The sequence below is a fragment of the Ananas comosus genome, linkage group 17 (assembly GCF_001540865.1).
Source record: "Ananas comosus cultivar F153 linkage group 17, ASM154086v1, whole genome shotgun sequence".
Lineage (NCBI taxonomy): Eukaryota > Viridiplantae > Streptophyta > Magnoliopsida > Poales > Bromeliaceae > Ananas > Ananas comosus.
Window position 1 is genome coordinate 9,667,602 of NC_033637.1, and position 140,034 is coordinate 9,807,635.

The following is a 140,034-nucleotide window of genomic DNA, read 5'->3' on the forward strand; positions in this document are numbered from 1 at the left end:
TTTTTTTTTTATTGAGTTACAGACGCTATATCACTCAACTATGCCCTTCTTTTTCTTTTTCGTTTTCTTCAATTTTCTTTGTTTGTATGAAAATTAAATACCAATAATGATACCAAATATTCTAATCGGGGATGAAATAAGTTATCCAATATTTTTTATAATCAAGAAAGAAATATTTTATCGTGATTAAAAGCTAAGAATTAGTGAAATGTTTAACATAAAATAGCTTATTTTCTCCACCTAATTAATTCTTAAAACAAGAGAACTCACGAAACATGCTAAGTCCTTATAAAACTAACTTATTTGACATAAAAATCACCTAATAAAATTATAAAAAAAAAAAAAGTCTTGAAATTCATAATTCACCCAAGAGGTAATTAATTTTGCCCCCAAAAATTAACTTAACAGAACACCAACCGTGATGGCAAGTTAGAAAAGGTTCCATTTCTTAATGTTGAGGCCCATTTAGTCATGTTATATGCATGGCCGTTTTTTTATCTGCAACGTGGGGCCCATTTAATCAAATTCAACGCGTTATTTTTACTGGGCTAGGTTTAACTNTCGAGACTCATTTACCCAAAATGGAAAGCGTCCTATGCACCAATCTTACCGGATCAATCACTATCCCTATAATGATCCATCGATCGGGAGCAATTAGGAATTAACCACTAATGACAAATATCTCAAATTCTCAACTCTTGAGAATATATGTCATCATCTTATTAATTCTTGAACGATTCATGGATACATACAAAACATGAATGAAAATAAGAACCCAAATTTATTCATAATATTTTAAAGTCAAAAACAAATTTATATTCTAGAAAGAATACATGTGTCTGCCTGGTTGGCTTCTAGGGCATACATCTAACATAGCCTGTTAGCGACATTGAGCTTGATAGTTGGGATACTATATATTATACTCGTTTGGGGTTGCTCCACACAAATGCCACTCCGGAGGTTGGCTGAGCGATTGGCAAAGACTAGATAAGAGCCTACATAATAGCGGATCATTATAGACAGGTGCTGGACATGAGGCGGCGCAGGCTAGACTGGACTGTTGTGCCGGTCATCAGACGGTTGGGTTATTACGCATAACTTGGTTGCCTTACTATTAGCCATTTGAAGTTTTGTTTCTTTTTCTATTTTAAAGGCATGATAGACTTATTTGTTATTCAGTTGAGTACCTCATATTACTATTATCCAGTTTACTCTCTCTATTTTGTCTCTAATAGATCAAGTGGTGCAGATCGTCGACTGTTATCGACTGTACTCACTGGGGACCGTTGTTTGGTAGTTCTCATGCCCTCTTGTGATTTATTTTTCAGAGCCCTCAGTGTCGATGTCTGATCAAAAAAAAGGGATCGCATAGTAGATAGTGACTCATACATGTGTTCATGAACGATAGAGGAGAACCACTAGCTACTTTAGTATTCTGATAGGATACTGTACATTGGGACTGGCGAGGCCAAGGTTCTTTATTTGTATTTCTATTTTGAGAGTTGTGGTTGTATGAATATATGTAAAGTGATAGTTTGCTTGGTTTAGTTTTATATTTCACTGTGAAACCTGTTAGTTGTAGACTTATAGGACTATTGGTGCTGATAGAGTTTGTTTTAAACACTTCGTGTGTGCGGGGTGCGTCCTCGCACATGTGGCGACTATATTCGCTCCCCCGGAGGCTTCCACCGTGGGTGACATATTGAGACGGTGATAACTTGTAAGGTGATTATACTCATGTAGTTTTTAATACCGAATGCATAAAACTAAGATGGGAGCTAAATTATGAGAAAGTTTCTTATAATTTAACCTTTAATTTAAGAAAAAACTTCAAATACCACCCCTGTGGTTTCGCGCTTTTTTTATTTCAGTCCCCTGTGGTTTAAAGTGTATCAATTTAGTACCCCGTGGTTTTATTTTTCTCTTTTTATTATCCCCTCCACTAATTTTTTTATTAAATCAATGACAAAGTTAAAACTAAAAAGTACTAAATTGAATATTCGATAAACCTAGGTGAGGTATCTGAAATTTTTTGTGTATAATTTAACGAAATGTTAACGGAGGAGCTGACGAAAAGTGAAAAATAAAATCATATGGTACTAAATTGATACACTTAAACTATTTGTATGCTACTAAAGTGAGAAAATACGAAACTACGGAGATGATATTTGAAATTTACTTTTAATTTAATTAATCAAATATTAGTATATTTACTAATCTATACTAATCTATGAATCCCCAATATCTTGCTGACGTGACGTTACCTTCTTCTCCCAAAATCGCTCCCTCCTCATCTCCCAAAACTGCTCCCTCTCATCTCCCAACCCTGAGACCCCTCATCTTCCAACCCCCGAGACCTCTCATCTTCCAAAACCGCTCCCTCCTCATCTCCCAACCTCGGAGACATCTCATCTCCTAAAACAGCAGCAGAAGATTAACCGATTACAGTGCATATGTAGAGTGGTGGACTTGGTTTTTGATGTTTTGGTGTTGTATTTGAGGGGGTTATTTTTTTCCCTTTGATTTGCTCGGAATCTGTTTTTAATCTGGTTGTTGAACTTTTAATGCTGCATGTATGCAATGGATGTGAATGTTGAGAGGGCAGAGGATGTTTTGATGCATAAGAGATTGCTCGAGGAGGTCCGCGATCCCTCCAATCGGTCTGCGTTCTTCGTGCGAGTAGTTCAGGTGAATGATTCAGGGAATCCATCGCAGTCTTGCTCTTGCTGTATTAAGTTTTATAATTTAATTGGTTAATGCTGGTAGTCATGGTTTTGTTGTTGTTTTTCTGGTATTGCTTTTAGAGAAATTCTATATTTAGTGTAACATATGTTACATTTGCTATTATATGTCAAAATCACTAGATGCTTTACGTTACATTTAGTTGAAAGGAGAGGAGAGAGGCGACGAAGGGGAGCGGGGAGGGGCGGATGGGTATGAGGAGGGTGCGCGATGCGAGGTCGGGAGCGGGACGGGGATCACAATCCCTGTCGCAATCTCGATCACATCACCACCGCTGATGGGACTGGGGTGAGGAGAAAGAGGAGAGAGCTTGCAAGAAATTTAGATAAAAAAGAAATAAAATTTTAAGTTAAATTTTAAAGAATTTAAGAGAAGAGCATAGAATTCGAATTGATGTAATCGGGAAAGACAAATGTCTTTAAAAATTTTCTTTTACCAAAGAGATGGAATAGTAAATGACACATCTTTTAGTATAGGTTGGAGATAATTTTCCTCTTTAGTCGCCCTTTTACTGATTTGTGTATTCTTTTTCAGAATTTTGTTTGCTAATTAGTTTTTTTTTTTTCACTTTTAATGTTCATCTAAATTTGTTCTTATCTTAGCTTTGTCATTGAGGTAATATATGTCATAGAAATTGACTTGGTATAAACTTATTGTATAAACTTATTACCCTTAGTAATAGATTTGTTTTTTTTTTAAGATGCAAGTGACATCGTNAGGGGAGGGAGAAGGTGTGTAGGGGTTGTTGGGGGTGGGGATGGGATCGGATTCCGACTCCTCTGGCGGCGGCGGAGGGATTAGGGTTCGGGGGTCGGTGGGGTGCTCCTCTTGAAGCGGCTGCGCAAGTCCACCACCCGATGGGACCACGCCCGCGCTGTCGCCGACGCCCTCTCCGGCGAGAAGGTGCTTACCATTCCAATTTTCTATATCTTTCTTTTTTTTGGTTAATTTCATACGGCTCCTTGCAAATATAATAAATAATAAATATATCTCTACAAAGTTCAACTTTCATATATTGTCCTACAAAGTCACGATGTTTTCAAATATGTCCGTTAAAAAAATTTAATTAATCAAAGGTTAAATACTTAATCCTGATTAGTTTTTGATATTTTTACCTTTTGGAGAGACATTTGTGATGGCAAAATTGAAAAAATAAATAGTTTTCTGACGGTCTTTAACCGTAGCGAAACAAAGGGATATATTTGAAAACATTAGGACTTTCGCAGGGACAACATATGAAAGTTGAACTTTGTAGGATATATTTATCATTTACTATGTTTGCAGGGACCTGTATGAAATTAATCCTCCTTTTTTTATAGCCCAATTATGCTTCGGAGTATATTATTGAATCCACAGGGGGCGCAATTGGTTCAAAAGTAGAAATTGAAATCGGAATGGACTGTAATCAGAATTAGAATGGTAAGGAATGGTAAAATTTTCTAATATGTTTGGTTTAAAATAACAATCGTAATCGGAATTGCCGATTTCTGTCTTCACTGCTTGGTTGAGATGGGAAAAAAGGTTATGGTTATCAAAAAATAATTATAATAAAGTTTTAATTAAAATATAAAATATTAAATTAAATTTAAAATTGAGTAAGCATATTAAATATAGAATTAAATTTATAATTTGAATTCAAACTAAAAATTAAATATTAAAAATTTACATTAAAATTTAAAAATGATAAACTACAACTTGAAATGTAAAATTTTTAAGAAATTTAAAATTTAAAGTTGAGTTGACAATTCCAAACATATAACTAATTTACAATATGATTCAAAGTTGAACTCAAAACTACAATTTAAATTCCAATTTGAATCCATAAAATTAATTTAAAAATTAAACATAAAATTTGAATTTAAATTTAAATTCATAGACCAAATTCAAAATTTTTGATTGAATTTAAATTTCAATTTAAGTTCAAATCAAATATAAAATTAAAAATTTAATTTCGAAATTTAAATTATATTTTAATTAAAAATTAAAGTTAGAAAATTAAATTTAATTTCGAATAAAAAATAAAAAAAATAATTATAATATTTTCGGGACAAGCATTCATTAATCATTTTGCCGGGATTCTATCCGGTCTCCTAGACCGGATTGGAAAAAGAGGTGATTGGGAGATTTTCATTCTACCTGGAAATCGAAATCGGAATAGGACTCCCGCATATCAAACACCCACAAACGGAATCGTCCATTCCAATTCCGATTCCTGAGTGGAAAAAGGATGAACCAAACATGCCCTAGAAGTATTTTTTGGTCTCATGCCACCGTCGGAATAAGTTATTCAATGATAACTTACTTACTATGAGGATTTTTTTTTGTGTGATTGGAAGGAAGCACTTTGATTTTTGCTCTTGAGAGGTGATAGCATTCATAATTTGGTTAGCTTAATTCACTTACAAGGCAATTTATCTTATTCCGGAAAAAATGATTTGAAGGTTGTATATGATATTCCATTCTCGATATTTGACCGCACCCATCATCTACCAAACACTATAAGATTCTTGAGTAAAACAATGAGATATGTTGAATGTTCATGCATTCAAACAAGGCCTTTTTTTTTGGTCAATTCTTACACTCTGCTTCAGCTAATAAATGATAGATGACTTTGATTACAATTAACAGTAGTTTGAATTCCTATCTATTGGAAGGGGTGAAAAAGTTTAGTGTAGTATAGTGTAATTAAGCAAAGTTTACGTTGTTTTATTTTCATGATTTAATTACACTTAACGACATTGAAATTATAGGTTGTTTCTACTTTCTATGCTATAACTTCTTTTTCTTTAAATTTTGCATCAAACTATGTATTGAACTTCTAAAAGTTTACAGCAATCTCTACACTCGCAGCAGATGATACAATTTTACATGAAAATTGGGCATTTCTGCTTGTTACACTTTCTCTAATCTTTATATGTAGACTTACAGAGGTCTGGTTAGGGGAGTAACTTGTTTCTAAGGCAGTTTGATTGGGGGCAAATAGAGAGTAGCAGTGTGTGATGAGTGTGCAGAATTCAAAATCCATTCTTTGTTTTGTGAACTACAATCTCTGTCTAGTAAAATTGGCCGTAGAGGTTTTTCTTCTCTTTCCCATAGAGACTTGTCCAAGGGGCAATATTTATTGTTTAAAAGAAAGGTCAATATATCAAGTACATGGAAATAAAAAAACAATAGTACCTTAACATCGGCTATTGTTTGTTATCTGAGTGCAGCGACTGCTGTAAAATTTGAGGTTCTGATAAAATATTGTGCGGTGTAGAAGTGAGAATACCACTACAATTCAGTGTAGTAAGTGTAATTAAGCCTAATGATTAGTTTATGTCCTCTTTGTTATTATTATTTTTTTTATGTTTAAGCATTTTTTTCTCATCATCTTGCTCACTATTTGGTGTTTTGGGTGTCTGAAGTTCTCGAGAGAGCAAGCTCGAAGAGATCCTGATAGCTATTTCAACATAAGGTGAGTTTCTTTAGGTTATTCAATGATGAATTGCTTTTGAATCTATAGTTACTATTTGTATAATTAGCAGAGCTTTATAGCAGTGTCTTCTTGTTCTTATCTGTCCTCTTTTTGGGCCTCTAACCATTAAAGGGATTTCTACCCATGACATAAATCTTTGAGCATGAAGAAATAAAATTAGATTTTTCTGTTCGATAGATGGGATTGCTGGGAAAGAATTAAGTAGCTAACGTTTAAAATAAGATTATTTAGTATTATTATTCTTGTCTTACAACTCTATGGTTAACGTGGCTTGTTAGTTATCAAATTTCGTTTCGACTCTTGAATTTTAGTTCAGACAATTTTGATGGTTTGTGCTCTTTCAATATGGTCAGTAATTTGCTGCATATTTTTTTTATTATTGCAAAATAAGGCCCTTTCAGCCTTTCTTTAGTCTTCTCCAGTCTTTTTGGAACTGTTGGTACTTAAAATACTCAATAAACTCAGATTCCACTTCCTCCTTTTCAGAATGCTTACATGCCCTGCAACGGAGATGGTGGATGGTTCCAAAGTTTTATACTTTGAACAAGTCTGTGTGATATTTCTTTGTATTTTTAGAATTTGTAATTTATCTTTTGGGCTTGGAAACTGAGAATGGCTTTATTCTTATGATTGCAGGCATTTTGGAGAACTCCTGAAAAGCCCTTTCGACAAGTATGGTAACTTTGAAGCTGTACTTCAATTTCCTGTTATCATTAGTCTTAGATTCGGAAGTAAGTATTTAAGTATCACAGTTAAGGTTTGTTTTGGCGTGCAGTTTTGCTAGATATAACTTACAAAAACAACATTTGTTTAAAGGGCTAAGGTTGTGTATGTCTTGATCTCCTTGGATCCACATTGGTAGGTTCTAGTACACCAGGATGTTTTTCATAGAATTGTTTTTTTAGCTTGCTTACTTGCTAGCTTCTATCTTTATGAGTTTTTAAATAGTTAGTGTCTTATGTTTGTTCTGTTCTTTGTCATTGTACTATAGACTATCCTTTTTGGATCAACGCTTTCAGGATTATTTTTTGGGAATACTTCAAATACCACCCCTGTGAGTTCATACTTTCCCATTTTGGTATCCTGTGGTTTAAAGTGTATCGATTTAGTATCCCATGGTTTCATTTTTCTCTTTTTATTATCCCTTTCACTAATTTTTTTTCGTTAAATCAGTGACAAAATTAAAACTAAAAAGTACTAAAGTGAATATTCGATAAACCTAGGTGCGGTATCTAAAGTTTTTTATATATAATTTAACGAAATGTTAACGGAGAAGCTGACGAAGAGAGAAAAAATAAACCACAGGTACTAAATTGATACATTTTAAACCACAGGATACTAAAGTGAGAAAGTGCGGAACCACAGGGGTGGTATTTGAAGTTTGCCCTAATTTTTTTTTCTATTATTCATCAATGTCAAAATGTGTATTTTTAGCATTTAAAGAAAGATTTAGTTTTTTAAGCTATATGCATGTAAGGTAGACATTCATATCTATGTATCTCTATATCTTTATAGTTTGCATATATGTATGTATCTGTATCTATATTTGGATACCTATTTATCCACCTATGTTCAATGATGTTTATTTTAGCATGATATCTTTCTAGATATTAGTAGTCACATACTTTCAGCTTGGATACTGGATATAATATATCTAGGAGAGCCCAACTGTGGTTCTTGGATGGAATCACCCTGATTTTCTTTTTCTTCTTATCTTGACAAGCTATTAATCTCCTTTCTGGCTTTTTATTTTTGCTTATCTTTTGTACTATTTTCTTATACATAAATTACATATAGTAATTGTTCAATATAGATATTAAAAACACCGTTCTCTAACAGCTTAAGCTTTTGGAGAATAACGGTTGTTTCATATAATTTAACATGATATCCGAATGCAAGGACCTAAGTTCGAATCTCGCTAGGCCCTTAATCTCATTTAATTTCCTCCCATTTAAATTAAGTTCACGCCTTGAGCGTATCAAACTGTCTCGAGCCCAGGCGTGACGTGAGGGGGAGTGTTGAATATAAATATTAAAAACACCATTCTCTAATAGCTTAAACTTTTGGAGAATAATGGTTGTTTCATTTAATTTAATGTAATTATATGTTTGGGTGCTCTGGAGTTTGATTTGATACTTTTTGAAGAGTGGAGAAACATGTTTGGAGACAAAGAACTTTATTATTTTACAAGACTAATCCTACTACAGAAGTCAAGATGTCACCTCTTTGACGTTGGAATCTTGTATTACACGGCTAAATAATTCTGTTGGAGATTTTTCTAATTAGTGTAACTATTCATATGAGGTGAAATAGGAATGAATGGAGCATTTTTACACCTCTGTCTGGGCCTGTTTTGATGTAGGAACAACTGACATGGGAATAAAGGGATAACTGGTGGTACTTTCGAAAAATGGCATAACATAGGATTTTAGCTCATTGCAATCCCCTGATAATTATGAATTTTTAAGATAGAGTTCGAGTTATGATTTGGTTTATCATATGCTTAAAAAAGGGGATTGTTCTTCCATCGTACTTTTAGAACTCGTTCATACTCAACAAGGAACTAATTAATAATCGCCGAGTAAAACAGTGGGAGCCATGCCAGATAAGTTATTCTAGCATCCTAACAGGCCCATAAGGTAGATATCCAGTCTACAGGTAAACTGCACTAGAACAAAGCTGATGAAGGTGTTCTTTGCTAATTTCTAAGTTGGATCGGTTAAAGTCTGCTAATTCTGAAGTCTGATTACATAGGATATATTTGTTTCTATTTTTAGCTGTACATTCCATTGTGTTTTGTTGTACTTAAGGCTTCTTGATCCTTTAGTCCATGAATAATTCCACCCACCATCTATTAGTGAATCATGAGGAGATCCAAATTGGCTCACGCCATTAAATGTGGACATTTATGATGATTGTAATGATAGAAATCATCCAAAAAATCTTGGTGCCGGGATTTATGCATGATGTACGTGGTGTTGAATTTGAGTGCAGCATGAAGTTTAGGGTGCATTTGGTTCGCACTATCTTTTTAAGATTCCTAGTAATCTAATAGGAATAAAAAAATATGACGATGTTTGGCTAAATGTACTAAGTAATCTAGTTGGTAATATTGGATTTACTTAGGAATTAGATTCATCCCAAAATACTAATTTCATTCCCTTGAGGGAGGGTGGGTATTCTCATATTAATGGATTGGGATAATCATAATATGTTTAATCTGTTTCTTTCTTCCTACTCGCCAGCTAGTTGGTATTATTTTCCTTTACACTCTAATCTCATATCTCTCTCTAAGCTCATCTTTTTCTCTCTAAACTTCAACTCTTTTTCTCTCTCTAAACTAAGCTCTCTCTCCCCCTCTATTTCTAAAATCTCAACTCTCTTACTCCCTCTAATCTCGACTCTATTTCTCTTCCTATTTTTTTAATTATGCTCTCTCTCTCTCTCTCTCTAACCTATGTTTTCTCTCCCTTTTTTTCTAAAAATATGTTGAAATTTTGAGTAGCATTATCAAAAATTAATTAAAAAAATAAATTAATTAATTGTATATTTTCTGTAATCTTAAATAATATGACTAAATAATATGACCGTGCGAACCAAACACATGAATGCCACATTCTTAGTAATAGGATGAATAAGAATAAGATTCTCGGATATTTTTTTTATTTCTAGTAATCTTTTATAGTGAGAACCAAACGCACCCTTAAGGTTATGTTAGTGCATCAAACATATATTGAGAGTGACATGAAGGTTTTCTTCTGCAATTACATCTTGTTTCCTTTGTCCTAAAAAGCCTTGAATGAACTAAAGTTCCTTTCCTTTTCTGCAGGTTTACCCTAAACTTAGGGTCATGTTTTGGGTTATGTAAAATTCTGTTACCTGATAAATAAATGATTATTATATGCTTATCAGTAAGAGATATAATAATCTGTGTCCCAGTTCTTTCGTTCTCATTTTTCTTCCTTCACATCTTCAAAATCTCTTTCCATTATCTATTACCTGCTGGAATTTGTTGATTCAAGTTATCTGTGTGCTGTTTCTGCTGATTTGCATACTATCATCATTTTCAATTGAACCTCTCATATTTCAACAGTACAAGAAACTGTACCTATCCTTCATCAACGAGATCCCTAATGATCTACCTTTGATATTTCTCTTCATCATCAACATTATTTTTTAGATTAAAAAAACCAAAGAGAGTCCCCAACCGCAAGTACTATGTGAAAACCTACTATGAGCCAATTATCTCTATTCTTTAGATAACTAAGTGAGTATTGTCCAGTTACACAATGTGACTTTCATCACCTCCATTACAAGACAGTTATGTCTTTTCAGTAGTCTTCAATTCCTATGCCATCAAAACCTCCAGGGCCTCTTTAGTGTAGTGCAGTTTAAGTAGTGTTATTAGGATAAGTGCTATATTAAGATCTTCCCAAACTGCTTTTCTCTGTAGCACAATAAGAAATTCCAATTGGAGCTTATGCTTTTGATGCTCACTGTTCAGAATCTCATTTTAGCTTCCCATTACAGCAAAAGCTCCAGACTCTTTATTTGCCAAACACTACAATAGAGGAAGTTGCAGCTGAAAATAGAAGTAGAAGCGAGCTGAAACTGGCACTCAATATTGGCAGGTATATTGTACCATTGTGTCACTAAACTTATGCTTAGTTTCAGGTAGATCATTGAACTTCAATTTTATGCAATTGAGCCACTGAATTCTGTTTCAATTAGGTTACTTTGTCAAATTCAATTTAGTTTTCCTAATAGAGGAATGATGTGGTAGTTGATTTAGTTGTCACGTGTTTTCTAAGAGATGACGTGGCAGGTGATTCAGTTGGCTAATTCAGTTGTCTCTTCATCTCTAGATTACTATGATTTAACTACTGCATCATCTTATAGAAGTGCGTTGTGGCTGAATCAACAACAACATCATTTCCAAGAGATGATATGACAACTAAATCAGCTGCCACATCATTCCTCCTTTAGAGAAATTAAATGGACTTTAATGGAATGACCCAATTGAAAAATGAAATGAAGTTTAATGGCTTAATTGCAACAGATTGAAGTTTAGCAACGTAAAAGAAACTTTGTGCAAGTTTTGTGACCAATGGTGTTATTTACTCCAATATTTTGACTTGAATGCTTCACTTTGGAAATAAGTTAGTGGTTCCCTATAAGTTGAGATAGAAAAACAAAATAGGAGTCCACTTTATTTACATGTTTTCGCTAGGAAATCAAATTTTGTATACAATGTTGAGCCTATAGACAAGCTTGGTGGTAACTATTCCAAATGTTGAGCGTATTAACGAACTTAATTATCTGCAAGGAAGTTGGCTTAGTTTAAAGTAGAGATAGCTGGTTAGGTTGTCTGGGGAATTTGTACTTTGGTTGCAATACCCTTTTTGTAAGCTGTTTATTATTAAACTCTTAGCCTTTGTTTGGTTGGGGGTTAAGGGGTGGAATAACCCCTTAACCCCCATATTATTCCCAAACACTCCAAAAAATGGGTGGGGTTAGCTAACCACCTAACCCGAGATAGTCCATTTTGGGTGGGGTTAGCTAACCCCACCAAACCCCAACCAAATACTATTTTTTATTCATAATAACCCACTATCCTTCTTATCCCATCTACTCCAACCAAACACTATTTTTCACTATCCTGGACTTACTCCAACCTCCAACCAAACACAAAAATACTCTAATCCCACCTTAACCCTGAACTTAACCCTATCCCTGGAATAACTAGTTTTTTCTTAACCCCGAACCAAACGGTAGCTTAGCCTTTGGTTATTCAATAATGCTCTTAGATAGTCTTGCTGCTTTACTGAAAGAGGGTAAGAGTTTCTGATCTTTTTATTGCAGAGATTTTATATGGTGAAGCCTTGCCCAAAAGAGATGAAATGTGATGTTGAGGTAAGATCAATTTTCTCAATTTTGCTTATATCAAAGGGCCTTAGACATCTGACTATTAAATAATAATTGAAACACTTTGGTTGGAGATGTTGTATTCTGCTTTGGCTTAGTTGAGCATACTTTCATAAAGACGAAGTTTACTAATTACTTAGCCTTTTCTCTTTACGAGTAGTCGGAAAACATAAGAAAATCTGCTTGAAACTTAGTTTAATCATTTGTCATACTCAATTAGTTCCATTGGTTAGCCCTAGATTTGCACGTTTCAAAATTGTTACCTGATTGAGTGATCTTTTTCTCTTTATGTATTCGGTAATTTTAGTTTCAGCTCACCATTTAGCTTACACTTGTTCTCTGTTTCTTCAATTAGCTTACAAATGTTCTCTGTTTCTACAATCAAGTTTGTTGAAGAGAGATCAGATTGATCTTACTGACCATGGAATCTTACATGCAGAAATTCCTCCAGCTATAGATGAAAATATATATCCACCATGTATCGCATTTATATGTCATGAAGGCAACTGGATTACTTGTTAACAACAATGTGGTTGCCATTTCTAATCCTTTTCAGTCTTTTGTTTGACAGTTGAGTTCATATGCCATTAGGGACGTGGAGGAGTACAAAAACTTCTGTGACCGTCCAAAGGACCAGAGACCACAGCCTGAAGAAGTTATTGGGGTAATCTGCCTTAGTACATCGTGTTTCTTGGCTGAACTTAATCATTGTTTGACACATACGTCAAGATTATCCTTCCATTATTCTGTAATCAGTTGCTGCTGCTGCTAAAGAAACCACTTATCGTTCTATTTGAAGATATATCAAAGTATCTATGTTTCTATGGAGTGAATGTAACGGGGAAATTGTGTACTAGTAAACTGAGAGAGAAATACGGAGGATATTTGATTCGGTTGATCTGGCCTTAGGATACATGAAAATGCTGGATTGGCTCAAATCGGGAAAAAATAAAGTCAATTGACTCCCGTTTGATGCGATTCGGATTATGGTTCAGTATAACTGTCATAACTTGGTCCTTGGGTTTCTATTATGGATGTGCAACCCCAATCCATAAACAATTGTTTGAGCCGGACGACTGGGCCAAATAGGCTTTCCATTTAATGTTGTTTTTGGGCCCAAATTCTATCGCTTTGGCCTACGAATTTGCCATTGTTAGGCCTCGTTTGATTTTTGTTTTTTTTTTTTTTAATAGAATCTCTACATGAAATATAGAAATAGTGTAGAAAGTGATAATGGCTTTCTTCAATCCTTATATCAAGGTATTTGATCGGCAACAAAAAATGAAAACATGGAAGCAACTTTTCTTTTGCTTCTATGATTTTTTAAAACGAGTTGTCATCGATTACTTATCTGGAGCAAGGATTTAAGTGTCGTGGCACGGGGTCGTGCCGGAAACTTGCCGGCACGGTATGGCACGGTGCATGCCGAGCCGTGCCGATGCGTGCCGGTCAAAAAAATTCTTGTGTGCCGACACATAATAGCATGAAATATTTATTTTCTTTAGCAACAAAATATTCTAACTATTTATTATGTCTTTTTATCACATCTTTTGAACTTTATTGAGGAAATTATTTACTAATTTAAAGAATAGAGGGTTTTGAGCTGTGCCATTGACACGGGGTCTGTATCGTGCCGGTATCTTGTTGGCACGGTACGGCACGGTGGATACGGCCCGTGCCAACGGGCAGGTAAAACCTTGACCTGGAGTGTATGACAAGCTAACTAACCAAGACAACAAGAGAAAAGTCTTTTCACTAGTATATCAAATTATATAGAATTAGTGTTTGAAACAAATAGAAAAACGGCAATGATGCCAAACGAGGCCTTAGTTATTTTTTACTATTTTAGGGAAGTTTTATCTTCTTCCCTTTCTTGCTTTATATGAATCAAATTGGGCTAGGATTTTTTGCATTCATTTTAGTTCCAAACTATAACATAATAGAATTTCAGTTTTACTATTTTTGGAAAGTTTTTATGGGACAGATCTATATAAGGTCCTAGGGTTTGTGTAATTTGAGTTTTGGAGTTCAATAATAGACGATTTCTCTCGGAAGAGATTCTTCTTTACCTTCTCTCTTGTCCTTGTGATTTTCATCTTAATCATGTGGCTTACGATTGCGTTAGTATCACGTGGATAAACAGTTCTGATCTGAAGACGAACTAAGTTTCATGTGACAATTGGGACACCCTTTCTCCCAGGTGAACGAAAGTATATGGGTTCCTCAAGTTCTTTCTTTACATTCCATTCAGCTTGAATGTGTTGTTGGAATCTTTTTTTTTTTTTTCCCTGTAAGTCAGTCGTAGTTTGATGGTTGCTATATGAAAAAAGTATAGTTATGTATTATGTTGAAATAATTTTTGGTATTTCAGGATATTGCTGAGCACCTGACGACGATACACCTATCACGGTGTGAACGTGGAAAGCGCTGTTTATATGAAGGCTCAACTCCGCCTGGTGGATTCCCTAATTCCTGGGTATTCTTCTTTTACTACTCTGATAGTCAATTCCTATTCTTTCGAGCTTTCAGAGCAGCTTCTTTACTTAAGGAAAACATAAAAAAACACACTAACCTAACCTGAACTATAGGTAGTTTGAAATGAGTATCTGAACTTCAAAATTTTTGATTCTGCCATCCCTTCCTTGCAGTATGCTTACTAAGTGCCATTTTATCTACACACCAGTATCTTTGACTTTTTCCTGACAGAAAATTCTATAACCTAATAGAGTATACTTGACCGAATATGCTAAAATTGTTTTGGCAAAAGTGATTATGTGCCAGAATCAATGTTCTAAAAAACAGTATGCTGAATGCGGGCGATCGACTTGCCACATAGTGTGGTGGTATGCATGTGCATACGTCTGCGCATATACGGTTCATCTATTAAATTTTTTTAAAAAATCAAATATAAATGTAAAAAATAACTAATATACTTAGCAGCAATAAGCAGATGTTGGCTAAACTATTATCAACAATAATAAGTATTTCAAGAAACTATCATTCATGATTACATATAGCCATCTAATTGGCCGACACTAGCATAATAATATCTATCAACTACAAAAAATATTCACCAATATTTATAAACATAATTGTTAGATATATTAGGAATATTACTAACTAAAATAAGAAGAGAGATAGTTAAGTTATATTTATATGAAGATAATTACTTCTTTTTAGACAGGATTAAAGTGCAATGTTGAATGGGATTGTTTGGTTAATGATTATACATTTACATTTTACTCTTTTCATACAAGTTTGATTAATAACAAAGCATATGGCATCATATATTTTATGTACGGAGCAGTTGATGGTCCGAACCACATATGCGGTCGCAGGCTGCTTTTTGGAACAATGGCCAGAATTACTCGATTGAATATTCCAAAACTGATAGATAGAAACAGTTAAGATTTTGCAAAACTTAATTAAATTTTCTAAATTCAAATGGTATAGAGAGAGGTCAGATAGTAAAATCCAAATTTTCAAAGTTGAAGTTCCCATTTCAAAATGCATTATAATTCACATGAGGCCTCTATTTCCTTACCAATCTGAAGAGTCTAGTGCTTCTGGCTGGAGCAGGAGTCTCAAATCAGCTTATAAAAATAAAAGCTAAAGCTCTAATTCGAAACTCCTACTTTAAGCTTCAGAAGGAAGCTTTTGAGAGTATCTTAATGAAAAATTGTAAAGTCTTCTTCTCAAGGTTCTACTCAAGTTGCACTTCTTTAAAAGCTTCAGCTGGCCCAACAGGCGCTTAGTCACATTAAAAACAGCAGCTTTTGACTGAGATACGAAAATTGCTATTTTTGCAGTGCTACAGTTTAACCCTAATTTCTTCCTTTTAACTTTCTTCATGGAGTTATAAAGTGTTTACCTTTTTTTGATAGAATGGTGCGACGTATTGTACATCTGATGTGACAATTTACAAGAACGGCGAGCTACATACTTGGGACAAGGGCTATGATGACGAAGGAAATCAGGTGAATTTCTCATTTTAATCACTTTATTTTTCCAGTAAGGCACTCTTTGATTAGTTCAATTTATTACTCTTATTCCGCACAGCAACCACTGAAAAAGGTCTAAGAATAGTTTTTCTGGTCAAGCTCTGGCTATTCTAAGAAATCTCTGATACTGCTATCTCAGCCTGTCTCAGGAATTATGCTATCACTCATTTTATCCCTAGTTACCCTCTTACTGATTTCCACGATTCTTCCACCACAACAATTATTCATTTATCATGACGGTTATACCTATAATCCAAATACATTTAGGGCTTGTTTGGTTCAAGGATGGAATTGGAATGGATAATGGAATGGGAATGAATTGTAATGGTAATTGAATTGGATTGGCTTACTCTTCCAAAACGTTTGGTTCATTTGTGGATTGGAAATTGGAATGAGTTATTTACATTTTATTGCTTGGTTCGTATAAACTAAAAAATTTTAAGATACCATAATACTAATTTTACTCTCAAATATAATTTTATATTATTTAAAATTTATGAAAAATATAATACTATTCTCTAATAAGTTTTCCAAAAAAAATATCAAATTTATTTTTAAAAACTTAATTGATGTGGGTTAGGGATAGGGTTTTGAAAGAGGATAGGTGTTTTTTTTTTTTTTTGATGAGAGAGGGGTGAAGAGATCGTACACAGGACAGGAGGGTGAGATGGTCGCATGGCCCTCAGGAACTTAGTGGGCTTCGGGAATGAAATCTCAATCCGGGCTGGAAGACCGAAATCAAGCTGAAGGCTGATAGGCCATTCCCATTCCAGTCCGGAATAGGATCCCAAACTGATTCCTGCAAACCAAACAAAATTAACCGGATTTGATCAAACTGATTCCCATTCTATATCCAAAATGGATGAACCAAACAAGCCCTTAGTCTCTTCCTGGGAATCCTCATATACCAGGATGATCTTTGGATTAGAAAACGGTTGTCTGCAGAGAATTTGTTCTGGGAAAACCTTTTAGCCGAATCATTTCTTATTATTAGGTCTGGGGACCGAAGGCGGGTCCGTATGAGTTCAAGCCCGCTCCGCAGTCGAGTTACGACGACATGTTCTCGTCCTTGAACTTCACACCTTCTTTGTCCCTGGAGAAAAAGATGGACAGCCCTTATGTAATTAATGAACAATAAGACTACAGTTTCAATATTATTTGTAGGAAATCTGAGCTCATGTACATACTTGCCCCCCTCTTTTTCTGCTGCTCATATGTTGTAGTAATCAGTGCTTTTTTTTATCTCTTGTTCTAAATTTTGTTCTGTAAAAAGTTATTATTAGTAGCTTCTCTCCCTGGAGTTTGCCTTGTTTAGCAAAACGATATTAACCATTTTGCGGCAGAGCTTCTGCATGAAATAATGATTTTGTAGACATTATTATTGATAAAAGTGATATATGTATGTGTTCAACAGCTCGCCAATATCGGATGTATTTACGGGATTAATGCTGGAATGTTCTGGTGGAGGTGGATAATAGGACTTTTTCTTATAAAATAACCTTTTAAAATTTTATTATTTGCCAAATAATATTGTCAAAATTATATTTGAAAAACTAATTTCTTAAAGACGGTGAATGGTTCACCGTCTTACTTTCCTAATTTTTCAAAAAAAGGGTATATCATTCATCGACTTTCACTTGTTTACTGTTTCTTTCTATAATTTTAACAACTACATAAGTATCTCAACAAATCATATATAATTTTAACAATTTGAAAATTTTAACAATCTATTCATGCAATCCTAACAATTAAAAAGGTTCTAATAATTGTAATAATTAAACATCAAGTATAATCTTAATAATTTAAAAATTCTAATAATATATTCATATAATCCTAACAATTAAAAAAATTTTAATAATATATCTATACAATTCTAACATTTAAACAAAAATTGTAATATTCCACACCGCAATCCTAATTATCATTTTTTTCTTTCCTAAAAATATTTTCCGTATAATCTACGTACAATTTTAACAATCTCATTTTTTTTTAGAAAAAGTTACGAAGAAGACGGTGAATCGTTCACCACCGCTTTAATGGATGCGGTGAACGATTCACCATCTTTAAAAGATTTTAGAGACTTTTAGAATGCGGTGAATGATTCACCGCTTTTCGAGGGTTAATTTGCCAAATATAAATTTGATAGAGTTATTTCGCAAATTATAAATTTTAGATAATTATTTTGTAAAAAAGTCGTGGATAATAAATACTTTTATTTTGAAGCCAATAACTGTGCATCCTCTACATTAGTGTACGCATGCATGCATGCATGCATAAATAGGAAGGTGCGGGGCTGTGTGTGCATAGGGGTGTATGGCCGCCCGGCTCGGCATGACTCTCGGCCGGGCCTTGGCCTGGCACGCCTACTGTAGCATCCGTGCCGGATCGAGCTGGCCTGGCTCTTTGGGCTGTACTGGACTGATATTCTAAGGCCCGTCAGCCCGGCACGGCACGGCCCGTCTCGAGCCTGGGCCGTGCCGGCCTCCGGCCCAAGAGGCCAGCCCGTGGCCTGACACGGCACGGCACGAATGGGAAGGGTCATGGCAGACCTTTCGGGCGTGGCCAACGGCCTTTGAGCCGTTGGATTTTTTTTTAAAAAAATTAAAAAAATATATTTAAATATGTTTATTTAAATATATTTTTTAATTTTTTTAATTTTTTTTAATTCTTTTCATGTAATTATATAATATAATTAATACAAACTTTATATAATTTTTATTATTTATTTTTTAAAAAATTAATTTCTCTTCAAATAATAAAAAATTATTAAAAAATTTAATAAAAGAGTTTTCAAAATGTTGGGTATAATTGTGTAAAGTAAAAATTATAAAACAAATTTATAATTTTTTTTAAAATTATCTCTTTTCCTGAAAAAAAAAATTATTTTTCAAAAAAAAAACTCGGGGAAAATTTTTTTTTTATAAAATATGGGCTGGCACGAAGCCCGGCCCGGCCCGGCACGGCTTGTGCTAGGCGGGCCGGCACGGCCCAGCCCGGATTAATAATCGGTTCGGGCTGAGCCGACCCTTGGCCCTAATCGGCCCGTATAATGTGGGCGGTGCCAGCTCGGCACAGCCCACATTACATCCCTATATGTGCATATATATGTTGTGCATATGTGTTGACTTTCGCTTGCCGAATCTGTATCATTTTGTAGCGTTCTATGCATGTTTGGTTCCCTTGTGAGGTGTAATTATGACATCCCTAAGATTTGAAATAGTTTTATATATTACATATAATAGATCTGAACCTCTTAGTTTGGTTAGTGCATTTTTTTTGTAGTTAGGTCGAAGAGGTTAAATGGCTTAAGTTTGTTGGAACTAGAGTAGTTTTAAGATGAATGATCTTTGAGAAATAGGGAGTTTCAATTGGTGTTAGAGTCAATCACCGGTCGGGAATATGGGATGAGTGTCAATTGAGAAGGATAAGTTTTGACTGAGTTAGGATTTGAATGATAGGCAAAAAATGGTCCGGAAGTGGCAGGATAAGTCAGAATATGGATGACAAGGCTAGTGAGTCAAATCTCAAATCGCTTGTCTGATGAGTACGTCAGGGTTTTAAAGGGAAAATAATGTGATATCCTCAGAATTTGAAATAGTAATGTATATAAAGTATAATATGGTTAAATCTCTTAATCTATCTATAGTATTTTAATTTTTAGGTAGTGGTTAGGCTCAAAAGGTTAAGAGGGTAAACGTGTTACAATCAAAATAGTTCCATGACGCTTAGGAGTGAGTAGTGAACTATTTTTTTGAGAGAAAGATAGTATGTTACCCGCTTCGTTTATTTCTTATAGAAATAAACATAGCTGAAAATGTGAATTTATTAAGATTCGAACTTGAGACATGGGGTGCCAACCATCAAATCCTTTACCACTTGCGCTAGGGATGGTCAGTGAGTAGTAAACTATTAGTAATCATAGTTTTGCAAAGATGCTCAGGAGAGAGTAGTGAACTATTAGTAATCATATTTTTGCTTATTGAAATTCAGATAATGACTATTAGGGCTTGTTTGGTTCAAGAGTGGAATTGGAATGGATAATGGAATGGGAATGAATTGGAATGGTAATTGGAATGGCCCACTCCCTCAAGACGTTTGGTTTATTTGTGGATTGGAAATTGGAATGAGTTATTCACATTTTATTGTTTGGTTCGTATAAACTAAAACAATTATAAGATACTATAATACTAATTTTACTCTCAAATATAAATTTATATTATTTAAAATTTATGAAAAATATAATACTATTCTCTAATAAGTTTTCCAAAAAAAATATCAAATTTATTTTTAAAAACTTTTATCGATATGGATTAGAGATAGGGTTTTGAGAGAGGATATATTTTTTTTTTATTTTTTTTTGATGACAAAGGGGTGAAGAGAAGGAAGGTGAGATGGTCACATAAGCTTCGAGAACTTAGTGGGCTTCCGGAATGAAATCTCAATCCGGGCTAGAAGACCAGAATCAAGTTGAAGGCTAATAAAATTAACCGAATAAAATTAACCGATTCATGCGAACCAAACAAAATTAACCGAATTTGATCAAACCGATTTTCATTCTATACCCAAAATGGATGAACCAAACAAGCCCTTAATTACTATGCTAATAAATCATCTCTAGGACTGACATTATTACCACACAAGGAGAGCTGATATTAAACTCCCCAATTTTGACAAAGGCAAATTTATCATCAGACTGTTCTACGTACCCTCGCAGCAGCCAGTAATCGATGCCAGCTTTTATTTTTTCACAAAAAATTCCTGAAAAAGATCTGGCAAGAAACTAAAAGAGAAAGAAGAAAGAGAGGGGACAAAAAGAAGAAGGAAAAACTTCAAATAACCCCCTATGGTTTCGTACTTTCTCATTTTAGTACTCAGTGATTTAAAGTGTATCAAGTTAGTACCATGTGGCTTCGCACATTCTCATTTTAGTATCCTGTGGTTTAAAGTGTATCAAGTTAGAAATCCGTGGTTTCATTTTTGTATCAAGTTAGTACCATGTGGTTTTATTTTACTCTTTTTATTATTCATTTCGGAGTATTTTTTTCGTTAAATCAGTAATAAAATTAAAACTAAAGGGTACTAAAATGAATATTCGATAAACTTAGGTAGGGTATCTTAAATTTTTTGTATATAATTTAACGAAATATTAAACTACAGGGTACTAAGTGAGAAAGTGCGAAACCACAGAATACTAACTTAATACACTTTAAACCACAGGGTACTAAAGTAAAAAAGTGCAAAACCACATAGCGGTTATTTGAAGTCCCCCCCNCCCCCCCCCCCAAAAAAAAAAAACAAAGTACGTGAACAATTTACATGTTTGGACCACTTGCTTGTAATGACAGCCAAAAACAAGAGCGTAAATAAACTTTTTATTATAGCTGAGGTGGTGTACATTTCAGAGATCTCTAGCTTTCAAAACACACTCAATATTCTATTTCATCCGCCGTGTAAAATATTCTGACATAAAAAAAAAAGAGAAAACCTAAAAAGAGTATAAATAAGCTCATAACAAATTAGTGTAGTTAGATTATCTCCTTTCTTTTTTTTTTTGGGAAAACTTCAAAAAACCTCCCTGTGGTTTCACACTTTTTTATTTTAATACTATATAGTTTAAAGTTTATCAAATTAGTACCCTGTGATTTCTCACTTTATCACTTTAGTATACTGTGGTTTAAAGTGTATCAAGTTAGTACCCTGTGGTTTTGCACTTTATCACTTTAGTACCCTGTGGTTTCACACTTTATCACTTTAGTATCCTGTGATTTAAAAAACCACAGGATACTAATTTGATACAAAATTAAAACCACTGGGTACTAAAGTGATAAAGTGCAAAACCATACGGTACTAACTTGATACACTTTAAACCACGGGGTACTAAAGTGATAAGGTGAGAAACCACAGGGTACTAACTTGATACATTTTAAACCACAGGATACTAAAGTGAAAAATATTGAAACCTCAAGGGGGTTTTTGAAGTTTTCCTTTTTTTTTTCAACATTTTCTGGTTTTTTTCAGTCGTGGTTGTGATGAGCATATCTAAGGGACATTTATGATGATGATGATGATGACAATAATAATAATAATAATAATAATAATAATTAATAATAAACAATAAACAATTAATCAAAGGAAGCAACTTGTCATGTGCTTTTCAAAAGAATGGGACAAATTGATTTTGGACACATCAATGGATTGAGCCAACATTTGGCTCTCAAGAAACGCTACTTGGGTTCAACCGTTCCCCTCCCAACTGAAAACAATTAAAGTTGCGAAGACTAATTCATAAGAATATGGCCAGATAATTAAGGGGGTCTTTACCGACTGTCCCTAACGCAAGTGACAAAATTAAGGACTTAGTGGTTGGTATCCGAAATTCCAAGTTTGAATTCTAGTTTATTTACATTAATTTTCAGCTAAGTTTATTTCTAAATGAAATAAATAAAGCAGATAACATGCGACCTTTCTCTAAAAAAAAAAAATAAAAATTAAGGGGGTCTTCATGCCCTTTTTTATCCTTTTTGATTTATTTTCATTTTTGAGTGAAATTTTGAGCTGGACCATATAAATGAGGTGGGGCCAAAGGATATCAAGAGTGAGTGATCCACATGTTTGGGAGTAGATATCTTCCAAGAGAAAATTGTTGAATTGTTCTTCGCCCTAGCTTTTGTCTCTCACTGTCGGTGTCGGCCTAGCAGAGTGCTTTCGTCGTTGGTGTTCTTTCAGATCTCTACGCATTTCACAGCTCTATCGAAAATTTCCTCTGCCCCTATCGTACTCCAAATTTGTATTAATTTTAGATTGCTACGTACTACAGTTGCTATATTAACCTGTAATATTATTAATAGTAAATAAATAGTATTTAAGTTGATAGTAAATAATATTTTTTTTATAAATAGTATTCCAACCATACTCTCTCTCTCTCTCTCTCTCTCTCTCTATATATATATAGAAAACAATATTGCCTGTACCCAGCACATGTCGTACGCTTCGTGCACAACGTCTAATCTTTTTATGATTAATGGTTAAAATTTAGAATTTAATCATATAGACGTAATTAGGGGTGGAAACGAGCTGAGCTTGAGCGAGCTAATCTCAGCTCATGCTTGGCTTGAAATTAATTTCGAGCCTAAATTTTGGCTCAAACTTGTCTTGAAATTAACTGGAGTTGAGCTAAGAGCTCGTGCGAGCCTAATTTCGAATCGAGCGAGCTTGAGCCCTAAATGAGCCGCTTGAAATTCTTAACATCATGTAGTCTGTTGTTTAGTTTTTAGAGAAAACTATCTAAATTTGATACAAAAATATTTCTAATAGATCAACATACAAAATATATGCATGAATATGATATTATAATATTAAGAAAAATAATTTAGGAAAAGCAACTATGCGAGCAGGTGAAAGAGAGGGAGAGAGAAAGAGTAAATAAAGTAGAATTTTGCTAATTTGGTTTTGTAGGCTAGCAAATATGTCCAATACTCAATAAATATAATTAAAATACATAATATATATTATTTGTATATATATATATATATATATAATATATATATATATATATATATAGTATATATATTTATTATTATATATATATGCTACTTATAAAAGCCTGAGTTTTGAATTTTTTTCTCTTTTCGAAAATACCTATATTCTTTTTACTAAATGTTTTCATGTCCAATAATTCTCGACCAATCATTTCAAATAATTCACTAAGTAATAATTTATTCTCAAATAAAGATATTAATTTTTTTTTATTAGATCTTATCTAACGATTAAAAATAAAAGTATCTGTCACTTTTTGTGACAATAATATCTTCGCATTTATATCATATCTTCTATCTACGCGTTTCTCAAATATTTTCTTTCTCACGCGTAATATTCGTACCTGCTAATTAGTTTTCAACGTAATATCTGTGAATTTCTCAAATGTCTCATTAATCTACCTATCATACACGTTCACTACTTACATAACATCCAGTTAACCTTTCTCACACGTAATATCCACGCGTTTCTCAAATATCTCATCAAAATTCTAATCTTTTGTCATTATTTCTCAAAAATTCTCTTAACCTATTATAATTTTGAATTAAACATATCCTTGCATTTGAATTTAAATATTAGAATGGATCAAAATTAAATTTTAAATTTTAAATTAAACATAAATTTTATTGCGAAAATATCTCTATCTTTTTAACTAATTTTTCGTGTCCAGAAATTTTGAACTATTCATCTCAAACAATCTATTAAATTTTAAATTCGTTAGAAACAAATAATATCTCCACTACCCACGTATTTGAATTTAAATCTTAAAGTGAATTAAAATTAAATTTTAAAAATTTTAAATCTTTCAAAGTGGATTAAAATTAAATTTTAATTTTTAAAATTAAACATAATAAATATTTTAATATTTTTACTTTAAAATATATATATTTAAATTTTGAATTCACTAGATATCGAAAAATATAGCAAAATATTTAATATTTCTACCATGTAATATCTGCCCGCCACACATAATATAGAGAATATTTTAATACCCTCGCATATAAAATTTTTCTCCCGTACCCAATTTTATCTCATCATAATACTTATCCATACATAAAGTATATTTTTTTTAATACTTTCTCATCTCCATCTGTACGTTTATTAAATATAAAGCATATTCTTTTTAGTAATATTTTATTCGTTCCTCATCGTCGTTCTCGGTCGCCTTCGCTACAGTTGAAAAGGTTTTTTGGCAACACCTAATTCATTTTAATGTGTCATAATATAATTTCCCATCTAATTCGTCTTTCGTGCACTTTGTTTTACTTTTTAAGATTTTTAAATGCTAATAAATATGCCTTTTCATGACCTTTTATCTTATATTAATTGCGGAAGTTATCGTCCTTCTGGCACATTGTTATTGTCCTCACCGGCTCAACACGTCATCGTCGTCACCTTCGCCGATCATTGTCGCCTTCGCTAACACATCATCATCGTCACTTTTGCCAGCACTTCATCATCATCCTACTCACCGGAACAATCATTTTTTTGACAATTGAAAAGGTATTTTGGTGCTACTCAATATTCTCAATGTATAACTAATTCTTCATTTTAATTTCTAACTTATATTTACTAGCTAAGTGCACATAAAATACACGTTGCATAAAATATTAAAAATGTAATATATACTGTTTAAAATTTTTGAAACACTAAACGCATAACTTTTAATTTTTTAAAGAAATATAATTTTTTCAAACTTCTAATAGACATAAATTAAGACCCACGAAAACTTAAAAACCAAACAATATTAAAAATTCATTTACAAATAAAAAAATTCTTTAAAATGATATTAGGAAAAAACTCAAAATAATATAATAATAATTCAAAATCATAATAAATAGATGGGTAAATTGCATTGCTACCCCCTGAACTTTTGGCGAAGTTTCACTTTACCCCTCGAACTCCTAAAATTGACATCTAACACTCTAAACTCTAATATTTCATTTATGTTACCCCTTCCGTCAGTTTTCTGTTAAGCTCCGTTAACCGAAAACTGACGGAATGGATAAAACGAATAAAATATTAAAGTTTAGGGTGTTAGATGTCTATTTTTGGAGTTTGGGGGGTTAAGTGAAACTCGCCAAAAGTTCAGAAGGTAGCAGTGCAATTTACTCAGTCCTCGAGCACTCTTGACTATAAATTATTTTATTATAATACTTTACTTATGAATTGACTACTAACCCTCAAGTTAGTGATCATACTTGATTTTGAATTTATATATATTTTTTATCGTAAAATAAATCGTACCATAATTTATCCTACATTTTATTGTAATAAAATAAAAGCGAAAGAAATAAATTAGAGTTGCTTAAAGATAAGAAAAGAACAATGCTAACTATCTGCGATTCTCGAACACTCTACTATTCTGGTGCACTTGCTAATATGGTTGGTTTACAATAGGTGTCCTTACTCGGATATAGAAATTTTAATTCTCAGTTAATGTCACGCCCTGGGGTCCCTTTTTGGTTTAAAAGTCATTACGGAAGTGCTCAATTTTTTTTTTTGAAAAACCTAAGCCCCCGAGTATGCCAGATCTGCCACAAATACAGTAAGTTCACTGTTCACGCGGACAGAGTCACCCCTAAATTTGTACGGCATCGCACAAGTACAAGGTACAAGATTCACAATATAGGATACAACCACCACATATGAACAGCCACATATTCATACACCATTCACATTCGCATTTAATACATCACAATTATTCATAAATCCACATCTATCAGCTTAAAACGTTTCCTACCCGGAAACTCGTTTTGAAATACTAATAATCAGGAAAACTAGAAAATCCTTTTAAAACTGTTTCCCACAAAAAAATCTTTTCTTTTTAAAACTAGCTACCACGATGGATAGAAAACCATTTCAGTTTGCAAGAATCACAAATCCTTTATTACATTCATGAAATCCCAATTATTCAATCATCATGAAATACTGAACCATAATTGCATTCTAAGTCATTATTTAAGGAAAGCAGGTTAAGAGTTTAAACCGAATGGACGGGTTCGAAAGCTCTACCGAACCACTAAGTGCGCTCCTCACGAACCGTCCCACTAGGACCCGCGACGTCACCTGGTAATGGGGGTGGGGGTTGAGAACATGTAAATATGTCTCCCCTCCCAATGGGTACCGCAAGCCCACGAGGGCGAAGAGTACTTACCAGTCAAGAAAGATAAACAAAGATATGGTAATGGTAATACAGTAGCAACGATAATAAATGAACGAGAAGTATAAATGAATAACTACCGCTACTGTATGTATGCATCAATCGGACGACAAGTCCAAAAGTAACCCAATCAAAAACATGCCATATTGGTCCGCAACACCTCAGGCCTGTACCACGACTGCTCTAACCTGTAGACGACCCCAGCATAAGCTCTTGGGTCGGACCCAAGCATAAGCTCTTGGGTCTGAAAGTATATAACCCCTCTTGGGCTCACGGGTAAGTACTCCCAACCACTTTTCCAGAAAAGAACACCCTCTTGCGGTGGATCAGATCGCTGGTGTTCGTGAAATTCGTACGAGCAGTAGCGATCGATGCTGATATACTCAATAGCCAAACATCGGTAACTATCCTACAATCCAACCTCTCAGGGTATACCGACCGTATAGGTCATCGAACCGTAAAGAACACAAGTACCAACCACTCAGGTCAACTAGGATGGAACAACTCAACATTTTTCCGAAAGTATACAAGTACCGACAACTCAGGTCAACTAGAATAGAACAACTCAACATCCTTCCGAAGGTATACAAGTACCGACCACTCAGGTCAACTAATATATATGCACAAGAACCGACAATAGGTCACAAGGACGTCACGTCATGCATTGGTATAATCCAGAACTAACCGTCAGCCACTAGCCGACAATCCTACCCCTCAGGATATACCGACCATATAGGTCATCAAGTAGTCAACCAACCCAGTAGGTCACAATAACAATGCAGTAAGCCGACTGACTAGGTCACAGATATGAGATACAAGAACTGACCAACTAGGTCACAATACCCGATGCAACGCATCGACCGACTGGTCACAGATACGAAATACAAGAATTGACCAACTAGGTCACAATACCCGATGCAACGCACTGACCGACTAAGTCATGAATCTCACAAATAATCACAAAACCGCTCTATTTCTAAAATATGATACAGGGTATGCAACGAACTAAGTAGAGCAATAAAGAGATATGGTATAGGTGCTAAGCTCAACATATAACATGCAAGATAAACAACAAGGAAAGAGTGAAGGAAATGTCACCGAGCGTGCACTATTGTACCGACTTCGGGTCGAAGTACCCACCTGTACGTATCTGGCACTGGTCTCCCGACTGCGGAGAAGAATCAACTGGACCTATGAAGGATCCACCGGGTTAGAATCCAACCCACGAATACGAACCACTATCTCACAATCTTCACTAATAAACTTACGGGAATCGGTTTCCCAAAATCGATTGTCGTAACTGACCAGAAGTCCCGAAATCGCATCGAGACTCCGCCGTCACCGACCTCAACTGCCCACCCACTAAGTCTACAGAATATGAGCAAAGGATAGTAAGAAAAGCTAGAGAGAACTCTAAAGCTAAATGCCACTAAACTATCGCTAACCACTACGAGCTATCTGTAGATATAAAATGCAATCTCTGACCCAATCTCACTGGGGACTGCGATACACCCGTCCCGCCTGTCGAAGCTACCCCATCCACCACTCCGAGGGCTGCCGGTGGCGAGATCTCACTAGGGACTGTGCTACACCCGTCCCGTCTGCCGAAGCTACACCGTATAGCATCCCGAGGGCTGCCGATGGCGAGATCTCACTAGAAACTATGCTACACCTGTCCCGTCTGCCAAAGCTACACCGTACACCACCCACTAGAATGGCCATCCAAGTAGAAAGGTCCAATAGGATTGCTGCGACTCAATACACGTCACAGTTTCACTGAGGGTAAAGAAAGGCGTCACTAACTACCACTAACCCAATCTCACACGGGCTGCCCAAACGGACCTACACGGCATGTAACCAAGTTACGCCGTACACCACCCACAGAGTATAGCACACTGAACTTTAGCAAATTGCAAGATTCTAGTGTTGGAATGGTATATCGAGATTTTTCTGAAATTCTTGAGGGTCGTTGACTGTGTTCCGACCAATTACTCACGTCTTGAGAAGCGAGGTTGAGTACTTAGCACAAAACCTCCAAACTGCAGGTTTTGGGGTGCTGGATACCGTACCAGAGAAGGGGAACCGGAACTGCGTCGCCTAACTAAGAGGGGTGCTCTCAGGTTTGAGCACTACGAGGCAGAGTACCGATACTGCATCGCCCGAGTACCGGTATTGGACCTGGTACCGGTACGGGATTGCGAGGGTACCGGTACGCAGTATATTTTCTTGTTTGACCGAAGCTCGGGTTTGGCAAGCTCGGCTGCAGGGTACTGGTACTCCAGCCAGCGTACCAGTACGCAGTGCAGATGCAATCTGCACATTGTTAAGGGGTCCTTTTGAGATTGTTACATCTCTATATATATCCCCACAGCCCCTTGGAGACTCTTTTGAGCTCTAAACAGTGGAGAAGAGAGGTAGAAGCTCCCCTCTCTTGATTTTCTCCCTTTTTCTTGTGATTTAGCTTGGTTTGATCTCCTCTTTTCGCTTCTCTTTGCTCTATGTTGGTTTTCCCACCTTGGAGAAGCCTTGGATTGAGGATTTGAGCTTATAAGAGGAAAGATCTTCAACCTTAGCTCATTCCTAACTTAGTTTGGAGCTTGTGGAGAAGTTAGTAACCTTGATATTCTCTTTAGATCATGTTTTGGTGGATTTTTGTGTATGAAACCTAGTTTTGTGAAATTAGGATTTCTTTTGGGGGTTTTTGATTTGTAGCGTTTGGAGCTAAATTGATATGCGTAGAACCTTCTTCTAGGTTAGATTAGAAGTGTTCTAACTCTCATTTGAAATTTGGGAGGGTTTTCTACCATTCAAGATGAGATTTAACCTCTTTATGGGTTGGTTAAAGATTAGCTTATGGGGTGTTCTTTCATTGCTCCTAACCCTCTTAAAATTTTCTTTAGAGAGTTAGGAGACTAGTAGAACTTTCGTTCACGCAAACGAATTTGATACGAGGAGTTCTCGGTGTGTTTGACCTCACCGAAATGGGTGAACTCCCCCTATGTTATTACTTATGGTTTAAAAATGAAAAAATCATGTATATTTATACTAGATAGAGCATAAATGAATTTTAGAATGCTTAAAATGCATTATAGCTTACATGTGAAGTGGCATTCTTGTTCTATGCTAGAGATCATGTTATCTTTTGTAAAATGACAAGTTTTTGTATGCTTATGGACATAGAATATATACTTGACATAGTAAACCCTAATGTCATAAAGTGGCATTGGCCCTAGTAAACGATTAAACCTCTACACTATGACATATAACTAGACCTTTGGGTTGCTAGTATTTATACCATGTTTAAGACATGACGACCGTGTGCTTGAGGTGATGATCATATTTGCTTGCCATTTGTGCTCATTCGCACATGCTTGTACGGGTCGCTCCCTACAAGCCGGCACTCCGGAGTTGGCCTATGCGACATATGCTCGCTCGTGCGGTATTGGGTTCCCTACTGGGTCGCCGTGGATCAGTCACATTCCTACGGGGAAATGCTGGATTACCCAGGGCCATTAGGCGGCACAAGCCGATCTACACTTGTGTAGGTCCTAAATTGGATTTGAAAAATGACAATTAAACAATTAAGTGACAATTACTACTTGATAGTAGGTATTGGTCGGACATAGTAGTATACTTGTTGGACATGCTTGGTACATAGTAGTATACTTGTTGGACATGTTTGGTGCATAATAGTATACTTATTCGACATGTTAGAGCATATTAGAATACTCCTTGGATACACTCATTCATGATAGAATAGTAGTATCACTTGAATGCTAAATTAAGGCATAGTAGCTTAGCAAAATTATATTTGGTAAATATATATGCTGTTTATTTCATTTTTTTTTTACTACTTATGCCTCCATAGCCTAGTGGTGTATTTTGCTGATGTCGGCGGCTTACCCACTGGGAACTATTGTTTAATAGTTCTAACGCCCTCTATTTTGTTGTTTTTGTTTACAGAGCCTTCTACACCCGGTGAGGCTAGAGACCGCGGCAAAGGAGTTGCCCCTAGCTAGATTGAGTGGTGATTGTACTAGGTGGTCATATCTCTTTTGTTATGTATTGGAGAGATATTTTCGTACCCTACGTATAGAGACCACCATTTTTGTATCTAGCTTTATGTTCTTGGACCATAGTTGCATGATTTACTTTATGGATTATGATAGTTGTTCAGTTTTATTTCTTCCACTTGTTACTAGAATTTAGTTGTTGTATGCTTTGATAACCTACTAGATGCTCTCTTTTCCTCGTTCTATTCATTGCATTGTTGTAGACGCCTTATATGTTGTAGGCATATGGTGTCACGCCCCGGGGTCCCTTTTCAGTTTAAAACAAAACGGAAAAGCGTCTGAATTTTTTTTTTTTTTGAAAACCTGACCCCAGAGTATGCCAGATCCGCCACAAATACAGGGAATCCACTGTTCACACGGACAGAGTCTCCCCTGTATTTGCACGGCGTCGATCAAATACACAGTACAACCAGGATACAACCACAACCAGATGAATATAAAGATAACTATACATTCATACATTCACCATTCACATCACAGTTTTACATTCAAGGTTTAAACAGAAATCCACAAAAATCTTTTGAAAACTGTTTCCTACACAGAAACCTTTATTCTTTTAAAAACGCTACTCACGAGCGGGTACGAAAAACCGCTTGCTTTTATTTTAAATATCCAGAAATCCAAATTTTCAATTGTAAATAAATACTGAAGCCACATAAAACGCAACTAAACTATATAACAACGAGGAATATCCAAGGATAATAACTAAATCGAATAACCTGGGTCGGAACCGCTCTATCTCGACGCGATACACACGTACCTCACGTCTCGTCTCCCACTACTCATGCGCCCGCCTTACGACCTGAAAATGTGGGGAGGTGAAACATGTAACATGTCTCCCCTCCCAGTGGTACCCGGCAAGCCGAAGAAGGCGATGAGTACTCACCGGAATCAAGGAAGACGAGCTATACAACAACACGGAAACTAAATAGACATAAGTGCTGTAAGTCAAAATCGATAAGTAAGGAGGCTGACAAGTATTAGATGCAGTAAATAAACAGTAGCTATCAATAAACAGATAAGGATGTACTGAAAACTAACACTAAGCAGCTACTGTTATGCATGTCGTCAACATCGACCGATAAAGCGCAAAAGAACCAATCTCGCTGCCGACCTACACCTCCTGGCTCCGAAGACTCAGGCCCATGCCACAACCTGGCTCAAACCATGTACCTGACCCTCGCATGAAGCCTCTGGGTCAGAAGCAGGTACCTGACCCTCGCAATGAAGCCCTGGTCAGAAGCATATACCTCGCAATTAAAGCCCTGGGCTCACGTTGCCCATCAACCACTTTCCGAAAAGAACACCCTCTATGCGGTGGATCAGACCGGCGGTCGTCGTGAATGCGTCCACTCCGCAGTGGCGATCCAAATGTAGTACTGCTCAAAGATCAATCCATCGGGCAACTAGCTAACATGGCCAGCTCCCTCAAGGGCACACCGACCGTATAGGTCATCGAGACAGCAACTAATCGCTACGTATGTCAAGGTAGAACTTAACAACTCGACCGAATAGGCATAGATACAAAAATAGGGGAACACGCCCAACCAAATCACAGATATAGATATAATGTAGCAACTGCACACGAATAGGTCATAGATAATCAAAATAGGGGACACGCCGCAAGCCAAATCACAGAATATACGTACCGATCAGTCAACTCTATCTCCTAACATTGATATCAATATGGAACTAACTGTAACGAGAAACGCAAGAAAGACCATCACTAGGTCAACAGATACGGAGCTCAAACAGACCAAGACTTAGTCAATCCGAACGCGATGCGACTAGAACTTACTCTACCCTACTCAGATACTAAGCTGCAAACAACGGTAGAGTATACAACAAACAAACCGTGGTTCACATTACAACGAACAGAACGGTGGCAAAGCTCAATATATAAACGTATGCCATGGATAATAACAAAGGGACAAAGGGTAATAAACCATCCCGATACGTCGCACCAGACGACGTCAGGATCCAAGAATCCCACCTGTACACTGTCGCGCCTGTCTCTGACCTGCAAAAAGAACTCAACAGACTAAGGAGGGTCCCTCTCGGGTTATGCGTCTAACCCACAATTACAACCACTACTCTCACAACCTCACAGAACAAACCACGATGATCGTTTGTCCTAAAACCAACTATCGTAACTCGCCCCGGAGTGACAGTCCAAAACTCGCACCGGGACTCCGTCGGGACCCACGAACTGTCGCGCGGCAAATCGTACGCCGGACGTCGTGCTACGAGTCATCCGTGCACTAAACATAAGAAACTCGTGCATCATGGCAACAACACTCGCCTCACCATCGAAACCGATTATCGTCGACGAGCGAATGAAATATTCCGATCCGGGGTTCCAGAAGTGTCTAATTCGACATACGTCCGAACGCCACCGTCGCTCACACTCCGTCTTTTCGCGAGCCTCGAATGACACGGGTGACCACCAAATAAGGCTCAGCGACTACACAATAGCTCTCACGGAAGCACCGTCGGCAATGATTACCGAGCCAAAACCGGCGGTTCGCGTCGGCGGATTTGCCGACAAACACACCGGAAATACATTTCCGATCTTTGCAAAGGTCCGGGGCCTTGGACAATCAGTCCAGAGGTCACCCACAATTCATCCATGCTGCCAACAGCAGCCGCAACAACTCGAAATACATAAAAGCCCTCCCGATTACCCGAAATCGCATTATTTCATGCGATTTCGGCGCTTTTATGGTCCGTCTACACAAACTAGGAGTCATTCAGCCAAACCGAGACACATACTGACAGGTCTCGGCGTGCCTGAGGCCGTGCTCACCTTTCGGAGCAATTCCGGCCACTGTGGGGAGCGCACGAGCGACGCGAAATTCAGTAAACTGCGCGCACTGAAACTAAAACACATGTAACTAACTCATCCGGAGCTCTATGACCCTAAGTGAGGTGAGCATTGTGATCAGAACTGACTGAAGATCACCGTGCTCACCTCCGGGGGCATCGGAACAGCCCTGGGTCGCCGGAACAGTGATCTAAACAGGAGACTATGCGCAGAAAGACTGAAATCAAGCTTACCGGCCGGGGGAGAGCTAGGGCTGCCCGGCAGCGGCCGGACGGCGGGAGCGCCGGCGGCAGGAGGGTTCAGGCGATGCAGGGAGACCAAGGGATGCGTCAGCCGGCGTCGGGAGGCGGCGGCGACGGCAGGCATTGATGCCCTAGTCACCCAAACCCGAGAAAGGCACATGCCTAGTTCGGCCGACAGGAAGCTCCGGCGGCGAGGGCGCCGGCGGTGGACGAGTGCGACCGGCCAGGCGGAGCTGGTGCTCACGCCGGACGGCGGCGGAAGACGGCGGCGGCGATGCTGGACCAAACCGAGCCCGTACGGGTTCACCACGGGCTCCAAAGGTAGCAGCGACCATGGCGGCGGCCGGAGGAAGGTCGGGGCGACGGCGGCACGTCGCCGGAGGTCGAGGAAGGTCGGCGCACCATGCTTCGGGTGGCGGCGACGCGCGGTGGTCGAGAAGACCAGGTCTCGGCCCGTTCAAGGTTGGGCGGCCGCAGAGAGGGAGAGCGGCGGCCGGCGGGGTCGGGAGCGGCGGCGATGGCGCGCGGGGGCACGCCGGAGGTCACCGGAGGGCAGCGCGACCGATGGGGAACGGCGGTGGCGCGCGGAGGCAGGGATCACCCAGGCTCGACCTGGGTGACTGCTGCTGGCCGCAGGGAGTTCGGGCAGCTCCGGCGTGGCGCGGGGACGGCGGAGGCCGGCGGGGACTGCGCCGGGAAAGGGTCTCGGTCGAGGGAAAGGCTTCCTAGGGTGTCTTGGACCTTCTCTGATGTCGAAGGCCGAGGGGGTGGTGGCAAGGTGGAGGAAAGAGGTTGACCAAGCAATTCCGGCGGCCGGGGAAGCTCGCCGACGGCCGGGGTGCGCACACTGCTAGAGCATGGACCTGCAGATGGCGGCTAGGGCACAGATGGGGCGCTGGGTCGAGTAGATCTAGGGTTTCATGCATAGAAACCCTAGATGCACATTGTATACAGAGTGCAATTTTGCACAAAAGTCCACCGAAGCTTGGTATTTCATACCTAGTCCTTCATAGTGGGTAACAATCGCGTATTCGCACCTCCATATTCGATCTCGTGCGATTCGGTACATAAAATATTACGACTTTTGCGAATTTCCCGATTTTCCACTCTCGACCCCTTAGCGAACTTATTGCAATTCCCAAAGATCCGTCCATCGGATTTCCGATCGGATCATGCCAACGCGTTCAGCACGTCGAGGCATCGAATCTAGCATTTCGTTTCGTCCGATTTGATCTCCGATTCACGACGAAATCCATTCTCTCTCCAAAAGGCCAAAGTGATGCACAATTATATAAGAAACATGTATTTTCAGATTTTCTCGAAAACCGTGCATCATATCTAAAATCCGTCAGTGCCATTGGTTCCAGAATAGCTTAACCGTTCAAAACGAGCTATTGGATCGCTATGAACGGAGTCCGATACGCGCCGAAAGCCAACTCTACTCCGTGGCTTCTCCGAAAAACCGGAGTTACTATTCACTTTAAGTGAAAACTAATAATCGCGTAACTTCTCCGTTTTAGCTCATTTTCTCCTGAAACTTGACGAGTGCTTATGTAATTAAATTACACACATAAACATCATCAACGGAGAGTTTAGTTGCACTGCAAACATCTCAGTCCTTACATATGGCGGGTCTGGACATGCGCCAGGCGGGCTTCCGCTGGGCCCCGGGGCGTGACACAGGGGTGGCCAACTCAATAACTGTCCAAACAGAAACCGCGACCTCATCGCACTGAAACCTCATTCCAAAATGGCATTCGTGGGCGCGACCCAACCGAGTTTACGAGTGTCTCTGCCGAGTTCAATCAGGCTCTCACAAGCTGTAATCACTGTAAATGGGTCAAACTGATCTATCCACTAAAACTCACGTGCCCTTGGCACAATCTGATGCAGAATACAAAAATCTGGGCCCACCGTCAATCCCAACGGCACCCGATGGTCCAACACGGTCTAACTCTACTGTAGCGCAAGCGTAAACGCAACCTACACGCATCTGAGTATCCACCTCGCACTAACAGTAGTGATACAGAAATCTGGGTCCACTGTTAACTCCGACGACACCCGACAGTCCAAACACTGTTGTACAACAAGCTCGACCCCTCAGCACGAGCGTAATGTCAGCCTACCCTATGTTGAGTATCCACTACGCACTAACAGCGGTGATACAAAGATACAGCAACTCCTGAAGCTAAATTTGGTAATTTTTCAGAAAATGACAATGTAGGTTTAACGAGTTTTCTCCTAAGTCAAATTTCAGTTCAATATGTATAATTTCATCTAGAATAACTAAATAAATGTTTAAAAATTCGGATGATCACAATGCATACAAATCCACGAATTTGAGCCCTAACATAACGAATAGAACCAATAATACATGCTAACGATTCAAGGACTTAGAAGGAAATCCGAAGATTTCGGTAAACATTAACCCATCTCGAACGCTAGTCCAACGTCAGCAATAAGTCGACCGAAGAAATCGCTCGACCACCAACGGCCTCCACCGGATTCAACCACGGCGCACGCGCACAATCCTCCAAAGGCAAACGAACGAAAACTAAGCTCGATTCTCCAAAATCTCAAAGAAAAGAAGAAAAGAAGCTAGAGAGAGAAAGAGGGAACCAACCTATGTTTTCATCAACCCCATGCACAAAGAGATAAGGCTGGGGGTTTGGTTTGGTTTTAACGCCAACAAAAGATCAAAAAGCCCCTTACTTACTCACTTTTCCAGCTGGAGTACCGGTACCCAACTTGGTTACCGATACTCGGCCCCTCAATCCGCAGCCTCGCACACTGGGTACCGGTACCAACTCGATGCAGTACCGGTACCCGAGCTTGATACCGGTACTCAACAAACAGGTACCGGTACTCAGCATCAAACACACGCAACCCGAGAGCATCCAGTTCTGTCATCGCATAGGGGTACCGATACTGCTCTCAAGTACCGGTACTCAACACTGAAATCCTGCACTTTGTGGATTTCAGTGTCAGAACTCCACTCTCGCGTCGCGTCGAGTCCGTTTTGTGTCCAATTCGTGCCAAAACGACTCTGACTTGTCCCGACACTCTCCCGACGTGTCGACAAGCCTCAAATGCTGAATTCCACAAACAACGAAGCACCAGGGACACTACATTGCCTACTTAAAGTTTCAGAAATATTTTCAAAAGGGTACAACAATTTAAAATGATCAAATTGTCCTTACTTCTTCTATAAGAAAAAATAATTTTTTTAGCATTTCTATTATTTTGAAGGATATTTTCGGTATAAATTATAAGAAATGGACGGAATAGTGATAGAACCATGAAGGACGGGAGGCTAAATACAATAATTTAAAATATTAAGAGAATAAAAATATAAAGTTTTTAAAATTAGAAAAGCAGTAAAAAAACGAATCTTTATAAGAAAATTTTCTATAATTTAACTTAATATATTATAGGGGCAATTGCTTATATACCCTTGAAAAATTTTTGAATTTATGATTTACCCCTCTTAGAAAGCTAATATTAAAATACCCTTTTTACATTCCAAGTTATTTCAAATATATCCCTAGAGTTAAATTCTGTTAGTAAATGATTAACAAAGCTGTTATATCTATAAAATTATTATTTTGCCCTTTTAAATATACCTTTCTATCATCACTATCTTTTCTTATTTGTCCTTAAGTTAGGGACAAATTTTTTTTTTATTTTCAGTCTTTTTAAATATACTCTTTTATCATTACCAACCTTTCTTATGTGTCCTTAAGTTAAGGGCAAAAGAGATGTTTTAATTTTTTTAAACTCTGATAGATACTTATCTCATGTTTAACCCGAGATAACTTAACGGGTGGTAACTGCGGGGTATTTTTGAACAACAGAGAAACATTTGAGGGTATATTCAAAATAAAAAAAAATAATAAATGAGATATTTTTGAAGTTTTGAGGGATATATAGATAATTAGAGTTGAGCTGGAATATTATCGGTAGCAAACGGGCTTCATTGTCATCCATTTGTTTTCGATGATGGGGCCTCTAAATTGACGATCAGCACCGTGGAACATGATTAATACCATTTGAAGTATCTAGAAATTAAATTTCATACTTTTTCGATATTATTCTCTCATCCATCAAGTAGATGGAAAAATAAACAGTTGAAAGTGAATATCCTCTAAAAAGTGATGATAGGAATTTTGTAATCAAAATTGAGAGTATAGATTTTGTTCTAAATAGTTTAAAGAATTTTCTAACTAAAATTCAACTGATTTGGATAGCGTTACACCGTTAAATAAGAAAACGCCTCATATCTACCATTAAAATTACAAATTTTGAAACCCTTTGATCCTTAGATCAATGATCTCGAAAAGATTTGAAATTTGATTTTTAGATATTTCAAGTGATATAGATTACAACGACCCGACCCGCTAGCAACAATAACACGTTGGGCCCGAACTACTGGCCCAAAATGCTTAAGCCCAGTTATTATGTCTAGTGTGTCCGCTACTTATAAACCCAATAGGCTCTCCCACATTATCCGATGTGGGACTATTGGGATGTCACATACTCCCCTCGTTTAGGTGCTGACGTCCTCGTCAGCCCGGCCCAATCATATATATAGTCCCAGATTCACCAGGCTGGTAACCTGGCTCTGATACCAAATGCAATGACCCGACCCGCTAGCAACAATAACTCGTTGGGTCCGAACCACCAGCCCAAAATGCTTAAGTCCAGTTATTATGTCTAGTGTGTCCGCTACATATAAACCCAATAGGCTCTCCCACATTATCCGATGTGGGACTATTGGGTTGTCACATCGATCATATTCAACCGTACCGATCGTCGATATGCTCTATCATCGAAAATAAATAAATGGCAACGGAGCCCATTAACTACCGACAACATTTCAGCTCAGCCCTATATAATTATTCCTATCTATAGATAATATAGAATCGGGAGTTCCTTCCGAAGCCTCCCCACGTTTGGCGGGGGCTTCGGCGGGACCCCATTTTTTTTTTTCCGTCTCTCTCTCTCTCTCTCTCTCTTTCTCTCTATCTCTTTCTCTCTCCCCAGCTCCCTTTCTCTCTCTCGCGCGCGCGCGCGCGGGGCGCGAGTCGAGCGCGCCCCCCCGGCTCTCTCTCTCTCTCTCTCTTAACCCCCTCTCCCCCTCTCCCCACTCCCTACCCCTCTCTCTCTACCCCTCTCTCTCTCTCCTCCTCCCGCGCTGGCGCCGGGTGCGGGTCTCCCTTCCCCCCGGGCACACGTGGGGGAAGAGAGAAAGAGAGAAAAAGAAAGAGAAAGAGGACGAGGCGAGGGGCCTGCAGGCGGGGGGCCCGCGCCCCCCCGCTCGCGCGCTAAAGAGAGAGAGAATAGAAGGAGAGAGGGGGAGAGAGAGAGAGAGAGAGAGAGAGAGAGAGAGAGAGAGAGAGAGAGAGAGCAAAAGGAGAGAGGGGGAGAGAGAGAGAGAGAGCAAAAGGAGAGAGGGGGAGAGAGAGAGAGAGTCAGGGAAGGGGGTGGGGCCTGCCATGTGCGGCCGGCCTGCACCCCCCGCAAACGCCGAGAGAGAGAGAAGGCTCTCTCTCCCTCTTTTCCTCTCTCTCTCTCTCCCGCCCTCTGTCTCCCCCTGTTTTTCTCTGCCTCCCTGTGAGATCCCTGGTGTTCTGTTGTGGAGGCTTGTCGGCAGCTCTGGAGAGTGTCGGGACAGGTCCGAGTCGCGTTGGCGTCAAATAGACGCAAAACGGACTCCGTGCGACGCGAGGGCAGCTTATAACGAAGAAATCTGCAAAACAGCAGATTTCTCTGCTTGCTGTACCGGTACAACCAGCGTGGCTGTACCGGTACAACCAGCGCGCACTGGTTTAGCAGCTTTCGGGTTGGCCCTTGTACCGGTACAGGAGCCCGTGTACCGGTACAAGGGGGTAGGTGAGAGAGTATTTGAGTAAATCTCCACCTCGTTTGTATCAGCAGCTATCCCCTCTCTATATAGCTTTGTGTAGAGAGAGAGAGGAGTCCTTTGGCTGCATTTCTTCATCTCTCTCTCACTCCCATCCGGTTGAAGGCAAGGAAGAATTTTGTCGCCGACGTCACGCCGCGAAGCCGTTCGAGCTCGTGTTTGACGTCGGGGTAGCGCGTGGAGGCCAGGCAAGCGTAGGTTTTCGCCGTTCTTACTGTCACACAGGTGCTTGGCGTTGTCGAGGTAGGTATTTCAGCTTTTCCATTGTTTTTGGGCAAATTCTTACTACTTCAACTCGGAGTGATGTTATTTGCTGAAATTCATCGTCGACTGTTAGTATTTCAGCTCGTACTCGACGTAGGAGTATCGGATTGCGACGAGACTTGGTTCGTTGGATTCGGGACTTCGAGAGGAATCCGCGAAGCCCTTACTTGCTGGATTTGGTGAAGGTTAGCTTGGTCGAATCCCTTTTCTACTCTGTTGCTGCGAAATTCGGACTGAATTGGTGGATTTTGATCGTAGAGCTTGGAGTTAGCTCGAGTGCTAGACTTGGAGGGTTCCAGTGATCCAGCAGGGGTCACTTTGGTTCAAGGCTTCGTTCGCTGCCAGGAGCTAGCTTCTTGAGGTGGGTTTACATCGGTTTTACTCCTAAGTTCATAATCGTCGGCATGTATAGATTTCGATTTTTGGATACTCTATTCTACCTCGAATTCATGGATTATATTGTAGATTGCAAATCTGAATTTGAAGCATATGGTAATAAATTGAGTACTTTATACATGTTGGACTTGGAATTTGAATCAGGAGAAAACCTGCGATTTGGACCTGTCACTTGTTTAAACTGCCTGATTTAGCTCTAGGAGCCGTTATAAAATTATACTGTCGCAATATCCTCGAGACGAGTACTCCAGGTGGTTTAGCATACATTTACACTCGTGCTAGTACGCCGAGTAGATTTTTACAGGGTCTTTTGGGCTGTTCCGAACTGTTGGGTGCCGTCAGAGTTGACGGTGGATCCAGATCGCCTTTTTTGGCGATAGATTGTGCCGAGGGCACGTGAACTGTTGGTTATTAGACTTGTTAGAGTCGGTTACTTGACTTTGGCTTTTCAGAGCCTGATTGAGCTCGACAGAGATACACTGCATACTCGGTTGGATAGCGCCCACGAGTACCACTCCGGAGACGGGCTTTGTGCTTTTGCGTTGGTGTCGCTCATGCCGGTTGGACTTGCTCTCCACGGACCAGTTAGTATGGAGGTAGCTGGATAGTCGCAACTGGGTAGGGACGGGTGTATTCACAGTCCCCGGGACGGGTATGTTTACAGTCCCGATTGGATTGGGTCAGTTTTGACATTTCCTACAGTTGGTTATCATAGAGCAGGATGGGTAGGGACTAACAGCTGTAGAGTTCATTCCAGCATTTTACTTTTACCATTGCTCCCTTCTGTAGACTTAGTGGGTGGTCCGATGTTGTTTTGGGCGGCACCCACTGAGGACTACTTGTTTTTACAGTAGTTCTCATGCCCAGTTGTTACCCCTGTTTTGTAGAGCCACAGGTTTCGGCTGCTGCGCCTTCCACGGATTAGGATCGAGGCAGGGGCGTCGCGAGTTAGAGCCCTACCCGTCGAGCAGAGCTAGAGGCACCCTACTGCAGGTAGTTGTTTTATTTCGAGCTTATGTACATAGTACTTAACTCGCCAGTGATTGTAACTCTGTATTTCGATTTTTGAACTATGTATATAAAGCTCAGTTTGTTTAGCCTTTGTTTACTCGAGCAGCTCTATACTACTGTTTGTAGTATTGTATGTTTACATGTACAGCTGTCGCTTCGTATACAAGAAAAATTTCGTTGTATACGGCGGATTTGTCGGCGTGCCCGGGGAACGAGACATCCGGGTCGTGACACTCCCTCCCCTCTCTCTCCCCCTCTCTCTCGGACTCGGCGCACGAGCGGGAGGGAGCGGGGCACGCGCGGGAGTGGATGCGCGCAGGGCGCGTGCACGGCGCGAGCACCGGGGGGATGAGGAAAGGGAAAGAGGGGAAGAGAGAGAGAGAGAGAGAGAGAGAGAGAGAGAGAGAGAGGCAGGGGGGCCGGCATGTATGCGGGGAGAGAGAGAGAGAGAGAGAGAAAAAGAGTGAGAGAGGGAGCCAGGGGAGAAAGAGAGAGAGGGAGGAAGAGAGAGAGAGACGGAGTGAGAGAGAAAGAATTTTAAAATTTTAAATTTCAAATTTTATATTTTATTTTTTACTTTTAAATTTTAATGTTAACTTATAATATATATTTCAATTTTAAGCTTCAAAGTTTCAAATTTTAAATCTCTAAACTCTATAAAATTAATTAAATTTATTAATAATTAGTTATATATTATATAATTTTTTATTCTTCTCTATTTAAATAATTCTTTTACTTTGTCTCTCTTTTTAATTTTTTTTTATTTTTTGAAGTTTAAAATTTAAATTAGATTTGAAAATTAAAAAAAGTTAAAAAAATAAATACTAACAACTGAAATATAGAAATATATTAGTTTGTTCAAAATATTTTAGAAACCGCATAAATTTTCGCTGCGAAGCGCCGGTCTTTACTAGTATTACATTATACATGCCTCCTCCATCCGCATGTGAGCATCAAGGCCCCACGTGACTCCTACTTTGTCCCTCGCGAGCATAGAAATGCCGCCACATTCTTAATTTCTTTCACATTAAATGCTCTCTCTCTCTTTTTTAAATTTGAATTTTCCACCCCTCACGGAGCATGTGCCTGGAAAAAGTGAGTGACATAAATAGGTATTAAACAAAATATTATTATTATATTTAAATTTATATATATAGGTATTGGGTATTTGGGTGCAAGTGCATAGGATATTGTACTCTTTTTCAGTCCTAAATAATCACCTTAAAAAACGGTCGAAACTCTAGTTATCCGAAACAGCGTAATTGATTTTGGCGCATTCCGGATTCTTAATTACGGTAAAAAAAAGTAAAGAAAAAATAATAAAATAATACAATGAGTGATGCTAGTTATATTTAAATATATTTAATTACGGAACTTATTGTTCTTTTATTTAATTTACATATTTAAAATATGATAAGATTTGATTAGTTAAGTTTTATTATTTCCTTCATTTAATTTGTACAACTAAAACATGATGAAAATTAATTATTATAATTTATGTATAAAAGAATAATTTGGTTTTTTAGATTAGAATTTTTAATTATATAGGAATATAATTATATTAGTTTTATTTATTATAATATAATTTATTATTTTTTAAATTATTTATTATTTATGCATAAATTATAGTTTTATATTATTTATTTTCTATCCAATAAATATCAGAACTGAAAAAAGTTTACTTCCACAGCTATAAAACAAATAGTAGGGAAGTGGTTTTTATCTAACTCCACTTCAACCCAAAATCTACTTAAATTCAAAGTCCAGTTTCACCTAAAATTTTAAATTTTTTGTATTTAGTTTGGGTGTCTGACTTGAAATCAAACCGACCGAATTAACCAATTAAATGAGCAAGAATACTCTTTTATGCTTGAAAATCAAATTATATTTTACATTTTAAAATATTTTTAAAAATAAAATAAAATTTTTGTAAATTTTATTTTACAAAATCAATCAAACTGACCAAATGCTTTCCCCTAGAAATGCCACATTCACCTAAAATTTTAAATTTTTTGTATTTAGTTTGGGTGTCTGACTTGAAATCAAACCGACCGAATTAACCCATTAAATGAGCAAGAATACTCTTTTATGCTTGAAAATCAAATTATATTTTACATTTTAAAATATTTTTAAAAATAAAATAAAATTTTTGTAAATTTTATTTTACAAAATCAATCAAACTGACCAAATGCTTTCCCCTAGAAATGCCACATTCTTTCACATTAAATGCTCATTCTTTTTGTAAATTTGAATTGAATATTACTTCATTTAATGCCAATATCTAAATTAAAATATCTGGTTGCCCATGTAGGCAAACTCTGGAATTGTTTATTAGCTTAGTGGTTTAAAATAATTCAAATCCGTTGAATTTTTAATTAAATATTATATTTACTATTTAGATTAAGATTAAAAATTTTGATCTTAAAAAATTAATTTGATGCTCTGTTTTTTAAATTTTGTTTATTTTGGACTGTTCATTTTGTTGGTACTTGATACATTAAAATCATAGGACTTTATTTATAATATAGTTTAAATATTCTAAATCATGTTAACAGTGTTGATCAACAATTTAAAATCTTGATTGCTAAAAATGGAGTTGGATACCTCCTAAAATTAGATAGTAAAATTTAAAGTTTTTAAAAGGTACGTAGTTTCTTCCAAACGATACAATGTTCATGTTACTTTTATACGCATATATCAGAAAAAAGCTTAAAAAAAAAAAAACAAAGGTGGAGGACCTCTTTCAAATTGTCCAAAAGCTGAGGGGGATCTCCATAATTTTCTCACCTAAAATATCCAGAGTGCACAGCACATTACCAGCTGTACACACAAAAGCCTCTCTTCCATCCTTGATTTTTTTTTTTTAAATTATTTTTTTGATAATTTATGTGCATTAGCTTGTTTGCAAAAGCCACTAGGGTGTATATGCAAACTATTTGGAGAAAATAAAATAAAATAAAATAAAATAAAACAAATTGTGTGTTTGTACTTCCTCATTCACAAAGTTTCAAGTCATTATAATTTGGTTTCTGGAATTGGATTACAGTTTCAATTTTAACTTTCAAGTATAATCTTGTCTCGATTTTATTATCTTAATGTTGCAGCTTTATACGAGTCCGGCTACTATACTCTTATAAATATGGGCTCTTTTATACTCGTAAGTTTTCCTCCGTTAGATCTAGCTCTTCGATCATCTATTTCCGTTAGATCGTACAATTCAACCAACCACCCATTCAATCCTAGAGCACCACTATTATTCTATCCGGGGATCACTATTATCCTAATCGCACATCCTTCATCTAACGGTCAAAAACTTATGAATCCAAATGGGCCCATACTCATAAAAGTATAGTAACCCTAGCCACTATATAATAGTAATTCTCTCAGATTTTCTAGATAATTCTCGTTAACATCAATTTAACTGATCATATGTTCATCACTAGTAACATATGAATGATTATTTGAAGGGTTAATTTTATACAGGTCCCTGCAAACATGGTGAATAGTAGATATATCCCTGCAAAGTTCAACTTTTATAAGTTATCTCTGCAAAAGTCCTAATGTATTCAGATACATCCCTGCCGTTAATATCCGCTAGAAAAATCTAGTTAATCACAATTAAAATACTTAACCATGATTAATTAATAATGTGAATTGATAATTTTGCCCTTCTTCTTCTTCCTCTTCCTCTCCCTCTTCTTCTTCCTCTCCTGCTTCTTCTTCATATTTTTTTCCGTATCCTCCTTTTCCTTCTTTTCTCCTCATTTTTCTTCTTCTTCGTCGTCGTCGTCATCATCGTCGATGATCCGATCGTCGTCGCCGTCGTGGTGTCTGCGTGGGCGATCGTCATGGGCGCCTCCGATAGCATCGGCCTCGCCTTCGCCTTCCGCCTCTTCCTCGTCCTCGTTGGCCGCAACCCCGACAAGCTCCACAAGGTCGCCGCCGCCGTCCACTCCCGCAGTTTGAAGAGGTAGAGGAAGAGGAAAAAGAAGAGAAAGAGGAAAAGGGCAAGGACAAAAGTGTCATTTCACAATTTTACTGTTAAAAAATTAACAGTTCTCTAACAGATACTAACCGGAAGGACATATTTGAATACATTACGACTTTTGTAGGGATAACTTATAAAAGTTGAACTTTGCAGGAACATATCTACGATTCACTATATTTGCGGGAACCTGTATGAAATTAACCCTAATTTTAATGAAATGAGCAACCTATTTTTCATATGTTCAACTAAACAATTAATCCACCATCTGAAATTTTTATATTTACTCGCTATATAGATTTATATTTTTCACATCATTTTACCAACAATGATTTGGAATATGTGAACCATAATTAAATTTATAAATAATGATAATAATTTTTTTTTTATTTCCAAAGTTTTCAGTGTAATAAATATTTGCATAGAGCAAAACTACTTGCACACCTATTATGTAGATGTACATCTTACATTCTAATTTGTTCAAAAGTTCAAATTTGTTCACTTATTTTATTTTTAAAAAAATAATTTTTAATATATTTTTTAAAATTTGATAAATATTTTATTTATTTTTGGATAACCAAAATATATTCTTATTAATTTAAAAAATTTCAACAAATGGCCCTTTTCGTACTAGGATTCAATTTAAAAATTTTTAATAGTAGAATGGGGTATATAAGAAAAATCCTCATTTTTTTAACACTAAAATATAAAATATAAAAAAATAAAAATCTTTCAATAATGTGGTGTGGCATCTACATACTTAAATAAGATGCATAAATCGCAAGTCACTAATTGCATAACTACACACAACCAATAAAAAATTGCCACGTATCCGGTTTCTACACAAACTTGTTGTGGAGAAAGCGATCTCCATATTTTAATAGTTTTTTTTTTTTTTTTTTTTTTTCTTCTTCTTCTCTCTCACTCTTACTCACTTATTTCTCTCTCCTACTGTCACCTGTACCTGCTCCAAACTCTAGTGAGAGATTATATAGATAGTATTTGACGAGAGTAACTACAGCACCAACATAAACACAAACTCATCGTTTCCACTACGCCCTCATTTCCCTTCCCCTGTTTCCGCCCCCCGTTCTCCTCCCCCGCTTCAAATAAATATATAAATATAAATATTCCCCGCAACCTCTCTCTCTCTACACCTTCGTAGAGAGAGGAATCTTTTCCTCCCCCGCTCTCTCTCTCTCTTCCTTATATAAACCCCCCCCTCTCCCTCTCGTGATCTCCGTACACCCCTCCCTTTCCTCCTCCTCCTCCTCCTCCTCCTAGGGTTTGCGATTCATCTCATCCAGATCGATCCCGGTAAGTTCGATCCAAAATCCTCCTCGTTTTCGCTCTATTTCGTGTTTTTACCACCGGATATGAACGATTCTTGAACCCTAGATTGCGGCGACTGGAGCATGGATCGCGCGGAGAGCAAGTTCGTCGCCGGAGGAGTCCTCCTCCTCGCCACGATCGTCTTCGTGAAGCTCGTCGCCGCGCTCCTCCGATCGGGGCCGGGGAAGCGGCTCCCCCCCACGGCGAAGGGGCTCCCGCTCCTCGGCGGGCTCCTCCGGTTCATGAAGGGCCCGATCGTCATGGTGAGGGAGGAGTACGCCAAGCTCGGGAGCGTGTTCACCGTGAATCTGCTGAACCGCAGGGTCACCTTCTTCGTCGGTCCCGAGGTGTCGGCGCACTTCTTCAAGGCGCCCGAGGCCGATCTGAGCCAGCAGGAGGTCTACCAGTTCAACGTCCCCACCTTCGGCCCCGGCGTCGTCTTCGACGTCGACTACTCCGTGCGCCAGGAGCAGTTCCGGTTCTTCACGGAGGCGCTGAGGGTCGCGAAGCTGCGGAGCTATGTGGATCAGATGGTTCTAGAGGCTCAGGTAAACATTTGTCAAATTCTATACTATGTTTGATCCTATGAGTCTTACTCGGTACATATTTTGATGGTAGGAAATTACGCTGTGATGCATTGAGATGTCAAAAACTATACCATTGATGTAAGATTTCAAGCTGATCCACTAAAATCATATGCGTAACTCCACACGAAAGCGAATAACCAAATTTTAGACATCCTTGGAGATCGAGAATTCGGATCCGTTGAACAGCAATTAATTTGAACAGTTATCGTACATTTCATTTGATTAAAAAGGAGAAAAAAAAAAGGTTTGCAATAACAAAGATACGGCTTGTAGAACGAGTTTTCTAATGCATTAGATTACTATTATCTTTTTCTCCACGGTGCGGCTACTAATCTCTTGCATCTGAATCCCCACATCGTACTGTAAATTATGTTTTTGGAAATGATAGCCAACCGGCCACTTTGCTTTTCGTTGTCATGTTTAGCTAATTGCTGGGATTTAAAGTTAATTAGCTTGTTTACGCAGACATATGTAGAGCATCAAACCAAGTATTTTATAAATATGTAACGGTCAAGTTATTAGCTTCAAACTGCTTTTGAGATCGTCTTTCTCAAGAAGTATAGACTGCGTATGTTCTTCTATAAAGTTTTTGTGTAAAGTTGATTGTGCCAGTTCTAACTTATTCTTAATTTTTAGCTGCTGTGTTATAGTTAAGATTTATGTTGTGCTTGGATCTTGACGTTTGCTACTATACTTTCAGTGAAACATCCTGCAAAGTACTAGATATAAATCAAATGAGTGTTTGCTATGTAATTTATGTCGTTTGTTTGTTGATACATGCATTAGAATTATGTCTAAAATCTTTGACTCGTAGTGTATATGATTTCTTATGGCCTCTGCCTCTTCCTCTGAATTTAAGGGTTCAGAAGTTTACAATATTGGATAGATTACCTTTCCTCTTTCAATTGGCTTTTGAAGTTAGTTTTAGGTCTTATAAAGAGCTGACAACTTTTTGGGCACGCTTACTCCGTTGCAACTGCCACTATCAAACAAGTTTTGTATGACCGTTTTTCTCAAAACCTTATGTATTCTCCGGAAAAAGTAGGAAAGAAAATTACTTACAACATGTGGAACATATTTCTTCATACTTTCCCCCTCGAATGGTGGATATCTATCCAAATCCCTTCAAGGCTCCCAGGTCCTCTTTTTGTCACACGGGAGGATTACTATGTAGGTGAATCTAGAGTCTGAGCATTTTCATCGATTTTGTGAAAACTGAGGACGACTCAACCATTTGCTACGGCTCACATTTCAATTATCCCTTCTAGGTGCCCTATTTCCTCAAATAGATGAGAACTAAGCCACAGCAGGACAACATTCTCTTACCAGTAATTTAGACCTAATCGATGCATTCTTTTGTTCTGAATTATCAACATCTTTTCTGAAGACAGCATTATCGATAGTGAGACACCCCTAGATATTTCTGCGTGGCACATTGTGCAAGTTCTTGATTTATTTACATGTAGTAAGGGATCTGACTCCCTGTTTATTATTATTTTTTTAATTATTTAGGAGTACTTTTCAAAATGGGGAGAGAGTGGCACTGTGGACCTAAAATATGAGCTGGAGCACCTCATCATATTAACTGCAAGCCGATGCCTGCTCGGTAGAGAAGTTCGTGAGAAGCTGTTTGACGATGTGTCCGCCCTCTTCCACGACCTTGACAACGGCATGCAGCCCATCAGCGTGATCTTCCCCTACCTCCCCATCCCGGCTCACCGCCAGCGCGACCGCGCCCGTGCCCGCCTTGCTGAGATCTTCGCCACTATCATCAAGGCCCGCAAAGCCTCTGGCCAGTCAGAAGAAGACATGTTGCAATGCTTCATCGATTCGAAATACAAAGACGGCCGTCCCACCAGTGAAAGTGAAGTGACCGGCCTCCTCATAGCCGCCCTCTTTGCCGGTCAGCACACTAGCTCCATAACTTCCACCTGGACCGGTGCCTACCTCCTCCGCCACCGAGAGTTCCTCGTGAACGCGGTGGAGGAGCAAAAGGAAATTTTGAAAAAGCACGGCGAGAAAATTGACCATGATATTCTGTCAGAGATGGACGTTCTTTACCGTTGTATTAAAGAAGCGCTAAGGCTGCACCCGCCATTGATCATGCTTCTCCGACAGTCACACTCGGAGTTCACAGTGAGAACTCGGGAAGGGAAGGAGTACGACATCCCCAAGGGGCATATAGTGGCCACCTCCCCAGCCTTTGCGAACAGGCTATCTCACATCTACAAGGACCCCGATACATATGATCCGGATAGGTTCTCGCCCGGTAGGGAGGAGGACAAGGCAGCGGGGGCGTTTTCGTACATTTCTTTCGGCGGCGGGCGGCACGGGTGCCTCGGTGAGCCATTCGCCTACTTGCAGATAAAGGCGATATGGAGTCATCTTCTACGAAACTTCGAGTTCGAGCTCATCTCGCCTTTCCCTGAGAACAATTGGAATGCGATGGTCGTTGGGGTTAAGGGCGAGGTGATGGTGAGGTACAAGCGACGGAAGCTGACCGTCGACAACTAATTTATCTCACAAGCTGGTATGGTGGTTCACTTATCAGCTATTAGTCTCTCTCTCTCTCTCTCTCTCTCTCTCTCTCTCTCTCTCGTCTTATCTGTTTCCTTTGTATGAGTTGCCTTCTTAGATTACTCTCCGCTTTGAATGTCTGTGTTTGGTTTTGGAACTTCTTTTTTTAATTCTTTTTTCTGTATTGTTTCCATGTGTAGTGGTTTCTGTTGATCAGGTAGTGTATTGCTTTATGTCGCGATTTGTGTTGTTATCTTGAAACAATTGTCTATTTATGTAGTGTTACTGAGTGAGTTATTTCGATGAACTGTTTTATGTTTCGTCCGCAAAAATTGCTAAAAACCTGTAGATTAAGTAAACATTTTGCTGAGCGAGTTATTTGGATGAACTGTTTTTTGTTTCCCGTCTGTTATATTGAGGTTGAGAGTGGTGTGCATGTATTCTCTCTCATGGATGGCTTAGAATGAGCCAGGCTCCTGCACTTTCGTACTTTCATAGTCCTTCGTGCTTGTAAGTTATTTTTGATGATGGGACATTCGATTTGGCGATCGATTTCGTCGGATATGATCTAGGAACTATTTAGAAATTAAATTTTATAATTTTTTTAATTTCATTTGTCTAGTGAAGGAGTAGCTTAAAAATAAACAGTTGAAAATAAAAATTTTATAAAAAATAGTGATAATTGACTTAAATTTTAAATCAGAATAGATCTTGCTATTGATGTTAAATAGAACTTTTTTATTAAGGTTTTATGTAATTTAGATTGTTTTTACAAAGTTGAATTTGAAAACGTGTTACATCAGCTGTTAAAATAGTCATTTTTGAGACATTTTGATCACGTAATAAATGATATCGAAAAATTATGAAATTTAATTTTTAGATAATTTCAATAGCGTAGATTATGATTAAGAGATCGTCAAATCGAATGTTCTATCATTAAAAATAGGGGCAATTGCTTATATACTTCTGAAAAGTTTCCGACTTTTCGATCACTTTTCGATTTATCCCTCTTAGAAGGCTAATATTGAAAATATCCTCTTTACGTTCCAACCTATTTCTAATATAGCCCTAGAGTTAAAATCTATTAATTAACTCTGTTAACTCTGTAAAATTACTATTTTGTCCTTTCAAATATACCCTTTAACCATCACTGACTTTCTTATTTGCCCTTAAAGTCAGGGGCACAAAAAGTATTTTAACTTTTGGTCTTTTCCAATATATCCTTCTACCGTCACCAACATTTCTTATTTGCCCTTAAGTTAAAGGCAAAATTGACATTTTCCTTTTTTTTTAAACTATAGTAAATGTTTAACTCACGTTTAAACCAAGTTAACTTAACAGGAGATAACTGCGGGGGTATTTTGCAATAACGGTGAAACATATGATGTGTATTTTAGAAAAAAAAAAAAAAAGAAGAAAAGAGTAGGGGGATAAATCGGATATTTTCAACGTGTGAGGAGTATATAGGCAATTATCCCTTAAAAATAACTTACAACTAGGAAGTCCCTCTATACTTTCCAAAGTATAGGATACTGTAGTCGGCTTAGAATAATGGTTTGCACTTTCGCCGAGTTGTGTATCGTGCTGTAGCAAGTTGGATTTCTTGAATCCTGCTAGTTTGGGGAGGAAAGCTTTGGAATCATGGAATAGTTTCTTTCTGAGGGCCACTTTGTAGAATATAAACTTTAGACCGTACGGTCCAATAATTTAAATTTTCTTCCAAATAAAAAATAAATGATATATGCACGTTCAAAAGATTTACACCTCTCAATTTGAAAATATAAATAAATTTTTTAAAATTTTTAATATTAAAAAATCTTAATATTAAAAAAAATTGATAAGCCAAGTGTGAAATATTAATCTTTTTTTTTCTTTTTTTTTTTTTTTGAGAGATGTGAAATATTAATNTGCAAAGAGCGAAATTAGCACATTATACCTTGCAAAGAGCGAAATTCGTTTGAAATGCTGTGCCTTTTTAACAAATCCCTTTAATTTGGTTCTTTTTCTCTTTCTTTTTGTATGTTTACCCCACATGCTCTTCAAAATGCTAGTTATTAAGCAAGTTTAGTTTATTGTTGCATGATTTTGTATCACATTGTAAGTGCTTTTATCCTTTCTAGTTACACTAAGAGGACTTTTATCCATGCATCAAGCTGTCACAAATATGAACAGTACATGAGGCACTAGTGTTGCGAGAAACATATTTTGGGGCTTTGTATGCATGCATGCATGTCCAAATAAACTAACGTGCGGATAAAAAACACACTTCACACTTCACACTTCACACTTCACACAGCAGAACCGTTGGATTAAAATCTAACGCCCATAGTTTCCTTTTCCCACATGTTTTCACACTTCACACAGCACAGCTGCCTCTCTTTCTTTCTCTCTCTCTCACACAACCACACCGCACAGGCGCAATAGCGCACACCCCCGCAGGCCGCAGGCGGCAGCACTACTGCACTCTTCGCCATTCGCACACTCTTGGCAGCCGATTCTTCGCCGTTCGCAAACTCCTGGCAGCGAACTTCGGCAGCGGCGCTAACGAGCCGATTCACGAGCTAACGAGCTAATGAGTAAGGTAGCATTGAATAATCGAGCTAACGAGCCAAACACGAGCTAGCTCGATTAAGTTGCAAGCCGATCACGAGCCGGAGTTTTCGAGCTCGTCGTGAGCTCGAGCCGAACAGGAGCCGATCTTGAAGATGTTCGAGCCGAGCTCGAGCCTGCTCCAGCTCGCTGGAGCTTGGCTCGTTTACAGCCCTAACTGCTAGTAGGTATACATATAGCAGTGGTCAATCATATTTTGCAAAAACGATATAGAGCAAAAGTATAAAGATATACTTATTCATTCTGCGGTTGAATCATAAAAGTAATATTTTAATTAATCCTAATACTATATTACTTATTAAAAAAATAAATTATTTCTTATCTTACTATTATATTGCCTGTAACGCCATCTCTCCTCAAGGAATGATTCGCTTTTTGTGTTTTTGAATAATTTTTCGGCCAATTTGCAGAAAAAATTCACAAGCTTTGAGCTTTTGTAAAACTGGATCGCCTTTTTCGATTTTGCAGATTCAGTTTGAATTTTCAGTAAACTAATCAAAATACTCTTTTTTTTTTTCTCGTGTTCTTTTTTTTTTTCTCACCGAAGAAGGCTGCAGAGGCGAAGGCAGAAACGGCCCGCCTAGCCTCTGCCCCTCATGCTCTCGCCCTCACCCGCACACCCCCCGCCCTCCTCACCTCTGACCCCGCCAAGGCCGCATTGCGACTTTTTTTTTTTTTCTTTTCTCCGATCCTCCTCCACCGCCTCCGCGGCACCGCGTCCTCTTCCTCCGCCTTCGCCCTCCACCTCCATTGCAGTAGATTTTCTACCCGCCAAACAAATCCGCCGTCCCCACTGCCGCCGCCGGCAACGAAAAGGAAGTGCTTCTCGGGGTCGAGAAACATGCTGGCGAGGGAGAGGGAGAAAATAGTTACACTCTTATGAGGGCAGTGGTTGCGATAGAGAGCAATGGAGAGATCATGACAAAAAAAATTATAGAGAGAGAAAAAAATAAAAAATAAAAATAAAAAAAATTTCTACAAAAAAGATAAAAAATTATAGAAGAAGGAAGAAGATGATGAAATTAAATATTAAAATAAAGTTACACTGTTTTAAATAAAAGTTGTACTCTTACACTCTTTGGGATGAGAGTTACATTCTTTAGACGAAAGTTGCACTCTTTGGGTGAAATTTACACCATTTCTTTTTCTCTTCTTCCACATCCTCCTTCCCCTCTGCTTTCTCATCCTCCTCCTCCTTCCTCCTACTTCTTCGTGCTTACGGTGGGGAAGGGCGTGTACGTGTTTACGCTGGACCCCATGTATGGCGAGTTCGTGCTGACCCAGGAAGACGTGAAGATACCGCGAGCGGGCAAGATATACATGTTCAACGAGAGAAACTACTAGCTGTGGGATGACAAGTTATACATGTTCGTGCTAACCCAGTACATGGACAGCCTCAAGGACCCTGGGCCATCAGGGAGGCCCTACTCTGGGCATTCATCTGGCATCAAATTTACAACCTATAATAATGAAGGGAAAACATAAAATGCTTAATGATCGGCACTACCAACAACTTTTTCGTTCTTTTTCCTCTTAAGTTCCCTACCAAGGTATTATCAACTTAAATTTCACAGTAAATAGTTACACCTTTTCTATCCTTAGGAGGATTCTTAAGAGGAAGAAGGAGGAGGAGGAAGAAGAAAAGAAAGAGAAATGATATAAATTTTACCCAAAGAATATAACTTTTCTTTAAAGAGTGTAACTTTCATCCCAAAGAGTGTAATTTCTGTCTCAAACAGTGCAACTTTCATTTAAAATTGTGCAAAATTTTTTAAAATAGTATAACTTTATTTTAACAGTGCAATTTCATCTTCTTCCTTCTTTTATGATTTTTTATCTTTTTTGTAGAAAAAAAATATTTTTTATTTTTATTTTTTATTATTCTTATTTTTTCCATTTATTTTTGGTTACGACCTCTCTCTTGCCCTCTATCGCAGCCACCGCCCTCGCCGGAGTGTAACTATTTTTCTTCTCCTCCCCGCCAGCGTGCTTCTTGGCCCAGAGAAGCACTTCCTCTTCGTCGCCAGCGACAGCGATGGGGGCGACGGGTTTGTTTGACGGATAGAAAATTTGCTGTAGTGAAGGTGGAGGACCACGAAGGCGGTACCGTCCTTGCTATCGTCGCGGAGGACCACGAAGGCTGTGGAGGGGGCACGCGGCCCACCTACCCCAGAGGGCGGCGGCAGGCGCAGCCTCGGCGGGGTCGGAGGCGAGGAGGGCAAGGGCTGCGCGGGTGAGGGCGAGGGCATGAGGAGGACCGTTTTCGCCTTCATCTCCGCCGCCTTTTTGGGAGAGAAAAAAAAAATGCGAGAAAAAAAAAGGAAAGAGAAAAAGGTATAAGGGTATTTTGGTCAGTTTATTAAAAATTCAGATCGAATCTGCAAAATCGAAAAAGGCCGCCCAGTTTTACAAAAGATCAAAACTTGTGGATTTTTTTTAATGTAAATTGGCCTAATTTTTCTTCTTTAAACTTTTTTCATAAAGGGTTAATTGCATATAGGTTCTTATAGATATAGTGAATTGTAAATATATTCCTACAAAATTCAACTTTCATATGTTGTCCGTGCAACCTGCAAAAGAATGTTTTCAAATGTGTCCCTGCAGTTAGGATCTGTTAGAAAAAATTAGTTAATCATAGGTAAAGTACTTAACCCTAGTTAGTTAATGGGGTAAATTGACATTTTTACCCTCTTCAATTAAGAGTAGGACTTTTGGAGGGATATATTTGTGGAGTTCGGTTGGGATACTATCGATACCACTAAGGATTTGGTGCTATCAAGTTTTCCACCGTTAGATTTAACCCTTTGATTATTTTTACCCGTTAGATTATACTATTCAACAAACCACTCACTCAACCCTAAAGGGCCCATATCATCCTAACTACATATGTCTCAATCCAAGGGCTAAAAAACTAATAGCACCAATAGCTTGGTACTATTGATAGTATTTCAGCCTAGTTCTATATTTGTGATGGCAAAAAGTCATTTTATTTATAAAATAAACAGTGCTTTAACGGTAACAAACTAGAAAGACATATTTGAAAATATTAGGACTTTTGCAGGAACAACATATAAAAGTTGAACTTTGTAGGGATATATTTACAATTCACTATGTTTGCAAGGACCAGTATGAAATTAACCCAAAAAACAAACAATACCAACTCTTACTTAAGTAGAAAAAGATCGGAGCCCCCACTTTCCCGCCATAAATTAAATGAAGTTAAAAAGAAAAGAAGCTAGGAGAGACCATTGCCTAAATGAAAGATTTTTTGTGACCGCTCAAGCCACTGTCGCTGCCTCCGTTGTGATCGCCGTTGATGTAGCCGAATCCATTGCCATTGTCGCCACCGCCGCCATGATCGCCGCTGATGTAGCCGAATCCATTGCCATTGTTGCCACCGCCGCCACAATCGCCGCTGATGTCACCGAATCCATCGCCGCTGCCAAAGCCGGTTTCGAATCACCTCACAAAAGAAGGATTTGATGAGAGTGTAATATGCTGAACCTTAGCAAATTGGCAAGGTTACAGTATCAATTTAGGCTTGATTGAGTTGGAGATGTTTTACGCAAAATAGACGTAAAAACGGACTTTGAAACTCAAGATTTAAATATTTTGGACTAAAGTTGAAATACATAACTTTTAAGGGAATTTTAGAATTTTTGCATTTAAGTTGGTGGAGTGCACCAAACTTCTCTCATCCTTATCTTATTTAACATAAGGTAGAGAGAGAAAGAGGTTGGTCGAGGAAGAAAATAAAAGAGAAGAGGTTTGGTTTTGTTCTAGCGAGCGAACGAGTCGAGCGCGCACACGTGTTTTTTTTTTTTTTTTTTTTTTTTTTTTTTTTTGTGTTTCGACATTATCACAATATTATTATTTCTCGTTTAGATTATTTTGATAAATTTTTTATAGAAATTGATAGTTAGAAACTGATTTTTTTATACATTTTATGAGCTGATTTCGTGGCTGTCGTTTTCATTAAGAGAGCTGTAGCATACCATCTGACTATTTCAACTGTCGTCCTATTTCTTGGGTTTGTGATATAAATGGGTTCCGTGTTGTCAAAATTGGCGGACTAATTTCTATGTCCATATTATATTATTTAACCTGTAAGATGAACTGTTGATATAGTTGAGATAATAGTGAAAATTTGATATATGCTAATAGAGTAAATTAAGATATATATATGTGTGATATTTTTCTAAAAGTCAATAGACAGATACAGATAGTGTCAGACTATAACTGTATTTTGGACATTATGACAGTATTATCATGATATGTTTGATCATAGCATTGACCACAGCCTACATGCTATATTAAGTTTGACAGTGATACTATACTCGGTTGGGGTAACGCCCTGCAAGTGCTACTCCGGAGATTGGGGTATGAGATATTATTATGGCATGGGTCAGACAGTATTTTGTGTGGTAGCGGATTACTATAGGTGGGTGCTGGACACGAGGTGGCGCAGACTAGACCTGACTGTTGAGTCGGTCACTATAATTGGGCATTATTGAAGTATTTCATTTAGTTTCTAGCTAATAGATGCATGCAAAACGTAATTTACAATTTTAGCTATATTGTAGAGGCATGATAGTAGCAGTTATTTTCAGCAATTATTCATATTAGTACATGTTCCTTCGTATTGCTCAGTATTTACTATTTTTGCCTCTTATGGACCTAGTGGTGTAGACCATCGGCGTTGACGATTGTACCCACTGGAAACTATTGATTATAATTCCCATATCCTCTTATTTAATATTTTATTTCAAAACCTTCAGCACCAGCAACTGATCGAGGTCAGGGGATCACGGATAGGTTACATCTCCTACCCTTCTTGTGTGTGTAGTTGGACCACTTATTAGTGAGCATCCTATACAGTATTTTGATACTTCGAGTGGTCAGAGATGTTGTACCATTTTGAAGACTAGTGTGGTGATAATTGTAAATCGTTATAGTTTTGCTATAATATATAGTTTTATTTTCCTCTGATATCTATTATTGTTAGATTTTAGTTAATTTTGTTGAACAAGTTTTGTTGACGCTTCATATGTATAAGGTATACCCTTACGCATGTGACGGGATTGTTGGATTTTAACCAATAATAAACTTTGATGATAACAAACAAATTTTGGATTTTAATTTGTTACTTAGCAATTTCAGGTTGTAGTTGAATTTAAAGTGGCTCAAGCCGAACCGAAATTGATCAAAAGTAACCATTTAATCAAATTGTTCAAATTGGTCCGGACAAGATCAAATTGTACCAAATTGGATGCAAGTGCCACAACAATAATTTGAAGGACTTCTTTACAATTTTTTGGATTTGAGCCGGTCAACCTAGTCAAGTTAACCAACTCACCTTTTGGGTTTGATTTGAGCTTAACGTCAAATTAGCCATTATTTTAATATGGTATGAAAGTGATTTTATGCATGGTATAAATTCAAAATTGATTTTATTATTGCATGAATTTAAAAAATATAAAATATGATATAAATGAGTTTTATAAATATAGTATTATTTCAAAAGCTTTTACAAATATGAAATGAATTCAAAAAATTTTACATTTGTAGTATTAATTTAAAAGGATTTCACAAATTTGGTATAATTTCAAATGGGCTTTTCAATATAGTAATATTTCAAATGTGTTTGCAAATGTGGTATGGATTCAAATTTATTTTGGAATTAATTTAAATGCATTTGCAAATATAGTTAAATTCAAATTAAAATCAATTATAATTTAATCATATTTTTGTTCCCTTTTTGAAATGATGGCTAGTGTATTTAAAGAGAGGCTTGGATGTTGTTTGGGATATAATTTCAGAAAAATTCTCTAAGTCCTAATTGTTCATTGATTTGTAATTGTGAGCTTCAATGAGAGGTTGTAAAAGAAGTTTTGTGTGGTTGTAAGCGGCTTTGGTCTTGCTCTGTTCAAAAGGCCAAGTGATAGTGAAATCGGTACTTCAAGGAAAAGAAGGACCGGATTAGAGTAAGCAGAAAGGCCGAATCAGAATAAATCATCTGTATTATCTGAGTTTGATTTTCTTCTTTTATTTGGTTGTGCAATTTTTATCTGGATTTAATTTTACTTGAGTTTTTAATTGTCAACTAATTCACCCCCCTCTCATCCTAGTTGCCATTTGATCCTTCATGTTAACGTAGCCCGAGCTTCCGCTGTAATCCGAAGCGAGAGAGAGAGAGAGAGAGAGAGAGAGAGAGAGAGAGAGCGCGCGCGAGAGAGAGGGGGGAGGGGGCCAGGATTTGATTGTGTGGATGCTAACAAGAGAGAGAATGATTTAGAGAGAGAAAAATTTAGAGAGAGAAGGATTTAGATAGAGAGAAAGAGAGACATCCGACGAGAGTTAGAAGAGAAGAAAGAATGATGGGGGACGAGAGAGAAAGGAGAGAGGAAAGACCTACCACATGAAAGAGGGAAGACCTGCCATATGAAATAGAGAAAAGAAAGAGAGAGGAAAGGTGATAGCCCACCATGTGGAGAGAGTGAAAGAAAAAAACACCACATATATTAACGAATCTGTCAAATTATATAGTGTATAGATAAATAGATTATATTAGATTTTTCTATACATTTTATGCGGTAAAACTTGAGTACTTTTAGAAGTAAATCAAATCATTTACTCCCATATTATTTTCAACTATAGGGCATTCAAATAGACGATCGACACCGTAAACTCAATCTAAACTATTCAAACTTCTTAGTTTCCAAATTTCACAATTTTTTCAACGTCATTTGCCTATTATTCAAGTGATCTTATAATTGATTATTTTTTATGACTAATATAAGTTTGTAACCATTTGGTTGCTAGGCAAATGATATCAGAAAATTATGAAATTCAATTCTTATGAAGTTCAAGTAATGTAGACTATGTTCGACAGTGCCGATCATTATTTAGAATGCCGCTTCACCAGAAACGATATGAAAGTAAACCTACCTAGTAAAATTCGATTTGTTTCGTTTTGTTAGGCCTGGAAACTAAATAACTAATACACACAATTTTTTTTCATTTTCTCGATAAATATCATTTTTGTAGTGTTCTCATCAACTAAGTCTCAATTTGTGGCTGTGCTTAAACATATCTCCAAATGAAATCAAAGCTTTGCCTTTAACAAAAACCTACGACCTTATTATAAACAAACAAGATAACAGATACACAAAGCATGCATAGACAATTTTTAGGGAAAACTTCAAATACCACCCCGTGATTTCGCACTTTTTCACTTTAATATTCTGTGGTTTAAGGGAAAACTTCAAAAACCCCCCCTGTGGTTTCGTGCATTCTCACTTTGCTACCCTGTGGTTTAAAACGTATCAATTTACCCCCCTGTGGTTTCATTTTTATCTTTTCGGAAGCTTTTTCGTTAATATTTCGTTAAATTATATACAAAAAACTTCAGATAACCATCTATATTTATCGAATAGTCACTTTAGTATCCTTTAATTTTAACTTTGTCACTGATTTTAAAAAAAAATAATAATAAAATTGATAACAAAAAGATAAAAACGAAACCACAGGGGGGCAAATTGATACGTTTTAAACCACAGGGTAGCAAAGTGAGAATGCACGAAACCACAGGGGGGGTTTTTGAAGTTTTTCCTTTAAAATATATCAATTTAGTAACCTGTGGTTTTATTTTTCTCTTTTTATTATCCCCCCACTAATTTTTTTTAATTAAATTAGTAACAATGTTAAAACTAAATGGTGCTAAAATGAATATTCGATAAATCTAGGTAGGGTATCTAAAATCTTTTGTATATAATTTAACAAAATATTAACAAAAGAACTGATGAAAAAAAAAAAATAAAACCACAAGATACTAAATTAACATATTTTAAACCACAAAATATTAAAAAAAAAAAAACGAAACCACGGGTGGCATTTGAAGTTTACCCTAATTTTTAATGTCATAGCATGGATGAGTAACATTGAAAGGTTACAGGAATTGATGATCGGCCCAAAATAATAATTTGTAGGTCTGCTAATATACCAGGAACTGCAAAGGAAAATTTTGCAATAGGAGTAACAAAACCAAGGACAGCAAATGGTGCTGCAGAAATTGCAACCATACATCATCACTGTTTCAACAGAAGAAAGATTCACAAAATTGCACATGATATAGCCCTTCCATAAAAGCCAAGAATAGAAAAAAGAACAGTAATAAAACCTATCATTCTAATTGGCTGATAATATCTGAGACTTTCAGACCAATATATATACATATCACACAATCTCCTTATTGACAAAATTTACCCACATTGCATTCCGAATGCCCACTAGTTCTATCTACGAAATGATCAATGTGTCACCCCGCCCTATTAAGGAAATATGAAATTTACTTACATCAAGGCGAGCGCTTTGGAGTCGCTTTAACCACGAAGAGATGCTCTGGGAACCGCCGGCAAGCCTAGCTCATCCTCCATCTGCAGCGAAGTACATGGACAGGTTTTATATTCGCAATGCAGTAAACAGATTCGTGCTGCATAATGCCGGCTCCTATTTACTGAACAAAACTTGTGAACTTCCCCTTTAATGAAATTCCAGCTAAGAGAATTCGTTCTACTGTTTTATCTACTTGTTATTAGCTCTATCCGCACCAATTTTACGTACAGTGGTGCATTACATTGCGAAGAAAGTGCCCTAAAGCATGAATGCATGTCTCCGATATAATTGCTATTCCGCCATCGATGATGCAACAAGTCCAAGATTTTCATAGAACAGAAAATTGAAATTAAGTATGTTTGCATCAAATAACGCTTACTGTATCACTACTGCATAATTCATTGGTTTCCTATTGAAGTTTGCTTCCTCATAACTCGAAGGAATCAGACATGATCGGAATCCAAAATGAGCTTTATCTTTCTAATTGTAAAAAAAGTGGCACAACCTAGAAGAATATCTATTCAAATATTAACGAAAACATACAGACCTCACCTGATAAATAGCACATTTTAAAATAAGGCACCTAAACTCTAAAATGTTAACTTAAATTGCCCAACAATCTACTATTTTGATTTCTCCATCTGTATGCATGTGTGAGCGTGCATGCACATGTGTCGGAACTTAACAGTATTCGTAACAGTAATTGTAACCTTTTTTTAATGGAATACTTTGTTGCCCAACCAAACATTTCACGACTTTAAAAGATATCGTTGAGTTCGAATAGGAATTCATAGAATTTTCTGAAAGAATTGTAAGATTAGTTAGCAAAATTAACATCGAATTTAAAATGCCCAACAGTACAGGTAAGCCCCCCATGTTTTTACCCAAATATTTCCAATGGAATGAGATATTCCAGAAATCATAACACCTTGCATAATTCTTGCTGGATTTCATTACTTCAATCATGTGACAATGTATGACATACGCTCAACAGTTAACACTGTAATGTTAAAGATTATATAAGTGATAAAGAGGCTACCGGGGCGCTGTGCCAGTTAGGTTGTGCTGCTGCAGCCTGGCCTGTAGGTGCTGCAGGCAACGTCATTTCCTCCTCCAACTCTGTCTCTTTATCTGGTTGAAGATAGGATGGGACCGCATTAGGTTCCGTCTCCATTCCCATGTCAGCTTCCAAAGCATCTAACTCTGCTCTTGACAAACAGAAGAAATTAGGGCTTTGAACAAGATATATGTATCCAACAATTATGATTTAAAGAAAGATAAAAATGTGCGAGATGTGCTCAACTATAGGCCATTTTAAATAAAATAGAACCCTCAATTTCACTTTTTTTTCTGATTAACAACTCAGATTTTGCTTGTTTAATTTGAGTCATTTCTGTTAGTTGAATTTGGAATTCCGTTAAAATTAATGGCTTCATTAACTAAAGGCCATAAATTTATCAGAACCCAAAGTTTTGTACTTAAAAAGCAGAGAGCGTGTGTTAAATTTAACAGAAACTGCACATTCAACTGATGGATATAACCTAAAATCAAAATGAACCAATATTGAGGGGCGTCAATCAAAATTAATACTAATTTTGCCTTGAAACAATTGGAAACGGTGAGCAAAAGAATGAAAAATAGAGGCCCCATTATTTAGGAAAGGTTCTTCCTACCGCCCAAAAGATCTTCCTCATCAATGTCATCAGGGACATTGTAGTTTCTGCCGAGAGATTCTTGTACTTCATTGCTCCTATCCATCAGATCCATCATCTCATCTTGCATACGCTGCATATTACAATAAGTTAGTGGAGTTTCCGGTGGAGTTTCCAATCTTAACAGTCAATAAGAAAAAAAGAAGGCGATCATATAATTCTATCAAAATGTTGCGTGACAAGAGCTATATGAAGACGCACTACTAGCCTTTACAACTAAATCTCCTCAAAAGTTTCCGGCAGTAGCAGAAGCAAATGCTTCAGATTGGAACATCCACTTTTGGAAGCCAAAAATAATTTCAGCTTCCTACCAGCTCAAAAGTACTTGGTTTCGGAAAGCTTTTGCTTCCTGAAGTATATAAGTTGCCCGAGATACCAGGCCAAAAAGGCATCGAATTGACTCTTTGAAACTAAACTTTCATGACTTTTTTAAATTAAACTCAACAAGGGAACAACAAACGTACATCTATGTCATCGATATTCACAGTTCGCATCACTCCTTTTAGCTCTTTATTGGCAGACTGCAAAGCTGTCATCTGCAAGAGTAAAATCATACAGAACAAACATATTAGCTGGCATAGAAGTCATCATCGGAAGTTTATTTTTCGGCAGAACGTTTTCAAGGCATACAGTTTGCTTAGCATCTTTTAGTCCCTCTGCAGCAAAAGCAACTTGGTCAAGGTTAAAGGTCTGATTGTAAAGCGTCTCCTGCTGTGCTTCATACCTAAATTAAATAAAGATGTTTTATGAGAAATAACTAACATTGCACTATAAACAACCTAGTGGAGAAACTATCAAAATATCATGCATTGACTGTATGATAAGACAAAGCAGACATATATGAGCTACACAAAGTAGCGACAGTCTGGCGTTGAATCCACTTCGAGCAAAGCTCATAGGTATAGTTTCCATCAACCGAAGTTAAAAACTTTCACAGGCTATTTGGGCATTGCTGCAATTAGTACACAACTAACAAACACGAACGTTAGGTCCTAACTTGTAACTGTCAAAAAATTGACCAACATCATTCCATACCAAGCCACCAATGCCACACCATTTCATCGGGGTCCAAGTTGCTGTTCTCAACCTTCAAGTGAACTTTCTTCATTTATCCCAATGACAGATAATATATGTTTTCGAACAAAATATTTACACTTGGTCAGAGCCATTCCTAAGTTCCGGCCATTCCATGAGGTCATTGGTTCAATCATTCAACATTTGGTAGGTTAAATTCCTGCATTATATTTTAATGGGTTAAGTACCCCTCTCTTACTTCACATATCAATTCCATGTAGATTTACTATCCATTATACACATGAGTGGAGGAGTCAAATATATTACCGGATCTTTTAGGCAACTTGATATAACAAAAAGTGTCCTAAATGCCCTACATTCCAAGAGTTCCTAGATTCAATTCCCACAAACACCTTATAGTGGCATTTCCTGTTTCCTGATTCTTCTCTTACCTCTCATGTTAGTGCACATGGACGGTCCATGCTCTCCACCATCCACATGAGAGGGGGTGTTAAGACTATTCTCAGACCATTTCCTATCATATCAATCTTTTGGGCAGCAATGAAAACAAAATTGTTTGGTACTTCAATAGAAGATAGAATCTCTTAGATAGATTTGCACAATCATTTAGGGAAACACCAAGTGCTCTTTCTACAACCCGGCCACTGCAACCATGTAGTAATAGGTTACACTGGCTAATAAAATTGTCTTCAACTTAACACTGTTTCTACTACATCAATCAGGTTTCTACTACATCAATCAGGTCTAAGAAGATTTTAGAATGGCTAAAAAGAAAAGGTAATTTAAAATGAGTGATTTGTAACTGAATAAAGGTGAAAATATCAGAGGTAACTACAGAAATGCTAACGCAAATAATGCAATATCCAATATAAATGATGACTGACACAAGTAAAGCATAAGTGTTTCTTGCGAAGCTATGAAGAACTTAAATCATAATGCTTCTAAACAACCTAAATTTACAGCCTCTCCAAGTGACAGAAAACAGGCAAAATGCTGATGGTCCACGTGATATTGACTTAAAAGTCTCATGAACTTTTTACCCAAAGACTTCGATCTGTGAACTCACTCATTTATTGCTTTTCCATTCGTGAGTGCTTAGAATATCTTATAGAACATGACCTTTTCAAATAACTTTTTTCATCCTGTTCAAGCACAATGAAACAAGGAAAGGAAATCATTTTAGAGGGAAAGCTTGGTTTTTCTATACAGTGACAGATGGAAAAGCAAAATATAAGAACGTTCAGAGACTGAAGTGTTTAAGAGTAAAGGGACTAAGTTGCAGTATCAGGACGATACACGATTATCCATACATTTTGTCCACAAATATAAGGACAAGGAAAATATATCATACATCTTCCTCTGTTTAAGTACTCTCATGGCCCGAGCTTTGATAGCATCCTGAGCAGGACCAGGACGAGTCTTCTTAATTTGTTCCCTATATCTAGCCAACTCAGTATCAAGCTTTCTGATCTTTTCATCAACTGTCTCCCCTCTTTTGTTTATCTGCAAAAGAAAATTATCACAAAGTCATATTCCAAGGCATGATTTTAGGAAAACAAGCTTGATGGCATAAAATAATGCATCAGTACGACCATAAAGATGTTAAACCAAGTACTACTAATAGGGGAAATTGGATAGACAGGAGATATCAATGCAATAAAGATAAGCAGGTAGAAGATTGAACAGCGAAGCTGGACAGTTATCTAAAGAAACAAATGAACTAAGGTCATTTTAGAGAAAGGATTCATTTCTCTCCAAACTGTTCTATCACTAACCATCAGGCAGTCCAGTCCAACTTACCAATACCACCAATCATACAATTAGTGAAGTCGAGCTTACATTCAGCTCACACTCGTAGGAATGAAGCTGAAGGTGATTGAAAAAGACAAAGCTAAAGCAGAGAACAAAATGGCGAAGGGTTGTTATCTTTGAAGAGTTCATGAATCTTCTTATGGGAAAAGAAGCATTTGCACTGAGCCGATTCCTCCTCTTTTATTGCAAAAACATTAAGACTTCTTAACCATAATAAGCATGCCAATGCTGTGAAGCTGGCTACAAATGTAAAGTGTCTAAGAAAATGATCGACTAGACTAGAACCAACTAGTTAAGAACATAACATTTGCAGAATAAAATATGGCATTACATCCTAAACCAAGAAAGGAAGTTGCATGAAATCCTACTGCTTGGAGAACAGTTAGTGTTGATTCTCTCTGTTTCAATTTAACACATTTACATTGAAAAAGGCCGAACAACATTTGATACCTTACTCTCCTGTTCTTGTTACTTTTAGACTTGTTTCCTTTTGTTGTTTCATTAAGTTACTTTTATCGTTTTCTGTTTTAGGCTAGCTTTTATTTGTCTTTACTATTTCCCTCTTTTTTATTGCTCACTGTATCTTTTCTACTTTGAGGTCCCATTACCGCTTTTGCTTATTCATTTTGCTGGTGGATGAAGCAGGTGGAGTTTTTAACTGCTCTTTTTCTCAAAAGGAAAATAAAAAGTCAGAATTATCTGAGTTGTAAAATTTTGGGTAAAATGCGCTACAATTCCCTTGCATTTTAATCAAGTTCCACTTTAGTACTTGAGCTTTTAAGTTGCACATTCGGCGCTGCAAGCATTTTCGAATTTCTTCCCTTTAGCCCTTATTGTCTCGGTGAATTGCACGCACCCCGTGCATCGTTACATCCATGCCTCACAAATCCATCGGCCCTCCATCAATGCCGTAGTTTGAAGCCAACTGTTTCATTTCTAAGTGAAGAAAAGGTTGCAAGTCAATGAATAGTAGAGATTGAAATTTGAGCTGTGCATGGTCCAGGAGTTGCACAGATGCAACGGGTGCAAGCAATAATTGCACTTCTAGTTCTATCACTAGTCGGTAAACACTAAAGTAACATACTTCCAAAAGTTCGGATTTTCGAATTTCCCTTTTCCAGCTTAACTGTTTTTTATTAAAATGACTAGAATTTCATGAACTAGTACCGCAATCAACTGTTTTTCTTCTTTTTTTTTTGTGAGAAAGTACTACAATCTGTAGTTAAATTTTCATCAGCAAACAAACATTTCTCAACCAATCTTAGCCCACTCAAAGTGTATGAATCAAGGATTTAAATGCCTATCGGCACATGCCGTATCTACCGTACTGTATAGTGTCAACAAGATATCGGCACGATACAGTCCCATATCGATGGTATAGCTCAAAACTCTTTTTTAAAAAAAAAAATTAGTAAGTAATTTTCTCAATAAAGTTCAAAAGACTTGATAAGATACATAATAAGTAATGTTAATATTTTGTTGCTAAAGAAAATAAATATTTCATATAATTATGTGTTGGCAAACAGGTATTTTCTTTTGTAACCAGTATGCATCGGCGGTCCGGCACGCACCGTGCCATACAGTGCGGCAAGTTTTCGGCACGACTCTATGCCACGACACTTAAATCCTTTGTATGAATTCACCTATCAAATTACAAAAATTAGAAACTCATCAAACCCGAGGCACAAACATTAACACAACCAAACACATACGTTCAGAGGCACTACCGTATAACCGAAAATTCTAAAAGTCTAACAAAACATAAACTAACTCAGATTACTGCGTAACGATCCAAAGCACCATGTTAACGCAATCGGATCCACAGCTTCAGAGGCCAAAACTTAACGATCGAGAGACTAAAATCCAGAACCCAAAAAAATCGGAAAAATTGGAACAAACGCTAGAGGAATCGATCGAGAGAGAAGAAGGGGGAAGGGGGTGAGTAAAAACCCTATCGGTGGCATCTTGGATGGTCGGGGGCGGCTCCCTCCTCCTCCTCCCGCTATGGATTCCCAAGGATCGAAGGGGAGGGGGAGGGACGCGGCGATCGCCTCCGATGAGGGATTGGACAAGGAGGGAGAGAGGAGAGAAGGGGAAGCGGGATTTTCAAAATTGAAAAGAGGAAGAAGAAGAAGAAGAAGAAGAAGGGGGTGGGTTATTTGGGAGGGAAGGGGGGAGGAGGAGGTCAAATTCTCCGCGCGCACGTAAGCTCACGCGTGGAAACTTCTGACACACGACATGAGCGTGATACGTAGAGAAGCTTCTCGGACTTTCCTTTTTTTTTTTTCCTTTTTTTTTATTTATTTTTTAAGAAAACTTCAAATACCAGTCATTTCCTATTTTTTTATAAAAAATTTCAAATACCACACCTTTGGTTTCACACATTCTCACTTTAATTTCATGTAATTTAAAGTGTACCAATTTAGTATCATGTGATTTTAATTTTATCTTTTTATTATCGATTCCATTAATTTTTTTCGTTAAATCAGTGACAACGTTAAAATTAAACCGTACTAAAGTAAATATTCGATAAACCTAGATGGGGTATCTGAAGTTTTTTTTATATAATTTAACGAAATATTAACGAAAAATGTAACGAAAAGATAAAAATAAAACTACATGACACTATTTGATATACTTTAAACTACAAGATACTAGAGTGAAAAAATGCGAAACCACGGAGGTGGCATTTCAAGTTTACCCTTTCTTAATTTTAGTACACTATAATTTAGGGACCATTTGATTGCATGTATTTCTAACTGCAGTGCAGTTGAAAAGGTATGCATCTATTAAATTTTTATTTAGTATGATATAATTAGGCCCAACTGCTGCAGTCGCATCCACCTGAGAAGGCCCAACTGCAGCAGTCGAAGTCGGCTCACCTATTAAAAAAAAAAATGAAGTGTGATTTTTTTTCATATGATTCTTTTTTTTAACACTCGAGATAGTCGATTTTCAAATATTGAGTTTCCGTGTAAGAAACAGTTTTAAAAAGATTTCGAATGACTTTCATGGATGAATAAATAAAGTTTAAAAACAAAGTCTCTGGATAAGCAGCACTTTTAAATAGGATGATTGTTGTAATGTGTATCGCATCATTCAGCGCTTAAGACGTGTTTAGAAGTATATATCATTTTTAATGATGGCTAACTGTATGAAATTGTATCGCATCTATTGCTTGCGTATTGGTAAATGTAGATTGTGAATTATGATCATGATGTGGTTATTGTTTAGTACGCTGTGCAAATACATTCGAAAAAAATTTTGTGCAACTTTGATTTGTAAAAAGATATTGTTTTAGACCCCGGGGCGTAACAAGAGAGCTGTATGAAATTATCGGGTTTTTTCATAAAATAACCCTCCAAAAATTTCAAATTGACAAAATAATTCTATCAAAATTTTATTTGGAAAACTAACCCTCCTTTTGCCACGTTGGATTTTTGCTATAAAGGCGGTGAATCATTCACCGTCTTATTAATTAACCGTTTATCTGTGTTTAACTTCAGGACTTAGATAAATTTCAATAAATTTAGGGTATTTTGCACTAAAGGCGGTGAATGATTCACCACATTTATAGCAAAAATCTGACGTGACGCCTACGTGGCGAAATGAGGGTTATTTTTTCAAATAAAATTTTAACAGGATTGTTTCTCCAATTTTAAAATTTTGGCGGGTTATTTTATAAAAAAGCCCTGAAATCATCCCTTAATTTGCTAAATAATGTTGTTAAAATTTTTTTTGGTAAATTAATTAATTTTTGCTAACCGGACACCATAGTGGAAATAAAAAGAGACATCATCATGAATTCATAATAAAAAAAAAAGCTAGTGAAGGATGATTCAATAAGGCTTTAAAGATGATGAATTATTCACCATCTTTTTTTAAAAAAAAATAGTTTGTGAGTTTGTTAAAATTATATATTAGTTGTTGAGATTTTTGTATGGTTATTAGAATTGTACGAGGAGAACATATATAAGAAAAGAGTAAAAGATAGTAAATTATTAACTGTATTTAATTATTAAAATTTTAATTAGTAAATTGAAAACATTTTTTTTTAATTTAGCGTCGTAGTGAAAAGAAAATAGATAGCGCCATACTTAAAATAATTTACAAGATGGTAAATTTTTCAGTCTTCAATAAGACTTTAAAAACGATGAATCATTCACTGTTTTTAAAAAATTTTGATTTATGTTTTCGTTAAAAATTATATGTTGGTTGTTGAGATTTTTATGTAGATACTATGATTATATAAAAAAATATAAGAAAACAATAATGAATTATTCTCTTTTTTTTTTTAAGACAAAAATAATAAAAAAATTTACCGCTTTTTTTTTTATGTTTTACTCCAAAAACTTCGACGTATGAAACTAAAAGGGGTAATTTCATCAATACCCCTTTAAAACTTTTAAATTTTGTAGATTCTCTTACAAAAAGAAAAATTACTATGTATACCTTTTAAATATAGAAAATTTATTATCATAATTATTCCTACTGTTAAAGTATGGTTAAATATCGGTTGTCATAAAATGACTAATTTACCCCTTATTATTTATGTTGTTTGAGACTGAGTCCTTCGTTTTATGTACGAAGATCCCTCAACTATACGAATTTTTGAAATGAAGCCCCCCTAACTTTACACTTTTTTTATTAAGACACCTTAACTCTCAACTAAGTTTAAAGAATTTAATTACTTTTTATCAAAAAAAAATGAAATAATTATTTATTTATGCCTAAAAGAATTGCAAAATTTAAGAAAAATTTTCTACTAAAATAACCACAAATAATTCAAATTTGAAAAGACAAATGTACGGAGACCTCCTCAACTATAAACAATTTTGATATGGATCCGCAACTTCTATTTTTTTATTTTTTATTAACACTTCTCAATCCCTAATTTTTTGTTATTATTTAATTTAAAAATTTTATCAAATTTAATAATCGTATTAGTTACTAACTGTAAATTGGCCTAATTCTATAAAAATCAAAAGTTAAAAAGGATCGATCAAAAAAAATAGTTGAGGGGAAATTTCAAAATTTCAAATACGTGAGGGGGTTCCATAATACTTTAAAAAATATATTTAATGTGTCATAGAGGGGTAGATATTGTATTTAACATCTATAATGATATTATTTAACTCAAGATTAATTACTAAGAGGGATATTCTTGAATATTTCTTGAGTTTTTATGAGACCATTCATGATATTTTGGACTTTAGAGGGCTATTGATGAAATTTGAGTCTCCGACAATGGTATGTGCGAAATTTTGCCAAATAAAAAAAATAAAATAAAATATGCACTTCAAAAGTTATAAAATATCTTTTTTTTTTCCTATAAATTAATGAGTTATATCAAAAATACCCTCCATCGCATTGATTAAAAATTTTGGACTAATTTACCACTAGTTACACCAAATTATAAATATGTAGTATCATGTAGGGCTAAAAATTTTGATTAAAAAATACCGTGATTTTTGTTTATGATTCAGTTTATGTATATATTTGTGTGTAGTTAAAGTTAATTCTTTTTATCAATATCAAATGGGCCTCATGTTAATCATAATAAACAATTAGCTGAAACTAAAGATATATTATACTTTTTTGTGAATTTTCACTCAATTGGGTCAACTTGTGTGTGTTAATCATCGTGTTTGATGATTAGGTCGCCTAAGTACACGTGTGTTATCCCTCAAGTAATACTGATGAATTACTTTGTGGGACGGATGTCACGAAGGACTAGATAACCCTCCAATGTTTCTGATCTAAGTATTGCTTAGAGCATAAGTCCTCTTGTTGTGGCCGACGTGCGTGACATGTAGAAGTAGACGCAAGTCCTGACTTGGTGTCAGGACCGGTAATTGTGACGTTCTGGTAATTTCCATCCTAGCGGATACTGACACATTACCAATATTAGTAATTGACGGACTTCCCCTATAAAAATAATATTCGGGAGAGAATTGGAAAGGCACCTTATGAAGCCTTGTATAGGGAGAAAATGCTACCGTCCGCCGCATCGGGGTGAGGTTGGTAAGAAATCTATCTTGGGCCCAGACATAATGCAAGAGGCCGCAGCGAATGTTTGCTTCGTGCGCGAATGACATGGTGGAAGTTCGACGTAGAGCTATGTGAACAAGCGTTGGCGTGAATTAAAAATTGAAGTAGGAGATCATGCCCCTGTTTCTGCCATGCGAGCGCCAAGTTGGACAGATGCGAGTCATATTAAGTTGAACATGGTGATTCAATCACCGTATTTAAATACAGTACTAGATTACCGTGCTCATACCCACACTATAAATCCTATTTTTCAACTCAAAGGACAATGAAAATTAAAGAAACATGGTGAAAAACACGAAAGGAACATAGTAATCCAGTCACCGTATTTAAATACGGTGATTGAATTATCACGTTCAATTTAAAAACGCTTGCATGACCTTTTCCTATTCAGCAAGGTGCTCACATTGTTTGGAAGAGAGTTATTTCTAAAAATACAAATTTACTGGGGCTATTTATTACAAAAAAAAAAATGACGGGGCTAAATGCATGGAAACCCCTAATTATTAGTGAAACAAGAGGTGGCAGGACACAAATAGCACTATGGATTAATTTGCTCAAACTGGAGTTTATTCAAAAACACCGTTTCAATGGAGCTTTTAGTTAGCACCAAGGGTGCGTTTGGTTCGCATTATGAAAGATTACTAGAAATAAAAGATATCCGAGAATTTTATTCCTATTCATCCTATTACTAAGAATGTGGAATTCCTGTGTTTGGTTCGCACGGTAATATTAATTAGTTTATATTGCAAAAAATATACAATTAATTAATTAATTAATTTAAATAATTTTAGATAATGTTACCAAAAGTTTCAACATCTTTTTAGAAAAAAGAGAGAGAGTATAAGTTAGAGAGAGAGAGCATAATTAAAAAAATAGAAAGAAAAATATAGTCGAAATTAGAGGGAGTGAGAGAGTTGAAATTTTAGAAAGAGAGAGAGAGAAAGCTTAGTTTAGAGAGAGAAAAAAAAGTTGAATTTTAGAGAGAAAAATAAGTTTAGAGAGAGATATAAGGTTAGAGTGTAAAGAAAAATAATATCAATTAGCCGGCGGGTAGGAAGAAAAAAAGAGATTAGATATATTATGATTATCCCAATCCATTAATATGAGAATACCCACCCTCCCTCAAGGGAATAAAATTAGTACTTTGGGGTGAATCATATTCCCAAGTGAATCCAATATTACCAACTAAATTACTTAGTGCGTTTAGCCAAACACCGTCATATTTTTTTATTCCCATTGGATTATTATGAATCTTTAAAAGATAGCGCGAACCAAATGCGCCCTAAAGGTTTTCTCATAAAAATCATTTCAACATCTTCCTACACCAGTAAAATCAAAAGCTTCAAAACCAAGATAGACGGGTGTATATTATACACCCTCTTTCCGATGCATGCCAAATGATCCTATAAAAATTTTATTTGGCCTACTAATTCTATTTTGTTCAACTCAGCATCAAGGTGAATAAGAATTAGAAAACGGTGAATCATTCTCTCCGTTCTTAATAAAATTTTAAAAAGGATGAATTATTTACCCTTTTTTCATTCGCAAAGAGTATATAAATCACCGTTTCTTTCTATATCATATAGTATTCTAACAACTAAATAAAAATTTCAACAATTCACATATAATCTTAACAACTCAAAAAAATCTTAATAATCTATCCATACAATCCTAACAATCAAATAAAATTTTTAATAATTCACAGACAATCCTAACAATATCATAAAAATCTATAAACAACGATAACAAGTTGAAAAACGAAAAGTGATTCATCGCTTTCTAAAGATGGTGAATGATTCACTGTCTTTCTAGTTTTTGTCCAATATGGTACTGAGCTGGCACGAAGAGAATTAGTTTGTCGAATAAAATTTTAGAAGAATCATTTGGTCAATTAGAAATTTTTAAGGGTTATTTTTTTAAAAAAAAGTCTGATATTTGACACTACCTTTCTTTTATTTTATTTTTTTTTTTTAATCAAGCTTGCAGACAATCTATATGAACTTCAACTCCCAAGTGTAAGAGTCCAAAATTTGGAGGCAGGATTTCATAGATTCTGCTAGTAGGTGCCAAGTAGCAACACTGCAGCTCCTGGTGGCACTTATTTGACATCACTTGAAACACTGGAAGCAACACATATCTGCACATTAAATCAAAAAGCTGTTTCATAAGAAGAATTATTAGACTAGTTTTTCACAGAGCTACTACTATTTTTCACAAATCCACTCCCATGATCACTGATGCTGAAAAAATCCAAAGGCTCTCTCTCAACCATATCAGTAAGAATACCAGGTTGAAGGTTCTATCAATGTATTTACACTTGATTTAAATCACAAACCAATGCAACTTCGAAGCAGACGATTTTTTGCTTCAGCATAAACAAAAAGAGACTGAGAAGCATAAAAATACAACAGCACTCTTCCTGTTTACTTTTATTCTTCCTTTTCACGAACAATGATGAACCTCACTCTCTGATCAAAGAATCGATTCTTGAATTTCCAGGAAAAGGCACTAGAGCCATCAGTGATTACGTGCAACACTGTATAGTCATATTCTTTCTTGTAAATAAAATTCAATTTATAGACCAAGATTCCAAACTGCAAGCACCTGTAATATAGTAAAAGTAAAACATTTGATGGCGGCGTTTACACGTGGATCTTGAGTCAAACTGCTTGCGCTCGTTAGACGGTTGCCTTTGCTATGGAAAAGTATAAATATTCATCATAAACTGCAGTAGAATCAAGGGATCAACCAAATACACCGTTACAAGAATCAACTTATTGTAAATATCTCAGCAGCTTAAAGTCTGTCCGAGATTTCAGGGTTATGTGGACATGCCATTCTACCCGCAAACCTATTAAATTTACAGGGATTAGTAACCTGCACATCAAAAGGAAGCTGATTGAGGAAAACAGAGAGAGGAGACAAATTGGCTAAGAAGCTAATTATATTGCAAAGTTGTTTCATTAGAGTAAAACGAATGAAAGGCCCAATTATCAACTTGAATGGCCTTGATCATAATGGTCCAAAATGGTTAAATTCTAGGCTAGTGACATGAGCTCTTCAGTCGCGTAAGTAGACATCCACTTTCCCTACATTCCAACTTGAATGGCCCTGTTTCATCTGCTTCTGTTTACTACTAATCAATTATTTACAGATAAAACTTTGTCAAAAAGCACGAAGTGGAGATGTACAAATCACAACTCAAAGCCAAGCTTGATAAATTTTACCATAAATAGAAACTCTGTCTGGACTAAATTGGATCTAGTCTAACTTTATATGTCAAAGTCCTTGCATCTTCTTTTATCACTATGTTTTGCTGCTGTTTATTAAGGTAAAGTTGGAAGGTATTTCCCAAAAAACTAAAACTCAAATAACATACAAAATTTTGCTGATGGTAAAATGAAATATTTAATCATGGTAAACTAGTAAAGTAATCAAGGAGGAGAATAGGAGAAAAGTGAAGAAGAAGAAGAAGAAATTCTTCGTCGCTAGTTTAGAAAGGAAAGCCATGTGCTTCAAGAAAAGCAAGCCTACCAAACTAAGTCTTGTGTGCACAAACTCTAATATATAGGCAGATCAAGAATATAAATCATTTCTCCTCCTATTTAAAGGTTAATAGCAATTAAATTAGCAGAAAAATTGTACAATTTACAGCATATATTTTAAATAAAAAAGATTTGAGATTCTTGGAAAACTTTGTTAGGAAGTAAAGATTACCTGTACATATTGGATCACTTCATTAATATGCCTAAACTGCATCTAAGCATTGGCGCTTAGAATCTTTTGCCTGTAGTATACATAATTTGTCATGATAAATCCTGAAGAGAAAGCAATTCGTCAGAGTTCAGGTTCCATAAAGTAAAATAGTGCAAAATAAACAAGTAAAAATGGAAAAGAATTGCAAAGCAAAAGACATCTAAATTACGTATTGTTTCTACGCCAACGAGTGCCTGTTTCACTTGGCTTCTGAAATAGCTCCTCTTATCTAAAGAAGCAACAACCAGCTGTTTGTCAAATAAAAAGTCTGAAGCCCTTGATTTGGCAGGAAACTGAAATGAGCCTCTCAGCTCTAATAAGCAGAAGCCTGAACAAATAGCTTCTGCTTCTACTATAGAGGAAAGTTGTTGGAGTGATTTTAATGAAAAGCTTGTAACGCTTCTTTGAATAGCTCTACTCCATCAACAAGTTTGCACAAGCTCTAGCTGGACACCAAACAGGCGCGAAGACATCACGATCGAGAGTCATGTGTCAATATGCCTCAAAAAGCTCAATTGTCAGACCAGATGGTACCAAAGCAAAAGGCTCTGGTCCTTGCACATTGTTAGAATGAGCACTTATAAATGATATCATACTTTCTTCTCCTACATGCTTGTGGAAGGGAAATAAGTTCATTGATTAGAAGCTTACATGCTCCGGATGATCATAGTGTGCTAAGTTGTTTTGATCAGCTCTGCAACCTCAACCGCAGGCACCTGGTATTTTATCCAACTTCATGAAATATTTTCCTAGTTATTCAACAAGCTTACCTAAATCACCAGAAGAGGGAAAAATCCCTGCTAAAAAATGATGGAATTTATTCAAGCCCAACGCTACAATCTCCCTCCGTGTGATCTGGGGCGGTACCTTTGATTGCTGGACGGCAAACTGTGCAAGGCAGTCCCTCTGCGGCATTCGTCAAAGCAACGGCAATCGCCAGTCTTTCACTGTGCTGCTTCAAGTATTCCACCTTCACTTCCCTCGTCAAATAAATGATCCGCACACCCAATGTCAGGCTTATAACCATCCTTCTCCATTTCTTCACTTAAATTTTTTAAGAGCGACTTTATCTCGCTTATCCTTGAATTTGTCTGATCGTTCGACGAGAAAGTATATGCCTTTTCCTTTATTTCGACCCAACTATATGCTGGCTCCTTCCTTACCCCTCGATCCCTCATCATCTTCTTCACCTTCGCTGCTTCTTCCCACTGGCCAGATTTAGCATATAGGTTCGACATTATAACAAAGGGAGCAGCATCTTTGAGCTCCATCCTAAATAGCTTATCAGCTGCCCGCTGCCCTAATTCCTGATGCCCGTGAATTCTACATGAATTAAGAATGGAATTCCAAATTATCTGATCAGAATCAAACGGGATCTGACTCAGCAATTTCTCTACTTCATCGAACCGACCCACACGACCTAATATATCAATAACACAAGCATAGTGGTCTTTCGTAGGGTTTAAGCCAAATTCCCGAGTCATCAGCTCAAAGTACCACAACCCTTCATCTACGAGGCCGCTGTGACTGCATGCTGAGAGGACACTTAAAAATGTGACTAAATCAGGTTCAACACCAGATCGCAGCATTTCTTCGAATATTTCAATAGCCTTCTTCCCCAGCCCGTTTTGCGCATAGGCAGCAACCATGGCATTCCATGAAACTATGTTTCTTTCAGGCATTTCCTGGAATATTTTATGGCTCTCATCTAAGCAACCACACTTTGCATACGTATCAAGAAGTGCACTTCCCGAAAAAACATTCGACAAGTAACCAAATCTTATTAAGTAAGAGTGCAGCTGTTTTCCAACGCTGACCATTGCCAGGCCGGATGAAGCTCTAAGGATGGTAGAAAACGTCGCCCTATCAGGGTTCAGCCCCGCTCTTCTCATCTCACAGAATAACTTTAGCGCTTCCTCGGAGTAACCATTTTGAATATATCCTGAGATGATTGAAGTCCAAGAGACGGTATTTTTATCATGTTTTTTCATAAATATCATTTCCGCGACATCCAACATTCCACATTTCGAGTACATATCGATAAGCGCATTGCCCACAAGATCATCAGAGGCGGAATCAGTTATAATAACCTGAGCATGAATTTGCCTCCCCATTTGTACACTAGGAACGGCTCCTGCGACACTCAACAAGCTAGCGAAAGGGCACGCCTTCCGATCAAAACCCATTAACTGCATCTCTCTGAAGAGATCCAGAAACTCTCTGACGCAACCATTCCACGCGTATCCTGAGATCATGACGTTATAAGAAACATTGTCCCTCTCAGCCATCTCATCAAACAGCGCTTCCGCATCACCTAAACAATGGCATTTCGAGTAGAAATCCAACAAAGAATTGTTTACGAACACGTTCCATCCGAAGTTCGCTTTAACCACGAGACCGTGAATCTGTTTCCCGAGACCCAAATCACATAATCCGGTCGCGGAGGTCAAAACGCCGGAAAAGGTGAACTGAGAGGGCTTTAAGATTAAGTCCCTCATTTCGATAAACAGCTCCAAGGCCGTAAAGTAAGACCCTTCTTTCGAATAGCCCATTATGATCGCATTATAAGTGACCGAGTCCCTCTCGGGCATTTCATCAAACAGCGTCCGGGCCCCACTGAGGAGCTCGCACTTGCAGTAGGAGTCCACCAAAGTGTTGCACACCACAAGGTTCGCTCCGAAACCGGATTTCACAACGTGGGTATGAATCTGTTCGGCCCAATTCGATGCGTCGGAGCCGCCGCCGCTGCCGCAGACGCCGAGAGCGGCGGTGATCGCCACATGGTCCGGCCGAATTCCCTCACGGGTCATCCCCACAAACAGGGAGAGCGCTTCTCGCGACCGATCGGCGGCAGAGCACGCGCCGATCAGTATGGTCCACGTGACTGCGTTGCGGTGGGGCGCGAGGGCGAAGAGGCGCACCGCCTCGTCGAGGTCCCCGGCTCTGGCGTAGCCGGAGATCATGCGGTTCACAGTGAAGGTGTTCTTGTGGGGCATTTCGTCGAACAGTTGGCGCGCGCGGGAGAAATCGCCTCTGCGGAGGAGGGAGTCCAGGAGGTGGTTCGCGCGGTAGGTGCGGAGGTCGAAGCCCGTTTTGACCATCGCGGCGTCGACGAGCGCATGGTCGGGAGCTTCGGTGGTGGCGCTGCGGCGGCGGAGGAGGAGGAGAAAGCGTTTGGGGGAGATTGTGGGGGACGTGAGAGGGGGAGAGAGGGATGTGAGGGAGGAGGGAAACGCATTGGGTCTCAACGGTCGGAATCTCATGGGAGTTGAAGAGGCTAGAGAGGCCGCGCGTAGCTCATTTGAATTTTCATGCACTTTTTTATTTTATGCGACCAACACCAACCTTATAATATATAAGGAAAATATATTATTACCTGTGAGTCCTTCTAAAGCTTTAAAATCTTTTTCCAAATTTTAGTATAGAAAGAATTTGATAAAATAAACGCGAGTATAGACCTTTCAAAATCTAGCGAGTGAGTAACTTCAAAGATACCTTATAATATTATTGATGGTTTGGTAACATTATTGTTAAACTCTAAATAATCATCACTAAATCCTAAATATTACTATAGTGTTCACACAAAGTAGATACCTACACGTAAACAATACTATAGAAAACTTGTGAATGGAGGACCCAAAATATTTCTCATTAAAAAAAAAAAAAGATCTAATTGTACACCGTACATAGGATGGCTGTGATGTAAAATTTATACGGCATTAACAGGTGCATCAGCAGCATTATTTTGTAAATTTTGGGTATCTTACATTACTACTCGCCCAAGCACATGAAGCAGCAATGATAACACAAAACAACAACAATAACAAGAAGAAGAAGAAGAAGAAGAAGAAGAGGGGCAAATGTGACAAGCAAAATGGCTCTTTCGTCCTTATTGCAATATTAATCGTGCACGGGAGATTTTCTGCAACACAACAACATTTGCGTCGAAGCAGAAAGCTAGGGACCTGCCGCGCTTACGAAGGCAAGGTAGTCCAAATTAAGGATAAACGTGCGGATTTCCATCGGCCCCAGCTCGACAACTAGCTTAGAAGGATCCACAGGGCCCCCTCGGACGACAGTTTCCGCCCCGGAAGAGCCCTGCTGCACTTTCCATTTTAGTCTTTTCTTCTCCATCTCAGCTCTCTCTTGGTTCGCGGATAAGTTGGTTTCTGTTATCTTGATGATCTGAAAATTTGCAAAGGCAATAGTTGGATCAGTTCCATAGAAACTAAAAAGAAGAAATATCATTTCCAAATTATAATGTCCAAAGTTCAAGTTGATTCTCAATGAAACCCGAAAGTAGTAATTGACAATTTAACTGATAATATACTCGTTTTCCCGCTCTCCGCTTAGACAATCTAGATTAATCTTAATCCATAGTAATAGTATATTATAGTTCAATATGTATGCGCTTGTTTTCTAGTTTTACTAAACAAAAGATATAAATCCAACAAAAAATTAAATAATTTGATTTTTTTTTTTCTAGTAACAGTAATTTTATTTTTTTTTCCCTCTTATGGAATATTGGAATAGAACCCAGGCACTAATATGAGAGATTGAACGAATCCATATAAATGAAGAGCCAAGGTGAACAGAGTTTACTGGTTCGCTTAGGTTTCCGCAATTTGTCGGTTTTGCTACATGCCCCAAAGTTTTCACCATAGTAGGTATCTTTATTAAGAATTGTTGATTAGTTTGTACACGTGGTACCTTTTTGTTTGGAAAGATCTTCTTAAGTTCAACACTTGCCATTACAGAAAGATCCTTGTCCTCCCCAACCTGAAGGTAGCATGCAAAGAGAAACAGATTCAAAAAGGTTCCTACTCCAAGTTATTATAAGGCTCTGAATTCAGAAAATTCATCAAATAAAAAAAAAGAAGTGTTCAGAACCTCATAAAGGTGCACCAACCGAAGGAGAACACTGCCATCTTCAAGTGCCTGGAAATACAATATTTAATTAAGCTCAAATTCTTGGAATTGAAAACTAGCATATGTAGGGATGGGGCTAAAAAAAGGTGCTTCGCACTTTTGTAGCAGCAACAAGTCACCGTCGGAGATTTAGTCCAATGATCTCTCTTGTTTATTGTACCAAAACAGTAAAGTATCAACTCAAACAACTAGTCTAAATTTTAGATCGGCTAGTTATTAGTACTTCCAATGATGCATCTAAATCAAGAAAAGGAGTTAAAAAAAAAAAACATTTAAGGGGTTGATTATTTCGGTGCTTCTCATTGTTGGATTGATGAGCACGTTAGAATTGAATGATCAATGCCGAACAATTTGTTTTACATACAAAAGCGCTTACCTGAAGGGTGAGTACTGCAACATTATCTGGCAAACTGTAGGAGGAATCCATTGCAGAAAATTTTACAACATGAGAGCTTGCCCAGTTACCTCCATCCTGAACAAATAAATTAAGCTAACCAGAATTGAGTAAAATGGGTTTACTGTAACAGCAATCTGACCAAATTTACCTGCTCTGAGAAAGCAATGAGAAGAGGAGAATAGATCTCCTGTCCAAAAGTTCGACGCCACTTAGCTCCCTCTCCTAACGAATCAAATTTGAGATAGTATTTTCCTTCAATCTGCAAGGATTTCAATTCATCGAATTGCCAATAAAATGGTTTCAAAAGTTCTTTAGATGAAAGTTTTTTCTATAAGACAGCATTCCTATTAATTGCAGATTAAATCAGTTAAAGAATGCAAGATTTTTTACACTTAAGTAGATAAGCTACCAAACAACCAACTTTTCAGAATGAACTTGCATGACATCCTCTTTGGCAAGATTTTTACCTATAGAATGACTTTTTGAAACAAAATCAACCATTTCAGAAAGAAAGACTTGAAGAATTTCAAAGAAGGGTAAGAAAACCTATAAAAGTGAGATGCAGGGTCCCTGGAGTTTACTTACAACTAATCCTGCACAGTCGTCATTGACACAAACAGTCTCATTAAGTGCCTCTCCAACGCCTCGACCATCATCATAGAGCAATCTCCTATATCATCAGAAATAAGGAACACAGAGAAACAGTTCCAGTTCTGAGTTACAAGTTCACTCAGCAAGAAAAAGAACAAAGAAAGTGAAAAAAAAAAAAACGAGATAAATGGTAGGATGAAATTTCTTTGTCGCAAGATATACCTATGAAGCATCAATTCAACTTGCCCATCCACTATGCTAGAACCTCCTACAGATCTATCTACCAATACTGAGAGTTCTGTGCTGTTATCCTTAATGTATGTGCCCAAATTAATCTGCAGAAAAAGCAAAAAAAAATGGTCATATCATTACTGTTATGTTTTCAAGGAATAAACTAACCTAGAAGAAAACTATACTGCTAAATGAATATAGCAAATAAGACTTTTTTGTATGTTAAGCACTAGATCCATTCCCTTTTGTTTAGCTTTTGGTTTAAAAATCGAAATTTAGAAGGTTTGCTCAACTTAAGTCCATCTTTCATCCCACGTTAGGCTGGATCAGTTATACAAGCCTCAAACAAAATTATATTGGATCATGTTATATAACTCATGAAAGTGAGAATTTTCTTACGAGTATTTTAGTAAATTGGGCAACTTACTTCGCCGATCCTATCAACCTATCTCACTACACTCCTCCAGTTTGCTTAAAAAATTTCCCAGCTTCAGGAAAGTGAAGTTGGAACAGAATGATAACCTCCAAAATGACTAATAAAAAACAAATAAATAAATAAAAACAAAGTTTGAAAGCATTGCATTATGAACTAAGGTTTAAAGTGCCGTGGCACGGGGGCGTATCGCTGTTTGCCTGGCACGGTAACGGTATGGCACCGGCACGCTTTCGTGCCAACACATGATACGCTAATGTGCTGAGATACGTATGACTTCCTACTGGCACCCCTAGGGCTGGAGATGGAGCGACTGGACCTCGAAGTGGTCGCTCCCGAGGTCCCGGCTCAGCTGATGGCGTTCGTTATTCAACCGACCTTATTGGAGAGGATCAGGAATTTGCAACCTGCAGATTCGAGTCTCCAAAGGGTGCGGCGCAACATCGAGGAAGGACGAGATGGCGATTTCAGTGTGGACGCCGGTGACGCGCTCCGGTTTCGAAACCGGTGGTGCGTGCCCGAGAATGAAGAGCTTCGCGAGCTGATTTTGCAGGAAGCCCACCGGTCTCCATACGCGGATCACCCGGGCGGCACCAAAATGTATCATGAGTTGAGAGCACTCTATTGGTGGCCGGGGATGAAGGCTGATATTGGGCGCTTCGTGGCGAAGTGTTTGACTTGTCAGCAAGTAAAGGCGAAGCGCCGGTTTCCAGCAGGGAAGCTTCAAAGCCTACCTATTCCCGTCTGGAAATGGGAGGATATATCTATGGATTTCATCGTTGGCTTACCTCGCTCGACAGGGGGACACGACGCAATCTGGGTGATTGTGGATCGCTTGACAAAGTCAGCACACTTTTTGCCGATCCACACCACCTAGGCGGGAGATAAGTTGGCGCAGGTATACCTTGATGAGGTAGTGAGGTTACATGGGGTACCGAAGTCGATTGTGTCAGATAGAGACCCCAAGTTTACTTCACGTTTCTGGAAAAGCCTGCAGGAGGCCCTTGGCACGCGGCTCGATTTCAGTACTGCATTTCATCCCCAGACAGATGTGCAAACGGAAAGAACAATTCAGATTCTGGAGGATATGTTACGAGCTTGCGTCATTGACTTCAAGGGAGGCTGGTGTAAGTACTTGCCAATGGCCGAGTTCGCCTACAACAACAGTTATCATGCTAGTGTGGAGATGGCACCGTTCAAGGCTCTCTATGGGCGAAAGTGCCGATCTCCCATTTATTGGAGTGATGTGGGCGAGCGCACAGAATTCGGCCCCGATGTGCTGCGGGAGGCGGAAGAAAAGGTCCGCCTTGCTCGCAAGCGGTTACTCACGGCGCAATCTCGACAACAGAGCTACGCGGATAGGCGCCGACGGGATTTGGAATTCGCGGTGGGCGACCGTGTTTTCTTAAAGGTTTCTCCTATGAGAGGCGTTAAGCGATTTGGTGTTCGGGGCAAGTTAAGTCCCCGATATATTGGCCCCTATGAGATCTTGGAACGGATTGGGACGGTGGCTTATCGGCTCGCGTTGCCGCCGAAGCTGGCGGATGTGCACAATGTATTCCACGTCTCCAATCTTCGCAAATACATTCCTGACCCCGAGCACGCAATGTTATACGAGCCGCCGGAACTTCAGGAGGACCTGAGCTACGAGGAATTCCCGGTGGCAATTACCGCTCGTGAAGTACGCAAGTTAAGAAATCGGGAAATTCCTTATGTCCGAGTCCGGTGGACCAATCATGATGATCGCGAAGCCACCTGGGAGCTCGAGGAGAAAATGAAGGCGAATCATCCTCGCCTGTTCGAAGGTTAAATCGAGGTATGAGTTTAGAATTTGGAATTCTAATTAAGTTTGGTAGTATTGAGTTCGTTTCGAGGACGAAACTCTTTTAAGGTGGGGAGGATGTAAGGAAGTGAATCCTCGAAATCCGAGGACTTGACTTCGAATGGAATCGACTGTTTGTCGAGTGTGTAGGCTTCGGAAAGCCCAAAGGTGAGTATAATGCATAAGGCGCATTAAGAAAAGGTCCACAGGAGCACCAGTGCAAAACTTGCACTGGAGCAGAAATGCTCTCGGGGACCGGTCCCTGGCAGGGAGGTACCGGTCCCATCAGGCTGGGCTGTGGGGGGGTCTCTGATGAGACCGGTCCCTGGCAGGCAGGGACCGGTTCCCGAACGTTGGTCCAGCGAAAATAGCCGAAATTTGGCTAAGTCCCGAAAACTCAGCTTTCGGGAACCGGTCTCTCGGACAAGGACCGGTCTCCCGGGGACCGGTCTCTCAAGCAAGGACCAGTTCCCGAACGCGAAATCCCCTCTGCCCGCATGGGAGGCTTTCGGGGACCGGTCTCCCCGAGCAGGGACCGGTCCCTCACAGCGAAAATGCCCAGTGAGGGCTGATTCAAAAGATGAAAAGTTGAGGGGGCTATCTGCAAAATGGCCTTTATTAGAGGCTGGGGGATCTCTCTCTCCCTCTCCTTTGCTCTCTCCCCCTCTCACACTCTTTCCCTCTCTCTCTCTAGAAAGAAAAGAAGGAGAAGGAGAAGGAGAGGAAGAAAATGAAGGAAAAGAAGAAGAAGAGGAAGGAGAAGACAAAGAAGAAGAAGATTATCTTCTTCTCTCCCTCTCTCAAGCTTGGAGCTTGGCTTAGAGGTAAGCTCCTAACCCATTCATGGTGAATTTCTTAGGATTGGGTTTTATTGTTTAGAATTGGTTCGAATGGAACCTAGAGGAGATAAATAGATGGTTCGAGCTCGAAATCGAAGCTCGCACCACGGATTTCTCCCTCATTGCCATTTTAGGGCATGGATTTGGATTTTTTGGAAATCTAGGGTTTTGATCTATCTTAATAGGTCGTAAACCAAATTGCTAGGTCTCGGAACGCGTCGGCGAAAACGGTTTGTCGATCCGACGAGTGAGTACGGAGTTATCGCCGAATCGGGTACTTGAGGGCTCACTTCGCCCCGAGGAGTTGAAGCGACGTGCAAAGACCGCAGCGTTGAGTTTTCTACCGTCGCGGCATCGCCAAGAGGTGGGTGGTGTCCATCCCGAAGCAATCGGGCTCCCTCTTATGTCTTAGTATTTTAAGACCTTGCATCCTGTGATCATATGCATTGTAGGATGATTGTGCATCGCCTTTCCCTATGATTTTCTATCTGATATCGTATTGTGCATTGGTAGCTGGATATAGGGGATTGATGAGGATTGGGTCGAGTCTTGTAATCCTATAGTGTAATGATGAAAGTATGATGCAAGGGTTGAAACAAAAGAACGAGTGGCATCTAGTTGTTAGTAAACAAATGAACGAGTGGTACCTAGTTACTAATTAAACAAGAACGAGTGGCATTGTGGGTCGTAGTGTATATGAAACCCATTGACTATGGTGACAGTAACCCTAGAGGATAGGGCACCCTTGAGGTGGGAGAATTGGGATCATACTCATTGTCTGCTCCCAACTTGTGGTGGTCGCTCCACACAAGTAGTGCGCTCCGGAGTCAGTCACGAGGGATGGCCTATTTGGGGTCCCGTGGGATAGGGATGGCCTACTTGGGGTCCCGAGGGATAGCCTATTTGGGGTCCCGCAGACGGTCTCGGATGTGTAGTGATCGAGACGGCTAGGTGAGTAATGGATAGATCCTTGAGTGAGCCACGAGATTGACGAACCAGTAAATAGCTTTACCTTTTGGACATATGAAGAGCTAGTCGAACTATCTATTTCTTTGTGCATGCATTCATCATATACATGATTTGGGCACAGTAGAGTAGTTTTACTATTCGTTTCTACAGCTTTCTATATCTATCTGTTTATCTACTTGCACCCACTTGGACCTAGTGGGGAGACCGGCCGAGTCGGCGGCCGAACCCACTGGGAACTATGGAAGATAGTTCTCACCCCACTTTTTACAAGTTTGAGTTCGGGTGTCCCGGGCGAGCGCGAGGATCGCGGTAAGGGTTTAGCGCCCTAGTTGTATTAGCTACCTACCTTTTGCATTAGCTTTACCCTGTATTATGTTTGAGAGTAGATGTTGTATAGGGTGAGGTTTGAGTGATTGTATTTATATTTTAGAAGAATGTAAAAGATGTAATCAAATGTATCAAGTTAAATGAATGTAATAGATAGCATCTTCTCTCTTTATGTACTTGTATATGTTTCCATACTGGTATCTTGCTCTTGGTTGTTGCACTGGTGGTGCTTCTTGATCGTGTATTTATGAATTGATTCCTGGGTAAATTCTTATACATGATCTGTTGGTTAGCCTTGGGCGGACAGGGGAGGTCCTGTCCGTTCGGCGTCTGTTCGACGCGCCCGGGCCGGACCAAATTGGTAGCGGTCTCGGGGCGTGACATGCACCTTCTCATACTTTTTGTTGGCGTGTTCCTTGTAAAGTCACCATACATTCTAAGCAAAATGATAATATTGTTTTTCAAGTTTCAAATAATTAAAGCCAACTATATTAACAAGTAACATATAACATTGCAGTTTTAGAAGGGGAAAAAAAACAAGAAAAGAAAAAGATGATGCCATACATGCCCTTAGGTAACCAAGTTTTAGCAAGTAGGAGATGACCAGATTTAGAATACTTGATACCAGCAAAAACTTACAGGATAATAGTTTCCAGCAACAGGTTGGGTTACTTGCAATTGCCAGTCTGATCTATAATCGCGGATCTGCAGATGATCAAAGGTCTTATACATTTAATAAGAAAGATGTTAAGGATGCATATGCATGGCACAAATCATGCTTTGTTATGTAGCACTCGAGCTTCGTGACAAGGAAATATGTTCTATGAAAGTTAAAGCAGCAACAGCAATAAGAACTAGTACTAAGCCCATTGGAAATTCAAAAAGTTATTCAAAGAGAGGTGCAGCATACCCTCTTAATGAAATCACGCCCACTGGAATCTGTATAAAATGCTTTGTTTGTAGCCATATTTGTTGTGATTTCAGCAACTACTTCTTTGCCGATTCCATCTTCCACTGGTATGGGTCCTACCTACAAATATTATCACATAGTTAGATCAAGAGCTCCAAAATGAGAGCATAGAGTAGTTTGGCAAGAAAAAACAGAAAAGAAGACAGAAAAAGAGGCCATAAACTATCATCAAACGTCCATTTTCATAATAGAATAATAATTGTTGCTGCCATGTGCCAAGTTCTCCAGGTTTTGTGCTTACTATGAATTCAGTTTCCACATGCTCTTTTCCCTTGTAAACTCTGGTGATCTGCATTTACAAAAATATTGATGCTCAATTTGTTAGTTCATATGGCAAGAAAAGAGAGGATGAATGTTAGACAACCTGTTTTTGCAATTCATATTAGTAAATGTTAATCTAAAAATGTTAGCCAATATTACGTTGATAGACTAAATGCCCGACACTTCCTAATCTCAGTATCTCGTCACGAAAGAAGCAGCCTACTATTTTTTCACCTAGGAAGTAGGCACCAGCTACTTGATTTTCTATTTTTCTAACTGTAGTAGAATAACCATAAGGGTGTGTTTGGTTCGGGTTATCCTGACAGGATTACAGACAATTCTGTCAAGATTACTACGTTTGGTTCATCCAGTATGTAATCTAGTTAATAATGCAACATTACAAATGGTGCAAAATTACACCGAAAATATTAACCAAAGGGGGAGTCTGTATATTGGATTACCAACGGCGGCTAATCTTGCATGTTATATAAAATTACAAATTTACCCCTCCAACTACCGAAACCCTTCCAATACGCCATTTTAAAAATTTTAATTTAAAATTTTGAATTATCAGATTTTAAATTTTAAATTTTGAATTTTAATTTTCAATTTTCAATTTTCAATTTTTCAAATTTTAACGTTTAATTTTTAAATTTTTAAACTTAAATTTTCAATTTTCAAATTTAAATTTTAAATTTTAAATTTTATAATTCAAATTTGTATTTTAAATTCTAAATTTTAAATTTAGATTTTAAATTTTAAATTTTAAATTTATATTTATATTTATATTTATATTTTAAATTTGAAATTTATAAATTTCATATTTGTAAACAATAAAAAAAGTTTGTCAAATATGGCTATGGACAATTTTGGAATAGACTATATTTTATTGTCAAGATTATTGAATTTTATAGACTGAACCAAATATAGTAATGCTATAAACACTGCAATCCAACATTACATTACTGCATTAAACCAAATGTGCTAATGCAGCATCAGTAGTAATCTTATTTAGAAATCCAAGATATCTGGATATATCGAAATACTCTATATATTACATAACTCGAACCAAACGCACCCTAATGGAGAAAAGAACAATAATGGCTCCACAAAATGATATTCCTGCATGCTTATTTTTGTAACAACGAGAAGAACCTGGTATATCCATGGATTGATCTGTTGATGCACTTCATCCAATATAGATCCTCGCAGAATTGTCAACTGCACCTTATTTCAATTAAAATGCTTAGATAATAAAGTAGATGGATCTTTTTGACAACTTCAGCAAGTTCGACACTCGACTATTCTTTAAAAGCAAATATACCTGTACATCAGATTTTATGGGAAAGGTGCCACCTGGACGAAATATATATGCTCCAGAAGCCTTCAAAAAGGAAAACGAATTAAATATGGTTCTTCATCCAAGTTGGGAACATATACGATAAATTGGCATAACAGTTGTTATCAGCAAGATAAGTTATTTGTTTAAACTTGATAACATACCTGAGGATCAGTATTTGTTCCATTAAATCCAGAATAAAACTTGTATGTCTGTTTAATATCTGCATTCACCTAGAGAACAGAAAAATTACTTCAACTGCAAATGTTGATTACGAAGGAAAGAAACATCATATATTTATAGATGAGTAATGGTTTCCTAAAGTAAGGTCTCAAGTTCCTAGATTGAATATTACTAGACAGTTATAGAGAATCAAGTATGTTTGGGACAAAGTTCTGTTACACATACTACAGAAAACATAGAAAGATTTTTAGTTGCGGAATATGCAAAGGAAAAATGAGCGAGCAACTCATACGCGAACATGACGCAAGTACAATACCATAACATACCAAGCTTCCGCTATCAAGGTATTTAGATAGTACTCCATCCGCATTATAAATAAGCTTTAGATGTCCTTGCCCAATTTCTAGACTGCTATATTTATTTCCCTGCGAAGAATTCAAAGTCGACATGGCAGAAACAGATCCTGAAATTGCAAAAATATAATCCAAAAGGATAAGGTTAAGGCTCAATTCAAAGGAATTCAAATTACAAAAGCAAAAATACTGACTTCACCTGCTTGTTTTGCTCTTGAAACAAAGTAAGTGTTGAAACCAAGAGGTGGTACAGATACACGAAAAGCAAGCCAGTACTTAGGTGTAACGGTCGGGGACACGCCAAGGTAAGCCTTGACGTATTTGCTGCGTAAGTAGAGCGAAGCATTGGCTATAGGCAAAAGTTGTGATTCGACTTCTCTACCTTCAGAATCTTGAACAACAACATATTTATCGACAACCTGCAAAATGTTTGAATTTCTATACAAGTTGAGACACTGAATTATTTTATGGGAACTGTTCAATATAGTCAGAATTGATACTTTATTATGATTTAAAATTTTAATTTTCTGAAGTTAGTTATTCTTTGTTAACATCTTTCAATCGATCCCCATGCCCCAGACTTGCATATCATATTCCTTTTATTTACTATTTTACCTTATGTGGACCTGTCATATCTTAGCATATTTTAGGAGAATAGAAAACAACAATGAAAGATGTGACTGGATGGAAAATAATCCAAAATGATTATGCATTCAAAATAAACAAATCCTCACAATTGTTCTCCGCGAGCTTTATCAATCTTTCTCTCTGTCAAGTCGTTTACTTATATACAACTACAAAATGTGTATTTTATATATACCCACCAAAACTACAAGTTTTAACTTCTTACAATATACCCTTAAGTTGGTCGATCATCCAATTGACAAGGAGATGATGGTTTCATATCAGAATAAGTATTCTAAAGATTGGCATTTTCTTTTTTTTGCAAGTATTATGGTATATATGTAAGAAATCATGGCATTTTCTTTTTTTGCAAGTATAATGGTATATATCAAGGTTTTAAGTGCCCGTCGGCACGGGCCGTATCTATCGTGCCGTACTGTGCCAACAAGATACCGACACGATACAGACCCCGTGCCGATAACACAGCTCAAAACCCTCTATTCTTTAAATTAGTAAGTAATTTCCTCAATAAAGTTCTAAAAATGTGATAAAAAGACATAATAAATAGTTAGAATATTTTGTTTCTAAAGAAAATAAATATTTCATACTATTATGTGTCGGCACAAAAGAATTTTTTTTGACCGGCACGCATCGGCACGGCTCGGCACTCACTGTGCCGTACCGTGCCGGCAAGTTTCCGGCACGACCCAGTGCCACGGCACTTAAATCTTGGTATATATGTAAGAAATCAAGTTTTCAAAGGGCATATGTGATAGTTCAGATTTACAGTCCCTATCTCTTTATATATGCCATCCATTTCGAGAAAAACTAAGCAACCACGTGATCCAAATGCAATACTTCCAAAAGAATTAATTGATTTTGTTAAACATTTCTCGAATTTTGTGGACCCGAACCATTTTGGGCCCCAAACTAAATAAGAGTTTATTATCCTAAATTCTATATTGGAAATAGATTAGAATTTAGAATTCGTCTAGGTCAAATTGGTAGACCAGGTCCATGGAGATTTAGAGAGAGTTCCTGGGCGGCATATTATTGGTCTATGTTTTTTAGTCCTACTCCAACTTATACTTCTATTTGGGTTTGGAGTCTAATTAATCTAATGCTATATATACATATCCATCATGATCCATTGTGGGGGCTGTAGCATCACATGTGCATTTACGTGAGAGAGCCAACCGGGGCAATTGGGTGCACGTTAGAACCGAGCGAGTCGGGCTTATTAGAGAGTGCACCGAACTTGAGGTTGGTGACAGGCCGATCCTTGTTATCCCACTGTATAGACGTGACTTGGTAATTCGGCCGTACATCATTGTGTACATCGGTACATTTTGGATTTGGGTCTGTGGAGAGAGATATAATTGTGTACTCAGACTTCTACAGTAATAAAGCTTTTGCTCCATCTTCGCCCATGAGCATAGGCCAGTGGCCAAATTACATAAATATTTGTATACTTTATTTTTCTTCTCTCTTTCTCGATTCTCTTTTGGTATCTCCGCGCCCGACAAACTAGATCCTTTTCGCTTTTGTCATAACAGATTCATATCAGAGCAAATCTAATATCAAAGTAAGTGGCGGATTCGTAACAAATTGGTAGCAGAGCGGGCCGTATCGTTTGGGCATTCAAGATGTCTACGAAATTTGAGATCGAAAAGTTTGATCACTCCAGCAGTTTCACACTGTGGCAAGTTAAGATGCGCACAGTTCTAACGCAACGGGGTTTGCAAAAGGCGTTGTTGGGGAACGAGAAGATGTCTAACACATTGACAGAGGAGCAGAAAGAGGATTTGGATCAAGCTTTAAAGTGCCGCCCCGTGTTGTACCGTNGAGGGGGTCTCGGACCCCACCTCCGTGCTGCAGCATACAGCGCCGTGCCGCACGAGACAGAACGGCACGGCGCAATGTGCCACGACACAGTGCCGTGCCGGCAGTGTGCTATTTTTTTTCTTTCTTCTTTGCTTTTTTTTTTTTGCCCATTGCTTTTTTTTCTTTTTGTTTTGTTCTTTGGGGTATCCGAAGCATTCTGGATACCCCACACCCCCCCAAAGACATTGCAAATTGAAAATTTACTTATTAGGAAAGTCAAAAAAAAAAAAAAATTTTGTTTATCAATGTACGGACAAAAGATTTGTCCGAGCCCTCCGTTTCCACCACAGACATCTATTTTTTCTTCACATATTATTTTATCCAAATTTGTCACACCGCAAAATTTTTGGTGAATTAAGGAAACAAAATCGAACTCAATACACAAATTTTGAGGCACATCAAACATAAAATTTTATTTTTGCGCTAGAAGATTGAGAATACTGATAAAATTTAAAGATAAATTAAATCAATTGATTATTTTTCTAATTTATTTGTCATATTTGTTTATTTTGCTTAATATTTTTGATAGATCTACTAATTTTTTGGAAAAATTAATTAAAAAATATTTTTTCAAATACTTTTAAAATAATTTTTTCAAATAATTTTTAATTATTTTTTTATTTTATAAAAAATAAGACTGTAATATGGTCAAAAGAAAAAAAGAAAAAATATCTTTGCTCTTTTAAAAATTCTAACTTGTAAAAATTTTTATTCTGCATCAGATTTAGTTGTACTTCATATACAAAAAAGCTTACAAGTATGTTAATTGATAAGTATAATAAGTTATACATAGTAAATATTCATAATTATTTGATTAAATCTTTCAAAATAACATTATAAAAGCTTATTGGAACCAAAAAAATTGGAATAAGTCCGTACCAAAGCGTGCCAGTAAGAGGTCATGCGTATCCATCGACACGCAAGCGTATCATGTGTTGGCACGAAAGCATGCCGTTGCCATATCATGCCAGGCAGATAGCGGCATGCCACCTAGCCACGACACTTTAAACCTTGATTTGGATACTAAAGCTCTTACCACGATTCGGTTATGTCTCTTTAATGAGGTTCTACATGAAGTTCTCAATAAGAAGATCGTTGTGGCCCCTATGAAGCACGGATACTTCAAATTTCATGCCGTACCCATATCGGATACATATCGGATACCGATACGCGCCCAATACGTGCCCAATACGTGTCCGATACGGGAATGAAGTATCCCGCATTTTTAAAAAATAAAAAAATATCGGATACAGCTCGGTTACGTGAGGGATACGGGAGGATACGGGGGAGGACACGGCCAAGTTCTTTTGTGTTCTTTTTTGGTCTAAAATGATTGAAACTTAAAATTTTTTTAAAAGCTCACATCCAAACCTATTGGAAAGAAGGAAAAGAGTGAGAAAAACGCCAATCTCTGTTCAATTTGTCGTTTCATCTATCTTTTTGCTCTTCAATGGTAGAAGACGCTCCCTCTTGTTCTATCTTCATAGAGTATTTATTCTCTTTCATCTAATTTGTCAACCTAACAATAAGCAACAAGGGCTATACCGCTATAGAAACTATGATTATTTTTTCCTTCTCTATTAAATTGTTAGCATATCTTTTTATTACTATTTTAATAATAGAACTAACAAAACAGACATATATATTGAATGGCTAATTATCTAGTTTGTGCAACTACATATCTATTGTTATCATTTGATCAAGTTGGATGATAGTTCGTTTGATACTTTTTGAATTATTATTTTATATGATTGATTTTCTTTTTTTATGAGCATATGTAGAACAATTATACAAGTTAATGCATATTAGAATATATTCCTTAATATACTCTAGATATTCTGATTGTTCTCAATAAATCATTACATATAATCAACATATATTTAAATATAATTAAAATAATATTTTATTCAAGTATATCCCGCGTATCGTATTCTAGAAGTTTTAAAAATTGTCGTATCACTGTATCCGTATCGTGTCGTATCCGTATCCCCGTATCCGTATCTGTGCAACATAGGCTGCGGCTCTACGATTGTATGATATACTGAACATTAGCAAATTGGCAAGATTACAGTATAAGTTTTTGCTTGATTGAGTTGGAGACGTTTTGCGCAAAATAGACGTAAAAACGGACTTTGAAACTCAAGATTTATATTGTAGAGGACTAAAGTAGAATTCTTAATTATAGAGGGGCTTGTTGGTATTTTTGCTTTATTAAAGCGGTGGAGTCCACGTGCTTCCCTCATCCTTATCCCCACCGCTTTAATTAAGTGTGAAGAGGCAGGGAGTGAGAATAATTATCCTTGCTCTCTCTCTCTTTAGTCAATGGTGTGCTTGGTGGAGGCCTCAGGTGGAGTTCGGATCGACGTCGACATTGCGCTGGGGAGCCGTTCGAGCGTACGTGCATCGTGGTAGCGCCGTTGGAAGGCCGGACGAGTGCGTGTTTCCTCTCTTTCCGACTTCTCGCTGTCGTGGATTAGCTTTTCGAGGTGGATTGAAGTTTACCGAATTCTTCGGATTTCCTCCTAAGTCTAGATGTTGATAGCATGTATTTTTGGCTTCGTATATCATGTTAGTAGCTCGATTCACCGATTTACATTATTTTTAATGAAATCTGAATTGGAGCCTTGAATGCTAGTTTTATTATACATGTTGGATTTGAATTGACTTAGGAGAAAATTATAGGTTCTACATTGTCATTTTCTGAAAACTATCAGATTTAGCTTTAGGAGCTGTAATTTGTTTTTATCGCCGCAGTTTATAGGCGGTGGATATCCAGAATAGTGTAGAATAAATTTACGCTCATGCTGGGATGCCGAAATTATTTTTACAGTAGTGTATAGACTGTTCTGGGCTGTCAGGTGCTGTCACGGTTGAGGGTGGACCCAGTTTGCTATTTGTGCATCGGATTGTGCTGACGGCACGTGAGTTTTGGTTGTTAGCCCAGTTAGACCCTTATGCTTTGACTATAGCCTGTGAGAGCCTGATTGAGCTCGGCAGAGATACGTTTGCATACTCGGTTTGGTAGCGCCCACGAGTGCCACTCCGGAGTCGGGCTTTGTGCTTTTGCGTTGTTGTCGTTGGGTCCTGTTTGGACTCGCTCTCCACTGACGACCCAGCGTGGTGGAGTTAGTGTTGCTTCAACAGGCGGGACGGGTGTGTTCAGTCCCTAATGAAATTGGGTCAGAGATTGCATTTTTATATCTACAGATAATTAGTGTTGGCTAGCGATAGTATAGTGGCATATAGCTGTAGAGTTTTTCCAGTTTCTTTACTATCATTGAGCATACTTTCTGTAGACTTAGTGGGTGAGCCGTTGAGGTCGGTAGCCGTACCTACTGAGGACTACTTCTTTTTGCAGTAGTTCTCACACCCAGTTATTGACCCCTTTTTAAAGAGCCTTCTTCTGCGGCTGCTGCTATTGCTGAAACTGATCGTGAAAAGGGTGTTGCGAGCTAGATCCCTTCCAGACGAGTTGCAGAGCTAGAGGCGTACCTTCCACAGGTAGTTTTGGGGTTTTTATGTACATATGGTTGTTGTCTGGGTACTCACTGAAGCGAGTGTTGTAGTAGACATTTTTGTATGTACTTAAACCCCTCGAGATATATATATATATATATATATATATATATATATATATATATATATATATATATATATATATATATATATATATATATATATATATATAGACACNATTTCCAGTCTCAGTTGTGTTGATTGTCAATTCACATATATAGAAAAGTTCAGTTTTAGTTTTTGTTACTCTCTGACATTCCCTAATCTGCTTTGATTTGAACCTGCATTACACAGGTCAGGGATCTCCTTCAAGAAAAGAGCTCACTGAAGTTCCAACGGGATTGGGTTTCTGTTCTTGATGGAACTCAGGAAGGTGCTTTTCAGTGGGTATGGCATCTGAACTATTTCATCTTCGAACTCGATATTTTGTTTCATGGTAGTTATTTATAACCTTCCATTTGTATGAAAATGCAAAATATGCGACTAACCGTGTATCAACTGGTGAAAGAAAATTGAAAATTGCTATGATCTAGCTATATCCTTATGTTGAACCTGATTTGAAAGCTTTGCCATTTTCTGGCTTGCTGGTTGCTACTGCTCTTCCATCCGAGTGTATTGTTTCACCCCTAGCAGACACTGCAAGCTTTTCTACATGATTTATTCCTTTCTCAGTATAAACTAATAAAGCAAGAATTATAATTGTTTTGCAAATCTATTGCTTTCTTATATGAACTTTTGGGTTGTAAATTTTGGCTTCTTATGTGAGTACATTTTGATCTTATAGGTCGCCATCAATTATTTGTTAGGACATCTGGGAAAAACATACTCGCACACAGTAGGGGTGGTTGATCTGGGAGGTGGTTCAGTCCAAATGGCTTATGCGATTTCAGAGAAGGATGCTGCAAAAGCTCCACAAGTATCAGATGGAGAGGATTCATATGTAAAGAAACTGTTGCTTAAAGGAACCACATACTACCTTTACATACACAGGTCTGACATCTTCCTTTATCATTTTGTTAAATCTCTGCTTTCTACTGCTTCTTTTTCTCTTTGTTCTTAATTAAACTGTCCCTTCACATCAAAAATAGACAGGATTTGAATTTTAGCTCCTCATCATTCATAGCATTTGATGTAGTGGTGACTCTGGAAGCATCCTTAGTTTGAAGGATTTGTAAGGTTTATTTTCATTGGAAGTGAGTTGGAAATGGAATAGCTCCATTTGGTTTCCTTTTCTGATAAATGTGGCTTCTTTTTGCCAGAACAATCGACTATGGTGTGATTTTAGAACAACCAAGAATTTCTTCATCCTAGGCGAATTAATTTAACTAGAATTACTAAATTGAATTATTTGACCGTGTGCGAACGGAAGTGAATCAAAGTTGATGTCACAATTATATCATTCATTTTAATAGTTAAACATATCCATTTTTTGTCAAAGAAACAAAATTTTGCTTTTATATATATATATATATATATATATATATATATATATATATATATATATATATATATATATATATATATATATTTCAGTTTAGCAGCTCTATATTACTAGTAGTAGTTTTATATGATTATAGGTACAGGTACAGCTATCGCTTCGTATACATGGAAAATTCCTTTGTATACGGCGGATTTGTCGGCGTGCCCTGGAAAACGAGTAATCCGGGGCGTGACAGATTGAAGCTCGAATCTCTTTATATAACAAAGTCTCTCACAAATAAATTATATTTGAAGCATCGGTTATTTGTGCTACGCATGTCAAAAGGTACACCTATCAAATCCTATCTTGATGAATTTAATTCGATTATTACAAATTTACGGTTGATAGATGTAAAGGTTGAGGAAAAAGATGCAGCCTTTTTATTGTTATGTTCTTTACCTCCCTCGTATAAGCACTTTAGAGTAACCTTCCTCTTTGGTAGAGAGATCCTATTTACCGAAGACGTCAAGTCGTCTCTACTTTCGAAAGAACAGATTGATCGATAGATTAATGGTAATCCGAGTGAAGGTACTATAGAGGGCCTAGTTGCAAGGTGGAGGTCTAATGAAAAGTGTTTTGGCATCGACAGACAAAGATCGAAATTGAGATCATGGCATACAGATTTGATTTGTAACTACTGCAAGAAGAAATGGCATATCAAATCAGAATGCTTCAACCTAAAAAAAAACGAATAAAGAACAACAATAGCAGAAAAAGGAGAAACTAGCAAAGACTAGTTTTACTGATGGCAGTTCTGATAGTTCAAAATTTGTTCTCGTAGCCCCCGTTTGTTTAGGGAACAAGGAGGAGAATAAGCCCTTATTCAAAATTTGTTCTCATGCCGCACCTCCTGAGATGCCTGAGCAGGCAGGCCCGAGTGCACCCCGGATGTGAGAAAGCAGTCAGGTGCCCTGACTGAGGTGACGAGACAGTAAGGGGCGTTGTTGCAAAGAATGTGCGAGACATTAGCTCCGCCGCAGAGCACAGCACCGAGAGCACTAGAACAGTCAGCTCCACCCCCGACTACTTCTGAGGCCGCACCAGCCACAGCGGTACCCCCACGAGTCACAGTTCCTACGGCGCCAGTTACACTTGCTGGAGATGCGTCACAAATGTCTGAGGCTGAGCAGGAGCGGATGACTAAGAGGATTGCTCGTTTCCGTCATTTTGATCCGCCGACCTTTGACGGCAGCTGCACGGAGCCCTGGGTTGTAGAGGGCTAGGTTAGTGCGATGGAGAAACTGTTTGAGGACTTATTTATACCGGAGCGAGAGCAGGTTCATCTGAGAGTGCATTGTTTGGCTAGCGATACGCATTCTTGGTGGAGGAGGATGAGAGGTACTCGACAGTTGGTGACAATGCAGATGAAGTGGGATGAGCTCTGCGGAATGCTGTACGGGATGTATTTTTCAAACAGCGTGAAATAGAAGCTCGATGAAAACCTGAAGAAGCTTCAGCAAGGGGAGCGATCAGTTCAGGAGTATGTCCCCGAGTTTACTCGGCTTCTGAACTGTGCGCCCTTTGCAGCAAGGGATGAGGCCCACCGAGTATATCTGTTTGTGCAAGGCTTGAGGCCAGAGATCTTCAGGTTGGTACAGGCGCAGAGGTTGAGGACCTTGGATGCGTCTATTGAGTAGGCTTTGTGGGTGGAGAGAGGTGATGTGTCGATTCGTGAGCGGACCCAGGTGCCGGGGCAGAGTCAGGATAAGAAGCCCCTAGTTCTAGATGACGGAGGACAGTCGAGCAGCAGACGTCCGCCGAGGCCTCCACGATCACGCTCTCAGGGTCGTGGGTCTTCGGGGCGTCAGCGTTCTAGATGATCTCGTCAGCAGGGACAGTCGCAGGGGACGCCACAGTGTGTGATTTGTGGGGGACCACACTGGCCTCGACAGTGTGAGCAGAGAGAGAGCCGGTGCTATAGATGCGGACAACCTGGACATATGAGGACAGCGTGTTCCCGAGCAGGCTCACCAGCACCATCGACAGCGTCAGCACCGCCGGCACCTCAGCAGTCTTATGGAGCAGCACCGAGTTATCGCCAGGACGACAGGGCGTCTATGCCGCGGCAGGGTGAGCGGCGTCAGCAGGCCCCAAGTGGCAGGATGTATGCAGCACAGGTGGAGGACTCTACAGCAGCCGATCGGGTAGTGGCAGGTATCATTTTGATTTCTGGTGTTAGAGCTCGTACCCTTTTTGATACCGGTGCATCACATTCTTTTGTTAGCCGAGCATTTGCATCACATTCTTTTTGATACCGCTGCATAATCTCAGAACATCACTATCATACTGCTTATTTTTATGAAAAATGCGGGATTTTTGCATGATTATTTTGCATTGTTTTGTGTTGGAACTTGATTTTTCTTGGTTATAGGTGGCCCTAGAATCTTCTAGATAAATCTCTGAATTTTTGTAAAAAATTTCAAAAGAGGTGATATTCATCTATTATATGTTTCCAAAATTCCGGTTAAACAGGGGTTTCCTTCAAAATGTATTCCTTGCTCCTAGTGCTTGTGTTCCTTATGGCCGGTGGTGGTCGTGGTGGTAAGCGCCGTCGTTTTTCGGCGCAGCAACCTGCTGAACAACCAGCTGAAGATGTGGGCAATGAATATGCTCCAGGCGATGAATCAGAAACTGAATCGACCGATTGGGAAGCTCTGGCCCCTGAAGTGCTGTCCAAGAAGAAGGAAAAAGAACCAGCAGCTCCAGAAAATAAAAAAGGAAAAGGAAAAGGAAAAGGGAAAGAAAAATTGACGTACTCTCGTAGTAAGAAAAAGACCGGTGGCAATGAAATTCAGGAACCTGCATCAGATCCTCCGCATCGCAGTGCACAAGAGGCTCCTATCGATCCAAGAAGAAGTTCCATGTACTCGTCAAAGCAGTGTATTGGTGAACGGGATGTTGGCATGCAGAATCTCATTGAACGCGTGCCTGGTCTCCACGCTCTGTTTGAGAATGGGAATTTATATGAGATTTGTCACTTTCCTGAACAAACTGGATACTATCTGGAGTTGATTCGGGAGTTTTACATGCGAGCAGGCTATTTAGAAGATTCCGATGGTGGCCCGTATATCTTCAAAACTTCTGTTCGGGAAGTTGAACTGACCATTACACCGGATACTGTGGCTTCTGTTCTCGAGATGGAGGCTCGGACTGATGGAGTTGAGTATTTGCATGCCGGCTTTGATGCAATCCAGGATCGGCGCCGTGTTATGACTGGCGTTTGTATGCCCGATACCGCCTCCAATGGGATCTGCGTGATGTCCAAGGAATTAAAGATAGAGTATCATTTCCTAAATTTTGTGGTGTGCTACAACATTATGCCTTTGGCAAACACGAAGGTGGTGCGATGGGATCGTATGCTTTATATGTATCTGCTGGGTCAGCCGAATTTGGTACGTGCCCGGGGAATTAACCTTAATGTTCCTTTCTTGGTCTGGAGACGAATGGCAAAGGATATCAAGACTTCGAGTCAGAATCATCGATTGCCTTTTCCGCTGATCATTATGCGCATTCTACGGAAGTTTGGGGTGGACACGAGGTGTTCCTCGTATGAACACAGTCTGGGAATGATCAGTGAGACTACGTTCGTCAAATCCTCGGTTCAGCTTCGTTCTCAGTCCAGGCGGCCTCCTCCGCGTCGATCGTCTCAGCAGTGCTCTCCTCCGCGTCCTGGTCCATCTCGGCCTTCTAAGGCGACGTCTGAAGAGGAGATGTCGGTGTCCTCAGTATATCGTGAGCAACAGCGACTGTCACAGGAACAAGAACGGATTTCGGGCGAGCTACAACGTCTGTCTGCTGATTAGGCTCGGATAGCTCTAGAGCAGGAGCGTCTCACAAGACAAATGGGCAAGCTCCGTCGTCTTATGAAAGTGATTTTTGATAAATTGGGGTGCTGTAGTGCTGATATCCCTCCGCCGGGTGCCGATTCGGATTGACTCTATGGGTTTCCCTCTTTTGTCGTTTTGGCGTTTTCTTGACAAAAAGGGGGAGATGATGATGATGCTTGACTAGATCATGAATTGTCTTAGTTTTTGGCTTAGTTTTACATGATGGCTTAGTTTTTGGCTTAGTTTTACATGAATTGACTAGATGATGAATTGGCTTAGGTTTACTTCTACTTACTTGACTTTGTTTAGGATATGATTTGTGAATGCGATACTAGTAGACTCTTGACTTGTTTATCTTGTTTATCTTAAACTTTGACATGACTATCTATGGCAAATTTTGATTATGTTTTGAAGAATGTTTTGCAGGTTATCTCAAAACTTCAAGACTCCATGTCTAAGTCATAGAGTTTGTATTAAGATTGTGAAAATTGTAATTTTTTATTTTGTTGGATCGATCATGCAGGAGATTGTCGTTCGGTGATTGCAATAATCTTCTATTTTTGTTTTTGAGAGTTGTATCAGTATTGTAATGAGTTTTGTCACGAAATCGCCAAAGGGGGAGATTGTTAAGGATTTTTCTAAGTTAGCGAATTTCGTGAAGTCGAATGGAGTCATGAAGAAGTGAAGATGGAGATTGAAGAGATGATTCAAGTAATCCAAGATCAAAAGACTCGTTCGGTGATGCTCGAAACCCCAGGTATGGATAAGAATAATTTGTGGTGCAATATTGATTTATAAACATGTTTGGAAGACTTAGGATGGTTTTAAAAATCAATTCTATTCAAAAACTAAGTTTTTCAGGGTTCAGGGACCGGTCCTTGAACTGGGGGACCGGACCCCGTAGGTTCTCTCTGCGTGGAAACTACGAGGGACCGGTCTCTGTTCTTGAAGGACCAGTTCCTGTAGGGTGGTTATTATGGTACGATGAGAGGGACCGGTCTCGAATCTGAGGACCGGTTCCCGTAAGCTGGTTTTTCATGTGCGCATTGAGGGACCGGACCCTGAATTGAGGACCGGTCCCCGTACACAAGATTTTCAGTTATGCAGAGAGAGACTGGTCCCCGAAATGAAGGACCGATTCCCGTGACTGGTGTTTTCAGCTACGAAACAACAGACCGGTCTTCATCTTGAAGGACCGGTTCTCGTGGCTTGTGTTTTCAACCACGCAACGAGGGACCGGTCCCTAGCTTTGAGGACAGGTCCCACAAGGACCGGTCTCTTCGGGAGAACCGGACCCTAAGACCGTCGTCAGTTTTTAAAATTGTGTTTTTGAAATTCTAGTCTATCTAGAAGTCTTCTAAACCTATAAATATAATATGAGGAGCCCCATATGACGTAAGCTTAGAGAGAAAACCTTTTAGAAACCCTAACGACTTGATTTGAAGTTTTTGATCTATGTTTTACAAATCAAGTTCTTTTCTTTGATCACCGATTCGGTTCTTTGGTTTTTGATTTCAATGGTTCTTTAGGCAGCGTTTGGTTAGGGGATAGGGATAGGAATAGGCCCTTATCCCCCCCTTTATACCCAAACGCTAACTTTTTACCCAAGAATAGTAGTCCTCGGTTATCCCCACCAACACATCTATTTTCTATATAAAACTACCTAAAATTGTTCTTATCCCCGGGAACAACCCAATTTTCATCCAAACACTATTTTTCTTATCCCCATACTTGTACCTATCCCTGTAATAGCTAGTTCTTGCTTATACCCGAACCAAACGATACCTAAGGATCAAATCGGTGATGTTCTAATTAGGGTTTCTCCTCATATCATATGTGCTTTCTAAGTTTTTAAATCACCACAAAGCATTAAAATTCTTCGAGCTCCGGATGGAGCGTTGGAGCGTGGATCTCGCGTGAAGGCCGTAGACTCGGTGGGCGCTTCGTGGATTCGAGGTGTGTTTGCTGCGAGGATTTGCAGTGTGATCGGTTGAAAGATTTCGATCGATCGAGGACCGGCGAAGACGATCTACAACGAGGATTCGGTAAATTGAGTCGTAGATTTTCGGTAAATCACTTGTACTCAATTTTTCATAGTGGATTGTTTTTCGTGTGATCGGTCCCGTGGGTTTTTTACTCCGAGTTGGAGTTTTCCCACGTTAAATCTCAGTGTTGATTTTATTTTCCGCTATTAGTTTTATTTTGCATCGAGAGATTTGTTTTTGCCGTTTACACCTATTCACCCCCCTCTGGGTGTTATTTACCTTTTAGATCCTTGGAATCCATATCTTACAATAAGATAAAATATTTTTAATTTAAAATTATAACTCTTATTCCTTTTCTTCTAATCTAACCATCCAAATACTATTTACCTTATTCCCAGGAACAACCTAATTTTTATTCAAACACAAAATTGGTTTAGTTTCTGTTTATATCTGAACTTGTACCTATCTCTGGAATAAACAGTTCTTACTTATACCTGAACCAAACGCAACCTCTGTGTCTGATCAAAATAAAATTAAGAATAATTGGATTATGGATTTGGCTTGCTCCTATCATATGTATTCCAGTCGGGACTGGTTTTCCACATACGAATCAATTGAAGGTGGAGTGGTTTTGATGGGTAATGATTCTTCATGCAAAACTATTGGGATAGAAACAATGCGAATTAAGATGCATGACAGCATAGTGAGAACTCTATCTGATAGTCACATGTTCCAAATTTGAAGAAAAATCTTATCTCTTTAGGTCTCCTTGATGCTAATGGATACAAGTACACTGCTGAAGGTGGAGTTATGACAGTTAGCAAAAGTATTCTTGTTCTGATGAAAGCTAAGATGGCTGAAAATCTATATATATAGCAAGGATCTACTGTCGCTGGTTCAGCGGCTACTTTCTTTTTTCTATTTCGGATTCCGAAATCACGAAATTATAGCACGTGTTTGGGGCACATGAAAGAGCGTAGGATGACTAAATTAAGTAAAAAGAGGTCTCTTATGTGTCCAAAGTATAGAAAAACTAGAGTTTTGTGAATATTACGTATTTGACAAACAGAAACAGGTAAAATTCGGTACTAAAATTCACATGATAAAAGGCACTGTGGATTATATTCATTTGATCTTTCGGAACCCTCACGTGTTCCATCAAAAGGTGGTGCTCGATATATGCTTTCCTTTATCGACAATTATTTCAAAAAAAGTTTGGGCACTTATGTTGAAGCGCAAAGATAAGGTGTTCAAGCATTTTCAGTAGTGGAAGGCTATCATTGAAAATCAAACTGGGAAGAAAATTAATCAACTTAGAATAGATAATGGTTTGGAATTCTGCCTATTTAAATTTGATGATTTTTTAAAAATGAGGGTATCATTCGTTGCAGGACAATTAGGCATACTCCGCAGCAGAATGGAATGGCGAAGCGTATGACTAGAACCCTTTTGGAGAGAGCAAGTTGTATGCTCTTGAATGTTAGTCTATCGAAGGACTTCTCGGCAGGGGCAATTTCTACAGCATTTTATTTGGTAAATCTGAGTGCAAGACTCCAAAGGAAGAGTGTTCTTTTGACACTACTTCGTAGAAGGTGAAGGATGCTAAGAAACATGTGAAGTTCGAGACTATAACTCAGTATCTCTACAAAAAGGTACCTCTTCTCCATTTGATCCAATACGGGTACATGACAGCTCCGAAGCAGAAGAAATTTCAACACAAGAGCACTAGTATTGCTACAGGTCAACAGAGGAAATAGATAAAAGCACCACAACGATATAAAGATATGGTAGCTTATGCTTTATCAGTAATTGAGGAGATAGTTGATGCCGGTGAGCCTTCCATATACACAGAAGTGTCAGTGATATTATCATGAAGAAAATTGTTACTACAAAAAATCCAGCAGATATATTGACTAAGCCTCTTCCGGTGACTAAGTTCAAGCAGTGCATCAACTAAGTTGGTGCGTGCAGCAGCACTTGAGGAACCCTCTTGGGATTTTGGTGGAGAAAACGGAGAATTCGAACCAAGGTGGAGATTTGTCAAATATGTCTCGAATTTTGTGGACCCGAATCATTTTTGGATCTAAAACTGAATTGGAATTAATTATTCTAAATTCTATTGGAAATATATTAGGATTTACCGATTTAGAATTGGTCTAGGTCAGTTGGTAGAACAAGTCTATGGAGATTTAGAGAGAGTTCCAAGGCAGCATACTATTGGTCAATGGTTTTTGTCCTACTCCAACTTCTATTTCTATTAGGGTTTGGAGTCTAATTAATCTAATGCTATATATACATAGCAACCATGATCCATTGTGGGGGCCGTTGCATAAGAGGTGCATTGCCGTGAGAGAGCCAACCGGAGCAATTGGGTGCATGTTAGAGCCAAGCAAGCTAGGGTCGTTGAAGAGTGCACCGAACTTAAGCTTGGTGAGAGGCCGAGCTATGTAATCCCACCATACAGACGTGACTTGGTAATTTGGCCATACCGTTGCGTGCATCTGGTATATTTTGGATTTGAGTCTTTTGAGAGAGATAATTTTGTACTCCGCCTTCTACAATAATAAAGGTTTCGCTCTATCTTCACCTATGAATGTAGGCTAGTGGCCGAACCACATACACATTTGTGCGCTTTATTTTTCTTCTCTGTCTCGATTATCTTTTGGTATATTTGCACCCGATGAACTAGATCCTTTCCGCTTTTATCATAACAAATGATATCAAAGCAAATCTAGTATCAGAGTAAGTGGCGGATTCATAACAGATTTCATAAATTACAAATAGTTAGAAAGAAACGTAACTCTCATCATCATCATTCTCATCAATCATGCCTTTTCCAAATAAAGTTAGCTAAGAAGGAGCACTCCTCAAAGTTAAGGCCAACGGAAAATTAACAAATTCCTTAGTGAACTCAATCGGGACCTAACAAAACACAAAACTGCACAAAAATGTGCTTAAAAAAAAAATCCATTCTGATGTACAGCATCCACCTTGTTGGTAACAAATTTAAGCCCAGGAATCAGGAAAAAAGAAAAAGTAATCCGAAAATAGACAAGGACATAACTTAAAGGCTAAATTACAGAAAAACCCCCTATCAATACCAGTTTTTTCACTTTCCCCCCTTGTTATTTAAAAACCTACACTTTGCCCCCTTGTAAAATGAAAAATGTTCACTTCACTCCCTGCCGTTAGTGCTCCGTTAGTGTTCCGTTTATAAAATATTATTATATATTTTTTGTACCAAAAATATCCTCAGTCTCCTCAACGTTGCCGCCTGTTGAGGGGCAAATTGGTTATTTTGTCATTATAGTTAACACCGTACCCCATTGAGAACATTTTTCATTTTACAAGGGAGTAAAGTGTAGATTTTTAAATGACAGGAGGAAAAATGAAAAAGCGGGTATTGACAGGGGGGTTTTATATAATTTAGCCTAACTTAAATGAGGATGATGGGAATTTTAACTGTTAATTCATGGTTGGATAAGCAATTAAAGGTAATTTTCTTACGGTGAATCAGCCTTTTCAAACTTTAGTAGCGATCCATCTACAATTAAAAGCTACCTTCACCTCGAAACTGACACTACTAGAATTGATGATTGATGTATTGATATACTGAAGCCTTTAAAACATTGGTAAGCTATGTGCTAAACAAAAAGCTAACAAAAGACCCTTGTATTTTTGTGTTTTGTATACAAAATGCACTCCATGGAGATTTGTGGGAAACATGGAAACAAAATTATTACCACTATATCACGAATCTACTACTTGTTAGAAAATATTATTGTGTGCACCAATCTGATATAGCATTTGGTGCTATCAAGCATTTGGTGCTATTAATAGTATTCTAGCCTAGTTCTATATATATATATATATATATATACCTTGAGAGAGAGAGAGAGAGAGAGAGAGAGAGAGAGAGAGAGAGAGAGAGAGGGCTCTTCTTCTTTGATACAAATATTGTGGCATCTCTTTGCATGGGAAACCACAAATTTAGGCTTTCCAATATGATACCAAACACCTGGTTATACANAGAGAGAGAGAGAGAGAGAGAGAGAGAGAGAGAGAGCTAGGCTCCTACATTTTCGAAAGCACGGAGGCCTCTGTGCTTGTAAATTGTTTTCGATAGTGGGACATCCGATTCGACGATCAGCTTCGTTAGGCATGATCTACATTATTAGAACTATTTAGAAACCAAATTTCATAATTTTTTAATTTCTTTTGCCTAGTGAACAAGTAGCCTTGAAATGAATGGCTGAAAATAAAAATCTCCTAAAAATAATGATAAAAGACTCAAATTTCAAATCAAAAGTACCGTTCTTGCTCTTGATGTTAAGTAGAATTTTCTATTAAAGTTTTATGTAATTTGGATTCTTCTACACCGTCGAACTTACAAACCGTCGAACTTACAAACATGCCACATCAGCCATTAAAATAATCATTTTTGAGACCCTTTGACCACTTGCCAAATGATGTCGAAAAATTATGAAATTTGGTTTCTAAATAGTTTTAATAGCATAGATCATGCCTGACGGAGCCGATCGTCGAATCAGATGTCCTATCATTGAAAACAACTTACAAACACGAAGATCTTTGTACTTTGGAAAGCGTAGGAGACGTGCTCTATAGATATATATATAGCATTGAACTTGATTAATTGAGCATGATTAGAATAAAAACATTAAAATAAATAAAAGAAACTCTTACAGGTATTCGAATTACGTCCTCCCGATTCCATCCAAGAGCGTTGTAGACAAGGACAGCCTACAGTAAGATGATTCACAAATTGTATGACTGATCACCAAATGAGATAATCCTAATAAAGAGAACTCTATATCAGACATCATAACTCACCAAGGTTTTACTCTGGGATAGCTCTACTTCAGATGGGGGGCAATAACTGATATTTAGGAGAGGGCACTGACAAAAGACACCCGGAAGAAATGATAAAAGTAAATTTTCACTCACAAAACAATAATGAGAGTAGATATTGAGAAAAAGATGAGAAGCATTCTGACAATTTATTGCGTCAGTCTAAAAGGAAACCATAATGAAAAAAATTCCTTTTGCTGATGGGTTAAAGAAAAGGAAACAAGAAGTATTTATATTACACAATCAGTTCATGCATGACAGATACTACTTTTAACCCCTTCCCAGTAGCATCCCTATGAATACACTTTGCAAGTAAACAGGAACTAAATTTGACTTAAGCCAAATTTACCTGTGCAAACTTTGTTGATGGGTTGGAACACCCTGATTTTGCAGCAGACTCTGTCAAGCAAGCAAGAGAAAACTCAACTAGCTTCTCAGCCTGTAAAGAACAGCCCACCATGGAAATAATTTTCTTTATCTAAAAATTGTCAAAGTAATATTTGAGATGTTTTTAAAAAAGCATGTCACCTGTGCATAGCTTATTGATAACCTTTTAGCATAATCATTTGCCACGTGCTGTTTTTCTGTTCCACTAACAGCATCATGATGTTGAGCAAGAGCCAGAGCATCGGCTAAGCTCCCAGTCGTGAAACCTGAACGGTTTCGCCCTTTCAGAAATTCCAATTGTCTAGCGGCCTGAAAATGGCAACATATTTCATGGATCAAAACCAGAACAATCAAACTTGCAATTTGATTGATTCAATATGCAATGAAATATTGGGGACCATGATAAACTAACCAGATAGTATGCGCTCATCATTCGCACATAACCTTTTAATGCAGGCCTACTTGTGAAGTACCCAGTCCAATAAGAATTTTGATCGTCTGCATACCTGAATAAAGTAAACAATTATTCATATACAAATATTCATATAAAATATAAAATACCGAATATAATTCAATTCAGTTTCAAATGCTAAATATCTACTTAACGGGAAAAAGTCATCTGTCTTGATAGGCCAAGACTCATTTGCTGCATGTTTGGCATCGGTATAAATGGAAGGTGTAGAATATAAGGCATTTACGCGACCATCCTGGAATATGGAAAACAGAAATAGAATAAAGATAACAAGTTTCAGATTTCTTGGTGTGAACTACGAAAACTATTACTTACGAAAAAAAAAAATTTAATTAGTTTTCAACTTTCAACATGACAACCCTTTTATATATCCAAGTAACCACCATCCTCCTTCCCTTTGCTCTACTCAGTACGCAAGAATCAATGATATTAATGTCAATAGACATCTAGGTTAGAATAGCTTGCAGGAAAACAATGGTGAGTAAATTACTCGTAGGAAGGTAATGCAAAAGAAAGTTAAAAGGATGGCTTTGAAATAAAGGCATTGCATTCAAAGTAAAAACTCTATACAACAAACAATGTTTCAACTACATATTCTCTCAACAGCCTCATGAATTAATCAGTAAGAAATAAACTGTATGCTTAGGAATTGCCTACAAGCTTCTTTACCTTGTTGACATAGTGAATAAATTTATCTAACTGCCTGAACCACGATTCAGCATACTGATACTTGAAATCTGTTCCCATTGTGAACATGACATGGTTCAGTCTTGTAATGTTTGCCTACAAACAACAAGCAGTGTGTTGCCAAATAGAGGTTTCATAGATGCACAGAGAGTAATAAACGAGAAAAAACCAACTGCAAGAACTTTTCATTGTAAAAAAGATCCTAAGAAGACTATAAAAACTGCATATGTCCTATGAAAATTAAAGGGCATAGTTAACTATAGTTTGTATATGAAGGTACAAAACATTGAGGTGAAGGTACGCTATCTTATCCGACATTTTATGGATAACTATATTGATTTTCAATTTTCATGACCAAGAAAGTAATTTATGCTGTCAGTTACACAATTCTAGCTCTAATATGGTATAGAAGAATATAATTCATACCTCCTATTTACTATAGATGTATTGCACTGTCAAATCACATTTTCTTTTGCCATATCAAAGTGTAGAAGCTGTAATTATATGGGTTGGACTCCAAAGATTCGTAAGTACCAAATGCCGTAATAACATAAGACCTCACAATTCAATATATTGTGTGTAAAAATGTCAAACTTTCCAGAGTAAACGAAGAAAGTTTTAGTTCGACTTCGAAGTGATAAAGCAGTTTAGACTTGTACCCTAGAGGTAGACATCTATGAATCCCTAAAAAAATCTTACAATAAAAGGGAAAATGACAACTCTAAACGAATCAGAATATATAAATATGTTAATTCATATAAATACACAATATATACAAATTTAAGAAACCAAGTGGAAGGAACATGGAAATAGAAAATGATCTTTACTAGAGCCCCCTTACCTGTGATACAGCTGCAGCAACAAAATCGTTCACTCGCTCTTCAACATTGTAATCAAAAAGAAGGACGTCATCCTTTAAAGAGAGGAGGAAAATCAAAGTAAACTTCTACACAGTACTCGAAATGCTACAGAAATGTTTCAACAGGATTACCTGAATAACAGGAGATACATCATTAACTTCAAAATAAAAATCACCCGGGGGAGGCTCATAATTCTGAGGGAAGATACCAGTGAAAATCTGAACGAAATTATAAAATTTGTGTGATGGATTAGCAAAGAAGAATAATGCAATAAAAAAAAATTCCATATCCAAAGCTAAGTTTGCGCGAAAGACAAAATTAAGAAAACAACAGAGGTGGCATCTAAGAAAGTCAAATACATCTGCAGATGAGCCAAGACTCCTAGATCCCCGCCATACAATCTCTAGTGTTTTCAGGTCCTTCCGCTTAGCCCGGTCTTGGTAATCAATTCGAGAGAAATAAAGAGCATCAAATCCTACCTGCAAACAATTGGAACGTCTCTAAGTTAAACATTCATTGCCTAGCAGAGTGCTATGTCAAACATTCACAGTACAATGTCTACAAGGATGACCATCACGCTCTTTTTAGAGGAAGTATATAAGGATTTCTATGCAAGAGAGCAATCTATGATCAAATGCCAAAACAAAGTGGTTGAAACAGCAACATAAACAAGATAAAATATAATTGATTTGAGAAAAAAGGGAGAGCCATGGACAGCGTGTATGTTGCCAAACCTAGGATGAGATATTGAATATAAGCCTTGAGCACAATGAGATTTGACTCTCAAAAGATAACAACAAAAGGGAAAAAGAGCTACTTGTTTGTAGTGTCCATACAAAGTAGATCTTACATCTGACCTTATTGTGCACTAGAAAATGTTTGGTAAGTTGGTATCTCAATTTTATTTGCATAATATGCATTTCACACTAGCAAAGATTGTGGATTTTGACATGCGCACTTAATAGTTTTTTGGGGGTCTGGAATGAGAACCCACAAGTTGAGAAGGAAGTTCCAATATGCTTGCTGTCATGAGCAGTGAACTTAGTGCTTTAGGATGTGAAAGAAACCCAATTATGATTTCATTTGAGTAATTATTTTCAGAATTCTTTCCATTCCAATAGAAAACCTTTTTTCTTGCAAATAATGTGCAGATATTGAGAAAATGAGATAAGACAAAACGGAGAATAATAAAAGCAATACTTCAGCCCCAAGCAAGTAAGCCTGCACTGCAGAATGTCCAAATGGGTCAATCTGCCAACCAATCCGAGGCGTCTGATTGAATTCCTGCTTAATGAATTGGTGCCCGAGGGTCGTCTGGTCAATCATGTCGATGTAGTGCACCGCTGCCTCGTCATGCATGCACATACCCCCATTTCTTCAGAATGCAGAAAAACAGCAAAGTTACCTCTTTTGAAAAGTTTACCCCAAACTAAATGGAATGCACTACAAGAAGCAGTTTTAGTTTTTGAGTGGGAATAAAATAGTAGCAATTATAATATTTTCTAAGATGAGAAACAGCTATCAATGGTTAACTGCAATCAATAACAGCATGAAAGCTAAGCAGCTCAGTTGTGAAACAAAATTCCAAAACTGGAAAAGAAGACAATAGTCAAATTTATCTCAGGGCATGTAGTTACTGTTCATATTCACTAGCATTACTTTGTATAGTTAGCATAGTTGAATTAAGTATAGAAAAGGTAAAAACGTATGAAGACCCCTCAACTTTTACTTTTTTAGTTTGATAGCCCCTCAACTATTAATTTGCTTTAATCTATGTTTCTATACTTAGTCAAGTCAAAAGTTGACAGGTCTCAATCAAAAAAATAAAAGTTAAGGGGACTGTTTCAGAATCGACTATAGGTGAGGGTGTCTCCAAAAATATTGGGCTAAATTATCAAAAGCCACATTGCACTTTAGCACTTTCTCAATCACGCCCTGCATAAAAATTGCATCAATTATCTCCCTACACTTTGTTATTATCTCAAATATGTCCAGCTATTTGGTATAATTGTTGAATTCAGCTATAAAACTTTGTAAAAATAAATTTACAGACAAAGTTATCTATAAGTAATGCAATAGAATGATATAAATTGAATAAATTTCTCAAAAAACTATCAATTTTGATAGTATTAGTAAAATAGAAAATTTCCTTTATCTAAATTTTTTATATATTTTTAGAGTTGCAAATAGGATATATGTTAAGATGCCAAACAAAGTCATATGCCAATTCGTTTTACTAAAATTTTACAGCCTAATTTACTAAAATTTTCTATTTTTTTTGGATCTATTTGAGATGGTGACAAAGTGTAGGATGGTAATTGATGCAATTTTCAATACAAGGGTAATTAAGGTCGGGGTTGAAGAGCAAGGGGATTTTTTCTAATTTAGCCTATATTTTTATATAAACAAATGGAAGAGATCATACATAAGTTCCAATTGCCCTGAGCTAACGAGCTCCTTCACTATTTGCTGGATCGCATTGCTCTGCTGCCTCCACCACCGCTGGAAAAACGCCTACAACCAACCAAAGAATTTACCTAAAAAAATTAAAATTAAAAATAAAAATAATCCACAAGAAGAGGAAGAAAATTAGGTAAATATGTACTTAGACCTCATCAACTATAGGCGATTTTTTAAATAGGCCCCTCAATTTTACTTTCCTATGGTTAGCACCTCAATTTTTTTTTATTTGTGTTACTCTAGTTAATTAAATTAAAATTTGTGTTAAATTTAATGGCTTTATTAGTCATTAACTGTTCTAGTTTAAGTTGCTAATTAAAAAGTAACTAAAATTATAAAATTTGATAAAGTCGTTAATAAATTTGATAAAATGTCCTATTCTATTAAAGATAAGTCACTCAGTTCCAACAAAAAATAAATAAAAAAAAAACTAATAACAAAGTTGAGGGGTCTCCATCTATCCAATATCATTAAAGGGTGAACCCTTAACCCCTTTGCTGCGTTCTCCGTGATTTCGGGTCTCTCCCTTAACCCCTTTCCTGCGTTCTCCGTGATTTCGGACCTCCCGCACCCTACTCTCTCTCTTACCCTCTCTCCTTTTCTCTCTCTGAGATGTGGGGCCCTATTCTTCTCCGCACCCTACTCTCCCTTACCCTCTCTCCTTCTCAACGAACCCTAACCCTCTCTCCCTTTCTTTTCTCGCCGCCTCTGCAGATTTCCCGGGATTCCTCTGCCCCTCTCAACAAACCCTAGGTTCGCGTAGGGTTGGTACTCCGGCGCCGCCTCTACAGTCCCCTTTCTCTCACTTATGCGTGGGTCCCCCAGAGCCCCCCCTCTCTCTCTCTCTCTCTCTCTCGAAAGTGGGTCCCTCATAGCCTCTCTCTCTCTTTCGCTCGCGCGCTTGGGTCCCCCTCTTCCCGAACCCTAGGCGAAGGTTCGCCTAGGGTTCGTACTGGCTCCGCCGCGCGACCGCCGCTTGCCCATACCCCTCAATCTGCCGGGGATTCTCTATCTCGCGATTCCGCGGATGCCAATATCCGTACCTTCAAATCCCACAAATTCGGCCACAAATATCGCCGGAGATCCTGGGGTGTTTCTATCACATCTCGCCGGCGTCGCAATCCTCGAGATCCTACAACTCTCTCTAGAGTTTGGTATAGATACCCCATAAATCCTCTCAATCATATTGTTTTTGTTGTTCCCAGCCAATCGGTCTCATGAGCTTTTCTGATTTTTTTTTCTTTCTGATCTTGATTCTTTTGCTAAATTTAAATTGATTTAAGATTGATTTTATCATTTTCATGTGATTTCGAAACCCTGATTCGATTGTTTCTTGATTTGTTCCTTTAGATTTTAGATGAGGTTCGAAATTGGGAGTTATTAGATTATTTTTTGTAGTTACTGTTTCTTGATCAATGAGACCCTGATTCGATTGGGAATCATGCTATATATATAAAATCTTGGATGGTAAGCTTCTTTACCCATCTTCTTTGGAGCTTGCAAACTGCTTCTTGCTGGTGTTGGTGCCTATATCTACAGAGGAGAGATCTGGTCCTCTCAGGGTTGTTGTCTACTATCCGCCTCTTTTAAAAAAAATATATGTAAATTTTAGAATATTGGAGCAAACTACATTCTATTCATGTCACCATTTGCTCTTTTTTATTTTTAATCTCTGCATTATGTGAATAATTATTTAAAATTAGCAATTTTAATTCGGGAAAAGATATGAGACAAGTTAAAATTAGTTAAGACTAGCAGTTTTTTTTAGACTGAAAATGCATTACAATTCTTGATTTGTCTTGCTTGGACCTTTAAAATTTTGGTTTCATGATCATATATTTGACCTAATCCAGTATGAATTTGGATATTATGGTCAATATAATTATCAAATTAAAGCTAACCTTTTTCATTCTGCAATTTTTTGTTCTTTTGCTGTTTTTTCCCCGACCTTGCTCTTGCATTGCTGATCTTCTCCCCTTTCCTACCTTAAAACTTCTCCGACTTACGAAATATTTTTTTGCTCGGCTTTCTTAGTTATACTCTTTACATTTTTTTTTAAACTTACTTCACTGTTTACTATTGCTTTTTCTACTCTTTAAAGTGAGGCTCTGATGAAATGGATAATTCTCGAAAACTACCCTCTTTAATGATCCGGATACTGCCCTCTCTACTGAATTTGTCCGCAATGGCACGGCATGTCGAATGGCCTCGGGGCAATCGTTGCAGCCTTGGGGCAATCGCTGCAGCCTGCTGCTATTGTTGCAGAGTTCCGATTCGCAGCAATGTTTAACATAGCCCTTAACTTTAAGGGAGCCACAACCCTGAGCCTTGCATGAATTCCTGTTTTATGCATAATTGGATCTTTTTCGGTAGTTTATATTTTCTTACTTTTACTTGGAATTATGGTCTTAGTATTTACATTTTTCTGTAATTTTTTCTACTTTGATTTTCCTCGGGTTTGCCTTCTTACTAACATGTTTATTATCTATCTTCTCTTCATGTTTACTACCTCTCCTCTGTGATGGCACCTTGGGCTATGCACTATGATTTCCTACATGTTTGAGATCTAGTTACCTTCTTTTACTCACTCTGTTTGGGCTCTACATTATTTTTTTTAACTTATTTTTAACATTCTTAGTTTATCCACGAGCTACTTTTACCTCTCTTTTTTTTACCTCGGATTTCTGTATTTGTATGATGTTCTATATTTTTCTAATTCTCCCTGCTGTTTACTCACTGTACCTTAAAATTTCTCCGGCTTACAAAATGTTCTTTTGCTCGATTTCTTACTTATACTCTTTACATTTTTTAAAACTTTCTTCATTGTTTACTATTTCTTTTTCTACTCTTTGAATTGAGGCAATGATGAAATGGACAATTCTTGAAAACTACATTCTTTAATGATCCTGCTACTGCCCTCTCTACTGAATTTATCTGCAACGGCACAGCATGTCGAATGGCCTCGGGGCAATCGTTGCGGCCTCAGGGCAATCATTGCAGCCTACGACTATTGTTGCAGGGTTCCAATCCTCGGCAATGTTTGAGATAGCCCTTAACTTTAGGGGATCCACAGCCCTGAGCCTTGCATGAATTCCTATTTTATGCATAATTGGTTTTTTTTTCGGCAATTTATATTTGCTTACTCTTACTTGAGATTATGGTCTTCATATTTACATTTTTCGATTGTTAACTTGCTATCTTTTCCTGACTGCTCCTGTTCCCTCCAATCTTTGTTGTAAGACAACGATCTCTATTGTTTCTGCATGAAGGCGTGGTAGGTCGGATGGTCTTAGAGCAATCGCTACAACGTTTCAATGCTACTCCAACAGTTTAGTTCAAATTGATGTTCACTACATATCATTATCTCTGTGGGTGGAGCCAAGTAGGGGTCTTACATATCTTCATGTTTTATGCTTGCTTATTATTGCTACTAGTTACTTTGAATTAGCCCCTTCAAATTTGCCTCCTTAACTTTTTCCACTTTTTTCTCTCTTTGCCCTGAATTATTTTTAAAAAATAAGTTTGATTTGGTGCTCAAGGAAGAAGAAAATTACAAATTTAAATAAAAAAAGTAAAAAATCCTGGATCCTTACTCTTTAATGTGAGAAAATGCTAATATGGACAATTTTTTGATATATCCTAATCCGCTTACAAAGAAAAAGGGGTGTTGGGGGAAGGGATAGGAGTGGGTTTCTGCAGCAGCATTAAATTGCCCAACCCAGTGTAGATTGAGACATATAGAACATCTCAAAAGTAAAGAGGTAAAGTACAAGCACTTTGGAAAATTCGACAACTGGAATTGGTTCCCTGCTTCATTGTGAGCAATGAAGACTGGCTTCTTTGTCTCTAAATATTTTCTTTATGTTTTTCAATTTCTTTTTTTCTTGCTTTAATGTTTAATTCTTTTGTCATTAATATTTATTACCATATGTTTATTGTAAATTTTGGTTCCCAGCTTTATTGTGATCAATGAAAACTAGCATCTTTGTCTCTAAATATTTTCTTCTTTTTTTGCAATTTTTTTAATATTTATTACCATATATTTATTGTAAATTTTTTTGTCCACCGCGAAGCGCGGGTCCTTAACTAGTACAAGTATAATTTCTCAAAAAAATTGGTGAAAATACCCTCAAAGCCACACGAAATTGATTTCAACTTCTATTTTTTTAACTTGGACCCTTCTAATTTTTTGAAATTAAGTGATTTTTAGTCAAAAAGACAAAAAGAATAAGAAATTCTCTCAAATTCATTGATAATTTTATCAAATAAAATAACTTTAATCAATTTTCAGCAAATAAAAGTAGACTATATAATGATTAACAAATTATATATAGTCATAAAATTTGATAAAATTTGTAACCTAACTAGTTATTAAATTCAAAATTAAAAAAAATAGAAGTTGAGGTGTCTCGATCAAGGAAAAATAAAACAGTTGAGGCATCAATTTCAAAATAGCCTATAGTTGAGGGGGTACCCATACATGTTTACGAGAAACATTAAAACTTGAAAATTTTTTAATTTAACTGGTTATTAAATTCAAATTTTAAAAAAAAAAGAAGGTAAGGAGTCTCAATCAAGGAAAAAAAAGGATTTTTTTTTGTCAAAATAACCCTATAAAATTTTCTAATTAGATAAATAACCCTGTAAAAAAAATAATTGACAAACTAACCCTCATTTTGCCATGTAGAAGCTACGGTGGGATTCGGTGAATCGTTTACCGTCATAAAGCGGTAAATGATTCACCATCTTCCTAATTTCCTAATTTCCTACAAAGTGGTGAATCATTTATCCTTTTTCTCTTTCTTTCTTTTTTCTATATAATCCTAACAATCACATAAAAATTTCAACAAATCACATAAAATCTTAACAATCAAAAAATTCTAATAATCTATCCATACAATCATAATAATCAAATAAAAATTCTACTAATCCACGTATAACCCTAACAACCTCATTTTTTTTATTTCCAATATATAATCCTAATAAATAACAATCATATAAAAATTTTAACAAATCACATACAATCTTAACAATCTAAAAAATCCTAACAGACTATCTAAAAAAAGTGTCACTGCTTTTATAAAAAATTAAAAAGACTGTCTTTATAAAGGTAGTAAACGATTCATCGTTTTTAGAAGAAAATTTCAACGTGGCTCTTACATGGTAAAAGGAGGAGGGTTATTTAGCCAAATATATTTTTAGTTGGGTCATTTAGCCAATTACAATATTTTCTAGGATTATTTGAAAAAAAAAAGTCAAAAAAAAAAAAGTTGAGGTGTAAATTTCAAAATCGCCTATGATTGAGGGGATTTTCCTACATTTTTACCGGAAACTAACGAGCTCTAAATTAAACCCTAATTTAGCTCAAAAACCAAATATTCGTACCTGCTCCACATAGATGAACTTCCGATTCTTATCCTTCAACAGCGCCGGGACGAGCGAATCGAGCACATTCTGAACACACGCCCCCTACCCCAATCCCCCCCAAAAAAGAAAAAAGGAAAAAGTCACCGAAAATCACGAAAACTCCACGAGAAATTCGGGGGCGAGGCGAATCAAAATGGGGTACCTGGATGGAGTTGTTGGATCCGACGTAGTACTGATCCACGGTCTTGAGCCACCCTACGTCGTCGTGGCTGTGGGCGACGATGTGGACGTTGAGCTTGTCCGGGACGATCCCCCCCGTGGTGTTGTACGCGATGTACTTGGACTCGGCGACGCGTGCGAGGAGAAGGAGGAAGAGGAGAGGAGGAAGAAGAAGAAGAAGAGGAGGAGGTAGAGGAGGAGGTCGGAGGCGACGAAGAGGATGCGCCATCGCCATGGATGCGAGCTTTTCCCCCAGCTTCGAGGAGAAGCTGCGGTATAAAAGGGCGGAGAAGAGGAGAGTGGGCTCGTCGGGGCTTTTGGAGGAAGCGTCGTCGTCTACCTCTCGTCGTCGTCTTCGCACTTCTCACTTCGCAGTGAGAGTAAAGAGAGGGCCCATTGTGTTCTGGTGCTCCGCGGGTACGTACACCTTGTAACTATTTTAATTTTGGAGCAATTGCTTATATATCCCTGCAAAATTTTTGATCTGTTTACTTGTCCCCCACCCTCAAAAAGCTAATATTAAAAATGTTTTAACATTCCAAGTTATTTCAAACATGCTCACTCCAAGAGTTAAATTTTGTTAGTGAACTATTCGCAACTAGCCAATTGGAATTCTTGCTTCTCCGAAAATACTATGCAAGCTGATCAACTAGCCAATTGGGGTCTGTCTAATAAAAAAATGTACTGTGCGGTCCTCTTTTGAGGACTTTTTTATTTTTGTATCGTCTCATTTTTATTTAAATAAATTTTCGCTCTCGGGCGATTTTTCTCAAAAAACTTTTAGCAACAACCGTTATCTCTGTAAAATTATTATTTTACTCTTTCAAATAGACTTTTCTTATTTATTCTTCAATTAGGGGCAACTTTTTGTATTTTCAAAAATACCATTCTATCGTTACTATTTTGTTTTTTACCCGTAAGTTAAGTTAGAAACAAATAAGATATTTTGACTTAAGGCTTCGTTTGGAATTACGGGAAGATTACGTTACGTGCGATGAAAAAGTACGATGGGAAATACTCTGTTTGTTTCTATACATAATATTACGTTCTGCATATCGTGATGAGTCGGTTACCATATTCTGTGGTCCCACTAGAGAATGCAGAATCATATCTCATATGTTTTTACCCCAACTCCGTTTTATCTAACAGCGTCAGATAGGTCTCAATACCAAACTAAGCCTAAATCAATCTTGATTTTGTTTAAGAGAAAGTAGATTAAATTATTAAATTTCACAGAATTATCAATTATTGTGGTAAAACCTTCAATTTATTTAACTAAAATTACTTGATTCCAAAAAAGTTAAAATTCGAAGTTCTTGATAAAACGATTCTAGTTGGGGAGGCCATTTGAGAAGGTTCTATTGTAGAGGGGTTCTCCAAGCATTTTTATTTATTTATTTCTGTTTACACCTGTACTTTAAAATTTACCCTCTATGCCCATTCCTAGAAGCAATAAACCTAATAAAAAATAATATAATACTTTTTTATAATTAAAATGATGTTTGAAAATTTTTGTTCTTATACATTTGTTTATGCAATATAAAAATATTTTATTCTTTATTATTTTTTTTTTGCATGGAATAGCTGTGAAAGGTAAGCTCTACGCCCAATGCGCGCAAATATAAAAATAACATTTTGAAAACATCTGTTCAATAAAATTAGAATAATATTCTGGATTAAATCATTTGATATCTCATTTTGATATTTAACTTTAAAATTAAAATTTTTAAAAATTAGATAGTCACATCAAAATAAGTAATAGTTGAGATAGTTAAAATAAGTTTTATATATTTTTATATTTTTACAATTTATTACTGCATGATGAGTAGAATATTATGTATTTTCAGATTCTATTACAAAATATTAAGGCTCTGTTTGGGATTGTGTGGAGAATACGTTACGTACAAAGAGTAAGATTGAAAAATATTGTGATTATTTTTACATGTAATATCACGTTTCTTCCGTTCCAATATATTTTTTATAATTATACATTGAAAAATTAATAAATATATCTTTATATAGAGTAGTGCTACTATACTCTTATGAGTATTGGACACTTCGTACTCATAAGTTGTTTTCGATAATAGAGCTACCGAATCGATGATCCACTCCGTTAAATATAATCTATAGTATTTGAAACTTCTAAAAAATAAATTTTGTAATTTTTTGAAATCATAATAAAGTCCATCAAGCGGGCATAAAATGAATGGTTAAAATCGAATGACGTCCTCAAAATGGATGATCGGATTCTTTAATTTAAGATCGGAGTTATTGATCTTTATTTAGGTAGTGAATAGAATTTTCTATCAAAAATTCAACTGATTCTGATTCTTTTACACCGTTAAACTAGCATGTGTCCCATACCAATCGTTAGAAATTGTCAATTTTGTAACCTTTTGATCGTAAGGTAAATGATGTCGAAAAATTATGAAATTTGATTTCTAGAACTTTTAAATGCTCTAAATAACGTTTAACGGTGTGGATCGTCGATTTGGAAGCTCTATTATTGAAAACAACTTATGAGTATGAGGGCGATCTTACTCATAAGAGTATAGTAGCCGGACTTCTTTATATATATATATAGTTGGACTGGGCTACTATTAGTAGCAAAATCCCATTGTTGCTACCAGTTTTTTAGCCTTTGGATCAACTATTTTCATTATTTCTAACCATTGGATTAAATACTATAACCCAGTGGGGACCACTCAACCCTAGGGGGACCATTCAACTCTAACCGACTAATATCATCCTGACCCTACAATTTTTCATCCAAGGATTAAAAACTTGATAGCAAAAAGAGCGTTTTACTATTAATAGTATTCCAGCCTAATTCTCTCTCTATATATATATATATATATATATATAGTCTTGTTTACTTGCATTAGATGGACCTAAGTAGTCTAGAAAATAAATATTATTTAATTTATAAAAATTAATATCTTAAATTTAGAATAATTTACAAATAATTCTTTTAAATATCATAAAATGTATCTAAGGATTTAGATTTAAATTTAAGATACCTTTTATAGAGTTTTAGAGGCATGGTGTATAATTTATGTATACACCTGGTGCATGTAGACAATAATTAATTTCTCCAGGGATCGATGGGAGATGGGTAAATTGCACTATCAATCCTGGACTTTGAGTGAAGTTACATTTTGGTCCTGCAACTTTTGAGTTTTTTAAAGTTTATTGTACTCCTTTATCTTGGAATAAAATTTGTTCATTTTATTTTCATAAGCCGCAAATTTTGTCGATTTTTTATCCAACCAGTACTTTTTATTTAATAATTTAATTTTTAAATAATAAAAAGAGAAAACTTTAAAAAACTCCCTATGGTTTCGTAGTTTCTCATTTTGCCCCCCCTGTGGTTTAAAATGTTTCAAATTGCCCCCTGTGGTTTCGTTTTTATCTTTTCGGTAGCTTTTTCGTTAATATTTCATTAAATTATATATAAAAAACTTCAAATACCCATCTAGATTTATCAAATATTTACTTTAGTATCTTTTAATTTTAACTTTATCACTGATTTAAAAAAAATAATAATAAAATTAATAAAAAAAAGAGAAAAAAGACACCACAGGAGGGCAAATTGATATATTTTAAACCATAGGGGGGCAAAGTGAGAAACTAGGAAACCACAGGGAGGCTTTTGTAGTTTTTCCTAATAAAAATATTATTACTTAGCAAATAGCAGGCTTAAAATTAATAGGATGAGATAAAAATCAATAAATACATACATGCAAGATAATCCGCAATCGGTAATACGACATACTCATCCCCCACTCGGTAATATTTTAAATAGTAAACAAACATGCACAGGGACTGAAATGAATGTTTTGTAAGAGTTTGGGGGTGTAATGGAGAAACTGAGGGGTCAATTACCAAAATAAACATAGATGAAACTTTGGGGACTGTACTGCAATTTACCAGCCGGCGACAGAGTTTTCCTTGGGATGTTGCACATCGCACCATTTTCAATGCGGAGACTTGTGGATAAGGTCTCCCATCAATTAGTTTTTACACGTGTTTTGTTTGTTTTGTTGTTTTATATATAATATAATATAATAATAATAATAATAATGTATAGAGAGAAATGATTTTTCATGTTTTTTTTTAATTTTAGTATCATATGATTTAAAATATATTATTTAGTATTTTGTGCTTTTGTNTTGTTTTTTTTTTTTTTTCATTGACATTTTTATTAACTCTCCGTTAAATCATACAGAAAAATTTCAGATATCCACATATATTTTATCAAATATTCACTTTAGTACACTATAGTTTATCGAATTTTCATTTTAGTATCATGTAGTTAACTTTCTCACTTGTTTAATAAAAAAAATTAACAGAGGAAACATAATGAAAATAAAAAAAATAAAATCACCGAGTACTAAAGCGATATATTTTAAATCACAAAATACTTAAAAAAATAAAGAGGTGCAAAACCACATAAATAATATTTGAAGTTTTTCCTTAATAATTTTTCTATTAATAATGTTTGGAGAATCTTTGATTACTCTGTGGTGGACCCAAAAAGGACCTTGGAAATAGATTGAATAGGATTGGGATTATGATTGAATTGGAAAAATGATAACCCAATCCAATATTTGGTGGAATAACACATAGGATTTGATAAAGTTTATAAAAATTTCAAATTTATACATAAAATCGAATTCATAATATAATGTTTAATGTAAATTGAAATATTTAAGTTTGAACTCAAACTTTGCGTTTGAAACTAAACATCAAAAACCTGAAATTGAAATTCAAATCCAAATAGTTCTGAATTTGAATTTAAAATTTTAATCGTAAATTTAAATTTCAAATTTAAACTGGAATTCAAATTATTAATTTGAATTCACATTTTTTAATATAAATATAAATTTTTATTTTTTAATTCAGAGTTTGAAGTTCGAATTTAAATTCTGGGACAATTAAATGTAAATTTGAAACTTCAATTTCAGTGTAAAATTGATTTAGAAATTTGAATTTAAATCCAAATTTCGTCTTTCAAATTTGATACTCAAATTTGAGAATTGAATTAGAATTAGAAATCCAAGTGTGAATTTAAAATTTGAATTTGAATTCAAAATAAATTTGAATTTTAAAATTAAATCCCAAAAATTAAATTCAAAACATGAATTTGAATTTCAAATTTAAATTTAAGATCTAAAATATAAGTTTGAATGTAAATTTATAATCTGTATTTAACTTACAACATATATTTTCAAATTTTAAATTTTAAAATTGATTAGAAATTTTAAGAGGAGGCGATTCCTTTCTCATAAATAGGAACCAATGAGGAGAGAGGGATCTGCGTCACGGTTCATAGTTACATATAGGGGTGTCAATGAGCCAAACACGAGTTGGGTTAGCTCGTGTTCAGCTTGTTTCATAAATGAGCCGAACACGAGTTAGCTTGTTAAAATATCGAGTCGAAAAATTTAGCCCGCATTGACGAGCTGAACACGAACTGGCTCATGAGCAACAAATTAAAATAATTAGAAAAATATATATAGAAAATAAATTTCTGAATTCTTAACTACTAGATTTTGATTTAATAGTTGAAACTTTGCATATTAACAGGCCTTTTATAATTAAACTAGGCTTTATATTTATAAGTTGTGCTAAAAATTAAATAATAAAAATCTTGTATTTTATATATATATATATACTAGTTGAGCGTATGTGCAAATGCACGTAACAATTATTTTAATTTATTTTAAATCAATAAAATTTGTAAATTATATTTATTCAAAAATTTAGAGTAAAATATTTTGTAAATTTATATGTTATATTTTATTAGAAAATATCTATTTGATAATTTGTATTTTCTGAAATTGTGCAAATTAAAAATCAGTCGCTTAAATTAATTTCTGTATTAGAATTTACCTTAGAGCATTTGTTATATATTTATTTNATAAATAGAAGTGCTATCTTTTAAGAAATTTATCATAACCGTTTATTTTTATTTTAAATATTTTTAACCAATCGATCATAACCGTTCGTAGAATTGAATTTATAGATGAATATATATATTCATTTAATAAATTGATCATAACCATCCGTACAATTGAATTTATAGATGAATATAAATATTTTTTTAATAAATTGATCATAACCATTTATTCTTATTTGATATACTTTTTTACAAATTGATCATAAATTTGTATATCCTATTAATTCAAAAATATGATTTACAAATTTATCAACCAATCTATCTTTTAAATTATTTTCGTTGTAATGTGTTGATAGTCCCAAAATTTAAAATTTAAGATTAATTTTAAATTTTGAATTGAAATATAGATTTACAGTAGATATATTCTAGCAAAAATTTGGATAAGCATGATTTTTTTTTTCTATTTTAGAGATAAAAAGAAACTAAAAACATTTCTAATTAAAATAAAGATTCATATAGATATATTTCGGTTGGCAAAACTTTGGATAACTATATTTTTTTTCCTATTTTAGAGATAAAAGAGAAATTAGAAGTTGGTTTCATTACGTTATTTATTTTACGTAAGGAAAGATGAATCAGTTTTCTTTTCCCGCTAAAAAATGGGTCTGTCGATAGATCGAAATTTGAAATACGTGCTTTTATATATACTAGTTGAATGTACGTGCAAATGCACGTAACAAATATTATAATTTATTTTAAATCAGTATAAATTTGTATATTATAGATATCCAAAATTTTACAATAAAAATTATATTTATAAATTAATTTGTTATATTTTATTAGAAAATATTTACAATATCTTATCGTGTTCTTTTTTTTTTATATATATACATCAAACATTTTTATATACTTTTTGATTTTTGATAAATCAAATTTAAATATGTGTTTTAAATTAAAAGCATCAAAATTTAATTCACATTTACTTTAAAATTTAAAATTTAATTTTGATCCACTGTAACAAAAAAATTAATTGTTAATTCAAATTTGATATAAAAAATTAAATTTAATTCATAATTTAAGCTCAAATTTTAATTTTAATGTAAAATAGATTAATAGGAATGCTATTTTTTTAACAAATTGATCATAACCATTTATTTTTATTTGAGATATTTTTTAACAAATTGATTATAAACGTAGGATTGAATTTATAGATTGCCACGCCCTGGATTACTCGTTTTTCCGGACACGCTAACAGACCCGCCGTATACATAGGAATTTTTTCTGTATACGAAGCGAAACAATAACAGTACCTGTAATCATACAACACTACAAATAGTAGTATAGAGCTGCTAGAAAAAATAAACCATATATAAAACAGTGGTTCAATACATACATAGCATCAGGGTACAAAAATACTCGCTCAGGCGAGCTACAACATCTGTATGTAAAGGACCAAAAACTACAACTACCTGTAATTGGTACTCCTTTAGCTCTGCGACTTGTCTGAAAGGCTCTAACTCGCGACGCCCTTGCCACGCTTAGAATCAGCAACAGCAGCAGCCGAAGACGACGTTTCTGCAAAAATAGGGGAACAATTGTGCGTGAGAACTACTGCAAAAGAAGTAGTCCTCAGTGGGTACTGCCCTCAAACTCATCGGTTCACCCACAAAGTCTACAGAAGTAAGTAGGGATAGTAAGGAAAGCTGGAACAAATCTACAGCTAAATGCCACTATACTATCATACTCTAACACTACCAATCTGTAGAACAGTAAATCCTAACCCAATCTCACTAGGGACTGTGAACACACCCGTCCCGCTTGCCAAAGCTAACACTACCTCCACACTAAGCAGTCAGTGGAGAGCAAGTCCAACCAGGACACAAAGACACGAACGCCAACGCATAAAGCCCGACTCCGGAGTTGCACTCGTGGGCGCTACCCAACCGAGTATGCAAGCGTATCTCTGTCGAACTCAATCAGGCTCTCACAGGCTAAGATCCAAATAAATAGGGTCCAACTGGTCTAACAACCAACTCACGTGCCCTCGGCACAATCTGATGCAACAACAGCAATCTGGGTCCACCGTCAACCTCAACGGCACCCGACAGTCCGGAACAGCCTAAACACTGCTGTAAAAATAAGCTCGGCATCTCAGCCCGAGCGTAAACATAATCTACACTATCCAGAATATCCACCCCCCGGTGATACAATCAAACTACGACTCTTAGAGCTAAATCTGGTAGTTTTAACATATGACAGTGTAGAAGCGCCAGTTATCTCCTAAGTCAAGTCCAAGTCCAACACGTATTATTTAACTAACTCATTTCAGCATGCTTCAAATTCAGATTTTCATTAGCATACTAATCGATGATTCAAGCTAATCACATAGTATACAAAAGCTAAAAATATACATATCTTAGGAGCAAAACCGATGATTAACCTACCTCTCGCGCAACTCCACGGCAGCAAGAAGGTCACGAAAACACTGGTAATCTTTGCTATAATCACCATAGGACCAGTAGTAAACCTCCTTAAAGATCTGAACATCAAAACCCAACAAATCACATTGTAACCCAAAAATTCAGCACTTAAGCTTAACTTTCCTCAATATCAATGTCAACTTCACTTTCTAATACTCAAATCTGGTGAAGTAAGGTTCCAAATCCAGGGGAGAGTGATAGCACACAAGGCTCAGGTAGCAATTCCAGCTTCCTACAAAGATTGCATCAAGAAAGTCCAGAAAAACTCACAATCAGGTCTAAACCACCAGCAGCAAAGAGAACACAAAATTGACCAAGCTAACCTCAATCAAATTCTGTCAAATTGGGCTCCACGGATTCCTCTTGAAGTCTAGAATTCAACAAAGCAAGTTTCTGTCATGCCCTGGACTTCAGCGGAAGCTCACAGTAACGTGCACAGACCCGCCGTGTACCCCAAAAACCACACTGTACACCAGGCGTTTATAAAGAAAATGAACAATATAGCAAAGAGATCTTAACTTACTTAGTAATCAGAGCACGACTAAAAGTCTAAACTTATACAATCCAAAACTCTAATACAACAGATAAGGATAGAGTACAATTTACATGATTTCAACATACAATACTGATCAAAACTGCATAAACTTGTAAGGGTTTGTCTATTTAACGTCGAAAAAGCTCTAGCTAGCCGCCGACCCCTCGCCAGGATCCCTAGCCTTTCCCGCTGTGGAAGGCTCTGTAAAAACAACAACAAAGAGGGTGTGAGAACTATTAAACAATAGTTCCTAGTGGGTAAGCTGTCGAGAGTGACGAAGTACACCACTAGGTCAACTGTGACATAAATAAACAATAGTAGATAAGCAAGTAAATGCAACAGGCATTGAAATAAAACAATCATGATATTTGCTCAAAATGCATATATTAATCTATGAACAGGTGGCAAATATTAGTTTATCTTGATAGGTTCTGTCATTCATGTTAATTAACAATTAACTAACCATATGCTAGGTTGTAGGCAGTTATTCTCATTATCATTAAACTAACTGATGATCTCATGTAGTTACAACTTACGTTAGTAAGGGTGTAAACGTGCTGTCATTATGTTACAGATTGATCAGGATGTTAGCTTCCTAATTGGTTCACCACTAAGTTTACTCGACCAATAACATAAAGTATTCTATATACTAAGTTCATCTAAGATTAAGGCAACTCAAAATAACCCAATTTACAATAGACTTACACAAAGTGAAGTCATAGCCGCGCCGTGCCTAATGGCCATGTGGAAGTCAACACTACCCACAGCAATCCACTTCGGCGCTCACTTCGTACATAAGCGAGCAATCTGTCGCTAAGCTACTCCGGAGTGCTGGCTTGGGAGGCGCGACCCCCACAAGCGTGTGCGAAAGAGCGTAATGGCATGCAAGCTGTAATCCATAGCATAACAATCACAAGGTCATCATGTCTCTGACATGGAATCTCAACTCGACCTAAGGCCGACACTGTAGCAACTAATTATAAGCCACTGTCAACAACTTTGAACATGATTTAACCAATAGTTAGTATTAACTTAACCAAGTATATGCTTTATATCTTTATGGCTATACTCACAAGTGCTCACATAAAATCCTCTCACTACTCCCTATATATATAAGGAAAGTGGTTTACAAGGTCACACTCAATGACTCATTCTAGGTTCATACAACCCATGGCACATATCCTAGAGTTCCACATAAGCCGCCACTACTTGGAGTGAATAAATAACATGCAAGTACTTCTGTTTGATTATATAAGCATATGTTATGGTTCTTCTAGTCATTCTACTAGAATGTATACATTTAACATTGTACGTTCACATTATGTCATGATACCAAGTTCAAGCTAGGTTACCGACACAAGTAAGGAAACCGTAATCAACCAGTCAGCACTAATATGTAGACATTGTCTAAGATACTTTTTCATGGTTTCACAAGAGTGTACAAATGACCTCATTATGTAGATAGTTCAAGAGTTCTAGAGCTATGTCTATAACATAGAATAGCATGATCTCATCTCAAGTATATCATTCACTTATTGTCCAATAAAGCTAATTGATACTTTCATGGTTTAATAATCTCTCCCTCTTAAGTAATGTTCTGCTAAACTTATTGGTACAAATTACTAATATCATGAATACATAGTAAGAAAGCCCATAATCTATGGGAAATAGATGAATTCAGCATTCTTTCTCTACTACAGAGATGTACTATTATACCCGATATGATATGCACATGTATGTTTATCTCCATTCCTTCAAATATACATATGTTCACATAAGAATGTAATGAGTTCAACTCTTAACATTATGTTAAAGGAGACATAGAGGAAATTCACCCATTTTGGTGAGGTCCGACCCACCTTCCAATCGACAACTCTTGTCGAACTCACAATCGCAGGAAATATGAAGTCTCAAAGTCCCCTAACAACAAATCAAAAATCAGCTTGAAAGCTGAATTATATTCCTGTAGCAAAACCTCATATAATCACGCAATATGAACTAGGTTCTCACCTAGGTTTAGTCTAAAGCTAAACCTCTACTTCAATCCAGGTTGAAGCACCTCAACTCGGCTTGATTTAGCTCAAAAGAGTCTCAATATTCAGCTCAAGGTGATCACTAAATCCGCTGTGAATTAATCCAAACTGCATCACTACTTTCACTTATATCTCTAGTATAACATCAAGGTAAGACAGGTAGGGAGTTAATCACCTTCTCTAATTCAGTTCAGCTTGTTGTTAGCTTTGGGTTGAAGAATCATCTCCAAACTCTGTTCCAAAAACCATCGAACCCAAGTCGCAAGGTTCACCTCTCTTGTTGCGGTTCTGCTACGAATCAGCATCAAAGCAACATTAAAATCCTTATGTAACTACATAGTATAGGATAGAACCTTACTTGTTTAGATTCCCTACCAGGAATTCTACTTCCTACTGGTGGAAGTATACTCAAAATCAGTTTAAAAGGTTTAGTTCCAAGTAGAAATCATGGCTTCTGTAATCCGGAATCAACACAATATTACTTACTTATTACAACACTCAAAACAAGGAGGAAATCGGGTAGCTTACCTCATCTAATCACTAACTCAGCTCTAGCTGAGTTAAAGTATAGCAAAGCTCCTCTTTATAGCTGCCAAAAACTCTCCCTCAATTCAGCTAGCAGCAAAGTACAAGAAACAAGCTTAAACCCATCACTAACACCAAGCTATGGAAAGAAATGGTACAAATCACTTTACCAAGTTGTAACTCAGTTATCTACTGAGTTGAAGTTGCAAAATTCTCCCAAATTCCTCTCTCTCACAACCCTTAGCAGCTCCAAAGCCTTCTACTTCAGCTAGCAACAAAACAAAAGAAAGAAGTGGGCTTAATTCCATCTTTTTCACCTCAAACCATGGGAAAATCTTAGAGAGAGAAAGAGAGAGAAGCTCACCCCTGTTCCTGAGCTCCAATATGATAAAAATAGGCTCAGGGCTCGAGCTAAGCTGATAAGAACAAGCTTAAACCGTGAAAAGACCAAAATATCCTCAGCCACGCAGCTACTGCTGTGCTATGTACCAGTATACAATGATGGCTGTACCGGTACACCATACAAATTTCTGCAATTACGAATTTTCAATGCACTTTCGATCTTTTAACGGTTTGATCACTCCTTTAACTTGTCAAAAATCTTTCTACTACTCTTTAAACGATGTAGGTTAGTTCTCATTACCATTCCCACTCATCAAACTTCATAATTAGCCAAGTTCTACATTCGATTAGTGCATTTCCAATGCACTTTTCATTTCCAGTTATCTGCTTGGTCCAGTACTTGGCTGTAACCTCTCGACAATCCTTCAAAAGTTGTAGAAGAGTTCCAATTAATATTCTAACCCTCGAACTTCATAATTCACCAAAGTTCAGTGTATTATAGTTTCACTGCAATCCGACCTTCCTACGTCGCACACGAGCCGAAACGCCGAAGGTCGCTGCTGGAAATCTGCAGAATCAGCACTCCTCAAGCTTGGAATTGTGGACTTTAGAGTAAATTGGAAAGTTTAGAAGGGCTGAAATGCAAATTATGGATTCTCTGTGAAGAAGGAAGGAAAAGAGCTCACCAGGAATGTACTCTCTCTATTTATAGGGTGATAGGATGATCCAATAAACCCCAGGAACAAAAGCTATTAAACTGCTCACTCTGCAGAAACGACCACTTTCGGGCGCTCAAAACCCCTTTCTGGGCGTCCGAAACATCCAGGCTGCACAAATGCTCCCCTTAGGTTCCTTCGCCGGCGGTCTGCTGCGCCCATATCCGGCTCCGGCGGACCTCACCTACCACCAGCCACGTGTCAACGCAAACGATACTCACGATGTGAACTTTCGGACCCACTTCCGAGAGCCTGAAACCAGGATCCGAATTGGCTTCCAGTTCTGCACTCAAGTTCTGGGCGACCCAAAACCTATTCTGGGCGCCCGAATCTGGCAAAACTCTAGTTTTGCTTATTTGAGTGCGCCGAGTCCATTTCTGCATCTATTTCATGCAGAAATGACTCCGACTCAGTCCGACACTCTCCAGATGTATCAACCAATCACTAGTACTGTAGCGAATCCTATCCAAACCTATGGAACACTACATCCTCCCTCACTACAAAAAGTTTCGTCCTCGAAACTTAAATTCATACCTCAATCCGGAGTATCAAACATGTAGGGGTAGAACTCTCGCATCACTGTCTCCGGCTCCCAAGTCGCCTCCCGCTCCTCGTGATTACTCCATTGCATCTTTACATAAAGGATGATCCGATTGCGTAATTCTTTCGTCTCACGAGCAAGAATCCGCAACGGTCGCTCCTCGTATCGCAGGTCCTCGCCTATCTCGAGCGGAGTGAAGTCAATCACGTGAGAGAAATCGAAAACATATATCCTCAAAGCCGAGACGTGGAAAACATCGTGGGTGCCGACTAGTCGCGGGGGTAGAGCAATCCTGTAAGCAACTGGCCCAACTCGCTCCAATACCTCAAAGGGGCCAACAAAACGTGGACTAAGCTTTTCACGCACTTCAAATCTGCGTATGCCTCTGGACGGCGAGAATTTTAGAAACACATGGTCTCCAACCTAGAACTCTAAGTCTTGTCTCCTGGTATCGGCATAGCTCCTTTGGCGGCTCTTAGCTGTCAAAAGGTGTCGTCGCACTGCGCTAACCTTTTCCTCAGCCTCTAGCAAAATCTCAGGCTCGAGCGTCTTCCTTTCACAAACATTGCTCCAAAACAAAGGGGATCGATATCTGCGTCCATACAATGCCTCAAACGGAGCCATCTGAATGCTCGTTTGATAGCTGTTATTGTACGCAAACTCAACCAGTCTCAAATGCCGATGTCACCCTCCTCCAAAGTTCAGGACACATGCCCTCAGCATGTCCTCCAAAGTCTGAATGGTCCGTTTTGACTGACCATTCGTTTGTGGGTGAAACGCCGTGTTGAAGTGCAACTGTGTACCCAAGGCAGTCTAAAGACTCCTCCAAAAGTGAGAAACAAACCTCGGGTCTCTATCAGATACGATCGAAATCGGCACACCATGCAGCCTAACAATCTCATCTAGATATAGCTGCGCGAGTCTCTCCCTGGACCAGGTAGTCTGAACCGGTAGGAAGTGAGCAGACTTAGTCAGTCTGTCCACTATCACCCAAATAACATCGAAACCACCCTGTGTTCTAGGCAATCTCACGATGAAGTCCATCGTGATCTGTTCCCATTTCCACTCGGGTATTGACAAACTCTGAAGCTTGCCAGCAGGTACCTGATGCTCTGCCTTTACCTGTTTGCAAGTCAAACACTGAGCCACAAATCTGCCAATATCCCTCTTCATTCCATTCCACCAGAACTGTGCCTTTAAATTCTTATACATCTTGGTCCCACCAGGGTGAACCGTATAAGGTGAACAATGAGCCTATCTCAAAATATCCTCTCGGATCCGTGAATCTATAGGCACACACAGTCGGTCCCTTTACCGCAGTACTCCCGAACTGTCCACTGTAAAACTCTGCCTGTCCCCTCTCTAACTGCTCTCGAATCCTCAACAAGTGCGGATCTCCACTCTGTTTCTCTCGAATCCTATCCAACAGAGTGGGCTGCAAGACCATAGACATCAGTCTCGCAGTAGACCCAAGGGACACTATCTTGAGCCTCAACTGCTGTAGCTCCTCAAGTAACGGCCTTTGCTGAGTAATCATTAGGCTCAAGTTCTGCACTGACTTCCTGCTCAATGCATCTGCCACCACATTTGCCTTACCGGGATCATACTGAATACTAATGTCATAGTCCTTCAGTAACTCCAACCACCGGCGTTGCCTCAGATTCAACTCTTTTGGGTGAACAGATATTTGAGACTTTTGTGATAAGTAAAAATCACATAGTGCTCGCCATATAAGTAATGCCGCCACAACTTCAAAGCAAAAACCACTGTGGTAAGCTCCAAGTCACGCGTAGGGTAATTCTTCTCGTAATCCTTCAATTGCCGTGAAGTATAAATAATTACCCTACCATGCTGCATCAATACACAGTCCAAACCACTATGCGATACATCACTGTAGATCACAAATCCTTCCCCCATAACTGGGAGGGTAAGGATAGGAGCCGACGTCAACCTTTGTCTCAACTCATCGAAGCTCCTCTGATAATCCTCACTCGAGATGAACTTAATTCCTTTACGAGTCAAACGAGTGAGGGGTGTGAAAAGTTTCGCAAAGCCTTCCATAAACCGACGGTAATATCTAGCAAGTCCAAGAAAACTCCGTACCTCTGTCATCATCGTCGATCTGGGCTAATCCCGAATAGCATCAATCTTCTTCGGGTCCACTGCTACACCAACTGCAGAAATCACATGGCCCAAGAAAGCAACTTCCCGTAACCAGAACTCGCACTTCTTTAACTTGGCATACAACTTCTTCTCTCGCAGAAGCTGTAGCACAGTCCTCAAGTTCTCCTCATGCTCGGTATCAGTCCGGGAGTATATCAAGATATCATCTATGAACACCACCACAAATTTATCCAAGAACGGCTTGAACACTCTATTCATCAAATCCATAAATGCGGCAGGGGCATTTGTCAATCCAAACGGCATCACAGTAAACTCATAATGCCCGTACCGAGTCCAAAAAGCTGTCTTGGGAACATCTTCAGCCCTCACCCTCAACTGGTGGTAACCTGACTGAAGATCAATCTTCGAGAAGACACAAGATCCTTGCAGCTGATCAAACAGATCATCGATGCGCGGCAAAGGATACTTGTTCTTGATGGTCACTTTATTCAGCTCCCGATAATCCACACATAATCTAAGTGAACTATCATTCTTCTTTACAAATAACACCGGTGCTCCCCAAGGAGATACACTGGGTCTCACATACACCTTATCCATCAGATCCTGAAGCTGCGCCTTTAGCTCTCTCAGCTCTATCGGTGTCATCCGGTAAGGTGCCTTCGAGATTGGTGCAGTTTTAGGAACTACATCAATCACAAACTCGATCTCCCTCTCCGGCGGCATCGTCGTCAACTCCGAGGGAAACACATCCGGAAACTCGCGGACTATAGGGATATCCTAAAGTCCTGGCGCCGCCACAGGCACCTCCACAACCGTCGCCAGAAAAGCAACACATCCCCTACTCATCAGCTATCGAGCCCTCGCCGAAGAAATTTAAGTGGCAAACAACGTACTCCTGCAGCCTCTAAAAGTGAACTCCTTCTGGCCTGGTTCGCGGAATGTCACCGTCCTCGCTCCACAATCAATAGTAGCATAATACCATGCCAGCCAATCCATGCCGAGCACAACATCAAAGTCCTACAGCTGCCTTAAAATCAACAGATCTGCGGGCATGATCTAAGAATCTAACTATACCGAACACGACCAACAACACTCTGCAACCTGTAAAACATGGTCGGGGACCTGCACCTCTCGTGCCTGTGACAATGACCCTAACTCTAGATCATGCAACAATGCAAATGCTCGGCTAACAAAAGAATGCGATGCACAGGTATCAAAAAGTGTACGAGCAGGGGACCGGTATCAATATGTTAAAATTTTAATCTAAATAAAAAATTTTATTATAAATTTAAATTAAAAAAGTTTAATCGTAAATTAAATTTAATTTTATATCAAATTTAAATTATTTATCAGTTGTGATCAATTAAAAACGAACGGTTATGATCAATCTGTTAAAAGTTTAATTTATATCGAGTGATCAATTAAAAACAAACAGTTATGATCAATTAAAAACGAACGGTTATGATCAATTTATTAAAAAATAGCATTCCTATCTATATTTGTACTATATATAAAAGCATATAAGAATAACAGAAGAAAGAAAGAATATTTTCTACGAACGATTATGATCAATTTGTAAAAAAAAAAAATCTCAAATAAGAACGAACGGTGATGATTGATCAATCTGTTAAAAAAAAACATTCTTACTTTCTTCTGTTATTCTTATATGCTTTTATATATATTTTGAATATGAATATTAAAAGTAAAAGCCCGATGGATTTGAATTTGAGTATGGATTTTGTCTGTATCCAATCCAAATCCGAAAACAACCCAAACCTAAATTGATTTTACATTGTATATTTATATTTATCATATATATAAAAGCATATAAGAATAACAGAAGAAAGAAAGAATATTTTCTACGAACGATTATGATCAATTTGTAAAAAAAAAAAATCTCAAATAAGAACGAACGGTGATGATTGATCAATCTGTTAAAAAAAAACATTCAAATCTATCAATAAATTCAATTCTACGAACAGTTATGATCAATTTGTTAAAAATATTTCAAATAAAAATAAATGATTATAATCAATTTGTTAAAAAATAGCACTTGGATCCATCTATTTTACATTAAAATTTAAATTTGATTTTAAATCATGATTTAGATTTAATTTTTAATTTTTCATATCAAATATAAATGGCCTTTTTGCATAAAAAATCCACTTATTTTAGACTTTTGCAAAACCGGGTCACCTTTTTCGTTTTTGCAGATTCGGTCCGTTTTTTCAGCAAACTGACCAAAATATCCGTATTACTTTTTCTCTTTCCTCTTTCTCTCTCCTCTTCGTTCTCTCGTTCTTTTTTTTTTTCGCCGAAAAAAAAAAGCGAAGGCCAGGCGGGCGCGCCGCCGAAGCACCGCCAGGCGGGCTCTTTTCTTCTTCTTCTTCTTCCTGCAGGAGCAATTTTTTTTTCTCTTTTTCTTTTTTCTTCTTCTTCTTCCTCCTGCCGGAGCACCTTTTTTTTTTTTTTCCCTCTTCTTCTTCTTCTTCTTCTTCTTCTTCTTCTTCTTCTTCTTCTTCTTCTTCTTCTTCTGCTTCCTATAAGAGCACGGGGCGCGCCATGGCGACTTCCGGCCTCGCCACGGAGCCCGACCGCTCGACCCCGATGCCCCGCTCAAGCCGGGGAAGCTCTACTTCCTCGTCGACCTCCCCCGCGCCGACCCCGAGCCCGACAACCGCCGCGCGGGCGCAGCCGACGCCGCGCGTTCCTACTAGTTGCCCGAGGAAGGCCGCGCGTCGGACTCCGAGCCCGACAGCTCGACCTCGACGCCCCGCTCAAGCCGGGGAAGCTCTACTTCCTCGTCGACCTCCCCCGCGCCGACCCCGAGCCCGACCACCGCCGCGCGATTTCACCATTACACCATTAATGGTGTAATGGTGCACTATTACACTATTAATGGTGAAATTACACCATTAATGGCGTAACCATTACACCATTAATGGTGTAATTACACCATTACACCGGTGTAATGGTGTAATTACACCATTACGAAGAACCCGGCCAGCCGGGACAGCGAGCGCCCGCGCGAGGCCGCCGGGTTGACGTGCGCCTCCCCCGCGGAGCTCTGCCGCTGTTCCCGGCGGATCTCGAGCGCGGCGGCGGTGGCGGGGGGGCGGCCGCGGCGAACGAGGCCGTGGCGGGCCTCGGCAGGGCGGACGAGGGCGCGGCGTCGGCGTGGGTGGACGGGATCATCCGCGACCTCCTGAGCAACGCGACGCCCGCGGTGTCGATCCCGTAGCTAATCCACAACGTCCGCGAGGTCATCCAGCCCTGCAACCCTGCCCTCGCCACCGTCCTCGAGCACCGCCTCCGCTCCCTCGCCTCCTCCGACCCCCAGCCCCAGCGTAGCTCCACCTCCGACGAGGTGGCGGCAGCAGTGGCGGCGAAGCTCTGTCGGGGCGACGGCGCCCTCGAGCCGAGCTCTGCCGTGGAGCTCGGGGGCGCCGCGGCACGCACGGGGCCGGTGCACGCGGCGGTCTGCGGGTGTCGGGGTCGAGCGGAGGCGCGGGGGAGGTCGGGGTCGGCCGAGCTCGAGGTCAGCCGGTGCACGCCAACGCCTCTCTCTCCGTCGCTGTCGCCGCGGAGGAGGCGCACGTCAACCAGGCGGCCTCGCGCGGGCGCTCGTTGTCCCGGCTGGCCGGGTTCTTCGTAATGGTGTAATGGTGCACCATTACACCATTAATGGTGTAATTACACCATTAACGGTGCACGCGGCCCGCGGAGCGGAGCCGCGGGTGGAGCTCCGCCGGGCGCAGCACGAGGAGGGGGATGACGACGACGGCGGCGGCAGGGTCTACTGCTGCTGCTGGAAGAGGATGAGTGTGGCGGCGGCGGCGGCGTAGTTGGAGGAGCGAGGGGAGGGGAGGGCGAGGCTGGCGGAGACGGAGGGGAGGGAAGGGTTGACGGCGCGGAGCTCGTCGGGCTTGTGGGTGGACACGGCGGGCGCAGCCGGTCTCGTCCTTGCAGAGGCGGGTGCGGTACTGGGCCGGGTGGAGCCAGGACTCGAACACGCCGTGGGCGTACTCGCAGGCGTCGCCGTGGCGGCACGAGCCCTTGCGGAACTCGGNTGGGCAGGCGTCAGCCCCCAATCGATTCGATACATTTCTTATGTACTCATAGGTACTTCAGGAAAAAACGAAAAAGAATTTTTTATTTTGGCGCGAGCTTTGAAGACAGAATCTACGGCTCCGGTGGGTTCCCTTAACCAAGCCACTGCCTGTGAGTCGCCATGCTCATTCTTCAACAGGCACGCGGTCAGAGATTCCCTGATGAGTACTGTTTAAATCAATTCAACAGGCACGCGGTCATGGAATTGATTCAATCAATTCAATCAAGGGATTAAAGTTCCTTTTAATCCCTTTCTTTGAAATGATACCTTTATTCCCATGCCTTCCAACTGCTTTATCACCTACTTTGATTTTACGTTTCTGTGTTTTAATTTTATGTATTTATTTTTATTTAAACTAAACAAACCCTCTTCAGACTTTTTTTTTTTTTTTTCTTAATCAGTCAACTACAAAAAAACGTGTCTTTCCCAAACGCTTTAATATCTAGGGGCATCGAATGGGACGAGGGGCCCGGTCCAGCCCGGCACGGCGAAGTAATGTCTAGGAGTAATAAACGGGACGAGGGGCCTGCGGGCCGGTCCAGCCGACACGACGAAGGGGACGTGTTGGGCCGCACCTAGGTGGTGCCTGGTTGAGCACGACACGCCTTGCTGGCCTGCGCGTAGGTGGCACCTGGTTCAGCGCTACATGCAGCGCGTGAGTGCTGCGCCGATCCTTTCTGGCCGGCGGCTCGGCGGGGTGTGCTGTGCCTCTCGACCAGCCCGCTGCCCAGTACATCAGCCTGCACTTCTTTTTTTTTTCATTTTTATATTTTTTTATTTTTAATACTCTTTTTAACTAAAATTATTTTAAAAATTTGTAAAAAATTAAATATATATTCTATAACAATGTTATTAAAAAATTTAAAAGTAAATTTAGAAATTAAACAAATTCAAAACAAAAGAAAGGAAAATTAAAGATTTTGGCCCTTACAAGTTGGACAACCCTATTAAGACCTGGCACTTGGCCTACTCCCACATAACAAATTCCTCTCTCCAAGAAAAAAGAACTTTGAAATTTGAAATTTTCGAGCAAAATACTAGTAATGAAAAAAAAGAAGAAAATTGACGGTTGGGGGCATTTTTGGTCTGTTCATTTATTTAAAATTTTAAAATAAAAAAATAAAAAAGTAAAAAAAATTTAAAAATTAATGGGCTGGCACAAGACCTGGCCCGACATGGCCCGACTCGTACTACTCGTAACAGGGACTGTGTTGGGCCACAGGTCCAAAAAGACCTAGTACGGCACAAAGCAATTTGGATTTGAAGCCGGCCTAGTTCGGCCCGAGTAATTGTGGGTTGTCCTAGTCGGTAGTACCCATATTACACCTCTATTCTGGCTGCTGGCCCCACCGATGTATGTAAAGAGCTGTGACAATTTTTCCACTGCATTAAGAGTATTGCACATTCACAATAGGAAAAGGACTAGGCCAATTTGCATAAAATATCCACTAGTTTTGCGCTTTTGCAAAAGTGGGCCACCATTTTCGATTTTGCATATTCGGGCCGGATTTTTAGTAAACTGACCAAAATACCCTGATACATTTTTCTCTCTCTTTTTTTTTCTTACGTTCTTTTTTTTTCTCACCGAAGAAGGCGACGGAGGCGAAGGTGGAAACGGCCCCCATCGTCTCTGCCTCTCACGCCCTCGCCCTCGCCTGTGCACCCCTCGCCCTACTCGCCTCCGACCCTGCCGAGACCTCTTTTTTTTTTCTCTCTCCGACCCTCCTCCACCGCCTCCGCGGCCCACCGCGACGATAACGAGGACGGTAACGCGTTCTGTTCCTCTTCCTTCGCCCTCCACCTCTACTACAACAGATTTTGCACTAAAACCCACTTCTGGGAACCTGCATTCCCACCACCGTAGCCGACAATAAAAATAGTTCCCTTAATGTAATCTAATTAAGAGATATTATAACCCCTCATAATAAAAAGAGTTCTTAACAATTTCTCAACCCAAGTGATTTGCTAAATTAATAAAAAAAAACTTGTCATTTCAAATAGAAAATGTATAATATTTTCGGAACATTACAAAATTTGAACAAAACGGTCCCCAATTGTAATCTAATTACCCTTTATCTAGTGTGCTAGATATGCCTATAGATTTATTAGGAGAGCAATGCTATCCGTCCACTCTAGAGTGGTGTGTAAGTCATACACCCTAAAATATAACTATATAATCGAGAGTTTGTACGGCGAGCTCCCCGCGTTTTGCGGGAGCCTCGCGCGCGCGCGAGAGAGAGAGAGAGAGAGAGAGAGGGAGAGAGAGAGAATAGAGAGAGAGGGAGGGAGAGAGAGCAGAGAGAGAGAGAGGGAGAGAGAGATAGAGAGAGAGCAGACAGAGAGAGAGAGGGAGAGAGAGAGAGGGGGGACAAGAGGGGTCCTAAGGGGCCCGCGCCCGCGCGCCTTCCGCGCGAGGGTCGCACCGGAGAGCGAGAGAGATCGAAGTTTGTACAGCGAGCTCCCAGCGTTGTTGCGGGACCTCGCCAGCGCTAGAGAGGAGAGAGAAGAGAAGAAGGAGAGAGAGAGAACAGACGAGAGAGGAGGGAAGGAAGCAGAGAGAGAGGGATGGGAGATAGAGAGAGAGCAGACAGAGTAGAGAAGGAGAGAAGAGGGACAAAGAGGGTCCTCCTTAAGGGCCCCGCGACCGCGCCGCTTCCGGCGAGGGTCGCGCGGGAGAGCGGAGAGAGATAGGAAGAAGGGACACAGGGTCCCCGAGGGTACCCGACCTGTCGCTCCCGCGCACGGGGGCCCATCTCTCTTCTCGTCTCTTCTTCTCTCTCTCTCTCTTCTCGCCCACTCCCTCGCTCTCCTCTCTGCCCTCACGATGCGCGGGACCCCTACGCCCGGCGGGTGCGCGCGCCCCGCGCCCTGCAACGCGAGACCCGCCCACGGCGGGTGCGCGGGCCCCCGCCTCTTTCTTCCCGCTCGTTCGGTCGGGGTCCCCCCGCCGCTTGCTCCCCCGCTGCCTCTCTGCTCTCCCCCGGCTCCCCCGCCACACCCCGTCTCATCTTCCCCCTCTGTTCCTCTCCCGATCCACCGCCACTCTCTCTCTCCGTCCCCCTGCTCTGCTCTCTC

The 140,034-nt window shown here is 38.0% G+C and overlaps 5 protein-coding genes and 1 long non-coding RNA gene across 11 annotated transcripts; 2 read left to right on the plus strand and 4 right to left on the minus strand.

Moving 5' to 3' along the window:
* On the plus strand, positions 3,473-17,564 carry LOC109723166 (chromophore lyase CRL, chloroplastic). Its single transcript, XM_020251428.1, is given in 10 exon segments — positions 3,473-3,551; positions 3,554-3,645; positions 6,150-6,199; positions 6,707-6,767; positions 6,857-6,892; positions 12,083-12,133; positions 12,717-12,809; positions 14,517-14,621; positions 16,030-16,122; positions 17,141-17,564. Coding segments are annotated over 10 exon segments (777 nt in total). The 5' UTR covers positions 3,473-3,499; the 3' UTR covers positions 17,285-17,564.
* LOC109722883 (obtusifoliol 14-alpha demethylase) lies at positions 46,517-50,387 on the plus strand. The gene is made up of 3 exons (XM_020251060.1): positions 46,517-46,880; positions 46,962-47,443; positions 48,995-50,387. Exons 2-3 carry the CDS (start codon positions 46,979-46,981, stop codon positions 49,994-49,996), a joined length of 1,467 nt encoding a protein of 488 aa, XP_020106649.1. The 5' UTR covers positions 46,517-46,880; positions 46,962-46,978; the 3' UTR covers positions 49,997-50,387.
* On the minus strand, positions 60,609-65,248 carry LOC109722884 (charged multivesicular body protein 5-like). Its single transcript, XM_020251061.1, has 6 exons — positions 65,102-65,248; positions 63,346-63,439; positions 63,180-63,251; positions 62,677-62,788; positions 62,043-62,206; positions 60,609-61,044 (listed from the first exon to the last, which is right to left on the minus strand). Exons 1-6 carry the CDS (start codon positions 65,125-65,127, stop codon positions 60,991-60,993), a joined length of 522 nt encoding a protein of 173 aa, XP_020106650.1. The 5' UTR covers positions 65,128-65,248; the 3' UTR covers positions 60,609-60,990.
* LOC109722882 (putative pentatricopeptide repeat-containing protein At2g01510) lies at positions 73,855-78,781 on the minus strand. Its single transcript, XM_020251059.1, is given in 4 exon segments — positions 73,855-74,490; positions 75,331-76,118; positions 76,237-76,348; positions 76,350-78,781. Coding segments are annotated over 3 exon segments (2,442 nt in total). The 5' UTR covers positions 78,633-78,781; the 3' UTR covers positions 73,855-74,490; positions 75,331-76,071.
* Positions 78,991-118,032, minus strand: LOC109722881 (probable alpha-mannosidase At5g13980). Of its 2 annotated transcripts, none has more exons than XM_020251058.1 (29): positions 117,634-118,032; positions 117,450-117,533; positions 112,030-112,118; positions 110,805-110,979; positions 109,964-110,083; positions 109,736-109,822; positions 109,586-109,657; positions 108,727-108,840; positions 108,192-108,292; positions 107,998-108,091; positions 107,727-107,894; positions 107,548-107,637; positions 107,181-107,246; positions 107,034-107,090; positions 89,213-89,432; positions 88,987-89,123; positions 88,642-88,710; positions 88,463-88,522; positions 88,294-88,359; positions 87,119-87,166; positions 86,818-86,937; positions 86,547-86,612; positions 81,509-81,621; positions 81,281-81,365; positions 80,844-80,954; positions 80,675-80,770; positions 80,260-80,307; positions 80,080-80,148; positions 78,991-79,554 (listed from the first exon to the last, which is right to left on the minus strand). In XM_020251058.1, exons 1-29 carry the CDS (start codon positions 117,883-117,885, stop codon positions 79,327-79,329), a joined length of 3,105 nt encoding a protein of 1,034 aa, XP_020106647.1. In that variant the 5' UTR covers positions 117,886-118,032; the 3' UTR covers positions 78,991-79,326. The 2 variants fall into 2 exon arrangements, with proteins under 2 accessions (XP_020106647.1, XP_020106646.1); XM_020251057.1 differs by having other exon boundaries at positions 88,294-88,365.
* On the minus strand, positions 124,928-129,516 carry LOC109723432. 5 transcript variants are annotated; one of them, XR_002219672.1, is made up of 8 exons: positions 129,490-129,516; positions 129,129-129,393; positions 128,776-128,888; positions 128,578-128,691; positions 128,427-128,487; positions 126,356-126,768; positions 125,997-126,264; positions 124,928-125,127 (listed from the first exon to the last, which is right to left on the minus strand). It is a non-coding gene; the product is annotated as an uncharacterized LOC109723432 (long non-coding RNA). The 5 variants fall into 5 exon arrangements; XR_002219675.1 differs by lacking the exon at positions 129,490-129,516 and having other exon boundaries at positions 129,129-129,215; positions 129,296-129,459; XR_002219674.1 differs by lacking the exon at positions 129,490-129,516 and having other exon boundaries at positions 125,997-126,091; positions 126,179-126,264; positions 129,129-129,459.

Coding starts and splice junctions, on each gene's coding strand:
- LOC109722883 (XM_020251060.1), top strand. CDS start 46,979: ATGGATCGCGCGGAGAGCAAGTTCGTCGCCGGAGGAGTCCTCCTCCTC. Junction 47,444..48,994: donor AGATGGTTCTAGAGGCTCAG/GTAAACATTTGT, acceptor TTAATTATTTAG/GAGTACTTTTCAAAATGGGG.
- LOC109722884 (XM_020251061.1), bottom strand. CDS start 65,127: ATGAGAGTACTTAAACAGAGGAAGAT. Junction 63,252..63,345: donor TAAAAGATGCTAAGCAAACT/GTATGCCTTGAA, acceptor TTACTCTTGCAG/ATGACAGCTTTGCAGTCTGC. Junction 62,207..62,676: donor TGAGGAAGATCTTTTGGGCG/GTAGGAAGAACC, acceptor TGTCAAGAGCAG/AGTTAGATGCTTTGGAAGCT.
- LOC109722881 (XM_020251057.1), bottom strand. CDS start 117,885: ATGGCGATGGCGCATCCTCTTCGTCGCCTCCGACCTCCTCCTCTACCT. Junction 88,711..88,986: donor ACCTTGATAGCGGAAGCTTG/GTATGTTATGGT, acceptor TCTGTTCTCTAG/GTGAATGCAGATATTAAACA. Junction 81,622..86,546: donor TTGCTGGAAACTATTATCCT/GTAAGTTTTTGC, acceptor CTTTTTCTGCAG/ATTAATTTGGGCACATACAT.